The sequence below is a fragment of the Rhinolophus sinicus genome, chromosome 17 (assembly GCF_057876585.1).
Source record: "Rhinolophus sinicus isolate RSI-liver-muscle chromosome 17, RSI-T2T, whole genome shotgun sequence".
Lineage (NCBI taxonomy): Eukaryota > Metazoa > Chordata > Mammalia > Chiroptera > Rhinolophidae > Rhinolophus > Rhinolophus sinicus.
Window position 1 is genome coordinate 162,686,793 of NC_142517.1, and position 144,179 is coordinate 162,830,971.

General features: G+C 36.6%; 4 protein-coding genes and 2 long non-coding RNA genes across 11 annotated transcripts in view; 3 read left to right on the plus strand and 3 right to left on the minus strand.

The window, feature by feature from the left end:
• Positions 1–334: 334 nt before the first annotated feature.
• On the minus strand, positions 335–28,052 carry CIRSR (corepressor of RBPJ and splicing regulator). The gene is made up of 10 exons (XM_019727470.3): positions 27,868–28,052; positions 23,828–23,922; positions 21,428–21,501; positions 20,842–20,852; positions 20,688–20,752; positions 20,256–20,304; positions 18,963–19,080; positions 3,746–3,852; positions 2,535–2,620; positions 335–1,341 (listed from the first exon to the last, which is right to left on the minus strand). Exons 1-10 carry the CDS (start codon positions 27,937–27,939, stop codon positions 615–617), a joined length of 1,404 nt encoding a protein of 467 aa, XP_019583029.2. The 5' UTR covers positions 27,940–28,052; the 3' UTR covers positions 335–614.
• Positions 28,002–73,183, plus strand: SCRN3 (secernin 3). Of its 3 annotated transcripts, none has more exons than XM_074338219.2 (8): positions 28,002–28,130; positions 29,964–30,132; positions 31,575–31,756; positions 32,318–32,517; positions 34,658–34,870; positions 44,840–45,002; positions 45,952–46,132; positions 73,085–73,183. In XM_074338219.2, exons 2-8 carry the CDS (start codon positions 29,974–29,976, stop codon positions 73,166–73,168), a joined length of 1,182 nt encoding a protein of 393 aa, XP_074194320.2. In that variant the 5' UTR covers positions 28,002–28,130; positions 29,964–29,973; the 3' UTR covers positions 73,169–73,183. The 3 variants fall into 3 exon arrangements, with proteins under 3 accessions (XP_074194320.2, XP_019583030.3, XP_074194324.2); XM_019727471.3 differs by lacking the exon at positions 73,085–73,183 and adding an exon at positions 52,296–54,022; XM_074338223.2 differs by lacking the exons at positions 29,964–30,132; positions 73,085–73,183 and adding an exon at positions 52,296–54,022 and having other exon boundaries at positions 28,030–28,130.
• Positions 54,848–93,680, minus strand: GPR155 (G protein-coupled receptor 155). 2 transcript variants are annotated; one of them, XM_019727467.3, is made up of 17 exons: positions 93,470–93,680; positions 91,373–91,456; positions 89,004–89,498; positions 81,089–81,488; positions 79,225–79,390; positions 77,788–77,943; positions 76,400–76,483; positions 75,678–75,795; positions 72,399–72,483; positions 71,654–71,744; positions 70,410–70,620; positions 67,474–67,578; positions 64,956–65,092; positions 63,363–63,458; positions 61,271–61,335; positions 59,875–60,012; positions 54,848–57,176 (listed from the first exon to the last, which is right to left on the minus strand). In XM_019727467.3, the coding sequence occupies exons 3-17, from the start codon at positions 89,467–89,469 to the stop codon at positions 56,885–56,887; spliced, it is 2,610 nt and encodes an 869-aa protein (XP_019583026.3). In that variant the 5' UTR covers positions 89,470–89,498; positions 91,373–91,456; positions 93,470–93,680; the 3' UTR covers positions 54,848–56,884. The 2 variants fall into 2 exon arrangements, with proteins under 2 accessions (XP_019583026.3, XP_019583028.3); XM_019727469.3 differs by having other exon boundaries at positions 56,678–57,229; positions 93,470–93,675.
• A 102-nt stretch (positions 93,681–93,782) lies between these two features.
• On the plus strand, positions 93,783–112,351 carry LOC141572717 (uncharacterized). Its single transcript, XR_012498117.2, has 3 exons — positions 93,783–93,910; positions 95,691–95,861; positions 110,408–112,351. It is a non-coding gene; the product is annotated as an uncharacterized LOC141572717 (long non-coding RNA).
• Positions 112,352–129,081: 16,730 nt separating this feature from the next.
• LOC148754872 (uncharacterized) lies at positions 129,082–143,225 on the plus strand. The gene is made up of 2 exons (XR_016019875.1): positions 129,082–129,188; positions 135,633–143,225. It is a non-coding gene; the product is annotated as an uncharacterized LOC148754872 (long non-coding RNA).
• Positions 141,663–144,179, minus strand: part of WIPF1 (WAS/WASL interacting protein family member 1) — a 110,573-nt gene continuing 108,056 nt past the window's right edge. For all 3 annotated transcript variants that reach the window (XM_019727473.3, XM_019727474.3, XM_019727472.3), the window contains exon 8: positions 141,663–144,179. This exon is cut by the window's right edge and continues 604 nt beyond it. The gene's annotated coding sequence lies outside the window, so the exon portion shown is untranslated.

Sequence of the window (144,179 nt, forward strand, 5' to 3'; positions counted from 1 at the left end):
CTGGATGGGCAAGTAAACAGGTTTACCCCTAGAGTCTCCAGAAAGAACCAACCCTGCCGACACCCAATGAGACCCATTTCATACTTCTGATCTCCAAAACTGTATATTTGTGTTGTTTTAAGTTTGAGGTAATTTGTTATGGAAGTATAGAAAATTAATATTCATCCAAATATAAATAGCTTACCCAGTAGAACAAAACACCTGAAGGGAGTTTAAAAACCTTAAAGAAATATTGTTCATTATTTAATTCATACTAGTGAATTTCAATAATGATTACACTTTAAGGAAATTTGAATCTTAAAATACATTTGAATTGAAAAAAAAATTATGTCCGTTAAACTATACATTCTTTTAATGATGTTTCAGAACAAAGAAAATGTCACAGTTATATGGAGTTTTTATCTGGTATAGGGCACAAGAAACATTTATCAACAGAAAATATTTTTATAGCCCCCAAATAGGTTACTTACAAATATATGCAAAGTTCATTCTTACAGGATTCATGTAGTTTTTGTACTTGATATGGCAGTTTACAGAAATGGAAAACTAAACTAGAGGTTTTTTTTAATTAGAAAGACAATAGTACATAATATATTCAATAAGAGGAGATATTTTTATTCCCAGGTAATTGTCACATGCAGTCTCTCTTTATTCTCTCTACTTCTGCTTCGTTCTCTCTGTGTCACTCTAATATGCTTATCTCCTGAATTCTCTCTGTGCAGTTTTTCTCCTCTGTATCTATCTGTGCAATGGCTTCTGGTGTCATTTCTTCCATTTTGCTCATCACTGGGACTTTGTTGTGGCTGTTTCCTCATTTCTGTTTGCTTGTAACTACTGTGACTTCTGCTCCGGCTTCTCCTGCTCCTCTTACCCCTGCTCTGGCTCCTGCCGCTCCTCTCATTTCTTTCAGATCCTCTCTTCTCTGGGCTGTAGTTATGGCTTCTGGACTTTTTCACAGAATCAGAATGGCTCCATTTGCTAGTCTCCCCAGAACTCTCTTGTTTTAAAAACCTAGACTTTTCCTTATCTTTTTCCTTGTTACTGTGACTGCTAGGAAGTTCTTCATAAAGTTTTCTCTTTTTAGACTTGTCCTTTTCTTCAAAATCACTGTTGTTATTCCTTGAACTTTTGTTTTTCTTTCTTTTCTTCTTTTGTGTTGTTTTTTCTTTGTTGTCACTCTCACTGCTGCTTTCTGAAGTCTCACTAGAGGATGAGGAGGAGGAGGAAGTCGAGGAGGATTTGTTTTTATGTTTTTTGTGTTTACTTCTGCTCTTCTGAAGCTTTTTCTTCTTTCTATCTTTCTTCTTTTTCCTTTTTTTCTTCTCAAGTCGATCCAATTTCCTATTGGGAAAAAACAGTAACAGACTATGTAAAAATAGTTCTTTCATCGACAATTACAAAGTTTTGAATAGACAATATATTTTCTTAGAAGCTATTAAAAGTGGCATTTAAATATAAACATATTCTTTACTTTGTTAAATGACAACTCACTGTCTTTTAAATTATTCACGTCACATATACATTAAGTTTAAATTTAAAAAATTAAATTCATTAAGCCAATTCTCTCTCTATACTTTGCACAATAGTAATGACTATTTTTTTAAAAATTCTTAATCAGAATTTAAAATTATGTAACACTAAATAAATGGTCATCTTGACCTAAAGAAAGGTTTGTAACATTCATTAATTGGACCTACAGCAAACTATATAGCTATAATTAGATAAAAATTTAATTTTATGTAGGTACTATTTTAAACTATGGAAATATTAATCAGTATTAACATTTTCAAAATTCAACAGCATAGTCTCCAGAAATTCTGAATGAGAATACACTTTGCATTTTTTATACTCTTTATTTTGGTTATATAAAATAATTACATACTAGTTTTTAACAATGTTTAGATTTATAAATAATTAGGACAATTCTATTAAGACATTCTGAACTTCTAAAGAGTACTTCACATTCTCAGAAGAGTAACTTGTTCATATATGTTTGAATTACTCTGAAATAAAAATGTCTTCACTGGGTTCTGTCCTGCCATTCTCAAAACTCTATATACTGAAACATCAAGAGCTCCCTCTATTGGACTCAGCAGACATTTCTTGGATGCGTTAATCCACAGGTAGTCTGTTTAATAAAATTCGTATTTACCTTAAATTTAAGCATTTTTCAGCATTCTTCACAAAATCTTACAAAACATAAAAAGAGCAATACATGGCCCACAATATTTTCTAAGAACAAACTGTAAAGATATATAGAAATCTATAACAAGTAAAACTTACAAATAAACCTATTTCCAAATGTTCTGAAAACTGCAATGTTTTTTGTGTTATAATTGGAGTATATAATCTTACATTCATTTTCATATTACTGAAAGAAAGACAAACTTGTATTACCATGGCTGAAGAATAAATCATTAAACAGATGTGATGTGTGGTTTAAGTAACTTTTAGGATCAGAGTTGAATATGATACTAAGATGAAACACACACAAAAAAGTAAGTGAATCCGTTAAAGATATACTTTTTAATTACCTGAGAAGTTTCTGCTTTTGTTTGGTTGTTAGTGACTTTAAAAATTCGACTTCTGGATCTTCTTCACCCTCACTTGCAACGTATTCCTGTTAACAAAGATCATTAAATTGCTAGATTGCAAAACTAGTTATCAAACAGGAAAGAAAACATATGCAAATAAAAAATTCTGTATTCGGGACACAGTGTAGATGAGTGTGATATTTTGGATTAGAAAGTGAGGGGGGAGTTAAAAAGTGTTTGTAGTCTACCTGTTAAGGAGGGTCATTTATGTACTTAAGAGGTTAAGACGACAGCTTTGCCAGCATAACAAACTATTAGGAGGAGGAGGATAGAGAAAGACAGATACAACTTTTATAGTATGGCTTCTACTTTCTATCTCTTGAGTTTGAATAAATACTTGAGGGTTTAAATATTTTATTTTAAATTTAATGAAATATTAAATACTAAAACCAAGATGATCATTAACTTTTCGGGAAGGTGAAAACATCCACAATTTTGGCCTTTATAAATTCAACAGTACATTATCAAATATATGATCAGCAAATACATATCAAATACACCAAACAGTACAAATATATGATTATATTCGAGGTTATATGAACAATTCCTAGCAATGTTGGAAAAGTAATGTGCCTCTTTTCAGAGCAGTATAAGTTTAAGCAATGGTAGTCTGGGCTGTAGTCTCAGTTCTGTCTTGAAATAGCCACATGACCTTAGAGAAATCACTTAACTTCTCTAGGCTCCAGTTTCCTCATTAAATACAATAAATGGTTTGCATTAGGCTACCTACAACCCTTTAAACGCAACCATTTTCTAGATCTATGTACAGTTAAATAAACTAATGTTTAAAATATTTTCTTTTATTTTAGGTGTTTTCTTTTATACACTTCTTCTCATTGGTTCTATTTAATATCACTTCAAGGGTAAGTTAGCGGAAAGGAAAAAAAAAACGTTATCACCAGTTCAGTTAGGAATTTCATCCACATAAACCCAGAGGAGCAGTTTCATTTATTAAAATATAGGTTTAAGAACAATTTCTCATTTATACTAAAATAATAAAGAAGCAAATCAAAATAAATTTTAGGCATTTTCTTTGCTCTATCTTGCTTTCCTATGGATATATGCATATTGGAAAACATTAAGTAGCAATTCACAAGCAATCACATTTAGATTTATAGACATTTTCAGCTTACTGATAAAAAGATCATTACCTGTGATGGATCATTTGCGGTCAAGTTTCTCCCCAGTACATTTCGTTTCAGTGCAAACCCACTGTTTCTCATCTCCGCTATTAGCTCCGAGGGGTGCATCGATGGCCCTGTTCACAAAAATCACAGTTTGAATGTATCATTTATATCTCTCTACCTTTTTCGGACTCCACAGTAGGAATGTAGTTGAAGCTTTGTTAAGTAAAATCACAGCTAAATCAACTCAATAATCTTCTGCTGAGCAAATAATCAGATATGATTTTCTAAAACAGCAGTCTGGAGATTCAGAATAGAAAATAATTGCATTTTTCTTTACGTGCTAGGGGATTCTCTTCTTATGTAACTTTGTCATATTGAAAAAGATATATTTAGATGTTACCTGCTTGGGAGTTTTTAGTATAAAATAAAAGCAAAATGCTAAAAACACTGCAATTAAACTTTTAATAGTTATTCTTTTAATATGAATTCAATTTAAAGGAGATACTTTTAAAGGTACATGAGCAATTTATTATATTCCAATTTCCAATTCAAAATTCCTCACCCTTATTTATTAAATACCAATACTGAATACCTTGCCATGTGGTTGCTAATTATCAACACACATACACACACATGCTACGGGTATGGTTACTTTAAGTACTTCAGTTAATCTCACTCACACACACACACACACACACACACACACACACACACTCATGTATATCTCCAGAGTTTGATATTTCTAGTTATTAGCGTGGGATTGGTGACAAGCAATTTAGGCTGGCCATAGGTGTATATGTGTTACATTTTTCACAAGATGCTGTTTCCACTTTTGCAAAATCCTAAATTGAAAAGGGAGCTATTTTAGTTGCATAGTATATACTAAAGATAAATAACATGCACTAAAGACAGATTATAATTAAAAAACAAAATTTTTAAATGTTTGTGCCTTTCCCTCAAACATAATAATGTTTACATAAGGTAGGAGACTCTTTTTTCTTTCATATATTCCAGTTTCATTTTGTTTTCCCTGAAGTTAGCAAATGACAGTTCATGAAAGCTATTTAAAATTTCTGGCCTAAATCATCCACACTGGCTTAAATGAACTATATCAGGCAATGCATCTGGAATGTAAGGAAAAATAAGACAATTCCTGCCAACAAATTCTTAAGGGCGGTAGGGGATAGAGAAACATCTAGAAAATGATTTTCTAGTTTGTTGATTAAATACTCCATCTATTTCTTTTTCTTTTCACTGCTTTATTGGTCTTTTACCACTATTTGCATGTTTACCTACATATTACCATGGAAAACACATGGCAATAAAATTCAAATTTGTTCACTTGTCAGTGGCATCTTTGGTAAAAATTTTGGTTGGAAAAATTCAGGTGTAGATTTAATATCTTTTACTGGACTCTATGGGCTTTGCCATTCTTTTTATATTACTAAGAACAACTTAAAGTTGGCTCTAGATATTAGGGAGATAATAGGAAAAAAATTGCCTATTATTGGACTATGAGAAGTTATTAATAATGTGATGCTTTAATTTATTGGGGAATAAAGCCTTACTTAGTTGAAACAAAGCAAACAAAAACACCATAAAGCAGCATCTTATTTCATTAATATATAAGACTTCTGATTTTTTAAATATAAGATATTTAATTCCTATGGATTACTTTAATGACCTTTTTATTATCCAATTTGGTTGAAAATATTGATAATAAAACCTTAAATAAAAGTTGAATTTTAAATATTAACACTGGTTGTCTCTAAGTGGCATAAAAGCACTAACACATAATTAATAGCTTTAAATTAATTAGAAAATATTCACTTTGGTGGCTTCTCAAATTTTACATGTAAAAACATAATTTTATAAAGTAGAAAACGTCTTTTCTGAAGTGTCAAAACTACATTTCCTTGTCAACAACTGTTTTGGATGTCAAATGAATTTAGAAAGCAGACATACTAAGCATTAGGATAGAAACCACTCCAGTAAAGGATCAGAGAGTTTGGTCATTATGAGGAGAGGTTACTCATTTCATCAGTTTTCATCTAAAGATTTTAAATAAGACGTTTTAGAAAACATGCTTTTTACATTTTCATTACAATACTTTCAACTACTTCGAGAAACTGCTCTCTTTCTCCAGTCTGACTGAGATGATACAGATCATGAAATAAACATTACTCATGTAGCATTTATATTTCTGCAAAACCTCAACTGAACTCTGTGCATATGCTTAGCATATACTACCACATTTTAAGACAGTGCTTAGAGAAGTACCTGACAAAAAGTACCCAATAAATACCAACAATTATTATTTTTGCTAATAGCTATAAAACTTTTGATTATTTTATATCTTCATAATTAAAAATACTCAAATAGTAACATTTTTCAAAATCCAGTCTTATTCATATATTTTTGTACTTTAAACCTTCTCCTCCTATTACCAAAATTTCTGGGTTTGGAAGATGTGACAACTGGGGTTTAATTAAGATATATTTAGCAGGATATCTTTATACTTTCATGCTATTGTGACAATGGCTATGTAGAGTTAAATTGACAGAAATGACTCAAGCTCTCTGGGAATTCAAAATTTAGTTGATATAATAGATTATATAGATATATTGAAAAAAAATTTTACAAATGTGTAAATTATTACTTTTATTTATGGTGCCTTAATACTTTAAATTACAGCTGGAGTTGGGATGTTTGGTTTACTCTTAAATTTGCTATGGCAGAATAATTTTAGATAATTCAGAAAAAGGGGACTTGTTTTAAAATGTAGATTTGTGAGGGCTCCTTTCTAGATCCTTTCAGTTAGGCTGGGTTAAGCCTCCATAGCATGAAAACGAATGTTCCTACAAAGACAGGACCACTGAAGAAACTGTTTTTAACACTCATTAATTTGGAAACTTTCTTTGTTGTGATATAGGTAAACATCAAAATACTGATTGTGTCTACGGTATTCAGTGCTATGTCTGGATTAGACCCAGGCTATTTTCTACTAGAAAAATATGAAATCAATCTCAGGAAGAAAAAAAAATTCCCAAGAAAGTGAATTATGCTGTACAAAGTTAAGTTTGTAAAGTGTTTAATCTATTGACAGCATTCATTTTTATAGAACTAAGCAGAAGCGATGGAAGATAAAAAAAATGGACCACGCACAGTAAAATTGGTATTTTATCAGAGAATAATATGGGAAATCAAAAGTTATGGCGTGTAGGCCATGTGGGTGACATCACAGTTAGAGGACAGCAGTCCCAGGGGAATCCCACAAATGGCACAGGAGGAAGACTAATGCTGAAGGCAGACACATTTTGTGTTTCCCTGTTAGCACTAGGTCCATCTGCTCTTCCTAAGGACAGATGTATCTTCCATTCAAAGTTCATCATTTCTTTTGAATGAAGAATTGCCTTCTCCAGTTTTACGGTATTCAGTGGGAGAAGAGGGCACTGAGCTGTGGGTTAGGCAAGGCTGTGTTAGAAATGCCTTTCCCTCCTTCCTCCAAATTTAAAACATTAATTTAATTTAATTTATAGGATGCTACTGTTTGCTGAAACTAAACTACTATTCCTAAAGTGAATATAGTTTTGTTTGCCACTGCAGTGGTGATCATCTTTTTCCCTTCTCATTGTGTATTTTAATAACTTCATACTATGGAAAATTTCCAACCTAGAGTGAATAATGTAATATACCCTATGTACTCATCACACAGCTTTAACATTCTTGTTTTATCTATTACCTTCAACTTTTTTTTTAATTGAGTATTTTAAATGGAATTTCAGATATATAAATATCTAACAAATAAGGACTGTTTCTTAAAAATAAAACCCTAACACCTTTATTACACCTATCAATACTGACAGTTTTAAAATACAATCTAATATCCAGTCAACATTCAGATTTCCCCAATTGTCTCAAAAGTATCTTTTTATAGGTGGTTTGTTCAGATTAGGATCCAAACAAGGACCACACACAGCAGTTGGTTCATATATTTCATAAGTCTCTCTCTTTTTAACTGACGTATAATTGACACATACTTTAAGTCTCTTAATCTAAGAAAATTTAGCCACCTTCCCCCTCTTCCTCCTTATTACTTTCATTTGTTGAAGAAACGGGGTCATTTTTCCTGTTCTGAATAGTGATGTCATTTACTACGTTCTTCTAGCCCTTGTTTCCTATAGTTAGATCTAGAGGCTTATAATTAAGTTATTTTGGTATTTTTACACCACATACTGTGGGGGAATATATGGGAAGTCTCATAAAGTTTGAATTCAGGAAATGACATATGAAAACAAACACATTTCTGGCTAATTAACTAGACTAAGAAAAAAAGGCTGCGATTTCACCTGGTATGCTCCTGCTTTCACCATGTATTTATTGTAGTCATAGCAACAGTGGTATAACCTTAAAAATGCATGTTTTAAAATAAACCCCCAGACATTATCACAAATAAAATACATCATGATTCTTACGTCCATGGAAGTACAAACTTCTTTCTTTCCTAAAGTTAAATTGATTGAATCTAGTGAAAAAGCCACTCCCTGTTATTAACTGTAAAAAAGACACTTAGAGGTAGTAGTTCTCATATATGATCGAGAAAAGATCTGTGTCTGGTGGGAATTATCAAGAATTACCTTACACGTACATTTGATTCCTAATATTACCTAACCTTTTTGCTTTTAAGAAAGCTTATAGAAAGTTATCTCAAAAAAAGACTAAAAAAAGGGGCACAGTAGGAACATACAGCACAAGTTCCAGGGAAAAAGTGAACAAAGCTATTAATAAAGTGTGTGGGTGATTTTTATTTATATAGAAGAGAATGTTTTATGTATGATTTTCTAAAGGTTATGCAAGAACCAATTGTACTGAATTGTAATAAAACTGCTCCATACTGGGAATTTTCCTGACACACTGCCAGTGCATCTTAGTGGAGGCTGGAAACAATAGGGTTTCTCATTGCCCTTATCCCAAGTTCACACCGAAGGCAGCTAATTTGATCTCTATTAAAACATACAATGTAAAGGAAAATTAAACATTTCATTTTAGTCTGTGTCTGGAAAATACACAAAAGCAAGGAAAGATGAAACTGTGCTTATTGTATGCTAGTAGAAAATACTGTTTATTAAAAACAACCTAGCTTTACAGAACTAATACAGCTAAAGATGTAAGACATATTTGGTTATATCTTTAAACTTACATTTTCAAATTAACTTATACACAAATACTTCACTGATAATACACCTAACTATAAGAAAGTGAATTCGTAACTCTAGAGGACTAAGAAAAATTATTTGTTATATAGTGATGGAGGGAGACCAGACTTTGGGTAGTAAGCACACAAAGCAAGATACAGATGATGCAGTATAAAATCATACAGATGAACTTATATAATGTTATTAACCAATGTCACCCCAATAAATTTAATTAAAAACTGCATTGTGATAAACATAAAGTATTAGAAGTTAGCACTATATTTTAAATAAGATGAGAATATGATCTTGAAAAGTTATGCAACAACAAACCTCAAAAATATGTTGAGTCAAAGAAATGAGACACAAAAGAATGAGTACATAGTGTATGATTCCATTTATATGAAGTTCATGAACATGTAAAACTAATATATGGGATTAGAAATTAGATTAGTGGTTGTGGGCACAGGAGGCCAACTGGGAAGGGACAGAGTATATTTTCTAGGGTGACTGAAACGGTCTATGCTCTGTATCTTGTTAGAGAAACTGGTTACATGGGTGCATACATTTGTCAAACTCAAGCTCTCCACTTGAGACCAGTGTGTTTTACTTAAAAAAGTAAAAGTTACACATGATATTTTAAATCAGTCAACAGTAATTACTGTTATGCTATTATAAACTCTCAGTACATTTCTACATTGTATTATCTAACTATGGAGAGGGCCCTGCATGGGGAATTTTAACCTTTTCATCCCTAGTACTCATACAATTCAGAAATTGATTTTAAAAATCAGTATGTATTATTGAGGGCTTACTATTTTATCTCATTAGGTACCTGAGAGAGAAAGAATAGAGAACTTGGGTTTCTTCCTTCAAGCTTATAATCTTTGGGGAAAATTAGTTCACATGAAAGAAAAGGAAAAATATAAATTATAAATTTGTGTTATAAATGTATATTCAGAAGAGGATGATAAATAGTGATGTTCAGAATAGTTAGCAGAGCCTGTCCATTCACTTACTAAACTATTATTTACTAAGCATGTAGACTGTGCAAGGCATTGGAGATACAAAGGCAAATAGGATACAGTCCCTATTTCAGAAAAGCTTATATTTGCTAGGAAAGAACTAGAAACAGTTTGATTTTCAAATTCTCATAGGATTTAGGAAAAGGTAAAAAGTAGGGCATTCTAAGTGAGTGGAACATGACGAAGGTTCATATTAACTTCATTAGTTTGATTTGAGTAGAAGAATTAATATTTACTAGGAAGACTACATTTCATTCCTTTTCCCAGGTAACCACTAGCTAATTTCCTTTACTTGAAGCTGGCAGACCTTGAGTAGATGGAATGATGTTAACAGGAAGTCATGTAAAAGAGACTTATGACTGTGATCTGAGAACCGTAATACCTCTTTGAGTTATGGGAGGTATAGCCTCCACTAGCCCTACATAAGCCTTTAATACAGAGCAGAATTATTTACTGATAGGATTGCAATTAATTTGTTAATGTCAATGGGATTTCAAGGCATAGCCACTCAAACAACAAATTTAATCATAGAATTATAATACTGCTTATAAATAGTCAAAATGACTTAACCATTGGTAATCACTTAAAATAAAATAGCCAAAATTTAAAGTACTAATCAAGAGCATCATTTTGATCTTTGAAACTCTATGACTTGACAAGTTTTTTGAATCTCTTCCGTAGGTCAGTATTTCTTTTCAGCTAGCTTCCTCATGCATTAAAAAAAATTTTGGTTTCTGACTGATTAACTACATATAATAAAAGGAGAGAAATGGTGCCTAAATTCACTTCTTTATTGTGAAGTTAATCCTGTATTTATTAGGTTTTGATATTTGCTTATTTGGGAGTTTAGCTTTAATGAGATTCTGGTAACACAAATACTTTTTTCTGCAGTAGAATTATGTTGGCGGATTTAAAAAATTCTGCCATCAGATGCAGGGCTCTAGCAACTATGATAGTAGGATTCAGCTCCTTTAAGGAGTTGCATGAGGTAACTCCGTAACAGATTCAGGGGAATCTGCCAGAAGGGCAACTAAGTTTACCATCTTTATTTTACAGAAAGTCCTTTGAGAACGCTTCTAGGTGTCTTTATAGCAAGGCTTATGATCAGACAATTATTTTGCTAAATTTTCCAAACATATTCTCAAGCAATAAAAATGCCTTCAACATGAAAGGTTGTGGGAGCATGTGGGAGCATGTGGGAGCTCTGTTACAGAACACTTCTATTAGTATAAAATTTTTCAAGAAAAATTAAATCAAGACTTAGGGAAAATTAGGTAAGGAAAAGAACATTGATATGCAAACAAATCTTTGCAACAAGTGTAAAATAATATTTTCCTCAATTTAAGCTATGTATTCATTTTCGTATTGTTTAAACACACTAAAAGCTATGGTGTAAACAAGACTGGATAGAGCCACTTGAAACATTAAGTACCTATCATCATTTTAGCCATTTGTGGTGTTGCTGGATCTCACACTGAGGCATTGTAAAAAGAAATTTTGTACACGGTAAGATTATCTATCTAGTGACATCATTGGGAATTTGAAATTTACTTTTATTAAATGTGTGAAATTTGCCATATTACCACATTGAGTTAGTTCCAAATATTTTTGAAATTATGGCTAAGTTTTAAAAAATAGCAAAGTAACTTTAAATATATAGCAACTTAAGCTTAAAAAACCCGAAAGTCAAATAATTAGTACAATGGGAAACTAATGTTAACAAATGTGGACTCAACGTTTATTCACTTTTATGTTGCTTTTACAATGTTTGGGTTTCAATTCAATATATGGAGAGCCTGAAAGTCCTTCCATCCTCATGATAAGAAAAAAGCTGGAAAAGCTGAAAATCAACAAATCTTAGCTCTATCACAGAATTGAGGTCACAGGGAAAATGGCGACAGGGAATCACAGTTTACCAGGGCCAAAAACCATCAATGGAGCCAGCAACTGGTAGGATTACTTAAAGGATGATTGACTATTATTGGAGACTAAGCAAGAACTAGCTTGAAAGACTGAAAACTCCTGGGGGCCCAACCTTAACGGGAACCCCCACACTTCTGTGAGTTTTACTTCCAGATGCTCTACAAGGTTCTCCCTATGAACATCAAAGAACAATCCCCTTGTACTTCCCTTCCAACAGTGGGAAGGGAAAAATAATCATTTTGAAATACGCCCAGAGCATTTTGTTGTCTTGAACAAATGCTAACTCTTAAGGGAAGCTATTTTATCAGAGCCTAACCAACATGGGAATAAAAAGCTGAGAAGTAGGGGGAAAAAGCTAAGGAGTACCTGTAAAGGTTACAGCCCAGGGGCACGGGCTCACTAAATAGAAGAGTGAGACCTAGGCATATCTCACTAAAAGAGTGAGAACTCTCCCCAGATCTTACCACCACATCAACAGGGCTCCTTTATGGTAACAAGGGATTACCACTGAAGGAAGACTCTGACTCTTAAACGAGTCTCTGGGGAAACCCAAAGGTAACAGGGGAGACAAAAACAAGGACACTAGAGGAAATTTTAGCCTCTGACATCTACAACAACAACAAACAGTAAACCCAACCTAACTCCTAGCCAGATAAACATGAAACCTCACACTAAAGGCCTATTTACATCTACCTGATACATCACGTCTGGCTTTCAACAAAAAATTTAGCAAGTATGCTTAAAAAGCAAAAACTACCGTCTGGAGAGACAAAGCAAGCATCAGAATCAGACTCACCTATGATGGAGATTCTGGAATTATCATATTGGGAATTTAAAATAACTTAAGATTAATATGCCAAGGAGTCTAATGGAAAAAGTGGACAACATGCAAGAACAGATGGGTAAACAGAGAGATGGAAACTCTAAGAAAGAATCTTAAGGAAATGCTAGAAATAAAAAATGCTAATAAAAATTAAAAATGTCTTTGATGAGCTCATCAGTAGACTGGAAATGGCTGAAGAAAGAATCACTGAGCTTTAAGATATGTCAATAGAAACTTCCCAAACTAAAAAGGAAAGAAAAAGAAAATGGGAGGTGGGGGGAAGGAAACCAGACTATAGAAGAACTGTGGGACAATTATAAAAGGAGTAACATATATAACAACAGGAATACCAGAAGGAGATGAGAGAAAAGAACAGAAAAAATACTTGAAATAATAATGGCTGAGATTCCCAAGACTAATGATAGACACCAGATCACAGATCCAGGAAGCTCAGGGAACACCAAGCAGGAAAATAAAATCTACACCCAGGGAATATCATATTTAAACTGCATAAAATCAAAGATGAAGAAAAAATCTTGAAAGATGCCGGGGGGGTGGGGAACCCCTTACCTACAGAGGAACAAGGATAAGAATTACATCAGGCTTCTCTTAAACCATGTTAGCAAAAGAGTGAAAGAAAACCCACCAACACAGAATTTTGTATCCAGTGAAATTATCCTTCAAAAGTGAATGAGAATGAAGACTTTCTCAGACAAACAAAAACTGAGGAATCTGTCACCAGAAGATCTGTCTTATAAGAAATATTGAAAGAAGTCCTTCAGAGAGAAGGAAAATGACATAGATCAGAAACTTGGATTTACATAAAGGAAGGAAGAGCATTTGAGAAGGAATAAAAATAAGATAAAATAGTTTATTTTTCTTATTCTTAAGTGATCTAACAGATAGCATCTTGTTAAAAATGATAATAGAAGCAAATACTAAATGATTATAGCTTATGAATAAGTGAAATATACGCCAGCAATGTTGTAAGGGACAGGAGTAAAGAATTGTGTTATATAATAGGAATTGGTTTACTCTTTAGAAGGTACTGGCATTACTTGTGAAGTGGTATAGTGTTATTTGGAAGTAGACTTAGATTAGTTGTAAATATGTATTGCAAATTCTAGGGCAACCACTAAATTAAAAAAAATAAGTATTGATATGCTGAGGAAAGATAACAATTATATAAAATACACAATTAAAATCAGAGAAAGCAGAAGACTGTAAGACAAAAAAACAAAACAAAGAACAAGGGCAACAAATCAAAAACAATTATAAATATGGCAGGTCTTAATCCAATTATGTCAATAACATATAAAAAAACAAGACCCAACTACATGTTGTCTACAAGAAACCCACTTTAAGTATAAAGACAGATAGATTAGAAGTAAAGAATGGAGAAAGATATACCATGTTAACAGTAATCAAATAAAGTTGGAGTATCTGTATTAATTTCAGACAAAGGAGATTTCAGACCACGGACATTGTATCAAGGATCAAGAGAGAGAATTACATAATGAAAAGGGGTTCATTTCATTCTCCAAGAAGGTTTAACAACCCCTTGTGCATGCATTAACAAAAAGGCATCAAAATATGTGAAGCAAAAACTGATACAAATGTTTTTAGAAATAGACAAATCCACTATTACAGCTGAGCCTTCAATGTCCCTCTAACAGAAACAGATCCAGCAGACAAAAAATCAACAGGATATAGTTGAACACCATCAACAAGGTCTAGTTGATATTTATAGAATACTTCATCCAATAACAGCAGAATACACACTCTTCTCAAGTTAATATGGAACATTAACCAAGATAGTCCACATTCTGGGCCACGTAACATACCTTAACCAATGTAAAAGAAATCAGACAAAGAATGCTCTGAGACCAAAATGGAATTAAACTAGAAACCAGTAAAAGAAAGGTAGTGAGAACATCCTTGAAATATTTGGAGATTAAACAACACACTTAAATAACACATGGGTCAAAGAAGTCTCAAGAGAAATTAAAAAATATTTTGAACTAAGTGAAAATGAAAATACAACTGCTGTGTAATAAAAAATTTGGCTGGCTTTTGTCCCCAGTTGCCGGGAGTGAGCCTCTATCTAAATCCTCGAATGACAGGATTATCTTTGTTATTCGTGGTGAAACCCAATATAATAGTTTACGTTAATGAGGTGATCATGGTGAACCCCTACATAGGTTATACTATGGAGATGACTTAGGATAGGGCTGGCCACACCAGAAAGACCAACCCTGTGATTAGAGGGTTTGGTCTTTGAGTCATATTATATCAGCCTGACACCTGGGAAAGAGAGAAAGGCTAGAGATTGAGTTCAACCACATGGCCAATGATTCCATCAACCATGCCGACGTAATTAAGCTCTAATAAAAACTCTGGACAGCTTGGGTGAGCTTCCTTGGTTAACAATAAATACTCTGTGCATATTGTTGCAAAACAGTGTGTAAGGAGGGTGACATGTCCAGACAGATGCCATGGGGAGAGGACGCTGAAAAGTAAATATTTTTGAGTGGGGGAAGGTGGGCAATTTTAATTGTGTTAAAATGTAAAATTTAAAGGCAAAGAAAGGGATGTTAAAACCACTTTCTTTACTACATGTTTTATGATTCCATTTATATGAAATGTCCCTAATAGGCAATCTAAAAAAAAAGTAAAATGTAGATTAGTGGTTGCCTAGGGTTGAGGGAGACTGAGGGCTGGATGGTGAGGGCTGAGGGGTGTGGAGTTTTCTTTTGGGGAAATGAAAATGTTCTAAAACTGACTGTGGTGATGGAGGTGCATACAACTCTGTGAAAATATGAATTCAAAGCCATTGAACTGTACACTTTAAATGGATGAACTGTATGGTACGTAAATTAACTCAATAAAGCTGTTTAAAAAAACACTTGCTCAAGAAAATAAAGACAAACCACAGACCGGGAAGAACATTTGCAGAGACATATGTGATAAAGGACTATTATTTAAAACATACAAAGAATTCTTAAAAGGCAACAATAAGAAAACAACACAATTTAAAAAATGATCCAAAGGCCTTAACAGACACCTCACCAAAAAGATATACTGATGGCAAATAAGCACATGAAAAGATGTGCTATCATATGTCATCAGGAAAATGCAAATGAAACGAGATACCACTATATACCTATTAAATGGACGAAATTCGTAGTACTGACAATGCCAAATGCTGACGAGGATGTGGAGCAACAGGAACTCTCATTTACTGCTGGTGAGAATGCAAAATGGTATCGCTATTTTGGAAGAGAGTTTGGCAGTTTCTTATAAAACTAAACACATTTTTACCACATGATCCAGCATTCACGCTCCTTAGTATTTACCCCAAGGAGCTGAAAGCTTATCCCCAAACGAAAACCTGCACATGCATGTTTATAGCATCTTTATTCATAAATGCCCAAACTTAGAAGCAACCAAGATGCCCTTCAGTAGCAGGTGAATGGCTCAATAAACTGTGGTACATCCAGACAATGGAATATTAATCAGCACTGAAAAGAAATGAGCTATCAAGGCATGACAAGACACGGAAGAAACATAAATGCATATTACTAAGTGAAAGAAACCAATCTGAAAAGGCTACATATTCTTAAGAATCCAACTATATGATCTTCAGGAAAAGGCGAAACTATGGAGACAGTAAAAAGATCAATTGTTTCAGCGATTGGAAGAGAGGGAGAAATGAACAGGCGGTGCATTAGAGGATTTTTAGGGCAGTGAAACCTACTCTGTATGATACTATAATGATGGATACATGTCATTATACATTTGTCCAAACCCACAGAATGTATAACACCAAGAGTGAGCCCTTAGGTAGACTTTGGGTGATAATAATGTGTCAATGTAGGTTCATCAATTGTAACAAAGGTACTACTCTCATAGGGGATGTTGAAAATGAAGGAGGCTATACATTTCAAGAGGCAGGAGGATACAGGAAATCTCTGTACTTTCTTTCCTGTCAATATTGCTGTGAACCTAAAACTGCTCTAAAAATAAAGTCTACTAAGAAAGAACATAAACGAGACAAACAAAACAAACAAAAAGATTAAGTGGAAGGCATACAGATATATCTAACTATTAAATCTATTAAGAAAGCTAAAAACAAAAACAAAAAAAACCTGACTTGCTTTGTTGAAAATCCCACTGTAGATTAAAAAATAATAATTAATGTCAACATACATCAAAAACAAGTGACAAATGGTAAGAGTCAATAAGAGCCACAGAGTATAGATAAAAGGCCAGTGGACAGCCCATTTACTTATATTGTAATATAAAAATATTTCATAAAAATTCACCACCGAGGCTTCCAAGTTTTACGTATAATTTTGATGTATCTAGAATGGATGAAAACTTATAAACTTAAGCTGATCTTATCAGTAGAAAAGATATTCTAAACCAGCTTAGCAAAAGAAGCATTTTGATTGCCTAATTTAACTTTGTAAAGGAGAAGTAAATCTTATAGCTGGTCTCTGCAAACCTCACAGCTGGAATATCCTAACAGCACCTTGCAGTTTCCAGTGATCAAAGTAACTTACTTTATATACTAAACTAAGAATTTCATAATAGAAATAATGCAACACCAGGGGGTACGGTTATCATGAAATAATTACACTCCTGGGAGATTACAGGCACAAGGCTGTACCCCAGGGGTGTGATTATCCCATGATAACCACATCCACTGAAATTGCCTTATTGCAAAAATAATCTCTATTCACTGTTGAGACATTATTCAATAGGTGATTTTTTAAAATGAAAAGATTTTTTAGCTTGAATCTGGATTCAAGTGGATTAGGAAATTGGCCAGTTTGCTTTTCATTGCATTCAAATTTAGAATACAATATTATTATTTGCTTTCCTTTTTCATACAGTTTCGATTTTGTTTTTGAGAAACGTTCAAGAGTTTCTATTAGTGTTAGTTACGTGGTACTGCTAAATTCAGGTCAAACTTAAAGGTATTAACCAAGCTATAGAATTTTAAGTAATTATTTCTATGTACAATTTTTAATCCATCTAAAATAATACTCATTTAAAAATTATAAATGTACAACCAATGTTAATATTTTGGTCTATGTCCTTTCAGGAATTTTTCTATCTGTACACTTCTTCTACCTATTCTGACATCCATTAACACCATTAAAGAAATAGTGTCAAACTTGATCATGGATCCAATTCCTAAACTTCAAACAGGAGAACTGGCATCTTGAATTCTACAGCCTACATTTGGCTTGCTGGAAGGAAGCAGGATCTCTCTCTATAGAATAGGGGCTGAAGATCATATGCTGATTGAGGGTGAACCCTGGGCTCAGAGGTGGCTGTGAAAGCCATCGGGAATCTAAAGAGGTGCATCAGAGGCTTAGATGAGATGAGGATGGGGCTTCATGCCCAGAGCACTTGATTCAGTAGAGCAGCTCTGCCTTTATATGTTCTATATACTGGGTTGCATATGAATTTAAAAAAAATAAATAAATGATAAAAGTTTTTATAGTTGCTTAAAAATGCTGAAAATCTTTTGAGTGATACTATCATCCTTATTTTATTAATAAAATGAGGAGTTGGAAGCTCATAAAAGTGAAATGACTTACTTAAGGTTATAGGGTAAAGCAGGTTATTTCTATTATAATTTATTACGAGTTGGATAAGTGTGGCTGTCTCAATAATATACTAATAAGCCACTGAAAATTTAAGTTAAAACGTCTGTTTTAATATTTTTATAATAAACTAAATGATACAAACCAAATTAGAACAATTATTCTTAAGCAGACAACATGCAAGAAAATAAATAATTTTAAAGTAAAAGCAATTATAACATAGTTAATATCTTTTAAACTCAGTTTTGATTTTATCTTTGAACTAAAAAGAGGAGATTGTTAAGGCTTGTAGTCCAGGCTACTTTTGCAATTCAGGAGGACTTAAATAGGAGAAATAACCATTTCTTCCTTCTATTATTAGGTTACTAACATGATAAACTGTGTTTACTATATTTTCACTTTTAGAATCAAGTTCATTGGGCCCTTGGATAGAAACATTAAATTTCTAAAATACAGCATTTCAAATTCAAACCATATGATCCAAGTTTCCCATTAATCATCATATTTTGGGAATGTGCCTTAGTTCAAAAACTGCAACCCAACCCAAACCAAAATAAAACAATATCCAGAGAGATTAAAAAAAAAATGTTATTTTTTCTTTTCTTGTTTGTCCTCAATATAAAATCTAAAACAAACAAATAAATCATGTCTAGTGCCTACCTGAGCCATCAGTGGGAACTGAACTTGCATTGATTCCAGAAAGACCAAACAAAGGACATTCTCGATCTGTGTTGACATGACCCCATTTGTGACATTTAATGCACCTCACATTTCGAACCTGAGAAATAGTGAACGATATTTTGGATATTAAAAAACTAAAATCAAACCAATGTTCAACTCCCTACTCCTTGGCAGAGTTTAAGTTAAATTACTCTTAATTTTTAAAAGGTCTCCAGGGGATGGAGGCAGCTGGATGGCTCAGTTGGTTAGAGAATGAGCTCTCAACAAGGTTGCTGGGACGCCAAAGATTGAAAACGGTGACTGGATTTGGAGCTGAGCTGCGCCCTCCACAATTAGATGGAAGGACAACGACTTGGAACTGATGGGCCCTGGAGAAACACACTGTTCCCCAATTTAAAAAAAAACAACACAAATAATTAAAAAAAAAAAAATCAGTTTAGAAGGAAAAAAAAAAAAAAGAAAGATCTCCAGGTGAAAAAACTGCATAACTACAGAGGGTGCCAAAAAATATATACGCATTTTAAGAAAGGAAAAAACTGTATTAAAATTGTAATACTCAATATATACTGATAATAAAAGATGAATACAAGCCATGGGTATACATTTTTTTGGCACTCACGGTATAGTTGGTAATTTAACACAAAAACTAAATTATTTTACTATAAATTCTACCTAAAAGCTAAGCTAAATCCTATTTCTTTTTGACTCTTACTTGGTGGAGATAAAACAATGTTATCCAGAAAGAAATGGTAAAATACCAAAAACGAAGTATGTCATGGCTTAATCGATTTCTTGAACCAGGGGTTGGCAAACGTTTTGTAAAGGGCCAGAGAGTGAATATTTTAGGTATTATGGGCCAGTGATCTCTGTGGCAAGTATTCAACTCTGCCCAAGCAGCAGGAAAACAGCCATAGACAATATGTAAATGAGCAAGCATGGCAGTGTTCCAAAATTTTACTTATAACAAGGATCTGGCTCTCTGGTGATAGTCTGTCCTGGTTCTAAATAGGTTTACATCTTTTGTTGACCGTGTGCTAATTCTCCAAATTCCTTGAAAACTGTAGGGATCGTTATCATTATAACCCTCACAACAAAACTTTGATTCCTACCTTTATCAGTTTATTACATTTAATGTTTTCTCCCCTACTTCTTCTATTATCTGATACAAGTAGAAACATCAGAGCCCCTTTTCAGCTTAAGTATCTTTTGGACAATATAAAGAAGTATTTATTAAATAAAAATTATTCTTACACAGTAAAATATGTCACTTACCTGAATACCAAAGGGCTGATCTCTGATGTTCATGTCATCTTTGGCATATCTATTAAGTAGAAAAAATGTACAAACACAATATTAAGAATAATGTAATAAATTAAGCAGCACTTATTCTGAAAAAGTCTTATAGTTCCAAGTACATGACAAAATGTATAACTGCAATAAAAATATAGAACTATAAAATCTATTTAGTATTTCCAAACATCACTGTTATTATGTGTCCAGTCTGATGATTTGTAATTCAAAAAAAAAAAGGAAAAAAGAAATAAAACTAAAGATTACGATCAAGCAAATTAGTTGCATATGATAAATCACTGAAAATACTTTTTCATATCAGATGCCTCTCTACTTAATGAAAAGGGCAATGTAAGATGGGAATATCAGATAAATTCAATACGTATTTTATCTTAAAAGAAAACCAGTTCTTACTTTTCTCGTGGGGCTCCTTTCTGCCATTCAAATTTGTATTCGGTCTCTCCTTCCGTTTCTTCTTTCTAAAAATGTTCATGAAAAAGTCTTTCAGTTTTTCCATAAAATTACAATCCATTGCAAATAAATTCAAACACAGAAAACAGTACTTTACCTCTTTGTTTTCTTGATTGCATATCAAAAATATGGGGGAAAAAGATAGGTCAAGTTAAAAACTTTATAAAAATTTATCATGTATCACATACCACACTAGAATAGCACGGTATTTAATTGTAATTTGTAAGAATTTATTGGTTTGACTGTTTTTCTTTCATAAAATTCAAATCACAGAGGGATAAATACAATATTAAATAAGAGATAGTATTTAATAAGCACGTTAATACCTAATTTTTAAACTTTTACATTTTTCACTGACAGTGAATATTATGCTTTCTATTTAGAAAAATATTCAGTAAGGACTAAAGATATATACATAAATTATAAAAGAATAAATACACCTCTGCTAATGTTGAGACTTTTTTCCTTTCCAAAGGACAAGTTATGAAATATTAATAGATTAGACAAATATTTTCAGTATTTATTCTACTGTATTGATTACACTATTTAAAAAAAATTCTTTCAGAATAATACCAATTTTAAAAGATGAAGAGCAACTCTGTTACAAAGTGTCTGCCATAACAGTTCTCAAACTTTAGATGCAAACGTATCAAAGACTTAAAAACAGGAAATGAGGTGAGTACCTTTTTTAGCTCCTGGTGGGGCTTCATACATGAAATTAAGGCCATTCTTTACACGTTCATCTCCCATAAGCAATCTAAATAAAATAAGACATAAAGATAATTTTATGCAGGAGGAAAAAATTTACATAATAACTGTCCCCCAATCTCTAAAAACCCTAAGGGAATTAAGATAAAATATTTTTGTTAGAGATAAAGTTCCAAAACTTAACTCCACTCATTAGATGACATCTGAAGTATCTGAGTCCATAATGATAGAAATGAATGACTAAATAAATAACTAAATGAGAGAAAGGGAAAATTCTCCTTTCCAGAAGGAATCAAATTTAAAAAACGTAGAGGGAACGAGAGAAATAGAAAATCACCATTAGAATACCACAGTAATAATTGATACAGGCAAAATCCACCAATGAATGCTAAAATTAGTGGGTAACAGGTCCAGGAGAAACAGGGTATTTGTTTCAAATATTTATTAGTTACATAGGAAAGAAAAGTAACTCTTTTTTAAGATAAGATAAAGAATAAACACACTACGATCTGTTGCAAACCTACTTTTCCACCTCCGGTATTTCTTTATCGATCTAACTCAACTGTTTGACTGTTTCCGCAACACCCACTCTATTTTCCCATTGTGCTGATATTTAACAAGCTTTTACTATATGTAAATCAGGGTTTCTCAACAGTGGTGCTGTTGACATTTTGGAGTAGATCGTTCTTTGTTGTTTGGGGGTGCCCAGTGCATCGTAGGCTGTTTTTCAGCATCCCTAGTCTCCACCCACTAGGTGCTGGTAGCACCCAACCTGAGTTGTGACAATCAAAAATGTGTCCAAACATTGCCACATACCTCCTGGAGGGCAATAGCCCTTGGTTGGGTACCACTAATCTAAATCTTTATCATTCTCTGTAGTTCTGCTTAAATGTCACCTCTTTCACAAAGTCTTACCTTGTTATCCCAGATGGAATTATTCTGTCTTAGGTTAGCATGCTCTAGTTTTTAAAGCAGTGTGTTTTTAATACATCAATTACGATATTCAACCTTGAACTATATATCCGTTACTAGATTTTCTTGAGGGAAACTATGTATCACACTTTTATAGGTCCCTACAACACCATGTGTTCTCTTGCATGAAGTAGGCACTCAATAAAATTTAAGCAGATAAAATAAAATTAGTGAGAAAAGTACTTAATTGAATTAAAAGTTTTATTTCCTTAATTTTGCTCTCAATATACTATATTATATTTTAAAGAGAGTATTTAGTAGTAACAGTTTAGTATTCCTTTACTTAAGTTCCATATTTTGATGAGAAACAGGACGGAGTGGAAGTGAGTGTATGGTTACGTAACTAAAGAACCACTATTCACTTGCTTGATTAACCAAGAGAAACCAGCTTCAGGGTTAGACTTGCAAATACACACATAAAATGATAATAGCAGTCTCAACAGACAATTAAATCAAGAAGAGGTGGTACATGTCCACAATGGAGTATTACTCGGCCATAAAAAGAGTGAAATCTTGCAATTTGTGACAACATGGATGGACGGACCTAGAGGATATTATATTAAGTGAAATACTAAGTTAGACAGAGAAAGACAAATACTGTATGATTTCAATTATATACGGGATCTAAAGAACAATATAAACAAATAAAAACAGAAACAGACTCATAGATACTGAGAGCAAACTGATGGTTGCCAGATGGGAGGGGGGTTAGGGGACTGGGTAAAAAAAGGTGAAAGGATTAAGAAGTACAAATTGGTAGTCACAAAACAGTCACAGGGATGTAAAGCACAGCATAGAGAATATAGTCAATAATAACTATGTATGGTGTCAGGTAGGTAGACTTATCAGAGTGATCACTTTATAAATCATATAAATGTCTAATCACTACACTGTATACCTGAAACTAACATAAAATATTACATGTCCACTGTAGTTGAAAAAAAAATGACAATAGCTGAAGGGCAAGTACTTTCCTGGAACAAACCAATGAAGAACTCTAGCTAGGATCCTGCCATTAATAGAACAATGACATACAGGTCAAGTAGAGACAATTCACTTTGCTTCTGGAAGCTGTCCTGTGCATCTCTTCATTTCAAAGTATTTTAAAGAAGTGTCTTTGTGAGAGGTCTCAGTAGTTTGAGTGTAGGCTTTTATTGTTCTTCTAAGCTTTGCCTAAGTTCATCAACCGCATATAAAGTCATCAATCTATATTTTATGTGAATTATGAGTAAGGTTGGAAAAAGTGGCCATCTACAAATATGAGTAAAGATAGTTCACAAGGAATAGAATCTTACCATTAAGACGTTCAATTCAAAAAAAGCTAATTTAATATATGATTCAGTAAGGGATCATTTTCATGCAATTGATTATCCTAAAATCACCAGCATAATGGAATTACTTACCTATTATCGTATGATTCTTGTTCTTTAAGATATTGTTGCATTAATTCTTCTTGTTTCTTCTTATCATATGATATTTTCTGTTCTGCCATCCATACCTAAATTAGTGATATAAAAATTAAATTAAGTAGGAAGTTTGCTTTTCTTTTATAAAATATAAAATGCTACTGTATATGGTTTACAACATAATCTATTTTGCTCATAATGATGTCATAAAGTAACAGCTGAAAAGTCTGATTTGTGCCTTGATACAAGTCCTCAAGTCCAACCATTCAAAACAGCTAAACTTTCAAGCCAGAATGTCAAACTTGAGAACCACTCTGAGTACCTGTGGTACACCAGCTTCTTGCACTTAGTACCTGTGTCATTTCAGAGAGGAGAATGACCATCTCTCTACATGGACTATGTCTAGACTAGAAAACAGAGGGCACAACCAGTAGGGTTAACATGGATGCCAATGGATGTCACTGACACCCCAAGAAAGGAGAAATGGAGGACATGAAAGAGGGAAAAAGGAAAGTAAATGAAAGATAGTTGTAGGAGAAAAGGGAAGAGACAAGAGAGGAAATAAAGAGATGAGAAAGAGATGCGTCAGATTTCTCAAGGGCACCAACACAGCAAGCTGAATGTGTCCCCGTGTGAAATTCTCAAAATCCTAACAGTGGTGAAGGGAAAAAGCCCAAAGAACTCATGAAGGATGTTTAATGAAATTACTTCCAGGTTTAAAAGGTATCAATACCTTCCTACCACCTTTAGAATAAATGACCAAGTGTGTGACAATCATTCAAAACAAACAGTAATTCAAAACTTTCTCTCTAAACATGCTAAGTTTTAAGAAGGTAAATTTGAGAACAAATACTTACATTGATAAAACTATAATTATTAACTGTGGGTGGGGGCAGATAAGTGGGGGGAAGAGGATGTGGGACAAGACTGCCTTTATTCAATTTTAGAAGCAAAAAGGGGTAGTTAACATATTGATAATAACATTCTAATGAATATGAGTGCTCAGAATCTGCTAATGGAAAATCATACTAACTTTTCTGTGTTTAAGCTATTCATAATAAAAGGATGCGAATTGTATAAATAAATAATAGTTTGATATTTGGATAAGAGATACGTACAAGAAATAGAACGAGACAGTGATTAACTTTAGGGAGCAGGAAGGAAGGCTGGTATAATGGAATGCTTTACAGCAACTTTTGGTTTTAAAAAGTTATTCATTTTTTATTTTATTTTTGTTTTTTATAAATTTTATTGGGTAACAGTGTGTTTTTCCCAGGACCCATTAGCTCCAAGTCAAGTCGTTGTTCTTCTATCTAGTTGTAGAGGGCGCAGCTCAGCTCCAAGTCCAGTCGCCTTTTTCAAACTAGTTGCGGGGAGGTGGGGGGGATGCAGCCCACCATCCCATGCAGGAATTGAACCGGCAACCTTGTTGTTGAAAGCTTGTGTTCTAACCAACTGAGCCATCCAGCCGCCCCCAAGTTATCTATTTTTTAAAACTAAGTAACTATATTCACAGGTAGCCAATGTTATCCATTTCTTATATATCTATATTCTTCCAAAGATGTTGTAATGCACATATGCTAAAAGAATATATATAAAACATACACATTTTTTCTCTTTTCATAAATGGTAACATATACTACACACACACACCACACACACACAGTATGTATAAAATAAAATTCTGTACCATGGAAATCATTCCTAGCTCAGTAAACAAAAAAAGCTTTCTTATATATTTGGGGGAAGGGAGCTGAACATTATTCTATTGTGGGGCTCTACCATCACAACTCTGCCACCACAAATAACCCTATACACAAATAACGTCATACATGTTAAGCAGGGTTTTGAAGAGGATCACAATTTTGCCAAGGACAACACAAGGTAAGGTATTACAGGCAGAGGGAGCAACTAAGACAAAGGCCCACAGGTATAAAATAGGAATTACATAGTTTGATATTATTGGCGTATAAAATCTAATGTGGAACAATGGCAGTAGGGGATGAAGAAGGAAAAATAAACTGGAGCCAGATTACCTGGACTTAATCCTATAGTATTTTAATAAGGAGCGGGAAGAGATCAGATTTGTGCTCTAAAAAGACTACTTTGTGGAAACAACCCAAATATTCATCAATTGATGAATGGAGAAATAAAATATGCTATATTCACACAACGGAGTCATTCAGCAATAAAGAGGAATGCAATACTGATACATTCTACAACGTGAATAAACTTTGAAAACATTATGCTAAGCAAAAAAAGCCAGTCACAGAAGACCATATATTTCATGATTTACATGAAATGTCCAGAATAGGCAAATCCACAGAAACAGAAATGTTAGCGGTTGCCTAGGGCTGGAGAAGAGGAAGTATAAAGGATGAATAGGGAGATACTACTAACATATATAAGTTTGTGGGTTTTTTTGGGTGGGGGGGTTATGAAAATATTTTAAAATTGTGATAATTGCACAAGTTCATGAATATAGTAAAAACTACTGAGTTGTGTGCTTTAAATGGTGATTGTATAGTATGTAAATTATATCTCAGTAAAGCTGCTAAATTGAAAAAAAAAATTTTGATTGCTATGTAGAGAATGGATTTGAAAAGAGTCAAGACTGGAGGCAGAGAAACCAGTTAGGAAATATAACAATCTGAAAAAACAAATAAAAAAGAAATATAACAATCTAGGTGAAAGACGATGAGTGTCTAAGCTAAGTCACAGACAGCAGTGACAAAGAGATATTTGTGAGGTAGGATTAATAGAATTTATTAGCTGACTAGATAAAGGGGTGGTGGGAAAGTGCTGAATCTTGAATTCCTGGCTTGAATGACTGCACAAAGGATTGTGATAGATAGGAAGTGTAAAAACAGCAGATTTCGGATGCAAGTTCCACTTCGGATATGTTGAGTTTAAGATGCCTGTAGGATGTTAAGATGAAATTGTCTAGTATATAGTTGTGTTGAGGTGCCTGGAGCTAGGGGGAGAGATCTAGGGGGCTGTAGATTTAAGAGTCATGAGTGAAGAGGGGGGGTAGTTAAAACCATGAAATTGGATGTGATTGCTTAGGAAAGCATACAGAGAACAAGGATGAAACTCTGGGTAACACCTGTATTTTAGGAGCAGGCTAAGAATAGGTATGTGTGTAGGGGCAATTAACATTTTATTGAGGAATAAGTACGTATGTAGGGGCAGTTAATATTTTATGGAGTAGCCCTCTATATGGTGGACAGAGTGCTAGGTGGTACTTTGTTTCAAAGCCTTTATCTATACCATTTTATTTAATCCTCATAACAATTTCACAAGTCAAGGCAACTGGTACTGATCATTCTTAATTTACAGTTAACTTATAGGTTAGGAGTCTGGGATCAAGGATATTAAATATTTTGTGCAAGGTCTGAAGGCTAAAAGTGACTGTGCTGGAATAACTAGAACCCAGGTCTAATTCTAATGCTCAGACTCTTCCTACTGCACCTCTGCTTTCCACTGCTATAATATTGAGCACGGCTTTTCCGTACTGCACCTAGTAGACATGTCATTGATTACTTAAAAAGCCAAACTTCAAGGTCATCAGACAGACACTACATTATCGGGTGGTATAAAAAGAGGAAGCGAGGGGGTGACTATTTTCCTTTTAGATCTGTCTTAACTTAAATAAATAGGGAGTTTTCTTTGTAGAGAATAGCAGCGCTCAGAAGTCGTGATTCCTGGGATCCCAAGAGACAAAACTAGAAGGTGCTGAGGGAACTAATGAGGAACCCTATTACCAGTCTTCGTAGCTTACGGATTTACATTCTTGCTGACAAAACCGACAGAGCAGACGTGGGCCGCCGGTCTCCAGGCAGACGTTGAATAAACGTCGAGGGCCAGTTCTGTCAGCGAGTTTCTCAGCGGGGAAGAAGGGGCGAGAACACCTGGGCTTCAGGCCTGGAGGAGGCGCGACTCTCCTAGGGATCCTACGGACACCCCCATTCTCACTTCCAGCAGCCCGAGAACCCAGGCGCCCAGGGCCAACCTCCTCCTCGGCTCCCCTTACTCACTTTTTTGATATTGGATTTGGAGGCGGGATGGAAGTCCTTCTTGCACATGAAATTGGCGAAGGATTTCCCCATCTTGGCGCCGAGCTCGCGAAGGTAGCCGCTAGCTGTGAACAACGTAAACAAACTCTCGCCGCCTAACCGGAACTGCGCCTCCCGGGGCACAGGGGACTTCCGGGGTCAAAGGTGACAGCTTCCGGCAACTAACGCCTGTGCCGGCCACTCTGCTCCCCTTTCCTTTTCTCTTTGGGTAGCTCCGAAGCCAGGTGAGGGGCGTGCACGGGAGAGGGGCGTGCATAGGTGAGGTATAAAGTAGGAAGACTGAGTGCGGCGCGGGCTGCAGTTTGAACGCCCGGCTGGGGTGCAGAGTGCGGCCTGGGCAGTGGCGCTTCTGCAAAAGGTGTTTGAAGTTCGAGCCCTTTACTCTGTGAATTCTGGCTCGAGTAACGTATTCTTTTCTGTACTGATTTTCCTATCTGTTATGAAAATAGTAATTCTCTATGTAGCCCTATGTAGCAGGTTTGTGAGGATGTTCCTGGAAGCAGCAGTTGGTGAACTAAAGCACATAGAATAGAATGTCAGCTCTAAATGAACGAGGACTGTTTTGTTAATAGCTGTACGGTCCCTGGAGCAGAAAGATATTCAATTAACATTTACTGAATGATAAATACACACTAGGTGTTAGGCTTCGCTTTAGAAAGGGGCTAGGTGCCTTCCTGACCGGGCTGCATGTTTCCTTAGCTTCTCTATCACGCAGGTTAGACAGCTCAGATCCCCTAGTGCAGCTTGACCCTTGAGAATCCAGGGTTTTGCGTGGACGTGAGTGCTAGGGCTACAGGGTATCCATCAAACAAATCCTTGTGAGTGTGTGTGATGTCTTTTTTGAGAAATTTACTCGTCTGCCAAATGATAACAATAACAGCTTTCATTTGAGTGTCTTCTATGGTCTATGCACTGTGAAAACACTTTACACACTGTTTTACTAAATTCTCATGACAACTCTATGAGATACTTAACCTGTGAGGCTAGAGAGTGGTTAAATAGCCTGCCGAGGTTATGCAGTGGTAGAAACTAACTTTGGAACCCAAATAGAAGGCGATACAGGAAATAAAGGTTGAAATACACACGAAACAAACAGAAGCAATGGTGACCTCTCTCATTCCATCACTGAGGAAAAGAGAAAAACTTTCAGGAGTTTCAGGCTGAAGTTGTTCCTTATTTGAATCATTTTGTTTTCTTTTGAATGAAACATTAGATTTAAGTTTTGTTTTTAAGATGCCTGCATAAAACCATTTTAAGTTTGGGCATTATAAAGGAAACTAAAGTTCATTCTGGAAGCAACAGGAAAAGCATGAGACACTTAAGTGTTCTGCTAAAATTTAGGATTTAAAATTTTTCTGAATTACAAATGAAGACATAATCTTGATATTATATTCTACAATTAGGATTTACAAGTTACATATGTGAACTTCCTCCTAGAAATATCAACAATTTGAAATTTTATTGACATTTTTTTATATTTGTCTGATTCAGTAAGTCTGTTTCAAAATGTCAGTCTTACCATTATTAAAATCTGTGTGTAGTCTTCCTCAGCTTAAAGGAGACCCCTTCCTTCTTCCTTTGAGGAAAAGACTGGGTACATAGTACTGGGACTTTTCTATAAGACCCAGTGATGAGAACATAAAGATTAATAAGACATACTCTCAGCCCTCAAGGATCTCACAGTCCAGTAAGGAGACTATATTTATAAATACAGTGCTGTTTACAACAGGACAAGGGATAGGATTCCCAAATACGGAAATAGTCAAAGGTGACGTATGGAAGACTTCAGGAAAAAAAGATCTTACAGGGTAAATTTGACCTATAGACTAGAAGGTACTTGTCATTTCCATTTTCTTATTAATTCTTACAGTACAAGATTCATTTCTAAGTCATTTTCTTACTGATATTTATAGTGCAGTATATGAAGTTTAAAACTTGAATGAACAGCTTTTATTAGATATGGCAGTAATATCCCTTGGTCATCAATTAAAACTCTGTTTTGTATATACTTAAAACTTTTTTCTCTTTTTATTTTGAATCTTTTATATGGTTTTCAGTTTTTAAAAAATGGAACCTTGTTCCTGTGACACTTTTGTGGCACTACCTCCAGCAACAGTTGAAAATAGGATTATTTTTGGGAAAAATTCAGATAGACTGTGTGATGAAGTACAAGAGGTAGTTTATTTTCCGGCTACAGTTCATGATAACCTGGGAGAACGTCTCAAGGTAGGTGAAATACATGTTAGCAATATGTTTCTTTAAAAATATCATAAACCATTATTTCTATTATTAATAAACTATTTGGCAGAGATTATAGAAGTTAAAAATTCAAGAATTTGAGTTTGAAAAATAATTTGAATCAGAACTAGACTTCTGGTCTTTTATTTCAATGATATGGAGGAGGCTGAAATAACAATAACAGTAATTGTTGATTCTTTGATCAAATATTTGAAAATTTACCATATGTAAGCATGTTAAATAGGGCAGGGATTTAAATCCTGCTGTCAAGCTTAAATTCTAGTAGAGGAATAGGATGTGTATGCAACTAACCCCATTCTCAAGTAGGATGGTTTAAATGCTAAATTTAAGAGCAGCAAGCTGTGGGGAAGGAACAATTCAGACTAGGCATGAAGGAAGGGTTCATGAGGACTTGAGGTTTCTGCTGAAGTTTGATGGACAAAAAGGATCCTGATTGGTGTAGAATAGGAAAAGTCATTCCCGACTCTGGACTACCAGTTTTATTATCTGGGAATAAAAGTTTTATTGGGCCCAGGGATTACAGTATCAACATGCTTTTTGTCCAGTCATTTGATAGAATACACATTAATTAAAGGATCCTTTAAATTTTTTATTTAAAAAATCCATTTAACCTGGAACTTAAAATAGAAGTTTCACATTATGCTTTAATTGCTAACATATATATTTTTAGGTTTCATTTCATTGATATTCTGATACTAAAATGTGTTAAATTTTAGATGTTTTCTTTTTTTCTTTTGCTGAGACTATTCATCTTGGATCCATTTCCGCTTTTATCTCCTCATTTTCAAATCTAGCCTATCCTGTAAACCAGTGGTTCTCCTTCTTTTCCCTGCTGTGGACATACCAGATAGGTGACTTCCACATATAACATGGGCTTCTATGGCAATACCCTGCAGTTAAGGGCTACCATATGGGACTTATATCACTAACCAAGAAACACTGGCCATTGAGATTGAGAACTGCTTCTTTAAGCTTCAGCTCACATGCATCTTCCTCTACAAAATGTTTGAAGATTTAACAACTAGAAACCATCTCTCTCCTGAGCTTCCATTAATTTCTTATCTTCACTTTTCTTCAATGGCCTTTTTACTTTATATTTTGTTGTATGTTGTTAATGTGCAATCTCAGTTTCTTGAAAGTGAGATCTGTCTCCGATTCATCTTTGTAACATTTCTTAGCAGAGTGCTTTGTAATAGGAGATGCTCAGCAAGCATTTGAATGAATAAATGCTTTAGGGTCAATTCTGAATATGTTTTAAGGGTAATGCCTTTATTATTGAAAATTTCTATTTAGTTATACTTCATTTATCTCTTTCAAAATGAAAATTTCTTCTGATTGATTTTCAGATTCTGGACTTTGATACCTTTTCTGTTTTTGTTTAATGGCTGTTGCTATGACTTCCTTTACAGTGTACTTACATAGAAATAGATCAAGTTCCTGAAACATATGCTGTTGTCCTCAGTCGCCCAGCTTGGTTATGGGGAGCGGAAATGGGAGCCAATGAGCATGGAGTTTGCATTGGGAATGAAGCTGTGTGGGGAAAAGAAGAAATTTGTGATGAAGAGGCGCTACTGGGCATGGACCTTGTCAGGTAATTTTTCTGATATATTTTTGCACTATAGAACTTGTCTGAATTTTAAATTTTGGTGTAACTCTCACATGTTTTATTTTCCTATTAAAAAAATTTATTTTTGACTTTGATACTTTGTGTCAAAATGCTTAAAGTTACAGGCATGCAATACAAAGACTCAAATATCATTAATTGGGAGAAGTCTAAGAATTGAAAATTATGATTCATTGGAAGTACCTAACATATTTTATCAGGCCTTAACTAATTCTCACAGTAACCTCATGTGGTATATATTATTATCCTCATTTTACAGATGAAATATCTGAGGTTCAGAGATAAAGTAACTTGCCAAGAAATTACCAAATTGGAATTTGAACATTGATCCATTTGACTCCAAAAACTTTGTTTTCAATTCCAAACTGACTTCAGAAGGAATAGTTTAGAAGTTACATTTTAGTTCATCTGTTAACTCGAAGGAATTTTTACATGGCATAAAATTGCTAAATCTCATGTGCATGAAATTATTTAAGCAAAATAATGGAAATTTACTTTAATCTGAGAACTTTAATATTTTTATTTTAGACTTGGCCTTGAAAGAGCTGATACAGCTGAAAAAGCCCTCGATGTCATTGTTGATTTATTAGAAAAATACGGCCAGGGTGGAAATTGTTCAGAGGGTGGGATAGCATTTAGCTATCACAACAGTTTCCTGATAGCTGACAGGAATGAAGCCTGGATTCTGGAGACTGCAGGGAAGTACTGGGCGGCAGAAAAAGTACAAGGTATGGCCAGCTTTTCATCATTTGTTTTACAATTAATAAAAACCCCCTTAATTGCAGACATTGCATTTAATTGTCTTTCAAGATTTATAATGCAGTACAATGAAGGCTTGAAAACATTTTAAAGAACAAACAATGCAAGAGCACTATAGAGAGCTCTCTTAAAAAAGAGAAAAAAAGGTGGCGCTATCTTTTTCATATATATGACATAAATTTTAAATAACTTATTTTCTGCACAGTAGCTCTTGGTTATTTTATAATGCTTTCCTACTTTTTAATAATCATTTACCATTTCTTTCTCTCTTAACTTTGGGCTGAACTCCAAAATTTTATCGTGTGTGGGTATGGAGGTGAGGAGAGGGGTGCGGTATCTGTGGGTTAGTGGTTGGAAAGAATATATTAATACAATAGTAAAGTATAAACAATTGATATCATAGTAAAATAACACAATTTGATTGTTTTAGAATACTTTGCTTTTTTTTTCTCATTGTTTCTTTGTGAAACTATTCCTCTTATTTTTCAAGTGAGAAAATCCAGATATGTGAAGTGAATTATTCAAGGCAGTGAGTGAAAAACTTAGAATTTAAATCTTTTCGGCCTGACTCTCAGTTCAATGTTCTTGCACTAGAATACAGCCTGGTGCTCAAGCACAATCCCATACTTGTGTACTTACCTCCTGGACCTCCTAGTTTCACTAGGGAGATGAGATACACATGTGAAAATATTAAATGGTGCATGAATGATACAGACACTTAAATACTGCATACATTTAGAGAAAGGAAAAGTCATTGTGATCCGGAGCAGTACAGAAAGGATTTATGAAGATAGCTTCGAGCTTTGGAGGATTTGGATGTTATTTTTCATAATAGGTTATTGCCAGTTGTTTTGATGGCCATTTTATTTTATATTTTGCATGTATGTTTACTAATATATACAATTGAACTTAGACTATTTTTCTTATTGTGGTAATTGGCTTGATTGAATAAATAGCCCTACCTAGCCATCCAAAATGAACACTTTCACTGGGTCTAATTATCCAGCTGTAGAGTAACTTTGCCAACTGGTTTCTCTTCCTTTACTAATGAGCCCAAGAACTAAACAGTTAAACTGTAGGAAATTAGATAGAAAATTCATTTTTTCTGTCTTTAATTCTAGCATGACTTACGTCTAATTTTTGTAGTGAGAATGTGGGTAAATAATATATAAATATGTAAATAGTGGGTAAAAGACATGAAGAGATGTTTTATCTAAAAGGATATACAGATGTCAATAAAGCACAAGAAATAACGTTCACCATCATTAGCCATTAGGAAAAGGCAAACTAAAATCACAATGAGATATCAGTATAATTGTATCAGAATGGTGAAAATAAAAAGTGACACCACCAAATGCATGGCAATTGCAATATTGTGCATTTATCCCAGAGAAATAAAAATTTACATTCACACAAGAACCCATGCCTGAATATTTATAGCAGCTTTTTCCATAATAGCCCAAAACTGGAAGCAACCCAGATGTTCTTTAACTTGTGAATGGCTAAACATACTATAGTACATACATACTATAGAATACTACTCAGCAATAAAAAAGAATGAACTGTTGATACATATAATAACCTGAATGAATCTTTAGAAAATTATACTGAATGAAAAAAGCCAAAAGATTATATACTGTATAATTCTATTTATATAACATTCTTAAATGACAATTACAGAAATGGATAACAGATTCTAGTGGTTGCCTGGGGTTAATGAGGAGATGGGGATTGGAGATAAGTGAGTATGACTATAAAAGGGCAACCTGAGTGATCTTTGTGGTGACAAAAATATTGTGCATCTTGACTATATTAACATCAATATTTTGCTTGTGATATACAGTATGTTACCAGTGAGGTAACTGGGTAAAGGATACACAGGGTATCTTCATTACTTCTTTTAACTGCATGTGAATCTATACTTACCCAAATAATAAAAATTAATTTAAAAAGTAATTCATTCATCTTCCTGAATACATAATAGATGCTTATAGTACACAATTTGGAAGTCTTTATTTACATTTACATAGTGATTAAGAATCATAATGTACAGACAGCTACATTATGTTAACTATGACTTTTCTTCTCCCCCTCTTCTCTGAAAAATAGAGGGAGTTCGTAATATTTCTAATCAGCTTTCTATAACAACCAAGATTGATCGGGAACATCCAGACATGAGAAACTACGCTAAGCAAAAAGGCTGGTGGGATGGTAAAAAGGAGTTTGATTTTACGGCAACATACTCCTATATTGACACAGCCAAGATGATGATTTCATCAGGCAGATTCTGTGAAGGCTACAAGCTTCTGAATAAACACAAAGGTAATGTAATCATTTAAATAATACCAAAATGAAAACTATGTTTTTTGAGGAATTATTCTTAGTAAAGATATAGTTTTATTTAAACTAAAAACATTATGATATTGTAAGCTATTTTTTGAGATGAGTGAAATACTGTATAACTGTGAGAGGGTAAGAATTCTTTTTAAAGGACAAGTTCAGATTTGTAATCCGCAGACCCTTTTTCCAGTTCTTACTGATATTCTTAAAACCAGATTGAGATTACTTTTCTCAGAGTTCATTGGTACATGGAGACAGAGATCATTTATCTTTTGATAGTACCATTATTGATTATTTTTTAATTACAAAAGTTATAGCTACACTAGTCAAAAAGATGAACTGAGCAGATTAAGAATTTCCATTATCCACTCCAAAACTCTAGAAATGCTGAATAAAATATTTAAACATTAAACACATATATAGCTAGGTTCTAACACAAGAAGAGGAAATCACTAGGTACCAAAAATGAAGAGACCCATAGTGCTAGCAAGATTTGAGGTGTCTCCGTCCCACGTAGTCTTCCTCTTTTCTGTGTCAAAGGGGTATTCTGGACCAGATAAAAGCCTTAGAGGCTAGTTTTAACATCCATGTAAATGTAGGTGTCTGAGAGAAAGACCCATTTGGGGAGCAGGAACTAGGCTCTTTACCAAGATTATAGTTACTCTGCTCTCTGCCCAGAGTCCTAGCCTGGAATTGAGCTGTCTGCTGTCTCAGGTGTTGGGTCAATACAATCTCCGTGAGAGATTGAACTCTGAGCTACATATACTTTGTAGGCTCAGCTGGGGCTACCTGTGCTGTTCTGAGAAACAAACACTGAACCACACAGGATCCCAGCATTCTTGTATGTCTATACCCACTATGAGAATATTTGACGTGACAAATATTTAGATTTTACTCAAAATTTCCATCCAAATGGTAAGTGTGCTATAATGAATCTACATGTAACTGCCATTGAAAACATTTAGGTTACATGGGCATTCAGATGAAAGGTTATAGTTTCTACTGTTATGTTCTCAAGTTAACTGATATTTTCTTCTGCATTATCTAACATGCTGTTAATCTCATCTAGTGGTATTTTCATTTCAGATACTCTAGTTTTCACTTCTACGTGTTTCATTTGGTCCTTTTTATATACAGTGTACACTGTATCTCCCATTTCTCTATTAATTACCTTATGGTTTTCTTTAAATCCTTGAGCATATTCAGCATATTTATTATAGCTGTTTTAGCATAATAGGAATCTGATTCTTCTGGGATCTCCACTGAATGCCGTGTATTAAACAGGATCTCTCTACTCCAGCTGGTGGGAACTCAATAGATTCCCAGCCCTGTGTTAGATTTATGAACTTTTTTTACTCATAGTTCCTGGTAATTGCTCTAGCCTTAAAAATTGTTCTTTGGCCTGTGGATTTTCAGTGTGTGTGTGTGTGTAAATTGTTATTCAGCCAAAGGCTGAAGGGCACCACTGTACACATTTCTGGAACTTTTTCTTTGAGTAGCTCCTTCGTCTCTGGTATTCTGCTCTGCAAATTCTAGTCACCCTCGTCTCCCTGAACTTTGACCGTTTCCTCAACTTAGAGTGATCTTTGGGCTCTGTCTGTGTTCCCCCTCCCTGCACTGTGCTCTGAAAGCTGCCTCCCAACAACACTGAGCTTCTGGAGTCAGCGTGGTGGTAGGGCTTACCCTCTTTGTTTCCTCTCTCGGGATCATAATCTTACTCTCCTTGTTGTCCAGTGTTCAAAACCCGTTTTCTATATTTTGCATAGTTTTCTGTTCCTTTTTTTACAGTAGGAGGGTAATTCTGGACCCTGTTCTTTCATGTTTGGAAGCAGAAGTCCTATTTACATTATAGTGTTTTGGGTTATTTGCAATATAGATGAGAAATGCAATTATTATCCAATAAAATACATTATTATTATTATGAACTGTACATAAATACAACTACTATAAGTTCATTGAGAGTTAAATAAATAGGTAATCAGTATTTTATATTCTATCTATTATGTAGACATTCTTGGTATATTGTTATGTAGGTTTTAAATATGTTTTAGTAATATTTGGGGAAATTGAGTTTTTAAATATAGGCTAGGGATACATGATTATTTTTCCCATGTAAAATAATGGACTCTAGACTCCAGTTATTCAGTGTTTTCCCAGATATTTTAGATTCAGGTAAGGAGGATTTATGCATATGTATTATAGTAACCAACAATCTGAAGGCCTGTATTACCTGTGTGGCCTGCCAGGATTTTCCCAGAAGAGAATTCCCACTGAAGATGATTTCACAGAAAAAAATTATAAACGCATGAGCAAATTCAGTGCTAAGAGCGGAATAATTCATAGACCTAACAAATGTAGGAAATTCACATGCAAGGGACAGTTAGAGCTAACTGAAGCTATTTGATAATATTAAGGAATTATTAAAAAGCTCAGGTGTGATCATTGTATTTCTTTTCTGACACTTTTATGCACATAACTTTTCTTTAGCAATATATAATGTAGATCATTCTATTTTAATACATACAGAACTTTCTGTTTTTAAACAGCTGCATAGAATTCTATTATTTTGATATCTTGTTTATTTCCATATGTTGTATTTTAATCATTACAAAGATTGATTGTATAAACAATACTTGAGTTAACAAAGTTCTCATTATTTAGGTTGTTTTTAGTTTTTCATTTGAAATTTGTAGCTTATATGTAATGCTCATAGCTTATTTATAGTCACATCCATGCTTATTTTCCTAGAATAAGTTTCTAGAGATAGAATGTGGGGTCAGAGAATATGCATGTTTTAAGGCTTTTGAAACACGAAACAACCTCCAGTACTTACGGTGCTTTTCTTCTTGGCAATAAACTTAAAGCTTCAGGACATAAAATTAGCAGGCCTTCTTAAAAAAATGAAAAACAACAACATATAATTAAAATGGAGAGGAAAATGCCAAGAATCCTCAGGTTTAGGTAATTTCACAAAATGAAGACAAAATAGAAACAATTACAAATTAATTAGTTACTGCATCATAATAATTGTATTTTATTTAGCTACAAAATAACTGAATAATATATTTGAAATGCATACGTGATTATAGTAATAGATGCAGCTGACATGAAACTTCCTTTTCCCCCAAGTGTGAAGTACAGTTCACCCAGCTTTCTGTGCTTTGCCAAAAGAATAAGTGTCTTTCCAGAACTTTCATAGAAAATTGACTTCTAGTACACTATGGTTAATTTTTCCTATGATTTTTCTAGATGGAAGAACTTACCTCTCTTCATTCCAACTATCCCTGCCTGATAGCTATTAACTGTGCTGCATGTATATCCAAATTGTATATATAGTCATTCATGTATTTTAAATAACTAGTTTAAATTGCAGTGCAATTGCACCCTATGTTTTGCATTCATTTAAGGGAATCCTGCAGTCTCAGTACTTATTCAGTGCTTGCTAGTGGATTACTTATAGCTGTCCTACTTAAGTGACCATGTAAATCCTGCTTTCATGTTGAGAATTGTAGGTTTTGAATACAGAAAACATTTTCATAATACCTGTATTATTGTAGTGTTATGGTTCTGACACTGTTTTCATTAAAACTTGCCATCTATAGGAATTTAAATTTGAATTATTTAAAAATCTCACTATGTCGGTGCAGAAGCTAATGTGTCTGATAGATAGGTGTGGATGGTAGGCTACTGCTTTGTTGTTTAGTTTTAATGCTAAAGCCTGTTTTCAGGTGCACCATTTTTTCTTCCTGCATTTTTTTCTTTCAAAATTAACAGATATTGCTCCTGTAACAAGTTATTTATAAATTATTTTTCTTGAATTTGAAGTCATAGCTATACTATGGAGAAACTGGAAATTTGCTATTAACATAAAACATTTGGTAGCTTGCATGATTAATTGAAGGTGAAACATTATTTTATATGAAAGTCAATTTTATTTTAACAATTTAGGTACAGACTTGCTGTACTTTTTTAATGATTCCCATATATCATGGAAATAGGGGAAACTCTTGCTTTTCATGCTTTCTTTGTCTTTGTGAGTTATTTCATTTTTTAATTCCTTTATTGTCACTGTACTAGAGTTTTGGGAGACAGGAAACAAACACCTGTGGTCACCTAGCTATGAAAGTTATTTTTTTCTTTCGATCTAATTTTAATGCAATAATTAAAACTTTCTGTATAAAGTATCTGAAAATATCTTATCTGATGGCAAGCCTATATATTTTTTTAACTGTACTTGGGTCTGCTATGTTCATTACCGTTATAGGCAAACCTCGGAGATACTACAGGTTTGCTTCCAAACCACCACAACACAGTGACTATCGCAATAAACTGAGCCACACAGATTTTTGGTTTCCCAATGCACATACAAGTTATGTTTCCATTATACTGTAGTCTGTTAAGTGTGCAATAACATTATGTCTAAAAAAACAATGCCCATACCTTAATTAAAAATACTTGATGGCTAAAAAATGTGAAGTATCATCTGAGCCTTCAGCGAGTTATAATCTTTTTGTTGGTGGTTGCCACGCATCTTCAATTTGTAAACAATGCAATATCTATGAAGCACAATAAAACAAGGTATGCCTGTATTAAGACACTGATACTACTTGAGGATAAAAGGAGTCTGATGTATATAGTAAATGGGAGCCATAATAGTGGAGAGGTTAAAGTCACAGAGCTGGACTTGAGTTTTTGGTTATGAAGCAGTAGCTACCTAGTATTAGACTAACCTCCCCTCAAGAATAACTATAAAAACTGGAGGAATAAAACAGTTTGAAGGCATGAGTGAACACCCAAAACAGTTAGGATATGAAGGGCCTACATCCAAGAGATTGAGAAAAGGCTGTCTACACTTTGAGAAAAGCCTGACTTGTATGTCACAATTTCTCCTTAAAGTAATTGTTGACTTCTAAGCATCATGTATGCAGGATGAAACACTGAGAAATCAAGCAGAAGGCAGTTGGTAAAGTGATCTCAGATAGAAGCAAGGAAGAGCAACAGAAACAGTAACATGGATAAAACTAAATGAATACTGACCGTTTAATAATAATTGTGTGACCAATGGCCACAGCTACAGTGCATAGATTTTGTGTAGTACTGAGACTATGCTTCCCACAAGCTGCTCCTGCTGAAAGCAGCAGGCAGACTAAGGCAGGCCCTTGGGATGCATGGGACTCCTCGGATGGCTGACTTTGGGTCAAGGATTCCTGATAGCCTTGCCACGCTTTTCTTAGATGGTATGGCAGTCTGGGAAATTCTCCTCCTGCCTTTATTCCTTGTCTACTAAACTCAGACTTGTTTCACAGTTTCTCTCACAGGCATTTCCCCTGATAAAATCCTTATACATTTAATCCCATGTTGTAGCATTTGCTTCTCAGAAGACCCAGATGAACACCGTAGAATTAAATGTATGAGAATAGTAGAGAAGACAGGAGGCAGTAATTGGAGTGAAAGTGTTGTAAGATCCTTGCATTAACTGCTAAGTGGTGAAGAACTAATTTAAGGAAGACTGTAGTAAGTCAAGAAATTAATAAAATAATAAAAGAATATATAAAGAATAAGCTAATAGCATAGAGATATAATAATAAATACTTGAAAAATTCAAAAGACAGCAAGAAAGGAGAAAAGGGGACAAAGTATAGCTGGAATAAATAGAAAACTAATAATAAAACTGTTGATTTTGTTTTATGTGGAATTTTTATTATATGGTTTCTAGCACTGATGTCGTGCTTTCAGAAAGGTCATTTTCATTGTACCAGAAACGGTTATTGACATATTTATAGTTTTATTTTGTAAATTAAAATTTTAATTCTCTGGACTTATTCTAAAATAATGTATGAATTAGGACTCAGCTTTTTCCCCCCACCCCTCAAATAATTTGTCAGTGATCCCAGCACCACTTATTAAATGAATTATCTTTACATAAACACCTAAGTAAACCCAAGTGTAAATTACTGAATTTTGTCCAGTTTTGTTTAAGAACAGTGGAAGTGTACATATGTTGTGCGGGAGACCCTGTTCGCTGCGCCATTTGTCGTGCAGGGAGGCCTGCGGGGTCTCTGCTCCCGCTCCCCATACAAGAACGCAGGATATGGTGAGGCCAAAAAGGAACACCCACGGAGCCATAGGTAGGGGAGTCATACCACTATATTCTCTCTGGCGGCACTATACTCTCAATGGAGGCTGGATCCACACTGTCCGCAAACCGCCATCCACGCTTGCCAGCCCAGCCGCCATCTTCTTGCTAGCCCCATTCTTTCTCTTCTCCCTTCTCTCCTCTCTCCTAGCGTAGCCACAGCAGTTATATTAGTGGCCAATGGCTCACTGGTTACAGCTGACGGCCAACTAGCCACAGCTGATGGCCATGCAATCACAATTGATGGCCATTTACTACCTGAGCCAGCACCTGTCTATGTGAGGCCGAGAGCCTGGAAACTGCTTTCTGGGGCTCTGTCCCCACAACATAATAAGTGCTCAGTGCTTGCTTTATGAGCCAAGGAACAATATGAGTGAATTTACAATCCTGCTTTTTAAGATTTTTTTATTAAAATATAGCTAACATACAATATTATACTGGTTTCAGGTACACATCATAGTTATCCAACATTTATATACCTAAAGAAGTGACTACCAGCAACCAGTGACTACCAGTAAGTCCAGCAACCATCTGACACTGTTATCACAATATTATTGACTATATTCCCTATGCTATACATTACATTCCCATGACTTACTTGTTCTATATCTGGAAATTTGAATCTCTTTTCCCTTTCATTCCCCTCCCCCTTAAAACTTTTCAATTACAGTTGACATTCAGTATTAGTTTATATTAATTTCAGGTGTATAGCATAGTGGTTAAACATTTATATAATTTGGGAAGTGATCCCCTGAGTAATCTAGTACCCACCTGGTACTACACATAGTTATTACCATAGTATTGACTATTCCCTATGCTGTACTTTACATCCCCATGACTATTCTGTAACTACCAACCTGTATCTCTCAATCCCTTCACCCTCTGTCTCCAGCCCCCTCCCATCTATCACCCTGATAAATCTAATATCCATCTGACACTATACACAGTTATTACAATATTATTGACTATATTCCTTATGCTATGCCCTACATCCCCATGACTACTTTGTAACAACATTTGCATTTCTTAATCCCTTCCCCTTTTTCACCCACTCCCCCTCTCATCTGGCAACCATTAAAATCTTCTCTATATCTGAGTTTCTGTTTTGTTTGTTCATTTATTTTGTTCTTTAGATTCCATATATAGGTGAAACCACATTACATCTGTTTTTGTCTGACATACTCCACTCTAGAATACTGTTTTTTTAAATGGTAGCACAAATACCTCCTTATTACTCTGCTTTTTCAGAATTTTCCTGGTAATGTTCCTTGAATATTCATTTTTCCAGATAAATTTTACAATAATTTTTTCAGCTTGTCGCCAAAAAAATCTTTTTGAGGTTTGACTGGAATTGAATTAAAACTGTGGATTATTTTAGGAGAGAACTGACATCTAATGACCTAATTTTAGTCACATATTAGCTTGTTAATGAAGCAAAAGATTGCAGAGAGCTGTGATGGATGGATGTTAGGAAGGATGTCCGTTCTATCTGAGTTTTCAGTCTGATACCCCAAAGTTACAAGGGTTGCATAGGGAAGCAAAAGTAGTCTTAAACATAAAGATAATCCCTGATGAACTGTCTATTTATAAAATTAGTCGTCATTCAAACATCTTTCCCTACTTAACGCTACCTTTCCTTTACTGTCAGCACTTTTATTGATCAATTTCTAAATGATTATTAAATATTCAATAACACAATACACAACACAAAATAAAATGGAAACTGTGTTAAAGAATCAAGATTTCAAGAAGTCCATGAAAGTAGTGTTGGATAACTGCTTAAGTCACACACAAAGCCATTGATAGACACATGAAAAATGGGGCAGAGAGTTAGACCTATTAAGAATTGAAGAAAAAACTGAGTACAATATATGACAAATTGCCTCAAAAAATGAATGTTTGACTATTAAAGAACTAACACAGGGACTTGAGAAATTTGATGAAGGCCTCAAATATTTTTGCAGTAAGTATCTTTATGATCATGCTGCAATAATCAAAGTCGAATTCTCTTACCCTTTTGTTGGAAAAATTACACTTGATTCTTTTTTGTTTTATGAATTAGCATGTTAAAATTTTAACCTAAATTTTGTTAACTGTAAGCTTATATAAATTTATTTTTATAGTGTTTTTATTTCACTTTAAAGACTCAATCCATCATTTTTCTTCACTGTTTACCATGACATTTTGATTCTTCTCATTTTATTTATGTTTGTTTATTTTTATTTTTGCTTTTGCCTCTTTTAAAATTTTATTTTTAAAAGATTTTTATTAAAATATAGCTAACATACAATATTATTAGTTTCAGGTGTACATTATAGTTATTCAACAATAACCACCTGGCACTACACAGAGTTATTACCCCATTATTTTGATTCTCATTTTAAATGTGTTGCTTTAAGTGGCTATTTTCTGGTACCAGTTTTTTTCTGATAAGAATTTCTCATGTTTATCGAAAGGAAAGCTTTTAAACCTATTCTGAAACTCTTCAGGAAACATCCTTTTTGAATTGTTAACTGTGGTTACCTCAGTTGAAGTTGGATCAGGGGACTTTCACTTCTTTATATTCACAGATCTACATATCTATATCTGTATCATTGTCTGTCTGTCTGTCTGCTCATCTCTCTCTTTGTTGCTTAGAACAGTGCCTGGCATTAAAAGGCTCTCAATAAATATTTATTGAACAAATGAGAGGTGAACAGGGAAAAATCCCATTCTTGTATTTAGAGAATTTATAGACAAAGGAGCAGGAATGCTTATAGATAGAGAAGAAAAGGTCATTTCAGTTAAGCTTAGTAGTAAGTTTTCATTTGAAGGTGTTTTAATTTGGTTCAGGAGGAACGGAGAGTCATAAATTTTGGAGAAAAGAATTATGTCATGTGAGGTGTTTTAGCTACTTTTAGAGAACTGCATTGTGTAGGGGTAAGGTTATTCATCTTGTCATGAGGGAGTTAGAACCACATCTTTGACTAGAGATATGTATAAAAGGAGCAGAAGTGTCTGAAGGCATGAGAGGCTTTTTATATTTTTTGTAGAAATGCCTTCCAAATAGGGAATTCTGAGGCTCTCTGTAACCATGGACATGTTGTGTTTGCTAAAGAGATAAAATAGATTATTTTCTATTTTTCTAAAAAAACCTTAAAATGTCACACTTTACATATAAAAGCATAAAACAATACCATCTATTTTCATCACATACAATGAACATTTAGATTTTGAAAGTAGTCCAGCAGAATTATGTACATACAAATTCTATGAATGATTGTGTTTTGTCTCCTTCACTCCCACTCAGGTTACAATTCACACTTTCATATAAGAGTATTAATTTCAGGCACAGAAATTATTACAGAAAAAATAATTTGTTATTTTGTAAAGAACATCTTGAATAAATAGTATGGGAAACTAAGCACAATATTCTCTTAATAGTTGGTTGCCAGAATGGATATACTCAGATTATAGTTACTGATATTGTCGGGCTCATTGTTACCTAAATATAACCTTAAAATATTTTGTAACGACAATGAGATTATGTATGTTTTTGCATTATTGATTCCTTTTTGTTAGAAAGTTGCACCGATTTTTACCTGTTATAATGGTTTTAAGACTTTGTATATTTTATATTAAAAAATACCTTGCAACAGTGGAATGTATCCAATCTAACAGTTATGATACAAGGTGTGTTTATAGTCTCTTATTTAATTTATCCCTAGACCCCTATCTCATGTTACGTATTACCAGTAGTGAAAGCAGTTTATATTTGCAGGATATCAATCTGCAAATTCATATATATTTGATGGTTTTAAAAATTATTTCCCTAGGAAACATCACTTTTGAAATAATGATGGAAATTCTCCGAGATAAACCAAGTGGCATTAATATGGAGGGAGAATTCCTGACCACTGCTAGCATGGTTTCTATTTTACCTCAAGACTCCAGCCTTCCTTGCATTCACTTCTTTACAGGAACTCCTGATCCTGAGAGGTAAAGTCACAAAATACTATAAACCAGCAAGGGGTCACAGGGGGGAGGGTAAAGTCATTAGTCTGTTGATGAGTTTGTCAAGATAAATTTTGTTACACAAATACGAAAATAATTTTTGGATGCATTTTCTGTTCAGGTTTTTTCTGCCATTTCCACGTGTGCATAACTGCCATAACTATTCTCATTTTTATGGGAAATAAATGTTAATAATTTTCTTATCCCTATTCCTTCTTTTCCCAAGTATATTTAACATGGTCAAGAAAAGAAAGTAGATAGGTTTTCTTGAGCAGATTTCAGTATTACAATATTAGATGATTAACAATAGGATTTATAATAGGATTTAGATGGCCACTTATGTACTCATTTAGAAAATACATCCATGTAAAACTTAAAATGTCAACAGTTCAAGTTTAGTAGGATTTGTATAGACTTTTGATTTAAGTCATTAATATCTCTCAAAAACCTTTAAGCACGTTACATTTAGAAATGATCTTATATTCACTATCTTGTAGTGTTACAGTCTTTCATGTTATTAAAGATATTTTCCAGAAAATGGAATGGAACCTGTGAAGCCCTTATTAATACTGCTGCTGATTTTCATCCCTAATTCAAATCCTCAATTCATAATATTAAGGGTTGTTCTTTCCCTCCAAGTGTGGAGTTTGCAGTAGAAAATGATGAACTAAAATTTCATTTGACAGTATTTACATTCCAGGCCCTTTGTTAGGTCCATGGGAATACAAGGCTAAATAAAGTATGGTCCTCGACCCCAAAGGAGATCCCAGTGTATGTGGGAAGACAGGCATGGCTATAGTCAGTATGACAGGAATGCATTCGTATGTAACAAATTAATAGAAACTTCTAACTAGAGGGAACCTTAGAAGATTTAGGATAATGCTGAATATTTTTATATCCCCACAGGCCAATTTAATAAAATATTTTCTTCTAGATCTGTTTTCAAGCCTTTCATATTTGTACCAAATATTTCACAACTATTGGACACCACTTCACCAACATTTGAACTTGAAGATCCAGTTAAAAAGAAACCACATTTTAAGACTAAGCCTGACAGAAGACACCCACTCTACCAAGAGCATCAACAGGCATTAGAAGCAATAGATAATAAAGAGGTAAGATTAGATTATACCCTCCGTTTTATGATTAAGAATAGTTTAAAAATGTGATTCAATCTGTTTTTGAACTTTGGAATTTCAGCTTTCTTTCCTTCCTTCACATACAAATAGGTTTAAAAATACCGTGTTTCCCCGAAAATAAGACTGGGTCTGATATTAATTTTTGCTCCATTAGGGCTTATTTTCAGGGGATGTCTTATTTTTTCATGTACAACAATCTACATTTATTCAAATACACTCACGTTATCTTCTTCTGGAACATCGTCATAACGTACTAAATGTGTCTGTCTGGCTGAGATTTTAACTGGGGCTTATTTTCGGGGTAGGTCTTATTTTCGGGGGAAACACGGTAGTTTAGATGCTTAGACTGTAGTAGAGCTGTATTATTTTTTACCTTTGATTAAAAATAATGGTTAAGAATGTGTTGTGAAGTATAGGGAATATAATCAATAAAGTTGTAAAGATCATGTAGGGTTCCAGGTGGACACTGGACTTATCGGGGGGATCACGTCATAGACTGTGTAGAGGCCTGACCAATGCACTGTACACCTGAAGAGCTGAAGTTGAATAATATTGAATGTCAACTATAATTATATATATATATATATATATATATATATATATATATATATATATATGTATACACACACAGATATATATGTGTGTATATATATATATGAAGGTCAGACAATTAAGTTTGCAAACTCATCCTAGGAAAAGTGCTACATACCTCATTGCTGAATATCACTATGGTCACCTTTGAAGTACTCCCCTTGGGAAGCTATGCACCGATGCCAGCGCCTAGTCCACCCGTCAAAGCAATTTTGGAACTCTTTCTGGAATGGCCTTCAGAGCTGTCATCATATTACCCTTGATGTCCTGAATGCCATCAAAATGTCTTCCTTTCAATATTTCCTTTATCTTTGGGTAAAGAAAGATGTTATTGGGGGGCAGATCAGGTGAGTAGGGAGGGTGTTCCAATACAGTTATTTGTTTAGTGGCTAAAACCTCCCTCACAGACAGTGCTGTGTGAGTTAGTGCATTATCGTGATGCAAGAGCCATGAATTGTTGGCGAAAAGTTCAGGTTGTCTAACTTTTACACGCAGCCTTTTCAGCACTTCCAAATAGTAAACTTGGTTAACTGTTTGTCCAGTTGGTACAAATCCATAATGAATAATCCCTCTGATATCAAAAAAATGTTAACAACATCGTTGCAACAAGTTCGCGAACTTAATTGGCAGACCTTGTGGTGTGTGTGTGTGTGTGTGTGTGTGTGTGTGTGTGTGTGTGTAATATAGTTGCGGGATGTAAAGTACAGCATAGGGAAGATAGGCAGTGGTATTGTAACAGCTATATACGATGTCAGAAGGGTAGATTGGGGGTGGTTATCACTTTGTGAGGGGTGTAAATGTCTAACTATTACATTGCTTTGTACACCTGAAACTAACAAAAACAAGAGAATGTGTCGTGAATCTTTTATTAGAGAAATGTAGTATATTAACCATAACATCGATAGCTACTTATTGAGCACTTACTATATACCAAGCACCGTGGTACTGTTACATGGAATATTTCTCCACCCTCATAGTGCTTATGCTTAAAGCAGGGAAGTCTGTCCAGACCTCCTATGTGCTATGAATTCTTGACATGCTCTTGCTTCATCTGGGACCAGTTTGTTTTCACTTCTGACCTCCAGTGTAAACACTTTTTTGTAGCCTGTTGGCATAGAATAAGAGGCAAGTGTTTGTTCTAGGAGTCCACTAATCTCTTGGGGCCAGAGGTATCCTCTACTCCCTGGGCTTACTTGCTTTATTATCCCCCAGATTCAGCACAGCACTGTGAAACTCAATGAGCCCTCTGGTTTGTCTTGTCTTTGCTCTAGTTCCTCAGTGACGTTTCAAAATCATTTGCTCCAGAGGGATTTTCCCTCGCTCCTCCTCCCTGAGCAGCCATCACATGCCCCAATTGCTTATAAGTTCTCTGGAACTGTCAGCTTCCTTTTACCCCTCGATACCGCTTCCAGCAGGCGGGTTTTGTAGGCTTATTAAATGTATGTTAAACTAAATTGCTGATTAAAATTTTTCTAAGTAATACTGAAATAAAATATTGAAAGCTGTTACCATTTTAGGCTTTATTTAGTAGGCATTAAATATTGATTGACAACATAAGTAGTAGAAAGACAATAGAATTTGAGTATAGAAGTGAATAAAGATTTGGATTCCAGTCCTGACTCTCTAAATCACTACTTTTGTGTCTTAGGGCGAGTCAGTCCTACTGGTAGTTTTAATGTACATTTCTTTTTTTTTTTCAATTATTTTATTTTTTAAAAAGATTTTTCTTAAAATATAGCTAGCATACAACATTATATTAGTAGCTATTGCCATTTTATTATTCACAATTTTGATATCTTTTTTCCCCATCTTTAAGAAGTCCCTCTAATATTCCTTGTAATACTGGTTTGGTGGTGATGAACTCCTTTAGCTTTTTCTTGTCTGGGAAGCTCTTTATTTGTCTTTTGATTCTAAATGATAGCTTTGCTGGGAATAAGAATCTTGGTTGTAGGTCCTTGCTTTTCATCATGTTGAATATTTTGTGCAAATCCTTTCTGGCCTGTGGAGTTTCTGTTGAGAAATCAGCTGACAATCTTATGGGTTGTCCATATAAGTTACTAGTTGCCTTTCTTTGCTGCTTTTAGGATTCTCTCTTTTGTCTTTAACCTTTGCAATTCTAATTATAATGTGTCTAGGTGTGGCCCTATTTAGGTTTGTCTTGTTTGGGACTCTCTGTACTTCCTGGACTTGTATGTCTATTTCCTTCACCAAGTTAGGAAAGTTTTCAGTCATTATTTCTTCAAATAGGTTCTCAATCCCTTGCTTTCTCTTTTCTCCTTCTCGTACCCCTATGATGCAAATGTTGTTACGCTTGATGTCCCAGAGGTCTCTTAAACTATCCTCATTTTTCTGGATTCTTTCTTCTTTTTGCTATTCTGATTGGTTGTTTTCTGTTACCTTGTCTTCCAAATCGCTGATTCGATCTTCTGCTTCATCTAGTCTGCTGGGTTTCCTTCTGGTACATTCTTCATTTCAGTTATTGTATTCTTCACTTCTGACTAGTTCTTTTTTTGTGGTTTCTATGTCCTTTGTTTATGTTTGCTTTCTCTTTGTTGAGGTTCTAAGTTCCTTGAGCATCCTTATAACCATTGTTTTAACTCTGTATCTGGTAGGTTGCTTGCCTCCATTTTGTTTAGTTCTGTTTCTGGATTTTTCTCCTGTTCTTTCATTTGGGACGTATTTCTTTGTTTCATCATTTTGGCTGCCTCTCTGTTTGTTTTTATGTATTAGGTAGATCTGCTACATTTACCAGTCTTGGCCGGGTGGCCTTATGCAGTAGGTGCCCTGTGGGGCCCAGTGCCACAGTCTCCCTGGTTATCTATTCTAGGTGCTCCAGGAGTGTCTCTTGTGTGTATTGTGTGTGCCCTCCTGTTATATCGTGTTTCCCCGAAAATAAGACCGGGTCTTAAATTAATTTTTGCTCCAAAAGATGCATTAGGGCTTATGTTAAGGAAATGTCATCCTGAAATATCATGCTAGGGCTTATTTTCCAGTTAGGTCTTATTTTCAGGGAAACATGGTAGTTGAGCCTTGGTTGCTATTGGCATATCATTGGATGGGATTGACCTTCAGGCTGATTGGCTGTGGGGTTTGGCCACATCCACAGCTTACAGGCTGCTGTGCAGGGGGCTTACCTCACTGAGTGGGATTTGTCCCACCTGGCTCTGGTGCCTGTTGAAACTGCCCTTTGGGTGTGCTGCTGGTGCGGCTAATTGGTCAGTGCTCTGCTGTGGTCTATAGCCAACTCCAAGTATGTTGGTCCTGGGGCCTCTTGCGAGGGCCTCTGGTGCCAGCCCAGGTCACCCACTGCCTATGTTCGGCCGGGGACTACCTGGTAGGAGCTACAAAGCGATCCCCAGTTGTTTGCTACCTGTGCTAACCCTGGAGGTGTGTGGGAGAGGCCATGCTGCAAACCAAGGACATCTGCCACCAGTACCGGGCCTGGGATGGCTTGGCAAAATGCCAGGACACCCTGAAGCCTGCTGCTACCTGCCAGTTCCCATAAGGTTCAACCACTGATAAAGCCTCGTGCACTATGCATGTTGGGTGAGGCAGGTCTCAGGTCACTCAGGGGAAGAATTGTAGTCACCAGGTGAATGTAAATTCTGGTTTAGTGCCAGTGCTGAGCCAGGAATGACTCAAAAGTTTCAGAGCACACTGAGGCCAGTCATCGCCCACCTGGGGTCTGTTGGATTCTTGAGAGTTTTCTAAGAAAGAGTGCAATGTGGGCTGGGCTGGCTGCTTGCAGAGGAAGTGAGACGGAAGTTGAGGAGTGGGGTGGGATCACAGTGAATCAGCAGGGCAGAGCTTCAGAGCTCTCCAGACCAATCAGATTCAGATTTGTCGTAAGCGTAGGGGGAGGGCTCAACACAGGAAAGATGGCACTAGCCTGCAGGCTGCATGGAAGGAGGACCTCTCAGGGAAAATGCCCACTGTCCTCCAGCCCTCAGTTTGAAGTCACAGGACTCAGTCTGTCCCCTTGTCTCCAATACCCCCCGAGTTACTGTCTCTTTGCTGGAGCCTGGGAATGAGAGTCTGTGCACAGGCCCTTTAATAGGATGCCTGGGTTTCCCTCCACCTTCTATCCCATCCACGTGGCTGTATGTTTTTCACACAGCCAGATGTTGTGGGGGCTCCTCTTCCCCGCACCAGTACTCTGGGCTGGGGCGGCTAGTGGGCTGGAGTCCCTTGCTCCACTGGGGGGAACCTTCACAACCAAGATATCCCTCCTGGTTCTCAACCACCACACAGAGGTTTGGGACTCATTTCCCCGTCTCTGCCGCTAGTACCAGTCTTGACGTGGCTTCTTCTTTATATCCTTCTAAAACTTCTGTTTAGCCAGACCTCAGATGATTCTCTAGGTTGATTGTTCTGTAATTTAGTTGTAATTTTAATTTGTAATTTTAATTTGTTCACAGAAGGAGGCAGGCACAGTGTTTACTCAGCCATCTTGGATCTCTAATTTACATTTCTTGATTACTAATGAGGTTGAAATTCTTTTCATGTTTATTGGCCATTAGTATTTCCTTTTAAAAGACTTGTTTATTCTTTTCCTTCACCTATTTTTCAGTTGCTTCTTGGTTGTTTTTTCTTTTGCCTCAAAGAGGCAAAATAAGTGAATATTGTCTATATCATATTTCAAATTTTTAATCTCAGTTAATTTGACTTTGTTAGACAAAAATTTTAAATTTAGTCAATTATATTTGTTAGTCCTTTCCTTTAAGTTTTCTCGATTTCATGCTTCAAAAGGCCTGCCTCACCGCAAAATAAGTATTTTCTTCCAGTATGTATGTGTGTTTGAAAAAATAATTAGTTCTTTAATTCAACTGGAATTTATTTTTGTGTATGCTATCAAGTAGAGATTCTAACTTTGTTTTCTAAAGAGGTGACCAATTATTCCAATACTCTTTATAGACAAAATATATGTTTTTCCTCCATTGATATGAAATACAGTTTCTTCAGAAAATATGTCATATTGAAGTCCATGTTAAGGTTAAGAATCTTTGTTTTGTGGAGTTCTGCCCCATAGTGGCTTAAATTTTTAAAATTATGCACACTTTCTAGTAACTTCTTCGTATCTTTTAGTTGCTCTTTTCCTTGAACATTACGGTTTTAGTTTCTTTGTCTAATCTGATAATATTGTTTTAAAATATAGAAGATCCAAATTCATAAAAATATCTCAGCCTCAATTTTCAGCCGCCTTCCCCATACATAAATAATACAAGATTTTCAATTGTCCTGTTAATTGCCTTTTAGGTTTCTTGCTTATAGACTAATCCTACATAATTATTCTTACCTTTTTATATCTAAAAAGTATCTAAAAAATAACTTAACAATTTGGGGTTAGTATATTAACTCAATCTAAAGAAATAATTTTTCTGAAAGAATTTCATTCCTTCCATATCTAAAGAATGGGGGAGAGGGGGACGGGGAACCAAATTAGAAGTAGAAACCTGAATGAACAAACCTTGTCTGTAGAGATTGGCTGAGATTTGGTTAGATTTGTGTGTGTGTATGTGTGTTTATTTTTGTTTTTTTAATTGTTTAGGAAAAAGCCAAAACAATGTTGGGCAACATGAGGAAATTGGAGAAAGAACTATTCAAAGAGATGGAATCAATCCTTCAAAACAAACATCTTGATGTGGATAAATGTGTTAATCTTTTTCCTCAGTGTGCAAAAGATGAAATTAGAATTTACAAGTCAAATATTAGTTCTTAATGATCACATAAATGGTCAGCAATCTCCCTCAAAGTCAGAATCAGTCACCTAGGTAAATGATATAACCCTAGTTGTGAACAGATATGATTATTCTTTAATAGCATTCAAGTTATAGCTTGACTGTTAAAACTACATGTAATTGCTGAAATGGTGAGAAATAACATGTTGGAATTGGTCACATACATCATGGGAGAACCAGGTGTTACATTAGGTACCGACCAGTGTTACTTTGCTTTTAGCTACAATAACTTTTTAAAAATCACAATTAAATATTTAATTCTGCATAAAGCATGAAATAATTAAAATAATGCATGGATTTATGTTTATTGTAATTATGTATTGTCCTCAAATAATTTTCTCAATTATAACAAGAAAGCACATTTTTCATTAGTAATGAAAAAGATTCTTTTTTGTGCTTTAGGCAAGTACTAACTGCTTTAACAAAATTTTCTAGATTTACACGTTGTATTATTACAGTGAATTAATTCTGCAGATGTACTTTTATTAAATTCAAACATGCTGTTTGTCAAGACTTGGCTGACCAGTGAGCCTTTAGCTCTAATTATCTAGCAGTTTTTTTGGCCATGCCCCTAATAGGCCTTTACATTAATATTTTTAGAAGAGCTTGTCCGGGATATTAGGAAATGGGATAAGGGAACCAAGATCTTAGGAGATACCATTTCTGTGTCTCAAATTGCTTTTTTTGAATTTCTGTGTTGCTTTTTCAATTCCTTGAATGTGCCCATTCCTTCATCATGTCTGTACTGAGTACTCTTTGCCTGCACCGTTCATTTCATTTGTTCCTCTTCATGTAAGTAGTTAGCTTCATCCTTTACAGTACTGCTGATACGACTTTCTCAGGGAAGTTCTCCCCACACCACATGGTCAAGTTTCTTGTTACGTATGCTCAGAGCCACATGTAATACTGCTCACAAGTGTAATTGTATGTTTAACATCTGTCTCTCACAGTAGAATTGAAGCTTTATAAGGATAGGAACCATATTTGTTTCTACTGTTGTATCCTCAGTGTTCAACATTGTGTCTGGCACAAGCTTTGATACTCAAGCTAGATAAATATTTTGTTAAATGAACATTCAGTTACTGATGGAAAGAATTTACACAGTCCCCTTCTCTACCTGTAAAGTTAAGGAAATTAGGTAGACAATCTATCTGTACAACTTGGTAGCCTTTGGTAAGTCTCAGGTCAATCTGTTGCCTTTTTCCTTATTCAAAATGGGAATAACTACCCCAATAAAGACAAGGATTATTATAAGGACATGTAAATTAATTTGTAAAACAGTTTGGGAGACTTTCATTCTACAAATCCAATATGGTATTTGGACTTTGGTACTTTGTGGGTAATTAACGCCTTGTGGTATATTTTAGAAAATTTAAGATTTTTCTTAAATTTCATGTGTTTCTTAAGAGTAAAATGTGTAATAGCTGAAATTAAGCTTTTTTTTTTTTTTTGTCAACCTTTAAGTGATGTGATTTAATATTTATCATTCTGTAATAAAGCGAGGAAATAATCTAATAAATGAGTTATTTTAGAGAAAGCTAGTTTGTTTGATCTTTGATGAAAACATCATTTTGTATATTAATCTTCAACCAAAAATTTTTTCCCTAGGAATAATTACACAGCCTAGAATTTTGGAAATTTAGTGCCTACTTGTAAAATTTGCCAAAAACAGATTCTATAGAGCGAATGTAAAATACTTCAGGCTTTTACCATACCAATTGTAGAAATTTATCATCTCCTCTTTTCCTGAAGAAAGGTGATAACATTTCTGATCTTAAACTGTATTTCCAACCATCACTCATCACTTGACTACCTATGTCCAGTGGTCTAAAGTAATATATTTTATATGATATGAGATACGAAGGGACAAAAACCAAGAGCTGTATTCTGTTGCATAGAAAACATGTTACATAATAGTTGTACATTTTTCTTGCTTTTAGAAACTTACTGATCATTAACTGTTATTGTTAAAATGCCAAGCACACTTTACCTTATTCTAAAAATTTTGAAGTTTAAGCTCAAACTAGGCAAGGGATTACTCACTGAGAACAAAGAAAAGAACAACTGATCATGCTGAAGATTAGTAGATTTTAAACAAAATTGGATCAGATAATTTCCCCAGCAGTGACCCTGCATATTAAACATGTGAAAAGGACTCCACTGATAATGTCTTCCTGAGTCATTAACAAAAAGTGTTCACTGAGTGCATAGCTGGGCAAGGCTGTGTTCACAGATCCCACAGGTAATGAAGAATAGGATAATCTCAGGAGACCCGTCTAAGAAAACACTGAAAACTTACATGAAAGACCTCTGTGATGGCTTCTGCATTATCCACATTCCTCAAAGAAAAGATGTGGCAATGCAAGTTAAAATAGGTATTTTATTGAGAAACTTGCTTTGTCAGTGAAAGAGTAAAAGTTACAAATATTTTCATTTAATAAAATTAGCATATCCTTAATCCTAAAAACATCTCTTAAAAGCCTTCATTATCTGAAACTACAGATCATTCTGACCCAGTGTTTTATGTGTCCCATGAAAAAAGATGCTGCTGATTCTCTTCGTGCAGATAACAGAACACATGTAGTATGACTTATTCACAAACACAACAAATTCTCCACTTATGTTTGAGTTGCCTGCATGCATGTGAATTACTTATCTCCATTACTGTCGCTGTAAGTTTCCCGGCACACTGACGAGGCTTTATACTTACTCCTGAGCATTCTGAGAGTTACACATACGAGAGTGGTCATATTTTTAAAAAAAGTTCTACAGCAAGACAGTTCTGCTGAAAAACATCCCCATTCCCTACTCATAACTTAAAATAGGTATAGGTTAATACTACACACTAAAGTATAATTTACAGGCATACCTTGTTTTATTGCGCTTCATTTTATTGCACGTCGCAGATACTGTGTTTTTTACATATTGAAGGTTAAGACCCTCCACTAGCAAAAAGATTACGACTCACAGAGGCTCAAATGATGGTTAGCATTTTTGGACCATAAAGTAGTGTTTCATTAAGGTATGTGCATTGTTTTTTCAGACATAATGCTGTTGTACATTTTAATAGACTATAGTATATTGTAAGCATAACTTTTTTTTTTGTAAGCGTAACTTTTATATGCACTGGGAAACCGAAAATTTGTGTGACTCACTTTATTGTGACATTGACTTTATTGTAGAGATCTAGAACTGAACCCACAATATCGCCAAGGTATGCCTGTACTTGTTAAATATACTAGGCTCCCATACAGGGTTAAAAAAATTACATATTAAAAGGGCAATGATTTAACCCTATAAATTATTTTCTAAATGATTTTTACATATGAGAAACTGAAAGTGTGGATAAATAAATATTTGAAACATGTTTTAAATAAGTTAAACCAAAACTGACACCTACTATTTAAGTAGAGGTTCAAAGGTCATGTGGCTAGATCTCTCTTTAATTTACTGAAAAAGATAAAGCTTATCTAAGGGCAACATTTAGTAATTTTTAAATTTACAGATTTTTATACATGGACACCTAACAAAGATTAAATTCTAAATGTAAAAGATGTTAGGATTAGAATTTTAAAATTCTTGGCTTGAAATATATAGTTTTTTCTTCTTATTCACTGCAAGGAATAAGATAATAGGGTTATCCTTCTGCACTGTGGTGCTTTGTGCAAACAGAAATGATGCATCACATGGCCATAACTGTTGACAAAATTTAAATGAATCTGTTCTAGTTACTATTTTTAGTACAAAAGTTAAAAATTAGACTACACTTCCGTTGGTGGATTTTGGAGAAGATAAGATTTATGGAAGTTCTTATTCCCCTTCTAGTGGCACAGATTAGGACTTTGGATAGAAAAGCAAGAAAAGATGAATCTTAAAAATATAGTACTTTTAAGTTTTAATGAGTACTATTTGTCAAGGATATAGGAAAAATAGCATAAGAAGGTCTCTTATTAGAATCATTAGTATTCTTTTTCAGGAAGTGCTATCAGTAAGTGCAAAGTTGTCATAATTAAATGTCCATGTCCTGCCAGCAATATACCTGCCCCATTTGGCAATTTAAAGGAATAGTAAATTGGATGTTGATTTTGAAATTATAGCAAACAGTTGCAGGAAGCAATTTTTTTAAATGTTGGCATAGTTATTAACATTTAATATTGAGTAGTTATATTCATTCAGAACTTCTAAATTTTGATTTTTTCTTTTTTCCTACGTCAGTTTCCTGTGTATTTTGTATACACATAAAATCACAGAACGTTACTATGGGGTAGGGACACATCAAATTTTACAGAACAGGCACCTGAGGCTCAGAGAGGTTGTGATTTGCCCAAGGTCACACAGTTAATAAGTAACAGATCTAGGGCTAGAATATGACTCCATGTGGTGTTCTCTCTTTCATAATTTAGGTCTTAGGGGATAGGGATGAATGCTCAATTTCTTTATATCTTTCCTGCTGGGGAGTGGTTGCATAAATAGCAGGGGGACTATGTTCAGGACTCTTTTGAAGAAATCTGTAAAACAAGTACTCATCCCGAAATTCATAGTCGTTGGTGATATGTTGGATGACTCCCCCTTGCACCAGTCTATCTCCATATATCACAGCTTCACCACGGTCGGAGGCAAGGCCGACTTCAATTAGCCAGTTCACCAGGTCACAGCCACAGAAGGTCCCAGCAGAACTCTTTGTACCACACCTGTATGTCAAAGGAATGATTCACCCATATGTTCTGTAAATCTCGTATCAGCACTGCATGATAGAAGACAAGCAAGGAAAAATAGAAGGAGACAGGGAAAGACAGCATGATAGTTAAAAGTGTGGCAGGATGAAACTATTCTGAATATAAAGGGTTTAACTCACTTGACCCTAGAAAGACCCACTGGAGACAAAGAAAATATGCTAATAATATGCTTATGAAAACGGAAATGCTTAAATAAAAAAAAGAATCATAATGTAAATTCACCTACAAAGAAATATTCTTTTTATAGTAGATGGCCTTTTATGATCAGATCCATTCTGTAGACAGCTGAATATTATGTATTTTATAAATTATACTCATAGTTATAAGTAATTTGTCTCAGGAACATTAATATTTTTTACAAGTTCTTAAGAAGTGACTATTTTTACTAAACTACTCAAATCAAATTTTGTATTTTTCTGCTTATCACAGTGCCCACAAGTAGCCTTTCTTCTTGCCTTCAGCAGCCAAGACAATATTAATAATATGTTTGTCAGGAATTTGCTGCATTAGGAAGGAAGGAAAGAATAAGTGAGATCTGTCTTGTTACAAATCTAAGATTTTAAAAATGTACTTCGATTATAAATCTACTTCTTGATTATTTAAAATTTGTCTTCCTAATGCAAATGTGGGGTGCCTCAGGAATAAACAAATAAACAAAGGAAAGAGAAATGTGAAAAACAACAACAAATGATTCTGTACTGTTTCATAAATATGCAATAGACAACATGAATCTGTCCAAAAGCATCAGTCAAGCTGTAAAACCTAAAATGCTTAACAATAGGAAACTGTGGATGAAAATCAAGATGAAATGAGAAACAGGTGACAAAAAAATTTTAAAACATTTAACCACAAATGAGAATATACATTAGATGTTTGTATAAAAATTAGAAAAGGAGATAATAGACATAAAAAATTCTCTCAAGTATATAAAAATTACAATATATTAACATCAGTATTTTACTTAGTAATAAGATATCTTAATTCATGCTTTGTAACTACAGATGTCACTTTCAACGGAAGCCTAAATATTACAACCTGAGTCTGAGCCTTCTTCCTGCTTGCTGATTATTATTTTATAGCCCAACACCTTCTATCCGACACCAGTGGAATAATATTTGCTTCTTGATGCCTGATCAGGCAGCTACAACCAGAGCCCACGGAGTTGTACAGAGAAGCAGGGAACGTGCCGCTGTGCAGGCTGCAAGCAGTGTGCCACCAGCCAGTGCCCCTTCAGCCACCTGGGACCCAGGCAGCTCCTGACAGTCAGCAATCACAGTGGGCCTGGTGGAGCCAACGTGGAGTTCCCTTTTTTAATTTTAAAAAGCAGTTTTAAATTGTTGAAACTATCCATAGATGGTTCTTTGAAATAATTGAGGTTAGCCCTTTAAAGGTGGAAAGCTAACCTTTCTTCATAGTTTACCATTTCCAGAAACAGGCCTAGGTCCATCATAGATTTTGTCATCTAATTCGAACAACCCTGAGATTCAGATATTTTAAAGAAGAGGAAAAGTAAGGTTTGGAGAATTGAACTTGCCCAATGTCACACAGCTAATACGTGGCAGATCCAGGAGGTGAGTTCTAGTATTAGGCCTCACCCTGTGAGTCCCCTTTCCACTAGCTATACCAGACTATCTTCTGGTTATAATGAAATATAGTGGCCTAATATATGTAAATAAATCATCCTAAATGGTCATTTTCAAATTGTTAGTTACAAACATCAAAGTATTTGGTTCTTTATGTTTTGTTTTGTTTTCTCTTTCATGACAACCAAAAATATTGGCACTGTAACATTTGTTTTTTGATTTCCCGATGCATACTCTATACCTTGAGGATTAGAAGAATAAATACGATGTCACAGACTGAAGATTATGACTTGAGGTGAAAAATAAGCAGCAGAATTAATTAAGAGACAGAAATTTCATTTCATTTTATTGACAATATCATTAGCAATATGAAATAATATACCACTAGGAGATGGGGAATATAAAATCACTTCTAAATATAAATATATCTCAAAATTTTATGAGAAACACTAACAGCCACCATGAAATGTGAATGTTAATATTCTACTACACTTTGGTTCACTCTCAAGTTTTCACATTTTATATGGAAATTGGAAGTTCTATGACATTTAAAAATACTATGTTTTCCTGAAAATAAGACCTCGCTGGACTATCAGCTCTAATGTGTCTTTTGGAGCAAAAATTAATATAAGACCTGGTCTTATTTTAATATAAGACCAGGTCTCATATAATATAAGACCAGGTATACTATACTGTACTATACTATACTATACTATACTATACTATACTATACTATACTATACTATACTATACTATACTATAATAATACAATAAATACCCAGTCTTATATAAGACCGGGTCTTATATTAATTTTTGCTTCACAAGACACATTAGAGCTGATGGCCCGGCTAGGTCTTATTTTCGGGGAAACACGGTATAAAAATCAAAGTGATATGGCTCTTATATATGCTGTTTCTTAAACTATAAACTGACCTACAGCTATTTTAACTTTTACATGTATGTGTGTTATTAAAAAGAACAATCATGTAGTTAGTCACAATCACATTACTTAACCTGTTACAAACCAAAATTAATCATCTAAAATATAGTTATCTGGAACCTATATTTACCTTCTTTCTTTGACTATATTTCGGATACAGAGGTCACGGTGATAATGGATAAATTGTTGACAGGTCATTTTTATTTCCTCAGGAACAGGAGAATCCCTGTTTTCTGCTGTTTCTTTATTGTTCCATAGGAATTCAAGTCTGAAACAAAATTTAAGGAGGCTGTTTTGAAGGAAAGAAAAGCACTGAAAGAGAACCCTTCCTGCTTATTACCCCATCAACATGGCTGTTCCTAAACTGTCATTTACCAAAGCTGTCATCTAACGCAGACATCATTAGTGTCTGAAGCAGAAACATGCTTAGCCGGCATTTGGTTTCCTATTCAAAGCAGGCTAGGGTGGGGGTGAGGTGGTGTGGAGTGGAGGGCTTGAATATTTTGTAAAATACCCACCAGACACATTTGACCCATTTCAGTTTCTACCATAAATGAGGTTCCTGATTCTACATTCTACTGTTTTGAAATGCAAACATAATTACACAGATTAAGAATTTTATTTAATCGTGTTCCAATCTCAGTACCCAAGAGACATACTGGGATCTGGAATTCAGAACAATTGTGTTTCTGCCAACCCAGACAACAAATCTGTTGACTTTTTAAATTGATCATTATTATAAGTCTGGTAACTAAGTTCAGTGACTTTCCTATTATGCTTTTCCTCCCCCATGAAAGAATTATGACCTTAGCAACTATACCTTAATAATGATGATGATGTTGATGATGAAAAAGGAGGAGAAGAAGAAAGAACAGTTACCAATTACTGGGCACAGTTTATATAGTTAGTAGGAGAAATTCCATTACCACTTCCAGTTTCTACTAATTTTGACTTTAAAAACAAATGAAGAAATACAAGGATTTGTCCCCACTGCCTCTCTCTCCTACCCCCTAATTGGAGTATTCCTACTTCATTATTTTTCATAAAGAAATTCCTGATCTGAATTCAAAGAAACTCTTCAATAAGCTAATAAAACCCCAAAAATTTAGAAAGAAAAAAACAAAACTGAGTTTTCTATAAATTGTCAGTTTGATAGTGAAATCCTGTTGTCAAAGACGAAAGATAATCAAATATAGACCGTTGGGGGCACATCACCTGTTACTTCCATTTTAAATACATTTTCAAATTTCATTTTACTTTATGTAGTTAACGACATAGATAGAAGCCAGCGCCCATCAATTCTTGTTAAAATGCAAATTACAATGTTAGATTAATAATTCAATCTTTTCTCTGCAAAGATTTACAACACATATGTGAGTCAACAGATAATCTTTCTGTAGTGTTTAGTTCACACTTTCTGTGGTTTCCCAGCAGTTAGTCACTAGAGGTTTAAAAATATCAGTATCTTAATAGAATGCCTTTGTCATTACCTTTACAGATAATAGATTTATTTCAAATAAATTTACCTTCTTTTGAAAGGTAAGATGATCAAATGTTTGTCCAATCCAAAGATGCCAAAGGAAATAAATCCCTATGGAAGAAAAAAAAGTTGTATGTTATGAATACAACAATAAAATTTTAAGACAGAGAAATTATGGAAACCACCAAATTTAGCGCTTGGGGAAGCAAACCCATAAGTGATTCGAGCAACATTTTAAATGGGACACACAAGGCAGACCCTCTGAAGTTCAGCACCTGGAGACAGGTATACGTGGCTGCCTCTTTCCAGTCATCTGTCATATTGATTATCGTGTGTGATATAAGCCAGTGCTGAGTGACCACATGTGCCTGCTAGCTAACTGAGAAAATTAGAAACATTTAAGGGCTAGATTTCTGAGTTTTTTCCTTTTTTTAAATAAAATATTTCAAAATAAAATAAAACATTGTACTTATTTCCTTATCATTTTTCTGTTAAAACTTCAGAAATGATAGAACTTAAAAGTGCTGTAGCTTCTGAATATAATGGAGCAACTGAACAAAGTTTATGTGAAATGAAACTGGCTAATGCTTAGGGAAAGGGCATGAAAGATTTGGGGGTGATGATGCAAACCGGCACCAGATAGGAGCTACAGACCAGGAGATGAGGACTGTTTGGGGAGACAGGGGTTTGGGAACTGCCATTAGTCAGGCAGGTGGATAAGGACCCAAGTGTGGGCTGGTGGGAGTTGGGATGGAGAATGCAGTGTATTACAGGAAGGACCTACCTTTCTTCACCCCCAAACTATAAGGAACCAAAAGGGAATGATCTGACTACTAAACCTCACCTCCCCAGGAGAAAAATGGGATGTAGGGGTGGGGTGGTGGGGTTGTATCTCCCTCCTCCTTTGAAGCAGTTGAGCCATAAGCTAGCTGTGAGGCAGCATTCCTGGCAGTAGCTTCTGTTTGTGACCCTTTCTGCGCCAGTCCTGGGGTCGTGTACCTTAGAGTGGGCTTTAAAAATGCAAAATGCTGAGTGAGACTATGCTTTCCCAACCTAGTATTTTATAGTTGTTGAGTACAAAATCAGATCTTAAATAGTATATATACCAAAGTGAGGTGGCATCAAATAGCCCTGGGATGCTTATGTCTGTCTGTAATAAACTAACGGACATGGCCATTTGTTCCCACAATAATGGCAAAACGAGCTCGAAATATTTCAAGAAATTCATGTTAGGGAAAAACTTGCAGGCACATCTACTATGTTGGATGTTAGCTAACTCATATGGCCAATTCTTTTCAGATTTAATAGGCAAACCCAGTAATTTCAAACAGTGTTTTTTTCAACCTGCTACTTAATCTGAGGACTAATCGTCTCTAATTAAAAAGCAAAGGATTGAATACAGAATCAAATTTTGAAATTTGCACATAAACATTTTCCAACATCTAAAATGTCATTTATCTTAAATATCTGTTTTAATACTGACATAAAGACAACAGCACCTACTGTACTACTTCATAAAATTTTAGTTTCTAATTTTTAAATTGGGGATAATAGTGTCTACTTCACAGGTATTATGATATTTAAATGATATAATTAATGTAAAATGCTTAACAATGGTTGGCATATAGTAGTCTCTCAAGGAATGGTAACTAATTTACTTGGCCAAAATTTACTTATACACCAATTTATAATTTTTTGGAAAAGATTTAACTACCTACTGTTCAAGAAATATAAAAATGTAAATGAAATAATGTACACCAATTTAAGTGGCTAAAGGCTCAGAGAAGGTAAGTCACTTTCCCAGAGTGATTTATTAAGACCACAACAAAGTTCAAAAAAAACTTGGAACATCTTGTCCCTGCCTAAATTATCATTCTTTCTCTCAAAACCATAACAAAAAAACTATTTGGTATTTCTGACTACAACACTCAGTGTGCATTCTGATGACTTTAACCTATATAATAATTCATCTCTACTAGGAGACAGGCAGCAGCTGTCAGCTGTAACGCGTACCAGCAGCTGGCAAACTAACTAAATCCTTTTGATTTAAAAGAAAACAACTTCCGAACACCCTCCCCACCCCCAATCAATCCATCCAAGCAAACAACGACCCCTCAAAGTTCTCAGTAAATAAATACCTGGCCAAAGTTAAACACAGCACAGAAAAACTGTAACTCAACATACAGTCTTCCAGGCTCTTGGTTGAATAGCCACCATAAACAACTGGAAAGATTCTGTAAAGGAAGGGAAAGTAGTATTTTAAAATGAAACAAGCTAATCATTTCTACCTAGAACACAGAACAATAACTTACCTACTTAATAATTAGGGAGAAAAAGACTAAAGGGAAAAACACCAAGAGACTATAGAAGCTTTGTCTTTCGAACAAGAGGTTTCAACCTCTCCTCTTGACAGATGTCACTCAAACAGCATCTATTCTGATCAGATTTGAAGCAAGAAGACATGAGCCATAATACAGAAGCTTACATAATATATCAGGACTGCCGACTAACCTAAGACAGGGCTGATTTTAAAATTAGTTCTACACAATGAAAACAATCACATCACTAAGCACCAATTCTTGGCAGCATTTCTTGCTTTTTGATTTGGGTTCTTAAACAGCAGTTAAAATGGTGCTGGCTTATATCATTCTATGTAATGACCATCCCAGTGTAAAAAGGGTAAGAGGGTTTCTTTATAGGTTATATAGTCCATTTCATACCTCTAGGCAAGTTACACTTGAACCATCTCAAAAAATTATATAATAATAATTGACAATTCAAAAAGCACATGAGAACAACGTTAATGAAACCATTAGTAAACAAAGGAATGCATTAAAAAATAAAGTGCTATGTTTAGCTTATAAAATTATCAAATTAAAATTTTCATAATATTCAATGTTGGTGAGAGTACTTTACAAATCTATTCTGCTCCTCTGGAAAACAATTTAGTAAAATGCATCGAAAGGCACAGAAATATTTATACTCTTTGATCCAGGTTTCCCAACTTTGAGAATCTATCATTAGGAAATATACTGCATGGAGATGATTATTAGAGCATTTTGAAAAACTAGAAACCATCCATAAATAGTTGAGTAAATTATAATGTATCTCCTCTATGGGTCACTGAGGAGCCATTTAAAGTAATGGTTATGTACAACTATGTAGCAACATGAAAATGCTCGACATAAATGACAAAGCAGGAAATAATCTGTATGTATGATGAGAACCATGAAAAATGTATTAAAAAATAGAAGGCAGTAGTACTATGATGGATATGTTTCCTCTTTTCTCTATTTTTGTATCTATTGTACGAAGTGGTTATGTTCTTTTCATAATTAAAAATCATTTTTTAAAGTCTGTTCATCTGAGGTATATCTTCTAAGAGGCCATGTAGACATTTATCCACTGAGGTCAGTCAAGAAACACGTTAGGAATAAGGAGCCCCGCACACATCATGCAGACACCTGGTTTTACTAAGTTCTAGGCTCAGAGCATAGAATGAGCAAGTGCTTCTAAGCAAAATAAGCTACTGGAGCATTTAGGCAATAGAGTAATGTGAATTATTCATTCCTCTTTTCCCCCAAAACGTTTAGCTCAAGATTAGGATTCAGATGGCCTACCCACCACACCCCAGGGGAAGTAGTCACTAAATTTCTCCCAGATGCCTGAATAAAACCTTTGCCAGACATTTAAAGAAATGGCCCCAAAACAAAATCAGAAGGAACATTTACAGCAAACAGGCCAATAATGAGAAGTAAACACAGCAACACATGTCGAGTCAGTTGCTGGTCTCCACTCTGTAGATACTGTTCTTCTTCCTGGGCTAATATGCAGCTCTGGGAGTTACAGCGGCTCACACAATGATCATCTATAAAACAGTAAGTACAACAATTTGTAATCAGAGCTTCTTATTTGAATGCATTTTAAATTCATAATGACTTCCTAAGCAAACCACCACATATGCGCTTTCAGCTCAGAATCAGTATATTATTTTAGATGAAATCTGAGGAAGGCTCCTTCGTGTTGTCTCAGGAGAGTTCTACTTGTAGGGTGTTTATAATCTGAAAAGAACATGAGTAGTATGCAACAGTTCCCTTCTACACTATTTAACGTAATATTTATATGCTTTTTTGGAAGGGTGAAGTAATAATTCAAATTTCACTTGTGATAAATATACATATTGGTCATGAATACCCTATTTCTGGCTAACTATAAAACAAACTACTACCACTTGCCTTTCATTATAGAGTTTAAAATTTGCCTTAGGGAAGATGTTTAAGGAACCAAATAAAAAATATACACTTTATTCTCTTCACATATGGAACCAAATGAGAGTCATAAGCATGACTCTTCTCTGGCCTAAAATAGGGATGAGGGGCCTTTCCCAAGAAACCTTTGTTTTCCTACCTCAGCTTCACTATATATGTATATGGCATCAAAAGCAGGGGAAAGCATTTTTACAAAATAGATGTGTAGTCTAACATACAGTCTTGTTTTAAAGACCCAATGACTAAAATACAGGGTACCTGTTACCCTCAAGCTAACAATAAAAACTTCATTTCCTAAAACCACTTTTTTAGAAAAGGACATATACTCCCAGGGCGTTAAACGTAATCTAGCACAATAGCTAATGGCATGGGGGAAAGTTCGCAATGCTGTTAAATAAAACAAAAGCAGGCTGCCAAACTATCTCTGTAATATGATCCTATTTTAATAAAAATTAGTTGTGTATATCTTGCTGTAGAAATTCTAGCAGTATATGTAATTATATACTGCTCTTAAAATATTCAGATGTTACAAAAATGGATAAAAATAAATTTTAGTACCTTCCATTTGCCCTTTTTATACACTGCAATATTTATTTTGCCTGTGTGCTGTGCCAAATGTTTTGGGAATGAGTAATTAATTATATTATTAAACTCTTAAAATTTCTCATTTGTCCATGGTTGATTTCCTTTAGACTTTCTTTATTTCAGGCTTAGGAATAAAACTAAATTGTATGAGCAGATGAAGTCCATTTATAATGGATCCCATTTTATATAATTTTTGTAAAATACAGTCAGAAAATCTAAGAAGTCCCCCCTTTTGTTTGCAAGAATCAGCATTATTAATGAAGAGAATGACAGATAAGCAAAGCATAAGGAGATTTTTGGAGGCAAAAGAAAAAAAGTTGTTACATTTGTCAGTGGGCTTTACTATTAGGTACACTGATTGTGTAGAGAGGAAAACATAAGGTGGAATGGCTTGGGAATTCTGATGTTAAGAAACATTAGCTTTAAAAAGGGGGCACACAAATAAAAACTGAAAGACAGAATAGGTTAACTGAATGCCAAAATAGGTTTCCTATCAGAAAGTCAGTGAAGGCCCAACATCAGACATATTTTTACTTTTTTTATAGAAATGGGAATTCTACTATTTTTCATTCCTAGGCAGCAAATAGCAGCCCAATATAAACCCTGCCTGAATAACAACTACCACTACTACTGCGATGGTTAGTGAGCATTTTCTCTGTACACCACTCACTGTGCTAAGTGAGTTGCCTACGTCATTCCTTCTAATCCTCCCAACATTTGCTATATAAGAACATAATGCCTTCGGCAACAACACAATTGACATATGCTTCATCATAAAAAGGACTTTTTGTGGTTTCCCTTTCTAGTTTGATTATAAATAAGCATAATCAACTAAAAATGCATTGTAACTTCACATAAGTGTGTTCTAAATAATTGCTTTAACTAATTTGAAATTCAGACCACAAATGCAATTCAATCTTTTAGTCTGTATGCCAAAAGGTTATTACTTTTAAAGATTTTCTTATTTCATCAGAAAGGGTATATTTTAAGTGTATGGAGTCAAAATGTAATTAAGCACTAATTAATTAGTCCTGGCCCTGTGGGAGGAGTGGCAGAAAATCTCAGCTTCTAAAACAAGAAAAAAGGCCAAAAAATAATGGTGCTTAGGGCAAACTTCTTAGAATTATTACTTGGGTTAAATTTATTGGAACAATTAATTTGTGTGAGTGTGTGTGTGTAATATTACCTATTACTACATTATAAGAACTTTATTTTTTAAATAAGTATTCCATCTATGCATGATTATTATCCTATTAACACTTTCTCCCGTCTTATTTGAGAACATATTCTCAAACAGTATAACTTCTACAAAAATTCTATGCAGAGCTCTTTTAAGACATAAGGATAAGGAACAATCCGTTCCTTAGGCCCATCCTTATAGCCCAGAGGTACTTACTTTTCTCAAATGAAGGAGTCACAGGCCCACTAGAGTTTATGTTTGCTACTGCCTCCTTGGATGGGCAGTGTAATTCACCATTTCCCATGGAGCAGGAGCAGCAACCTATATGGATAAAATAACGCGTGAAGACAGAGCCCAATCACCACACAAGTCGACAACTTCAAGAGATGCCAAACAGAACAAACCAAAATGAATAAACAAAAAAACCAACCGAACAACAAAACACCCAAATAAATCCAATTATGCACACACACAAATTTCCCATGCAGCCTCAATGGAAATGTTGTCACATGGTATCTATCGAAAAATATTCAAATGTGCTCATACAGAAGAGTTAACATTTAAAGAGTGCCTGACAGAAGATCAGCCCTTTACTTATTGTCTCCTCACTGTATGAGACAAGGAAAAATGTTTTTACCCATGCTGTTTTGTTAGTTTCCACTGTGCTTTGGGAACTAAGTATTTGAACACTTTCCTAAAATATAACTTTTATTTCATCACTACTCAAAAATACGCCCTAATGCTCTCTGGCTAATGGTAGTTAATTCAAATTCCTTGGCCTGAATTTGAAAGCTCTCAGTTGGGCCCTCTCTCCCTATCCAGCCACTCCCACTGTTCAGCAAAGGCCCTTCCCTTCTTTCAGAACAATTCTTTAGTGTCCTCCACAAATCACATGCTTATTTAGGTCTCCAGGCGTAGTTTGAGAGGGACTTACCACTCTTGTTAATTCATCCAAACTCTCTTCCTCTAAGTTTAGCTCAAACTCACTTCTTCAAGAATGTCTCCACTAGTTTAGAAGACACAGTAAAAACTATTATATCCTGTTTTCTTTTCAAATATATACTGCTGAAAATCTCTTACTGATTTATAGGTAGATTGGTTTACACAAGTTACACTGAGACATCTGCTACAGAACTGTAATTTTTTCCTTTATATAGTCAGTGTCCTTTAAAACATTTCACACATACATAGGTATGGCATTCCTTGATGTAGCTCATAACAGAATAATAACTTCAGTGATAGACTGTGTTAAAATTTAGTATGCTAGAAAAAAGAATAATTCCTAGGCTGAATCTTTCATTGATGATGTGCTTTAGTTCTTCAGTACTGTTCTTAAAAACAAAACAAAAGATTTCAAAAGAATGAACAGTACAATCTATAATAAGCTATTACAAATGTCTTCCAAAATTTACAATAATGATGCTATCTTAAGGTTAAAATTGAGCCACAGAATAATAAAAAATCCAGAGATCATCTGGCCCAGCGCTCTGATCCAGAAACCCGAAAGCTTAAATCAGCTAAGATAAAATTATTAAGAAAACAGATATAAAGCCAGTCCACTCAAATGACATACGATAGGGAAACACAAACACACACACACAGATTATGGTCACTGTGAAAAGTGCTATGGCAGTTTTTTCATTTAAACATATAAGAAGAATATATAAGTAGCTCACTAGCCTTTTCTTTTATTAACCAGATGTTTGATCTCATATTAAAATGGATTAATTTCCCTTTCAGTTATAATTCCACACTATAACACATGAAAACTATGGGTCTCTGACAAATGTGTAGCAAGGGGCAGAGCAGAGTGAACTACTTTGTATTACTGACTTTGGGGAGGCCAGGCTGGACAGCCCATGTGTAATGTGTCGATACAACTAGCAGCAGGGCAGAAGAGAGCAGGATTTAGGGAAGGAAAAGAACCCGACAAGTTTAAAACCTGTTCCCTAGGAACACAGGTGAATAGGCAAATAAACAAGTACTCTGCCATGGCAGCTTCCAGGGCAGCTTCAGAAAATCATGGCATATTCCATCCATCCATCCAGGCAGCTGGCCAGCCATTTAACCAATGTTACTAAACGTGTACGATGAATCTGATACCATGCTAGGTGCTGAGGCCATAATGATAGGCAAGTAAGTCACAGCTCTTACAGTCTAGTGGGTTATACAGATGATTTAAAAAGCAATTATAAAAGTGAGATAACAAGAGGGAAATATAAACAATGCAGAAGGTTTCCTGAGGAGGTGAGAGATAGCTGTCTTTGGCTCTCCATTTATTTACAGTAAAGGTGTAAGCTAGTTTTCCTGCTGGAGACGACACAGCATTTAAAGAAAATGTATGGTACAGGTAAAGACACAGCATTTAAAGAACATGTAAAGACAGGTACAGAGGTAGCAGCAAAAGTCTCTGGGCTTAGGACACTTAGTTTAGGGCTCCCCACAGATAGTTCTCAGGCCTTTCGTAGCCTATTTTGAAACACTCATGGGAGAGGAAGACACAGTAGGCTAGCCCTGACTGAAAACAAATAGTAGATAGATTTATAGGATAAATGCAAGAATTCACAAAGAAAGTGAGGAAGGAGAGGATGCTGGTTATGATTAGGAAAGTACTGTTGACTTAGGGAGAGTGGCTTTAAAAATGTTAGTGGAAACACAAATGTAATTTTTCAACCCTTTATAAATGTACAAACTATTCTTAGCTCTTGGGCCATACAAAAACAGGTGGGGGACCAGATTCGGCCCATGCACTTTACATTGCCAACTCCTGACTTACACCATTAACCTTGCTTTAATCAGGCCGCCTTTTTCATTTTATTGATGGTGCTTGCCTGGTATAATGCTGTTACATTAACAATTGTAGGTGCTTAGGTTCCTAGAAAGGGCCTTCCTTCAGTTGTTACTGTCTTCTAAAACTCTCAGGTCCGGAGAAGTTTTAGGATTTACCAAAAGATTACCCTAACAAAAGACTTACAAACAAGAATCTAATGAATGAACTTGCAAGCTCTTTCTATTATCGCCTATCCTTCAAGTTCCTCACTTGACAAATACCTGTGATATTCAAAATAGCTCAAAGAAATTGCCTTAAAGAAAACATTTAGGACACACGCTACACAGGCACGTAAGAGTTTCTTTATGTTTATGGATCATACTTGTCTCTGGGATGGCACTTGTAAAAGGTTCGGGTTCATTTATCGGCACTGGGCTCTCCTCAAAAGCCGTGCTGCCAGTCTCTGCGGCGGCGTGGTGCTGAGACTGCTGGAAACCTTCATATTGTCCTGCCTGGGTGGTGTGGTTCATGCACATGAGTGATACCCCGGCTATGACAATGCTGCAGAACAGGGTGACTGAGGTGACGATCATCTGCCAACAGTTCAAAAGGACATTAGGCCATTGTTATAATCCCATCTTGATAATCTTGGTAGAATAGTTTAAGGGCACATGTTTGGTGGAAAATGCAATATCTCCATAGCTATGAATGCTCTGGAACAGTGGTTCTTAAAAAAGAGGAAGAATATGGAAGGGATGTACGTTGCTTGTAGAAATATCAGCGTTTGCTTGTCATCATATAAGATGTCTAGAGCTGCTTTCACTATACATCAATGCCATGGGTTTCCTTTACAAGCAATCTAAATGACTGCTTACAGATTTTCTTTACCTCAAAGTTTTTGCTTGCTTTAATACATAGTTCAAGTGTACTTCAACTAGAGACTCTCTTATGGTAATAATATCAAAGATAAATAATTATAGCTAATATTTATTGAGTATTAACTATATGCCAGCTCTAATCTAATTCTTTTCTATATATAATCTTATTTATTCTCACAACAACCCAATAAAATTCAAAATTACAAAACAGAAAAAAATAAAGGGTAAGAAATGGAAATCACTTGAGGAGGCTTTAAAAAAAGACACATCCTTGGGCCCTACTGCCTAGAGAATTTCTGAGTCAGCAGGTCCCACAAGTCTCCTTCTTTATAGGCTTTCAAGCACACTTTTCCCCCCAGATACTTTTTGTTCTATATAAAAAAAAAACCCTATAAATTTATTATAGGATTGCAAGTAAAGAACTTGGCTTTTATATTATTGCTAATTTATTAAATGGTTTTAAATTAATCACTATTTTCTCGAGTAGAAGAAACATAAATTCATAAATGTGGTTAAGAAGACTTAGTAAGTGTCAAACATTTGAAGGTCCTCAGATAAAAACATAAACATGTAAAATCTTTACCACATTTTGAAGTGTGACTTAACAAAGTTATATAGGATCACCAGTGTGATATGTAGTAAGTTGGAATAGATTTTCAAAATTAATTTTAATGGAAGTATAGTAAAACACATTAACAAGCTAAACAGAGACCAAGAATAGAACTGTCAATAAGCTCTTCTCTCTCACCTGCTCTTTTCCATAAAAGAAGGCTGAGTCAATGCTATCTCCATTATGTTTTCCAGTTATCAAAAGAACACCCACAAGGAGAGCAGGAATTCTGCAATAACAAGCGTTTAGAGAGAAAGAGGATGAACAGTAGTTACTGCTGACAGGAAAAAATTCTGAGATATTCTAAATTGAATTACAGTGGCTGAAGAATGAGAGAGACAGAACTGTTAGTCTAGTAATGGCGGTGGGCCACCTAACAAAAGACTGCTCACATTTCTGTTAATCTATTGGAATTTTGGATTGATGTCCAGGTGCCTATTTCCGCAGATTGTTTTTTAGCCAGGCACCATGGAACTCCAGGCGCTTCCTGCTACTTTCCAGACTGCTGCCCATAGCCAGTCCACAGGCGCAGACATTTCTTTTCGCAGACTCTGACCATCCCAGAGCTGGCCCTGCTTCATTTTCTCCCACCCCTTTGCCTATAGCTAATGTAAATTCTTTAGACGGCTTACATCTTTCTTTCCCCTTCCCCTTACTTGATGTATAAAAAATTTGCAAACTCCGAGACAATGGACATGTTCTCTTTCCTACCTAGCCATGCTGCTGGTGGTTTAGCCTCCATGCCCCAAGACTGGTCTTTTTTGCTAGCAATGGCCTAATACACTCTTTGTTTTAAAAAGACTTCCAGCTGTGGAAGTTATATTTTTTTGTTTAACATTGCACATATGGAAACATGTAAGAAAACAGAAAACTACCAACTTACCCCCAGCCACATATTATGATGATTCCAACAGGAATTTGTACCCTCTCTCTCTTTTTCAAAAGAAACAAAGAAACTGCTAGAAGGCCTTCGAACAAGAAACAGAGATTGAAAGATACATAATTACTCTTGATGTTGATCAGACCATGGAACTTTATTTAGCCAAGCTTATTTCAGTAGCAGCCTGTAGTTTTTGCCCTAGAATTTACTCCTTTTAAGTAAAAGCTGTCCCCAGTATTTTGAAGCAAGTTTTCTTAATTCAAAATCATTTGTGTTTTCCCTTCTATAATGTCTTTACTCAAATCTTCTTGTTTTATACATGAGGATTTTTTCAAAAGCCCCAAATCATCTTATTCTTTTGACTGATGTGTTTGGAATCTAATTTTTTTAAGCGGCTACAGAACAATTCTAAGCATAAAAAACCCCACTCTGCTTGTGCTAAGAAAGTACAGGTAATTCTTACACAGGTTTTCTTTTTGGAAAATGCCCCAAATCTAAACGATGGACCTTAATACAAATATAATATGCACTTAATAAAAAAGTTTTAAAGTTCTTAAGCTTTCCATATCACTTATGCCTAATTATTTGTACAAGTAACATCGTATTTAATAAATCTACATGGTCATAGAATCTTAGAACTTTAGGGTCCGAAGAGACCACTGTTTTAAAAGAACAGCTTCATTTTACAGATACGGAAACAAGGGTTTGCCCAAGCCCCACAGCCAGCAGAGGGCAGAGCAAGACTAGAAACCCAGACATCTGCTCCCTGGTAAGTCCAACTCCATTAGTGTTTCTAAAACTCAGATCTGGAGAGTTCCTAAGACATATTCTTCAGGATCTGGAAATTTCTATGATAAATTTTAAGTCTTTTTGGTATATTTTCAATTATAATCACCTAGATGTCCTTCTTATAACCAAAGTACAGTCTCATGATTTCAGGGCTTACATTTGGTTTTATATTCAGTTTGAGCCAAGTGAAGGCCAAATGATATCACAACACACGGTCCAAATGAATGTTCTTTGGTAGTTTGAAGAGAGAAAAGCAGTGAGAAAACAGGTCAGAAACCCACACATGGAAATAAAGGCCGGCCAAACTGAAAAAAAAAAAAACCTAACCAGAGAAATGGGTTCCATTTTACATTTCAAGCTGTGATTCAGATTAGCAAAACAAGATCCTTTGTCGTGTCAATTAATATTGCTAATTAGAATTACTGAGTTTATAGTTTTGTTTGAATCTCATCTGTGAATTTGCTTTGGTTTCAAAGTTGTATATTAGCCATATATAAGATTTAAGATCGTACAGATTAAGTGACACTGTGCTAGAAATAGTATAAATCAACACTAAGGTCCTTGAGAATCGGTTTTCTTTACAGGGACCCACATATTACTCAAGTTGAAGAGGTACTATAATTCTACCACTCTTCTCTAAACACATTTGTACACTCTACAGTTCCAGGTTTTCAAAGTGACAAGGAAACAAGTAATCAATCACCACAGTGTGCCAACTGTGTTAACGGTCGCAAGGGCACTCTTTAAATTTCTAATGTTCATTATTTCTTCCTTGTGAATAGACTGACATGGGAACATGCCCAGTCCAGCCCTGGATCTCTCACTAATTAAGGTATGAGAGCTCCTGCCTGAATCAGTTACAATCTTTGGGCCTTATGTCCCTCATTTGCAAAATGAAGAATTTAAACCAGACCAGTGTTTCCAAAAGGGTAGAGACAACAGGCGACACAAGGTTGAAAAAGTTTTGACTAGTTATGTATTTATTTTAACATGTGCTTGAAAAACTTTTAACTAGCTCATGAAACCTGGGATTTTACTGATAAAGGCTCAACTTATTAAAATAAAAAAAGTGAGTCAATTTTAAGGGGAAAAAAGGACAAATGGTATGCAGCTATGACAAAAGTCATGAGAACGGTATGCAAACGAGTGATGTTGAAAATGGCTGAATGAAATGATTTAAAATGGCACGTTAGGCCTAAAATTCTGTTAGAATCATCCCAAGGTGAAAGGGCACTTCATCAGGTGAAGACATTCAGAAGTGCTGTTGGATGGATCTTGGCATGCCTACCCTGAGGAGTTCAGGGAGCCTTTCTGATGCATTGGTCTATTTGTTGCTCCCTTATTCTCATTATAAATTTAGCCTTAATAACCCTAAGTATTAGAGATCAAGTTGGTTCATCTGTATTTGGAAGTAAAGTCTTTAGGCTGTTTTAAGTTGACATCTCATGAAAACTTATGCTATGCAAGGGGTACTTGCCTTTAAAAAGCACAAACCCTTCTCTATGCACTGAAGTTTTCATTCAGTAATTCCTCACCACACTGTTGTTTTAACTTCAAAAGGCTGTTGACTTAGATGGGTCCTTCTTTTGATCCTGAGGCATGAAATCAAAGTCCTGGCCCTCACTGTCACTTCCTGACACCTGCCTCCTAACAGGCTGGATGTCACCAGCCCTGCCCTTCTACAATTTCCTTTTATGTGCTATTTTACAGGTTCACATTTGTGGTATGTATGAGTACAAAACAGCCAGATTAGAATGTTTCACAAACATGCCAGAATGTATGCATCCAAACAAATACTATACTTCAAAATACCAATGTGCTAAACCACTTTCAGTACCTTTTTTGGAGTTAGTTGAAATGGGAAACAGTCTTTCTTACTGGGTACTCTTCTATGTCCATACCCTTTTCCCCCTTACTTTTCTTATTCTTATATTACCGCTATTCCCTCTATTTAATAATATAGTTCTGTTTGTTGAGTGCCTACCATGTACCAGGCATAAACAACCATGTTTCATTTAATTCTCGAAATAACTCTGTAAAGTGGGATAACCCAGTCCCCTGTCTTACAGATAAGGAAATGGAGACAGTAAAAGTTAAGTCATTTGCTTACGGCAGAACGAGAATTTTTCATTCAGTTCAGTTGGACTCTAATAGTGAGCTCTGGACACACCTTACACACCTCAGACCTCTCTGCCCATTCCCTACTTTCTCTACCTGCCTCCAGTGCCTGCTCTCTTGGTGTTTCCAAAGGAGAGCTGGGCTGACTGTGGCCTAGAGCCAAAGATGCTGAGGAAAAGGACCACGTGACAGGAAACTGCCTGAACCCAGGCAGAAAATAGAGTACATCAGGAAACAGAACTCAGCTTTGCAGACTGCCTATGTTAGCGGGTGGAACTGCCTGAAAGAATGCCTTAATCCTGTACTAGGAGACTTCAAATAGGAGTGCTTCTAGTAGGGGGACAGACCTAAATTTCCATTCATGATCCAACTTACCTGTCCATAGGTAGGTGCTATAGAGGGAGCTGTACAATAGAACAAACACCAGAATCTGTCCAACAAAATTTTTTTCTTTAACAAAATTCCATATCATCATTCCAGCACACACAATAGACTAAAGAAAAAATTATGAAAAAAACAAAGTCAGTCATATTCATATGAGTCACACTCATGTTTTATTCACAGCAAATATATTATTATTTATTTTAAATTATTGCTGAATAATTATCAACTATTGCATACTAGTTACACAAAAGCTTCAAGTTTTATGGTAAAAAGAAACCCTGTTATACCATGTTTAACAATTTACATATTCAATTGACACAGATGACAACATTCTAAATACTAACCTTATATTTAATAATGGTTTACACAGAAAATGCTAACCTTCTTTCCATTATAATTTTAAGATATGCAAAGATTTAACTAGAAAAATAAGATTGTGAGAGTTTAATTTTTAAGGATTCAATTATTTCTATTAAAAAATGCAAAATTATCATCAAGTGCCATTATTAGCCTCAACTTTATATAATTCAAGAACTACTGCAATATTTAATAATTTAGGGATAAATTAATTGTAATCAACTTGTAATTGATTGCATTCGGTAAAAAATACTTTTGACTTTATAACTGGAAAAACACAGAGAAGTAATTTTTTCCTCTACAGTAGTTTAATCAATGAGAAAAGCATCATTCTAAATATTTGTTGGTTTACTAACCTGAGCGATGAGTAAATTAGTTGTAAGCATATGAGGAAGCTGTTTATATTTCTTACTCAAAAGAAGAATAGCGAGAGACCAGATCTTAAAGACAAAGAGTTCAAAAGTTATTTAGTTTCTTAGTCTTCATATTTACTTATTAAATAGTTCATTGATTAGCCTCTGTAAAAAATCCTCTTTATCTTGGTTCAGAAATTCCAATATTTACTTTAACCTGTTTAGTTCCCAAACGGGTATTAAGGTAAATGACTATATCCAAATTAAAATAAAAAGCACAGAGAGATCCTATTGTAAACTGTCCAAAAGTGACAGTCTTTAAGAACTAATGCCTTGACGAGGACCATGTTCTAACTTTCCCTACCTCTGGTGGCTGGGGTGTGACACAGGTTCATAGCCAACTATTCAGGAAAAGAGTTTAGATGGGAGATGCAGTTACAGTTCACTATTTTAAGTTCTCCTTTTCAATTCTACCATATTGGCTCAGGGGGTAGTAAATAAATATTGGAAATTCCAGGCTGTCTTACTTCAAACAATACACATTGTCTCCCTTAAGATTATCTTGCATTTCTTTTATTTAAAAGGATTGGGTTTCTATTCTACCTAGACAGTGGCCAGCTAAGTTTGCTGGTTCATTTCCTTTTTTCGTCTCCCTTCACTGTCAATTAAAATTTATATTGTCTCTCTTCCCAAACTGCCTTCTTATCAGCGGGCATTGATTTTAATATGCAACAGAAGTGAAATTTCCTAAAAATTACATTAATCATGCCTTTATTTGTTGCATATATATATGCCTCCCCACCTCCTTTCCTTTAATAGTGAAAGTTGTCTTACTCTTTTCCAGCCAGACTACTTGAATTTACTAGGCAACATGATCTATAAGATACTCTAGTTGTCCAAGAAGTAGATATATCAAGAAGTTTCATTAAAATGCAATGGGTGGTTGGATATGGTCCCAAGGATCCCCCAACCCCATGATTCACTGTATAACAGCTAGTATTTGTACAGTGATTCACCATGTGCAGAATGTTTTTCACACATATTATCTCATATAATCCTTAAAACAACCCCTGGAAATAGGTAAATTATCTCTATTTTATAGTGAGAAAACTGAAGCTTAGAGAAGTTAAGGTAACGCCACAGAGATATACAGCTAGTTTGTGATAGGGCCAGCAGTCAAATCTAGGTCTGACTAAATCTCATGCCTTGTCTGCTACCCAACTCTGACTCAGTTGGAAAGACAAAACTCAGAAGGCTGATGTTATATTTTATAGGCAGACTTTAGCATTCTCTATTGCCTAAGAAATTAGATTTTTAAATCCCTAAACTTCTGTTACCAATGAAAACTCACTCTGTGGTTTTCATTCAGTTTTACACTGAAACATACTTACCAAGGAGACCAGGCTGATAATACTTATATCAAAGCTAACATTCTGGATGGCATATGCCAATGGCTTAGGGTCCATTGAGGGAAAGGTCAGTAACCAGGCAGAAACATACATGATGGGTGCAGACACGAACGTGCTTATTACCATCCCTGAGGTTATCTACAAAAATGAAATCAAATTGAGGAAAGGGTCAGAGTCACACTTAAACAATTACCTTAAACTTTAAATAGCCACAGCATATTAAGGCATTCTAAAATAAAAGCAAAAGTCAGTAAAAAGACTTCACAGAATCCAGCATGTTATCTAATAACATATTCCCCCTTTCTGAGAGTTCTTAAAAGAAAACACGGTTGGGTGGCCAGATGACTCAGTTGGTTAGAGGGCGAGCTCTCAACAACAGGGTTGCCGGTTCAATTCCCACATGGGCCAGTGACCTGCACCGTCCACAACTAGATTGAAGACAATGAGCTGCCACTGAGCTTTCGGAGGGGCAGCCGGTTAGCTCAGTTGGTTAGAGCGTGAACAAGGTTGCCGGTTCAATTCCCACATGGGATGGTAGGCTGCGCCCCCTGCAACTAAAGATTGAAAATGGCAACTGGATGTGGAGCTGAGCTGTGCCCTGCAGAAACACACGGTTCCCCAATATTCCCCAATTAAAAAAAAATTTCAAGTAGCATTAAAGAAAAACATAAGATCAGTTAAAAAAAAAAAAGGAAACAGTTATATTCCCTTGGCTCCTTTCCCAATCTATACTCGATTTATATTTGCACATAACACATAGTAAACGTCCCACTGCTTATGGTTATCTTCCAGGTTCTTGGAAGTAAACCATATTAATGATCTGATTAAATTGATGACCAGTTTCCTTTGATACTATTTCATAAAATATAGGGCAATAAGAGCAATTCAAAAAGAGAAGAATTATTACGCAAACATTTTACAGATTAAAAAAAGGCACTGACCTTTGTTAAACAATTTAGTTCCTTCATGTTATATTTCAAAGACATTTATTGTAATGCTGTACATAACATCTACAATATGCTTAGACACTGGTAACAATTTGGTGTTGATTTTAGCTATTTACTGCAGTTGATTATGTGGTTTTTTTGCATCTGGTGGTTAAGTTATCAATAAATGAAGTAGGTTATTTTCCCTCAAAATTTAAAAGTTACCCTTCTGTAAATAACTTTTAGGCTTAAGTATAAGTACAGCAATAAAACACTCACACTGAAAAAGAACAATGAAAAAAGTCATGACTGAATAAAGACCCCAGATTAAATAATTCTACTGTTATGTGATGTTACATGATACCTCCTTATACACAATGAAATAGCTTATAGATATCAAATTCTCATAGAAGAATGCTGATTTCTGTGTTTTGGAAATTCATTTGCTACTAACCACACAGATGATCAAACTTAGAAAGTAGTATATACATACAATCTCTACTTCCATGTTGAACTGTGTTGCAAAGATAGCCACTCCTGGTGCTACAGGAAAGACACCATACAAAAATGCATAATTCGACAAACTTGTGTGGTTCACTATACTGCCGCCCTTGTCCAAGAGTTCCACCGTTTCTCTGCACAGAAGTGGCAGCACCAGGCTGGAGAAACAGGAAATGCATCATAACTTGAATATTAAAGCATGCTGGTCCCCAAGGAGTAAATTACTCTAGTGAACTTGGCATTACGTTATTCTTCTTCTTCCTGCCCAGAACGTGTATCTATTGGCATGAATACATTCCTTATATGCCCACTTGTGGACCCTTTGTTGAAAGAATCAAGAATTCAACTTGGAGCCATTTATAGTATAACGTTATTCTAGAAACACTTCAAACATCAGGGATTAGGAGGGAAAAAATTCAGATTTTTTGATTCTACAAATAACTATCTTGAAAAAGTTGTCATAATAGTTGCTGTTTCTTGCTTCCTCTATTAGTTCATTGAAACGTTAAAAAAATATTGACAATCTGAGTAAACTTTTTTCAAGAAAATTACTAAACTCAATTCTGGAAAGAAAAAAAAAAAAAAAGCTGGTCTTTATTATAACCAGAGGTTTAAATGGTTCAGGTAATGATAACATTGCTGTTCAATTAGATTCTCAAAACCAGTAGAAAAATAGGTATTTTAAAATTAGCTTTTCATCTTGTAAAGACAAAAAAATTTAGCAAAGGGAACTGAAACAACTAAAACAGGGCAGAATATTAGTGAAATCCAGACCCTGTGAAGAGTCAATTATTAAACAAGAAAGAACATATCACCAGTAGCTGAGCTACTGGAGCTTTCCTTTAAAAAGAACAAGACTAAGGTTGATGACATTGTCACAGCAGCACACAGAGAGATGCTCTAGGATGGAGTAAAGAACTACTCCAAAAAAAAAAAAAAAGATGAAAATATTGAATAGGGATCAAAGACACAGAAAAAATGATTTAAAAAATGAGAATATTTAGATTCTACTTCTAAGTTGAAGTTGATAATACTATTGTTGCTAGACCCCTATTTATTACTGTGGCAATATTAATTAATACTTTACTTCTGAGGATCATAATACCATGTTAAATAATATTCAGAACTTATATTTTTACTATTTTGAAAATATAGATACTATTTCATATTGCACTGGTCTCATGAATTGAATTGTCTATACAAGAGCTGAATTCCATAGTTAAATATACCCCAAGTACCTTGGGATAATCTTGCACTAAAATCGATATCATTTGCACCATGAAATATAACTCCATGGCTAATGAACTAAGTAAGGTGAAGAACTATTAACTAAGGAGCTGATAAGAACTTTTTATTTGTCAGGCTAGGATCAGATGTTTGATAGCAATCATGCATATTGACTTACTTCTATTTAGAAATTCAGCCACCCTCAGAATTACAGAATATTTCCCCCAAATTCATGATAAAAAATAATTTATATTCAAAATTATTGTTTTATCATGATTAAGATGCTTTTGACTTTAAGATTTTAATAGATTTAGAAAACTCAGAAATCCTGCAAAATTCCTTAAAAATACGATCAAACTGGTACCGTAGGAGATATTAAGTAAAATTATATAAAAGCTGAAGGGAAACCAATAGTCTTTATCCTCTGACAGAAAAATGGATTACCTACACGGAATAAGGAAATGACTTTCCACATCATATTTTCCTTTAAATCACAACTATTCAATTCAGAGGGATTATTACTATTAGACTATTGAAAGGAGAAAATAGTTGCAGACACATCCTAATAAACTGGCTAAATTCAAGGCTTTCACAAAGTACAATCCCCAAGTTAAATAAGTGCAACTTACAGTTTAGCTGTGATGAGAAGTATTAGTACAACAAATGCCGACTTCTTCAGTTTCTTTATTTTTCCTACCATTGTAAGACCAAGATAAAATAGAGCTGATCCAGAAAAAGAATTTGCAAGTCCATCAAGAAAATTTTCCATATATTCGGGCACCTTTTTATCAAGAATAAAATTGAAGGCAATGCCAACGAAGACCATAAATACTATTGGGTTCTGTAATACACGCAGAAGTCCAAGCCCCACAATTTTCACTTTGTTTTGAGAAGCATTTTGGGTGTCTTTCCATTTCTGGATTTCACAGAAAATAAACCCTATAGGGTTTAACATCATAAGCGATATTGGTGCCACCAAATAAATGTACTGGAGATATTCTGGGTATGTAGTTTGATATAAAGCTTCAACTGAAAAACAAGAATTAAAATTGATTTAAAAACAATTACCACAGAAACATATTAATAAATTATGTATATAATGTTTTTTGAGCTTAATTATAGCATATTATAAATTAATCTAAATAGTGCAGAATGACCTCACTAGCCTTGTTTTGGAAAAAGTACATTTTTAGTAAGAAAGCTAAAAAGAGAACAAAACCAAACACCCCCCCCAAAAAAAACCACGACACATTATGTTATAAAATGATAAGCAACTTTTACAAATTATTTTTAGTAATACCCACTAATTTTTACTGAATAGCAGCTTAGACTAGTCACAATAAAAGGGCAGAATTGTAGAATTCCTAAAAGAAACAATTCAAAGTAAAATTCTTGTAACACATTAAATGCTTAAGTAGTAATAGCAACAAAGTGGTTGTTGGTTCCTTTGAGAGAGAAGTTTCACTGGAGTGGGGAAGCAGAAGTCAGGGTATGGAGGGCTGAGAAGCAAGTAGGAGACCACGAACTACAAAACAAGCACTGAAGTGATGGAGTCCAAGCTATACAGGAGAAGGAGGAAAGATGGGAGATGGCTGACAGAAAGTAGAGGGGTCAGAGACTGGAGTTCTCTGCGAAGTCTAAGAAGTACACGGTGTTGGAAGTTTAGGAGTTCAGAGTAAGTCAGATAGTGAGCTACTGAATTTAATATTTCCCAGATGACTAGGTCCAGGATGACCTAAGATGACCAGGTTAGTTGGTGGCTGAAATGGAGTACAGAACAACATCACTGGAGATCGGGAGGTCAAGGAACTAAGAGGGCAGAGAATTTGATGGGTAGTTCACATGGATGCTAATGTCGAACAAGATAATGGCAAAAGTTGGGAGCAGAGAAGTTAACAGGAAGCCAGATAGTCAAGTCTTCAATGCAGGAGGAATGACCAGAATGAGGTCAGCAGATGACAGCAATGAGTTTAAGCGTCTAGTCAGGAGCATGAATCTCAAAGAGGTAGCTTTTATAAAACAACAAAGAACAGTGGCCCACGGGAGGTACGAGGTATCTATGAAGATGCCATTCCTATCTACCACTGCTCATGCAGTATGCCTGCGGGAGAACGGGCAACCTCCATTTGAGAGGAATGAAAGGGAATGAATGGCTTCAGGGAGGACCAGTTAAGATGCGGAAGAATTAGGGATGTAAAATTGGATAAGAAATGTTTGGGAGGGGAATACAGTGGTCATGTAAAGCACATTAAACTAACACAAATTCAACTACACCCTCTTAGGAAAACAAAAGTTTTTTTTGTTTTCTTTTTTTTTTGTTTTTCATAAAGCATATTCCCAAATGTAAACTAATTACTTCACTTGCTGTTCAATGACCAACAATGCGAGAGAAAAATTTGGCTCTGTTAGACTTAGGAGAATTGGTACAGTATACAAAAACAAAGTATGTGTGCTATATTTTGTAGGTGATTTAAGGGCTTTTTCAAGGGTTTGAATGTACATGATGACTTTAGAACTTAATCCCTTCTGAGTCGCCTTAGAAGCGATTGGGTTGGATCAGACTTTTAGCAGTTTCTTGGTGGAAGTGAGGGGTGGTGGCCTGGTCGTGGGTTGATCAGGGCAACTTAGAACTTTGAAGTAAGCAACCTGGTCTGTAGGCACATTTTTGGCAATGAGTCCTGAAATTATTCAATCTATTATATGAAAGCTGATTCATAAATGATTTGAGGTTAAGAAAGATGAAAAGAACAAACACAATCACTCACAAGGAAGGAGGCAACCATGTGAAAAAAAATGTACAAGATTAACTTTCTCAATTTACATTAAGATAAAGTGACAGAGGTAGGAAAATATATTTGTTTACTCGGGATACGTAAGTTCAATTAATATCATGCACATGTCCCATTAAAGTTATGTAACTAGATTATATAAGCTGCAGAAGTTCACCTTGTTCTCATTAGCTAAAAACTATTTTTTATGAGAGTCAATTCCCTTTCTTCAGCTAAGCACATACAGAGGTCTATAATAGTTCTGAAATAAAGCAGTGGTTAAACAACACATATTTGATTACATAAAATTTCACAAATTCTTTCCAGTTTCCAAATTAAATATACCAGCTCTATACCCCTCGGTAGTTTTCTTTCATGTTTCATAAGGTTTCATCTTTTAAGTAAAAAAAGCAGCACTTTTGATAACCATCCCTAGGTACCTATACTTGTTCTGAGATATTCTATCTCTAAGAGAAAGGCATCCACACCTGCCCATCACTCTTTTTAAAACAGAGAGTATATTTTGGAAAAGCTTTGTGTTTTCCATCTGAGCATAAGAATTTTCCCAAGTGGCCAAGATAAAATGCATAAGGTAATTTCCTTTGACAACTTACAGCACACAAAGCCCCTCCCCAGAATTTACTTTCCTGGCACACTAGCACTTAATCTCTGTCATATAATAGACTTTAGATTGTTTGAAAGCTCAGTGCAAATATGAGCAACAGTCTTTATTATCTGTGGCTAGCCATTCACCAAGTACTTTCTTCTTTTGCAGGATCTTTTGTATTTTTCTCCTCTTGATTCCTACTACGGCCACTAGCCAAAAATTTCAAAATTGGGTTAATGTGTTTCCAACCAATATCCTTTTGATTTTTCTTGACCACCCCTTTCATCCATTATATTCATTGCTGACAATACAATAGTATCTAAATCTTAACTTTCAAAAATTAAGATTTTCCCACAGCTCTCACCACCCGTAAGAACAGCTATAAAACCTTTCTTTTGACATTCACAGTCCAATCTCCACAACTGGCCCCTTATTTACTCAGCTCATCTCTCTGGGAATACCCATCTATTCCGTAATGCAAAGCCTCAATCAGCCAGTTTAATATCATAGTTACACCAGACAAACATCAGATTCATAACTAGTTCTATATGTTGACCATCACCCCAACTTCTTGAAATCTTTCCTTTCTTATCAAAATCTTGCCTACTGTTTCTCAGGTACCACTTCTTCCACCAAGCCTTCAATCTATATCATGGATCTCCTCATCTCTGGATGGCTCTAGTACCTTGTTTTATACTAGTGCCACTTAAACAAATTCTAAGTTCAAATCCATTTATCACCTCCAGTTCCCAGCAGTGCTGAGCAAATCTGAAAATAGTTGCTGAATGCAATTAACACATCAATGAATATCAAAGGTTTCAGAGTAAAAATGTATTTTATAACACACAGTAATTTAATTGTTATTTGTTAACCTCTTTTCTTTTTATACCCAAATTTTCTCCTTTTTTCATATTCTGAATATTTATAAAGCAGGTTACAACTGGGGTATTTTAAGTCAGTTGAACAGGTATTTAAAGGCAAAAGAAGTGTAGTCTAGTGGGACAGCAAAAAATTGGGAATAAGTAAACACTTGTTAAATTACTAGAAGAAAATGGTTCAACATGGAAATTTCAGCCCATTTCTGCCATTCATTTGCGTAATTACTTAACATTACGTCTTTATAAATTGGTAGTGCTATTCTTTTGTTATCAATCTGAAGATGGTTTTCCAAATCTGAAAAAAAAATATATGAAAAAAGTGACCCATATTAACAAATCAGGGTTCTAGTCAAATATATCAACTATTAAGTTCTAATTAATTAATACTTTTAAATAAGGTTCTTGGGGGGAGGGGAGAATCCCACTATGAGGAATTATTATACATAGCTTTGAAGAACTAAGACAAAATTAGCCACCCACTGTGGCTCCTTTTTTGATCCCGGCAGGTTTTCAATCCCTAGCAACTAATACAAAGACTCAGACAAGATCATTCTATTATTTAACGGGCATATAGTTAAATGTTTCATTTCCTTTTTGTTTACAATTCAAGCACTAGAGCATAATTATGATTAGTCAGGGTACTTATGCTATCAGCATTGTTTGAAGAATAAATTATAGGATTTAACTACGCCCTATTAGTGTCTTTTAATGACAGAGGCAGGGAACTGCTCTGATTTGCTGAAATCAACATTTCACTGTGGTAGATTCTTGGTTTCTTCTCACATTCAGATTTCTTTGAGTATTTATGAAATGAACTATTCTAAAAAACAGTGAGCTTTTTTTTAGTTTGTAATAGGGCACTGTAGTTTCCTGTCACTTGGGTATAGATAAATCATTTTAATGTAGTTTCATAGACTGTTATAATTGTCATAGTATAGAGAAAAAGGAAACATGACGGTCCTTTTTCTTTATTCATTACCTACCTTCTCCTGTATCACCTATAAATTGGACTGATGTTTGGACCAAAGTCTTAAAAAGGACATTTCTTATAAGCTGTGATGTTTATCTGTGAACAAGAAAGTGGAAATTCCTGGGAGAGGCCACATAACAAAGTGAGAGGGTCTTCTCTCTAGAGACACAGTCTCCTCTGTTCATACTGAATGAGGCCAGAAGGCAGATGGGCATGGACTGCAATAAAAAATAACCTCACTGCAGCAGACACATGACCCTGTAGCTCTGTATCACACCTTCTAATCTGCAGATATGTGAAAAAAGTACTTCTGTGTATACGATTAGTTTCTGGTAAAGGTATTGTCTACAATCTAATGTTACAAGAGCTCTTATATGACTTGTGATTTAAAACAAAAAAACACCACACAGATATTACAACTCAAAATCTATAAGCCTAATCATCAGGAAAAACTGGGCTAGCACACTGCTGGGAACATGATTATTTCCAGATTCACCGATATAATGTGGGGCACAAGAAAAGCAGCAACGAACATGGCTGACTACATTTTTTTAGTTGGAGAGTCTGCTTTGATATGAAAATGGACAAACTCATTTAATAGGTCTTTTTCTACTACTACTCATTTTATGGAAGACTTATAGATTAACGTCAATATAATAAAAATGTTGATTCTCTTTGAAAGTAATGTATTACAAGGGTTAATTGGGTCTTCTCAGGAGTAAATGGGCATGTTACATAACTGTGTAGCCTAAGAGAATGCCCTGGATTTAGAACCCGAAGACCTAGGTTTGGGTCTCAGGCACCTGTAAACTGTGTGACCTGGGATAAGGCAATTAAATCTCTATAAGCCTGTCTCCTTATTTGAAAACGAGGACAATAATATCAGCCCTACCTCAAAAGAGATAGATACATAAGAAAGTACACTATAAACTATTACGTTACAAATGTTAGTTCTATTTAGGGCTTACTAATCTATGAGAGCATGAAACTATATACTTAGTTTATGTCCAAATTAAGATACAGCAATATATATTAAATATTTAACACTATGACACTGAGCTACTTCTCAGGTCCTTATAACATAAATACCTTGACAAATTTAAAGTATTAATGGCTTTGAAGAAATGGATAAACACATTAACTCCTTGCCTTTATTTCCAAAGTCTTTATTTAAATGCTTGATTCATCCTTAATTTTAAAATTCAATAACATTAAAGAACACCTACCTAGTTTCTGACTATTTACAGCTCAGTTATTTAAGAGACTAGTTTTTACCACTCTCATAAACCTCCTCCTTTACTCATAGTTATTTAAGTTTTTAGGTGTATCTGTTTCTGGTAAAAGAGATGGAGGAGAAAGATGAAAAGTATAGTCCACTAGAATCCTTTTGGTGCCAGAGGTGAGATAATCTGAGGGGGGATGTCAAAACTACTGGATAAGAAATCTGAAAGTTAATGGTAGATTTCAATTGTCCATTTTATTAAATTTATTTCAGTCTCTTGCTCACAAGATACATCAGAAAGCTTTTACTTACCCCCTACATCAAATTGTACCTCCTCATTCCTATCCCTCTATAATACTTTACTTATTTTTATGGCCCTTGTCATTACCTGATATTATTTTAATTTTATTTTCCCATTAAGCTGTAAATTCAATATGTACAAGAATGTTGTTCAGGGGCCGATGGGTGGCTCAGTTGGTTAGAGCGCAAGCTCTGGGCAATGGGGCTGCCAGTTCGATTCCTGCATGGGCAGCGAGCTGCGCCCTCCACAACTAGATGAAGTCAATGAGCTGCTGCTCAGTTCCCTGGTGGCCAGATAGCTCAGTTGGTTGGAGTGCGGGCTCTCAACCACAAGGTTGCTGGTTCGACTCCTCGACTCCCGCAAGGGATGGTGGGCTGTGCCCCTGCAACTAAGATTGAACATGGCACCTTGAGCTGAGCTGCCTCTGAGCTCCCAGATGGCCCAGTTGGTTGGAGCGCGTCCTCTCAACTACATGGTTGCTGGTTTGACTCCCACAAGGGATGGTGGGCTGCGCCCCCTGCAACTAGCAACAGCAACTGGACCTGGAGCTGAGCTGTGCCCTCCACAACTAAGATTGAAAGGACAACAACTTGACTTGGATGGAGCTGATGAGTCCTGGGATAAACACACTACTGTTCCCCAATAAAAAGTACTGGAAATATACACTGTTCCCCAATAAAGTCCTGTTCCCCTTCCCCAATAAAATCTTAAAAAGAAAAAGAATGTTGTTCATAGATGTAGTTACAGATGTACTCCCAGCAACTAGCATAGTCATGGGCACATAATGGGTCCCTATGAATGAGCGAATGAATGAATGAATGATTAGATCCATAATATTCAGGTCCTCACATTATGATACACGATCAAAGCACAACATAATCTTTAACTTAAAAATAAAAATACTGGGGCAGCTCAGTTGGTTAGAGCATGAGCTCTGAACAACAGGGTTGCCAGTTCGATTCCCACATGGGCCAGTGAGCTGCACCTTCTACAACTAGATTAAAGGACAATGACTTGGAGCTGATGGGCCCTGGAGAAGCACACTGTTCCCCAATAAAAAAAATAAAAATTAAATTAAAAAACTAGTTAACTAAGTATACACTTTCTTAGTGGCAGAGTGTTCTGGAAAAAAAAAGTTTCCTTTCAATATATTTCAACATTCCAAATCTGTATGTTTACTGCTTCATCAGGAAAACATACACACACAGAAATAAAATCAGGTTGCTTTAAAGAGTTGGAAAGGTGAAAAAACCCTCACCATTTTTGTTCTTAAACAAGGAATTAACTTCAACTAAAGTACACTGACATTTTGAAGGACAAGCTCAAAAATGAGCGTTAATGTAAATTAATATATATTCTAGATGGTAAGAAAAATAAGGCAGGGGAAAGTCACTCATAAATTTCCACTGCTACCATTTAATAATGACTGTTTTTATACAGATACATACCTATGTTTTTTACATAATTTAAATCAGAATTCAATCTCTCCTGGACATTAAACTCCTTTCACATGTTATTATTAAGAAGAAAAAATACTATTAGAAAGAATATTCACAAAGCTTATTTGGATATGACCATTTATTTTGGTAGATCTTTGAAGGAGCCTCAAACTCTGAAGTTAAGGAAAAAATATAATTCATCCTAATTTAAAAGATATTTAAGAAAAAATATGAAAGATTTCTCAGATATAAGAGTATCTATTGCTAATAAATGGTTAGATAAATTAAAAGCCTTAAATTTTGTTACCTTCTAAAACACTTGCATATTTTAAACACTTGAAAAATAAAAAATAACTTACCTATAGGATATCCCAAGGCAAAGTCATTACTTTGTGTAGCAAAAATAGGGAATAGTCCAGCTTTGCTAAATCGACTATCAGGACTGGCAACCAATAAGGTTAATACACATACAATGAAAAATACAGAAGCTTTGGCAATTAAGATGCTATATAGGAAAGACCAATCTACATTGGTTAAATTAAGTACAACCATGTTTTTGAATAATAAAGCTGGAAGTGCAAATCTGGAGACAAAATTTCCCAGTCCTTTGGCCTGTGTTGATGTTATGATATTGGCCCTTCCTGCTATGTAGCCGCAAAGGACTATGCCAAAGCATTCCAGTAAGGCTGGAAAAAGCCTTGTTATTGACATTGAAGGTGGGTCATTAGTGGAATTAAATCCATGCATTACTGATGAGGACAAAGTCTTGGTCATATTGACTGCAGTGGTTAAGTTCTTGGCAGGTAAATCAGAAAAAGAATTCATTTTCTTTCACCCTCCAACTCCAACCAGATCTGTGGAAATAAGGAAGAAAGAGTCAATGTGACAATCAATAAGAACAATTCTAGTTGAAAGGATATATTGGCAAACCTAGACTTATTAAATGGCCAAATAAATTCACATACTTTTCTTCAACTACCATCAGAGAAAAATACAAGTAAAACCAAAAAAAGGGTGGGAGTGTTTCCTAGCTAACAATAACCTCTTGACTCTCAAAGGTGGGTCACCTCAAAATATTTATGTGCCTGTCCTTTATTCAGTATCAGACCTGAGTAAAGTAAGATACACAAATATTACAGCTGCAATGATGCCCTGGGGTCTCCTCCCGTGATCCACACTTGAGCTCCACTTACTGATTAAGAGCATGGAGCTCAGAATCTCTGCTGAATGTTCACCTGCATCAAAATTCTCCAGAAATGTCATAAGTTCTCAGGGCTCCATCCAGGAGACACACTGGACAGGAGGGGCTTTCCCAGCCTGTGGTCATACATAGGATAGGAAGAAGGCTATAGTAGAGTATCACTTATCAACTTTGAACCAGTAAATTATTTTTTCTGTGCTTCACTTTCCTCATCTGTGTAATGGTAATAACAGTACCTACCTTAGAGGACCTTGAGATTATTCAAGGAAAGTCCTTAGAATCACATCTGGCACAAAGTAATCATTTAACAGAAGTTAAATATAATTTTTGGTAGCATGTAAGAGAGAGAAATGATGGCATCCCACCAACATACTCTTACTTCCTTTTGCACCCGCCACACATACGGGTCTTTTTGAATGCCCCACAGTGCCTTTGGGCCACAGGGACTTTGAACATGCAGTTAATTCTAAAATGTTCTCTTCTCTACCCGCCCACCGTCTCTACATCATAACACTTACTCATCCTCCAAATGATACAGTTCAGGAGTTGCTTTATCAGGTAAGGCTTCCCTGACCCCATAGCCAGGCCAGGAGTTTTTCTCAAATAGAATCATGTTCCTTACCTTCAAGCCACTTTTTTCGTTTTATAGTTATATTATGCATTAGAGTGACTATTTGATTTATGTCTATCGCCTTTACTAGACTTTGATTTATGTTTATCTGCTTTATTAGTCCCCAGAAACAGGGTCTGTGCATGTTTTTGTTTACTGCTGTGTCCCTAACATAGTGCATGGCACACAGGTTCCATATGTGTAGATTTATTTCATCGTTTAGTCAATCAATGTTCTCTTTTAGGAACTGTCTAGTTCATGGACAGAAATCTCTCTATATATATACTTTTTATAAAGTATTCTAAGTTTTTCACTATAGCAATAGGCCCAAGACCATAGAATGTGTTCCAAAATGTTCAAAAGTTGTTCATAAAATGTTAAAGAACACAAAATGTGTTGTAAAATGTTCTAAAGATGTTCAGAAAATGCTAAAGCAAGGAAAAATTCTTTATGCTAATATCACAATACTTATCAAACTCCCCTCTTGCTGCCAGGGACACAATCAACATGCAGCTTGGACAACTCTGCAATGAATCAGTTCTTATTAGTAACTTGAAATTAATATGGTGACAATTGCCAATATAGTGACAATTGCTAAGTAATGATTCTGCATTAACCATCTAAAGTGGCCTTATATAATAAGGTACAAAGTAAAAAAATCTTATGCTTCCTGAAATTTACAACACCTAGGTGAAGTTCTCAAACACCCACATCACATTAAAAAGATTCAGATGGCAGGCCACAAACCCAGCAACAACTGATACTCAAGAGGTGTGAACGAGGTAAGTTTCTTTGTGCTACCCTGGTATAAACTGAACAATTAAAAGGAAACTTACATTTAATCTGGATCAGGACAAGTATTTTTCTACTAAGATTAGATAGGAGTGGTCAATATATACAAACCCTACAATACTCACACGCTTGAAGTTTAGCAAGTAAGCGTCAAATGATATCCTGGGAAAGCTACTGGTTGCTACAGGTACCCATAGTTGAAGTAGGAGCTGGTAAACAATTAAACAAAGGTGTTAAACATTTGGAGCCTTTAACGATATAGACTTGAAACGGCAGTGCTAAAGAACAAGGCGACAAACTAGCCCAGTTTTCTGTTATTTTTTTTAGAGTTCCTTATTTTTCTCTTCCTGGAGTATTAATAACTTATACTGCTCACTACCCCTTATTTGTACCACACTAGCATATCAATCTTGGTAATTTTTTCACCAACAGTTTTGACTAAACTGGTGGTTGTTCAGTGAAAAGAGTCAAACATACCTGAACCCAATTTTGGGCCTTATCACTTATCAACTCTTTGGGCAAGTTACTTAGCCTTTCAGAACCTTAGCTTCCTTAACGGTAACATCAGAGTAAATACCTCCTTAGAGGAATATTGTGAGGACTGGAGATTTTATACGCAGCTTATCACAGTAGCTTACCACAGAGTAGGCTTTCAATAAATGGTATTAATTGCTATTAGGAGTTGTAGTGCTAATACTAATGATAAGAATGGTAACAAATTAAATGTAATTCATTGGCCTATGCCAGATCTTAAAACAATACTTGGTATTAAAGATCCTCCAATTAAAATAGAGGGATGGGGAGGGTAGTAAGGTTACCAGTTGTAATTTTATACCTAATATTAACAGGAGTTTAACTTAATGTATTAGTTTGATCATAAATAGTTGTTAGCAGGGAAGGGAGAGCTTTCAAGGTGATGAGAATAATTGTAGCAATGCCCAGGTTTAACTTTCAGTTAGTTAAAGAGAAAAACTCTGAAAAGTAATGTGCCCTTTTCCATGAGGTTTCTTTTAGTGTTCCTCAACATTATAAAAGCAATACCTATAGCTGAGGGAAAGTCAAAATAACCAAAATGGACTTACAGAGTTTTATCCCATCTTAACCATTTTCCCCCCAATGGGAGGAAAATATGCTTTCTAGAGCATTCTTTTAAAATGAACAGGAACCACAGCAACGGAAGTTTTTAAAAACACTCACATCCAGTTTTTTCATCTCTTTAAAAACAAGGCTTGTTGCAGAACAAACAAGTTGATCTGTCACAGTAAAAAATCACTCACTGACCACTCACTGGGGCAGGGAGTGGAAAAATACTATATACAAATCACTTCGGGCTATTTCATATTGGGTTTGGATAGAATCAGAGAACCACTGAAATTGTAACAACTGATATTATTAAGTGAGAATAGGGAACTGGCTTCTGATTAACTTCCAAGAGAAAGCTTTAAACTCTTAGGCTGTTCATTTCTCAAACACCCAATATCCTTTACCCCATGGGAAAAACATAATACAGTGTGGTTCTACTAAAGTACTCTTAATTCAACGTCAACAGGCACATCATCCACCCACTCCCACCTACTCGTAGAGGACCAGTGTCCTTCCTAGAGATCCAGGGTGGGGAGCACTCAGCACTGCTCTTCCCTTGTCCCGTGCCGTGAGGGACAGACTTTGGCCCTCCAACATAAGGGTGTGGAGAGTCGTTAACCATATAGGCCTCCCAAAGAACAGCTGCCACCCAGCAGCTGGGCAGGCAGCGGTGGAAGCGGAAAGGCAGCTCAGGGTCTGTGCCTGGGATAAAAAGTTGGTCGTTCAGCTTCCCCAGGGCATGGGAGTCACAACGTCAGGGTAACTGACATGCTCCAAAAAGGGGTAAGGGGGAAATTGTGGGCAAAGTTCCAAGTACATAGGCAGTAGCTCCCAGGAGGGCAGATACTGAGACCACCCCTTGGAATACAGGGAAGAGGCCGAGAATGACAAGCTAGATGCACGTGCAAGGAGATGCTCCTCAAACGGGACAAGCCCCCGCTTCCCCAAGTAAGCCTTCCTGGGAAGCCACACACGTCCTAAAGGAGGGCACTGCGGGGCAGAGGTGGGCAGGCGCAGGCAGTGGGCCTGGGCGCCAAGGGCTGGGTGCTGCCCATCTACTCAGACTCGGAGGGTTGGGGTACCGGGGACCCGCCAAGTCAAGCCAGGACCCACAGGTCCGCACCCGGGGCCCATCTCACCTGCTATGTCTGCATCCCCGGGGCCGCGAGGAGAAGGGAGTCTGTGCTCGCTGTGGGCCAAGCAGGGAGGAAATCACCGTCATCTCCCACCTCCACCCCTCCTCGCAGAGAGCTGCCAGCTGTCGGCTGCAGCAGTTCAGTCACGTTTCGCGAAAGTGAGGTGCAGAGAAGCCGCGGCCGGGTCAGCTCCTCCCAGAGCCGGCCGTGAGGTTCCGCCCGGCCCCGCCCCGCCCCGCCCCGCGCGCCCCGCCTTCAGGCCCCGCCCCCACCGCGAGCTTCCCAGCCACACAGCCTCGGGCCCCGCCCTAAAGCTCCGCCTCCAGCTGCCGGGAAGCGGACGCTTACGGCCCCCAGACCCGGCGCCAGCGCGCGGCCCACTCACTAGACTCCTGTGGCGGGGTTTCCGGCCTATCGGCTCCCGCAAGATGGCGGCCGCCGTGGGTATTTCTGATTTTGTTTCCTAAACTCACAGGCGGTCGCGTTTAGTCTTTCCGCCCAACAGCTTCGTGTGATCCGCCAATTCCTCTGTTAGTTAACCTAGTTATGTTTATAGCAGAGTTTAAACGGAAGGATATAGACCGGGATGAGAATCCCACCTTCCACCTTTCCTAAGGCAGTGTGACCTTGACTTTACTAAAATAGAGATTAAAATGTCTGTAAAGCTTTAGCATTGTGCTTGATTTCGAATAAGCTCCCAGTCCCTGACTGTGTTTCTATTGTGGGGGAAACCACATGCATATCCTCTTGGTCTATCAAGGGGAAACTGGTTGTACTGGTGGAAAACTTTTCTTAGTTTCTTGAAATAAAGGGGTCCCAAATACAGCAGGTCCTCCAATAACTCCTTTGGTCCAACATTGTTTGTTTTAATGTTGATGAGATGCCAATAATTTAACTTGTTTATTTTAATTAGTCTATGGTAAAATTGGTTCCATTTTATGTTGTTTCCCCTCCCCCCCACCCAACCCCCGCAGTTCCGAGAACCTATCCCTGACAATTTAGTGAGGACCTACAGAGCTCTATTTTGAAATCAGAAGGAACCCTGTACTTGAATTAATCTTTAGGAATCAAAATTATTTCAAACTTAAAAATATTTATAACCTGATCCCACTTAATGTCACCACAAGCATCTGTCCTTTGTAAAGCCTCTAGTTTGCTTTGCATCTTTTAACTTTTTTGTCTGGAAACTTCAGTGTCTTCCTATCATCTTGATAGTTGTAGTGTAAAGATATGAGAACATATGGATTAACTTGAAAAATCACAGTAAGCTAAGGGTTGGTTAAAGAATTTGAAAACTAAGCAGGAGAAAAATGGGCAGAAACTGAAACTATAGAAAAGTCATGCATTCTGCTTCTGGTCTCCTCACTTAACCTTTGTTCTCAATTGTTAAAAAAAACACAAGAGAAAAAAAGCCACAGGCCCCAAATGGAGTCGCTTATACTAGGCCACATCACCAAATAGGGGCTTAGTACACAACATGATTGCAGTTACAGTTTCTAATGTTTCTTTTTTTCTTATTATGAATGTAATAAGTCCTTGTAAAATATTTAGATAATACAGAAAGGAATGAAGAAAGTGAAAACCAACACCTACTGATAACTTCTGTTAACATTTTACTATATGTATCATTTTTTTCTATATATATATAGAAAGAAAAATAGTATCATACAATAGACATAATTTTTGTTTTTAGTAACATTTTTCAATAATATACAATTAACTTTTATACATATAAATCTATATCTTAATTTTTAATACCTATTAAGTATTCCCTATTGAAATTTTGAGGCTAATCTTCCTTGAAAAAGTGGGAACTCTGGGCCATCCCTAAAGTCGAATCAAAGATGAGTAAAGAAAAGGAAGATAAAATAGTACAAGTGATTAGAGTGATTTAAAATATGTTGTTTGAATATGTCTAGTACTTGCTTCAGCAGCACATGCACTAAAATTGAATATATCTAATATGATTTCAAATTTATTTTAAATTATTTAGCGTCTTTAAAACGCCCATCCCCTTACCAATTACACTGTGCACCTCCAAGAGTAGTTGACTTCACTCTGCCTTGAGAGGTGATATAACTAACCTAGGCTATCCAATCAGTACATTCCATCCCTTTGGACTCAGTGATTGAGTCATGGTGGGCATTGGCTCTAAGGTAGTCTGATATAATAACTCTTAGGACTTTTGCTAAGAATACTGAGGTACTCTTTCCTGTTGAACAAGAGGAAGATGCTGGCAGCCGTCCTGGGACCATGAGAGGAGCCAGTCTTACAATGAGGCAGACACCAAGGAACGCACGACAGAGAGAAGGAAGTAAATGTATCCTTAATAATGAATTGAGTTGTAGAATCAAGCCTCACCTGAAGCCAGTTAGCCTGTGGACTTCTTATTCATGTGAGCCAATCAATTTTCTTTCTTTTTTTTTTTTTGAATTTTTAATGAGTTTATTTAAGCAAACAGATGACAATTGCCAGGAAGCAAAATCTCAGTGGATTGAGAAAATGCTCCAGAGAATGGCAGTTTTGCAGCTTATTTTATACATTAGAATAAAAGGAGAAGATGTAAGGAGGGTTACATGAAACCATTGGGGGTAGAATAAGGGGGCAGGAGAAAGCAAAGCAGGAAAATCTCTGGGATTGGATAAAAAGTAAAATGAAGAGACACCTACTTCTTTTACATTGGTGGGTATAGGAGAGTTAATAATTAACATTTACAATACATAGAGATGGTATGCAGGGGAACAAGATAACGGAGAGGTTCTGTGGTCTTGTGCTGGTGGTTTTGCCCTGAAAGGTCTGGAAAAGGAGATTACCCTCACATTTCAAAAGTATGTAATCTTAGATGCAAAAAAGACAATAGGCTCTTTACAGTAAAGATTGACCTTTGTCAAGGAAGCTCCAGACCTTGAACGTGACTACCCACCATGCCCACTTTTAGTTAGGAATTTTTATGTTCAGACCATTCTATGGTGTTACTTTCCATCTCTTAGTGTGTAAGGACTTGCCATGCAGGCCTATCCTGAGCTTGTCAGGTTTAGTATGTGGCCCTTTTTTGTCCACAATTCCCCCTTTTGGTCATAAATCAACTCAAAGGATACATTGATGACCACCCTCTTGGATGGATAATGTGGTCCCATGGTGCTAGGAAGGCTCTTTCCTAGGAAGTCTTAGTGTTGCTGTTTGTTTTGCTGAAATGGCGGACCATTGGGGATGGGACAAGACTGTAACCTTGGTTGGAAGTGAAAGCTGAATTTTTCTCAAAAAGGAAAGGCAGGTAAATAGGAGGCAGGCCCGTCTTACAGGCCTTCATTAAAAAACAACAACTCTAGATCATTTCTAACCTGCAAACCATCATGATCTAAGTTTTGCTGTCTCACTTTTCTGTATTTTGCATTTAGCATAACATTTACTTATAGTTTGAGGGCACAACCATACACGTATTTGTTTTTCACAATCTGGCCATGAGATGGGTTCCTTTTTACTGTTGTTGTTGTTATTATTATTTTAATATGTTCCATCTAGTTCCCATTGGAAGCACTCAGGTGTCATTCATTATTAATCTGATTCCTGCTAGTTTTACAATAGGGAACTGCAACTTTAAGGTTTAATTGAGCCAATCAATTTTCTTTATTGTTTAAACAAGTTTGAGTTGGGTTTTCTGTTACTTGAAATCAAATGTATAGAAAAAAATTCTGGAAGAAAATGCCAGCAATAATTATCTTTGAGTAGTAACAATTAACATGAGTTTTGTTTTCTGTGCAGGAAAGTTCCCAAAATTTCTACCAAAAAAATGTGTGTTCATTTTACCAGGAAAAGGTCTGAAATAAGTCTTAAAGTCTGTATTTTGGCTACATAGATATGGTGAACAATACCTAATAGTAAATATTTTTCTAAAATTTAAAAGTCACTACTATGTATTTAACCAGGTAGGTATACAAAAATCCACAAAATAAAACAATTCAAGAACATTACAATAATGTAATATGTGAACTTGTACAAGGTAAAACCTTGTTTTTGTTAATCTTTGTATCCCTAGCACTTATAGTAGTATGTTCCCTGACATACGATAGGTGTCCGTAAATAGTTTGTGAATGATTGAATAAAACATAATTGCCTACTGGCTATCCAGGATGTTAAAGTGTATTTCTATTCAATGGGAACTATTCGATACAACCAACTGTGGTATAACTCTTGTATAGTACTCGATTTCTTATTTTTTCCTCAGATTTAATTCTGACTTTGGAGTAAGAAGGTCTTTAGCTGATTCTAGTTAAAACATGGATGGAACTTTTGCGTAAATAGCTAGCTCAGAAAATGCTGTCACATCCTCAGCACAACCATTAAGCACAGACCTCAGAAGTATTCTTCCAGGAGAGTACGTTTTTCAGGAATTCCAGTCTCTTTCCCTCCTTGGAGGGGTAGGTGCTCTGTGTTGATTTCCATAAGATCTTCAGTGCCTGGCACAGTAGGCACTTGATAAATATTTGTTGACCTTCTAACTCCTGAAACGCCAGCTAAACAAGTTTGTACTATATTTAGAGAGTCACTTAAAATGGAAACACTTCTTTCATATTCTGCTTCTTTCAACCATCAATAAAAGTAACTGACAGAGAAGTAACAGAACACTAATCTCTATGTGGCAGGAGAGGCACCAGATAGTTTTTCATGACTGGCAGTGGCTGAAACAGAAGAAATCATGGGGTAATCATCGTTGGTTGTGACATAGACTATGATAAATATGTCCAATAATTAATTCTACAAATATTTAAATGCCCCTAGAATTCCAAAAGTATTTAGACTTTCCTTTTATCCCCCCTTCTGTGGAGGCTTTCTTTCCCTAAGCCATTCCAAAAAGTTGAAACAGGAAGAACTTAAGACTTTTTAACTACAATAAAGTTAGCCAGACCAAGTCAGCAAGAGGACTGGACACCAGGTTTGGAGATAGTTGTTTTTGGAGAATATAATTTTTAAAAATATAGACACCAGGGCCCCAGCCACTAGGATTGAGTCCAAGTTCTGTATTTATTTTTTTATTTATTGCAGCTAATTCTAACGCAAATTCCTAGTTAAGAGCTACTCTAGAGAACAAACTGAAAATTATACATTTGTTTCAAGGGCAGGCAGGAATATTTGCCTTACCGTAGATGAGAGCAGAAAATTTTTCTAGAGTCTCAGTGCTCTACGGGAGAAATATGTTCTCATTATAGGAAAAAAGGCACACTGAGTCTGGTAACTTCCTTCAAAATCCATTTCAATAGCTGTTTTCTTATCAGGACGTTGTTTCTCATGTGAAAATCATTTATTTCTGGTTTCTCCTTTGTGAAGAAAAGCAGAACAAAACAAAACCTATCACTGTCTTCATTTCTTGTATGTACACACCACGTCTTCACTATAGTGCCATTCTCAAATCCCACTCAGAAAGTCCACATTATGGATAAAACTGGATGAAGTAATTTTCTGGCACATTCAATAACTAAGCCAATACATTTACTATATTGTGGGTTATGTAGCAAAATCCCAGTGCAGTCATTTCACCATTTCTTAAAGCTTCAGGTTTTGTTTTTTTTTAAAGAGTTTTTTTCTTTTTAAGCTTTTATTTATTTTTAGCGTGTTTTTCCAGGAACCATCAGCTCCAAGTCAAGTAGTTGTTTCAATCTAGTTGTAGAGTGCGTAGCTCACAGTAGGGATCGAACCAGCAACCTTCTTGTTAAGAGCACCGCTCTCTAACCAAATGAGCCATCTGGCCACCTCTTAAAGCTTCAGTTTTTGAGAAACAATCATTATTCCTTTTTTCTCAGAGATGTTATTTTCTTTTTCTTTTTTCTTTTTTTTTTTTTTTTTTTTTAAGATTTTATTGGGGAAGGGGAACAGGACTTTATTGGGGAACAGTGTGTACTTTCAGGACTTTTTTTGCAAGTCAAGTTGTTGTCCTTTCAGTCTTAGTTGTGGAGGTTGCTGTTCAGCTTCAAGTTGTTGTCCTTTCAGTCTTAGTTGTGGAGGGCGCAGCTCAGCTCCAGGTCTAGTTGCCGTTGCTAGTTGCAGGGGGCACAGCCCACCACCCCTTGCGGGAATCGAACCAGCAACCTTGTGGTTGAGAGGATGCTCTCCAACCAACTGAGCCATCTGGGAGGAAGCTCAACTCAGGTGCCGTGTTCAATCTTAGTTGCAGGGGGCCGAGCCCACCATCCCTTGCAGGATTCGAGGAATTGAACTGGCAACCTTGTGGTTGAGAGCCCACTGGCCCATGTGGGAATCGAACCGGCAGCCTTCGGAGTTAGGAGCATGGAGCTCCAACCACCTGAGCCACTGGGCCGGCCTGTTATTTTCTAATATATGACTTTTTACTAATCTTTTACTTTATAGTTGGTGCATTTGGTGTCTTTAAAAAAAATTCTCTCCTGCATCAAAGTCATATCGATATTCACCTACATTTTTTTCTAAAAGTTAAGTGAAATGTCTTTTAAAATTGTTATTGCTTGTATCATTTTTCAAATTTTCATGTGTTATTAGAGCCCCACTCTAGATTCAAAGTATAGAAAGTTCCTGCCCAACACAGACAAGAATACTTCCGTAGCTCCTGCTACAGAGTCTAGATAAAAAAATCCTCAGTGCGGAATAGAAGAGGAATGTACAAAGAGATAAAAATCTATGAAATGTGGTCACAGAAAATAGCAGAGCAGTATCAGTTAATGGAAATATAAATTATAGTCAATCTATATTTTCCCTAGGAATACTGAAACGATGGGGCTTTAAGCCTTGAGAAGAGTGAGCAAATATAGGACCTGTGGACTAATGGCTGGTAATCATGCTGTAGATATGCTTATCTCATGTTTGTCAAATGTCTAACAGGGATATACTAAGCTTATGTTTATCAAATGTCTAGGAGGGATATGCTTATCATATGTTTGTCAGATGTCTAGCAGGAGCTTTAAGATGCCCTTGAGCAAAAGTCACTTTACAGATCCATGTCAGGTCTAACAAAAAAACCACCTTGAAGAAAGTAATTTTTTGATAAAATTCCTTGAAGACGACTGGACTCCTGCTCTGGCCTCCCATGCCCACCTACTTCCTTGGGTCCTGGTTGTTGGATTTGGGGCTCCAGCTGCACTGTTTTATGAATGTCTGTTGCCTACTGTCTCTTCTGCCTGCCTTGAGGATTGTGTCAGACACACAGCTGCGATTGACTTGGCTCACTTGTACACTCTGCTCTATCTAATCAGAATCATAGGGCTTCCAGTAGGATCCTTAAAACCATCTTAAGCTGATGAGAATAAGCTTCTGGCCATAACTTTCCAGCTGTTACCTGATGGAGACAATTCCTTGCTCTTGCAAAGCCAAAGCTTTAGGGTACTCTCCACATACTCAAATGGTCTGATTTATAATCATCTCAGCAAAGGTGGCATTTCTATTGTTATAGAATAATGTTTTCAAAGGTGTGACTTGTGTTAGGCTACCCTGGGCTGCCTACAACCCCCCGCGGTGGAAAGGTCTGTTTTCCTCTCACTAAGGAAATCTGATCGTTGGGTGGGCCCAAGGGTGGTTCTGATCCTCCCCAGTAGCAGCTTTCCCTACCATCTGCTCTAAGAAGGTTAGTGCTGTCACTGTAAATTTGTCTTGGATAGGAGGGGCCCCGGGATATGAGGCAGAACTGACGGTGGTTTAGCTGCCTTGGCTGGCCCTTCCTTCCTCACTACTTTGTGTTCTATTCCCCAGGTCTGCTGTCTCAGTAAAAACACAAGTCGGACATTCTTTCAGTTCTGCCACTTCCAAATTCTCTCTGCCCTGGATAGACCAGAAATCTGAGATCTTGCCATAGGATCTCCCCAAATCCCCATCTCTCCTGCAGTCATTGCCTGAGGGCTCTCATCTGTGCTGTGTAATGCCCCCATTGGTTAACATTCTAAACAGAAGCCAGGTTTGTGCCTGAGGAGCTGTCAGGCCGCATAGATCTCATCTGTCACCAAGTTCCTGCAGCAGCTTAGGGCCCTGCTTAGCTTAGCTTCAAGAATTGTAGGTCTGGAGTTCTCTTCCATTTTCTTAACAGTCCCAGGTGAACTATTACCACCCTCAGTGTTCCCTCTCTGCTGGTAAACCTCAACTCCACCGATCCCAGAGTTAGTTTCTCTATAAGGCCCACAAGGTATTCCTGTCACTTAGAGTTTACAGCCCTGTCCTGGGCATACAGACTAGATCACCTAGGAGTGGCACAGTCACACCATGGGGGACATCCTGAGTAGTTCTCCCCAACCTATGCCAGGAATCAGCGTGTGCCCATGACCAAGGTGAGGCTTAGCATGAGTGGCCCTTCTGCCTCCCCAACAATTCCCGAGTTCTAATAGAGAGGCACTCATTGAGGATCCCTAGATGGAGTTCCACTGGAGAGGAACCTGGCCTTAAGCATAACCTTTTATATGCGCTTCAGGACCACTGAACCTTTGGTCGGCCTTTTGGATCCTGCACCAGCTGGGACAACATGCATATTACGCGTGTTGTATTAGTTTCCTGTTACTGCTGTAACACATGATCATATACTTAGTGGCTGAAAACAACACAGAGTTATTCTCTTACAGTTCTGGAGATCGGAAGTCCAAATTCTTCACTGGGCTAAAGTCAAGGTGTCGGCAGAGCTGGTTTCTTCTGGAGGCTCTAGGGAGGAGTCTGTTCTTGCCTTTCCGAGCTTCTAGAGGTTACCTGCATTCTGTGGCTTGTGACTCCCTTCTACCATATTCAGAACTAGCAATGTTATATCTTTCTGACCCTCCTTCTGTAGTCATATCACCCTCTGACCACAGTTTGGAAAATTGTTCCACTTTTAAAGAGTCATCTGATTTGATTGGGCCTACCATCTCAAGGCTCTTCACTCAATCACACATTTGCTTTGTGTACTTTTTCCCCAGCCCCTTTTGTCATGTTCACAGGTTCTGTGGCTTAGGACATGGATTTTGGAGGGCCCTATTCAGCCTACCACACGTATTTTCAGATGAACACCAACCAACCAGATTATTCACAAACTAAATTAATGCCATCTTGTAAAAGCATAATTGCCCCTCGTGTATTGTCTTCCCAACTAGCTTATAAACCCCTAATTTTGGCCCTTAGCATTTAGTTTAATGCCCTTCACATAGTTGGTGCTCAACAAGGCTTCGTTTATAAGAATAAGGATGCTCAGTCTTGGGGGAGGGGGCACAAGTTCTGTCTCTGTGTGTCTTGGGGACGACGAAGGTTCATGGTAGCAGAAAAGATAATACAGACTGTGGTCAGTTGTCAGAGTTACCATTGGACAAGCTGGTCTGATTGGGCATGACGTCTGGTAGTAGAGCTAATGAACCAATATGCTGAAGTCAGCAAACTGATGGAGTAGAGAGGAAAGCTGAAGATTTGGTGGCTAAAGTGCTGAGAGAGAGTAATTGTACCCCTAAAGCTGACCTGAAGAGTAAGAACTAGTGGAGGAGAGACTGCTCCACGATGGACCGCTGTCTGTCCCACAAGCTGGACCCGGGCTGGAACAAAGGTTGCTTTCTGCAACCCCCCTTAGAGACTGTCTGATCATAAGTGAGGTTCATTCTGACAGACATGAGCACCCCTCCCTTGCCTTCTGCTAGGCGCTGGTTCCTGGAACAGATTGTTTTCCCTGGTTAAGGCATGTAATTTTTTTGTACCTGGTAGGTAGCATTCATGTACTCATATCCATGACTATTCCCCACCTTTACCCTATATGATTCTTTAGCACCTGCCAAGCAATGGGGTGATGACCATTTCATCTTGCAGGTGCCCAAGACATGCCTCATCTGTAAGTTTCCCTTCATATACTCTGTTAATTACCAGATAGGAATGGCCAGCTTTGGTCTTTCCCTGCTTTCCACTTATGGAGGTAGATTTCCCTGGGTCTGCGTGTATAAACCTCCACACTGGTCAAAACTTCTAGTCATAGGGAGCTGTTCTTCTCCAAGAAAGTAGTCTGCCTCATTTGTATTATCATCTGAGGAAAAAATCAGTCCCTCCCACTGGAGCAGGGTCTCAGGCTGTGTGCATGGGGCCTGGGTCCCCTTCATCCAGGCGCCTGGGGTTGGACCGCCACATCAAGGTGTGCATGCAGTTTTGTTTTGTTATTTCTCCTCCCTCAACCATGCTTTTCTTTATTTGCTTTTAGTGATGTTGAAGGCTATAAGTATTTCTAGTAATACAGAGAATCAGGATTCTCTGATCTCCAAGGAATGTTTCATATTAACTGCTGTTTGAGGTCAATAGGAACAAAATGATTGAAAATAGTGGAATGGCCAGACAGAGCAAGCCATGACATTTTCTTCCTTCTTTTCCCCCTAGATCACATTTTCTTTTTTTCCCCTTCTGATTATAATAACAGACAATGTGTACATACTTTAAAAATTGCAATCAGTACCAAAATGTGTATAGTAGAAAACAAGTACCTAATAATGCAAACAGAAATAATCTCAGTTAATATATGCAGAAACATACCAGGGTGGACAATTAAGTTTGTGAACTCATCCTAGAAAAAGTGCTACATGCCTTATTGCTGAATATCACTATGGTCACCTTTGAAGTACTCCCCTTGGGAAGCTATGCACTGATGCCAGCGCCTAGTCCACCCTTCAAAGCAATTTTGGGACTCTTTTTCTGGAATGGCCATCAGAGCTGTTGTCGTATTACCCTTGATGTCCTGAATGCCATCAAAATGTCTTCCTTTCAATATTTCCTATATCTTCGGGTAAAGAAAGAAGTCATTGGGGGGGGGGGGGCAGATCAGGTGAGTAGGAAGGGTGTTCCAATGCAATTATTTGTTTACTGGCTAAAACCTCCCTCACAGACAGTGCCATGTGAGCTGGTGCATTGTCATGATGCAAGAGCCATGAATTCTTGGCGCAAAGTTCAGGTCGTTTTCATCTAACTTTTTCACGCAGCCTTTTCAGCACTTCCAACTAGTAAACTTGGTTAACTGTCCAGTTGGTACAAATTCATAATGAATAATCACGCTGATATCAAAAAAGGTTAGCAACATTGTTGCAACAAGTTCTCAAACTTAATTGGCAGACCTCATATGTCTTTTGAGTGGAGCATTTAATCTATTTACATTTAAAGTAATTATTGATAGGTATGTAGTTATTGTCATTTTATCATATTTTTGATCTTCTCCTCCTCCTCCTCCTCCTCCTCCTCCTCCTCTTCCTCCTCCTTTTCTTTCTCCTCCTCCTTCTCCTTCTCCTTCGTCTCCCTTTAACATTTCTTGTAATACTGGTTTGGTGATGATGAACTCCTTTAGCTTTTTCTTGTCTGGGAAGCTATTTATCTGTCCTTTGATTCTAAATCATAGCCTTGCTCAGTAATCTTTGTTGTGGGTACTTGATTTTCATTACTTTGAATATTTTGTGCCAGTCTTGTGTCCTGCAAAGTTTCTGTTGAGAAATCAGCCAACAATCTTATGGGAGCTCCCTTCTAGGTAACTAACTGCTTTTCTCTTGCTGCTTTTAAGATTCTCTCATTGTCTTTAACCTTTGGCATTTTAATTATGCCGTGTCTTGCTGTGGGCCTTTTTGGGTTCATATTGTTTGAGACTCTCTGTGTTTCCTGGACTTGTATGTCTATTTCATTTGCCAGGTTAGGGAAATTTTCTGTCATTATTTCTTCAAATAGTTTTCCAATTCCTTGCTTGCTCTCTCTTCTCCTTCTGGTGCCTCTATGATGTGAATGTTGGTATGCTTGATGTTGTCCCAGAGGTCTCTTAAAATCCCTCATTTTTTAAAATTCTTTTTTCTTTTTCTGTTCTGATTGGGTGTTTTCTGTTAACTTATCTTCTAAATTGCTGGTTTGATAATCTTCGTCATCTAATCTGCTGTTGATTCCCTCTAATGTAGTCTTCATTTTAGTTATCGTTATTCTTCATTTCTGACTGGTTCTTTTTCATGTTTTCTATCTCCATTTTTATGTTTCCTATCTCTTTGTTGCAGTTCTTACTGAGATCATTGAGAATCCTTAAAACCAATATTTGGAACTCTGTATCTGGTAGATTGCTTGTCTCCATTTTGTTTAGTTCTTTTTCTGGAGTTTTGTTCTTTCATTTGGGATATGGTTCTTTAACTCCTCATTTTGGCTGGCTCCCTGTGTTTGTTTCTATGTATTAGGTAGATCTGTTACCTCTCCTGATCTTGGTAGAGTGACTTTATGTAGTAGGTGTCCTGTGGGGCTCAGTGGCACAGTCTCCTGGTCACCTGAGCTGGGTGCTGTAGGTGTGTCCCTTCTGTGGGTTGTGTATGCCCTCTTGTTTTAATTGAGCCTTAATTGCTGTTGGTATGTCAATGGGAGGGACTGGCCCTCAGGCAGATTGGCTGTGAGGAATGGCTGTGAATACAGGGGAGGAGATGTGTGGGGGCTTACCCCTGTCCCCAAAGCAGGATTTGCTTTAACGGGGCTCTGGTGCCCATGTGAATCATTGCTAGGCCTCTTTCTTCAAGCATTTCTCATCTGTTCCCCTGGTTTACTCTATTATTTCATTGAGACTCCCAGAAGTTATATGTCAGTAGACTACATGTTCTGTTGAGAGAATGTCACTTAGCCAAAAATATGAAAATATAAATAACTGGAATGGCTTGATCAGTCCTACCCTTTCTAATAAGAGTTTGCCAATGTGTCGTCTAGTCACCAAGCCCCTCTTCTTTTTGGTTTCTTAATCTGACCCCTCTTCCATTCTAAGATATAACCCAAAAGTTCTCACTAGTTTATCCTATTTTCACAGATATTTATTTTTTTCTTTCCTCATACTTACGGTTTTGCACACTGTTTTATAGATTCTGGTTATAGCTTTTGTGGTGAACACTTTATATGTTTTAAGTACTTGTTGCTTCACATCTTTTGTTATGAGAGTGATATCATCTCTTGGACTATGAGTCAGCTGAGACTTCAAATAAATGTCTCTTTCATCTTTAACCTTTCAATTCTCTTATGTTTTACATGTATTTCTTGTAAGTGAACTCAAACTCCTTACTCCCAATATTTTTAAAACAATTTTTTTTATTGGGGAACAGTGTGTTTTACCAGTATGTTTCCCATCAGCTCCATGTGTAGTCGTTGTTTTCAATCTAGTTGTGGGGGCTCAGCTCCAAGTCAATCATTTTTTTTTTTTCAATCTAGTTGTGGAGTGTGCAGCTCAGCTCCATGTCAAGTCGTTTTTTTCAATCTAGTTGTGGACGGCGCAGCTCACTGGCCCATGTGGGAATCAAACTGGCGATCTTGGTGTTATGAGCACTGCGCTCTAACCACTGAGCCAACTGGCTGCCCCTCCAATATTTAAAAACATTTTTCCCTTAGGCTTTTATTCAGTGTGGGAATTCCAGGCATATCGATATTAATTTTCACATATTTATTCTCTCTTTTCAATGACTCTTCTTATTACTGCTGTCTTGTGCCTTAGCACTTCATGCCTAGTTTTTCATTTGGTCTAACTCCTTTCATTGTCTCCCATTCCATATTATTTTTCTATGACAGTGGAATACTTTTAATCTCAAGTAGCAAAAAAATCTCAAAACAGATTTAAGCAATGGAAGTGATTTGTTGGCTAATAGAACTAAAAAGTCCAAGGTGGGATAGGCTTCAGGGTTGGTTTGATTTAATTGTTCAACAATGGGCTTCTTTACATTTCTCTGCTCTGCCTACAGTCTTGTCAGCATCTTTCCAAACCTGGCTTCTGTCGGAGTGGCAACACAAATTCAGAAATCCAAGTTTCATAATTATATATCACCCTGCCCAGAAAGAAAGAGAATGTCCCTTTTGGTAGCTCTTCTGGAGAAGTGAAAAGGCTTCTTTCCTGTGTAGAAGCCCAAGTACTACAAAAGGTACATTGTATGTTACTGGCCACAATTAGCCTAGATGCCCTTCCTGAACCTACCAAGAAATGGCGTGCACTATGTGCCTTAGGTGTGGGTTACATTGTAGAAATAGAAATGTGATGATCTGATGAATTTAGACCATTCTGAGTTCACTCCTAGAGATAGAACCTCAATCAGCTTTTCCCTAAATGTGTAAGAGAAGTCGCTGTCTGACTGAAAGTCTGGAAACTGAGAAAGAGAATGGGGGAGATGGATGCTAAATAACTAAGAAATGTCCCCTACCCTTGTATGTGGTTACTTAAAAAATTAACAAACCACCATTTTTATTTTACTCTGCTATTCTAGCCCAAGGACCAAATCTGATCTGCCACCTGTTTTTATAAATAAAGTTTTATTGAAACAGAGCCACACTTACTTAAAAACTATTGTCTATGGCTGCTTTCACACCACAATGGAATAGTTGAGAGGTTGTAACAGAGCCCATATGATCTGCAAAACCTGAAGTATTTGTTACTTGGCCCTTTCAGAAGAAGTTTGCTGACCTCTAGCCTAGAAAATTAAATCTAAACTCATCCTGGACTTCAAAGCCCTCTATCATCTATCTTCACCTTACCGATCTAATTTAGTTGGCATTATTCACTGTATACAAGCTCTCTAATCCAATCACATTAGTTTATTCACCTACCCCCGACAGTGCACATTCATTCTCCACTTTTGTCTTTTGTTCATGCCTCATCCAATCCTGAATGCCGTCCTTCTGCCTTATGTACCGTTGAGGGCCCATCTATTTTGTTTTTGTTTGGAGAGGAGGTAGCAAAGTTATGCTCAGAGATTGATTTTGTCTTTGCCAGCAATTTATTTAGCACAAGTTCACTGTGGGAATTATAATTTCACAAGTCAATAGCATACAGGGTAATATCTCTTAATAAGGCAAATAAAGAAATAACATACTTCAATCAAATAACAGATTAATTACACTATTGTTCCAGGCAAAGGGATATAAAAAGAATAAAGTCCAAATATTAATAGAGGTGTATCTTTTTATATGAATTTGGTTTCTTGGGACAGCCAGCTTTCCCATCTGAGAGCTGGTGTCCAGCTGCCAGTGCAAAGGTAAAAGTCTGCTGTTGCCAGAGCACATTGCTCGGGGCCGAAGATGCTGGTGTTGGCAGGCAGGCTACCTTCCTTCATGGGGCCCCTGCCAGGCTGTCACCACTGCTGATTAGAGAGTAGTCCTTACACAGTGGGAGCTAATGCGCCAAGGGTCTTTGGAGAGTTTTCTAGATTAGCAAAGAGTCACCTTGCCCAAACTGAAACTCTCAATAGACCTCAAAGACGTGCAATAGTTATAGTCTAAATGTCCTCTTGTCGTAACTGCTTTCCCACATGTTCTTGCTGATAACCCTCCAAGGGGGTCCCTCAGCAGCTGGGCTGCTGACGTGCTTTATCGACCACAACAGGTAAGATGGTGACATCCCGATACAACTTCATTCTTCTATCAAAACAATTTCTAAAAACAACTTTTTTTTGTCTTTGTCATAAATAAGTGGATTTAAAAAATTTCACTTAAGTCATAAACAAATGGACTTGAACTCATATTAAATCAATACACAATTTAATATGATTTTAAATCATTCACACTCCAATTAATCCTAAGGGCCTAATGACCTGTACAAATCTAAGTTCACAAAAATATCAGTCCACTCTGTGATTCTATCATTCAATCATATTTTGTGCATATTTTTCTTTTTATACATCAGTGTTTCCTTTATTCACATATACTTTTTTGTTTTTAGTTTCAGGTGTACAAAACAATGTAATAGTTAGACATTTATCATTTATATCCCTCATGCTGTGATAATCCCCCTTCCCCCATCTACTACCCCTCTGACATTGCATACAGTCATTACATTTCCACTGTCTCTATTCCTAATGCTGTACTCCACTTCTTGTAAATATATATATAAAATTGTTGTTGACATTCATTATTGTTCAGCTTCAGCTTCAGGTTACAGTGCAGTGATCAGGCATCTACATCATCCCTGAGGTGGTCTCCCTAATGAGACCAGTGTCCATAGGATACCCTACAGAATCTTTACAGCATTATTGATTACATTCCCCAAATTGACTTTCATATCCCTGTGGCAATCTTGTGGTTACCGATTATGCTTTCTAATGCCCTCACCTTCCCCCTTATCATGTTTTTCTTTTGACACACATCCTTTTACACCATAGTTTAATGACCAGTTTAAGCGACTATATTCCTAATATCAGTATAAGCATAGTAAAGAACTCTTTTACATGATGCCATATCCAATCACTAAAAGACCAAAAATTAAGTTTCTTAAACCACTCAGTTGAGTTTCTTTGACAATTGCAAAGCCAGTTTTACCACAGGGCACAAGCTTGCATAGCACTATCAAGCAGGTACGCAAAAGCCATACATCAGAATTTAAGGCTGTCATTATTTTGGGAAATGCATGTTTCTGTTCTCTTTTCACTTCCTCCAGTTATTTTGACTTTAATAGTCTCAACTTTCAGATGTTCTATTACTTATGTGTTCTAATATATGATTTACATTTATTAGATTAATTTTAGGAGCTATAATGTAGAATATTTCTCTGGTTATTTTAATGGTTCCTTTATCTTCTATTGATCTTGAATAATATCTTTTTCCTTCTATTGTCACTTTCATTATCTGTTCTATTTTTACACAACCTATCATGTTGTGTTTTTTATTTTTCCCTTGGCTCCAATAGGTTAGGGTAGGGTTTGGATTAGAGCATACTATCATGGTCCAATTTCCCATTATATGAGGTGTGATTATATACGGTGAATGCTGCTGCTGCCGAGTGCCATCCAACAGAAAGGCACGGGTCTTCAATAGAGGAAGTGATGCTTCGAAACTTAGTGTGTGACAAGTTTCACCTTGTTCGGTGCAGTCAGTTGGGTGTGAGCTACAATTAAGGGAAGGTGTGTTTTAAAGTGTGCCATAAATCATCCTCCATCATGACAGCATTCTGTGTCACACATCGCTTCTGTTATACAGCAATTTCTGTCAAATAAAAACATTACAGTGTGCCCTCATCCACCTTAATCACAGGATCTGGCACTATGCGACTTCTGGCTCTTCCCCAAAGTCAAAATGATTCAGGACATCGAGGCAGCCACAACAGCGCAATTAAAGACACTCAGGAAAGAGGACTTCCAGAACTGCTTCAGAAAGTGGCATGAATGATGGGATAAGTGTGTTCGAAGTGAGGGGGAGTAGTTTGAGGGAAATTAATGGCAATGTGTCTTTTATTGTAATAAATTTTCTTTTATTTAAACATTCACTGTATTGTTTGATTATACCTCATACTTTATTCTGATTTTCCTTAGAAGATTGTTCAATTATCAATTTCATGGCTGTCAGTTCAGCATATTGTGCTGATTCTCCCGAGCCTGATTCTATCGATTTAGACCTTCATTAGTCCTCAAGGCCACAACCTGTGAGAACATGTTGAATTGTGTCACAGAGGCTGATACATCTATAAAATGCATTACTGAGTGCTGTGGACCAGGATGGTCCCCATTGCCCAACTGTTCAAGCTTGGGAAAACAAACCCCTTGGAAATTCCAGCAAGTCCACTGTTGGCATCACTGAGATTTCCTCAGTTAATGCAGAGGGTCAACTATCCATCCATATGTACTGCTCAGAAGTATACCACTTCCATGGTAGGACTTTATGGTCAAGGGTAGTTCCTCTCTATTTGTTTAAGTATAATTTTAAGTATGAATTTATTTTCTGTTAGTGGCTCTTTATTTTGTAGGGCCTCATAGAGTTGTCCAGGTGAGCCTTTCAATTGGTTGGTATGTTCTCAGACCGTAGGAACTTCTTAGTCTAAAACCCAATTGGGTAAAATTTGGGGTCTAGTCGTTTTAATCCACAGTGACCATATTGCAAACCCTTATGAGTATAGAGGCTCTCTAGTTTATATGTAAAGTCCACATTAGCTGGTGTCAGTGTGTTAAGTTCTGATAGCATTTTTCAAATAAGTAAAGGCCACATCTGAGTCTCTGTCTATTTAAATTTCCTACTCTTTCTAGTTATTTCATAGATGGGTTTTAAAATTATCCCCATATGTAGTAAGTGCGGTTTCCAATATCCAAACAATCCTATCAGTTTCTGAGCTGCTTCATTAATGGTAGTAGTTGGTATGCATTTTATCTTGTTTATGAATGGGTCTGATATTTTCCTACCATCAGAGGACCAAATTATACCTAGAAATTTTATTGTAGTTTGAAGTCCTTGGACTTTAGCTGGATTGATTGTCCATCCTCTGAGTGTAAGGAGTTCAATGAAGTCTATTTTGACCTTAGTTTCTTCTTCCCAGTTATCATCATAAATAAGGATGGTATCAACACAAGGAATAATGGTCTGCTTGTGTGTGTTCCTGAAAGGCCTGGAGATCTTGTGTTAGAAGGTCATAGGCTATCACTGGGCTGTTAAGGTAGCCTTGTGGTAACCTAGTAAACTGATATTGTCTACCTGCCCATGTGAATGCATGGGCTGTCTCTTCTCATCAATAGAGATAGCAAAGAACACGTCAGATAAGTCTATCACTGTCTTATAAGTTCTGGATCCACTGGTGATATTGTTTATGTTAGTGCCTGTATCTGGGAGTATTCCCTCGATTTGGGGAGAATTTCCTATAATGTGCTATAAATCTATATGATCCATCTGGCTTTTTAACAAGCCAGATTGGGTGATTATGCGGTGAAATAACAGGCACAATAATTTGTTCTTTTAGGAGTTTCTGAATTTTTTCCTTAATCTAAATATGTCCTCCATTAAAATTGTATTGAGATATAGTTATTTTAGATGGGATAAGCAATTTAATTGCAATCCATTTTGCCATAACCAAATTAGTTTTAGGAATTGTTACATCTTCATTATGTGATTTTTCTATTCATCCATTCTAAGAATGTTTTCTCAATTGGGGCCTATAAAGCATTTAGCCTCAAGGGGTGGTCTATATCAATTGTTAGGAATCTACCGTGTTTCCCCGAAAATAAGACCTAGCTGGACAATCAGCTCTAATGCGTCTTTTGGAGCAAAAATTTACATGAGACTTGGTCTTATTTTGCTATAATATAAGACCGGGTCATATAATATAATATAGTATAATATAATATAATATAATATAATATAATATAATATAATATAAACCGAGTCATATTAATTTTTGCTTCAAAAGACAGAGTAGAGCTGATTGTCTGGCTAGGTCTTATTTTTGGGGAAACATGGCATGTACCTCTGTGTTTGGGGTTAATTTTCCTCCTAATATTTTGATTAGTCCTGTCTTATTTTTAATGTTTTCTAAATTAGTAGGCTATCCTTATATCATTGTTACTTGGGACCCTATATCTAACAACATAGTAGTATACATAGTGTTTTTATTTATGAAAGGGGTTTCTATTGAAATGGCTACTGTAACATGTAGATGGCTGTCTCTAGGAGCTTGGGCCAGAAGATTGCTGAGTCCCTGAGAGGACTCATCAGATTTTCTCTCCTTTGTTTATCAGTGGCTTGTCAATTAATGGGGTTAGGTTTTATAAAGGGGTTATTACTTACAATAGATGGGTTATTAAGTCTGTTTTTTGTAGGTGTATTTCCTTTAAAAGGTTGATTGTTTCCATGTCTCTGCCACTGTAAACAGTTTCTGGGGTTTCTATTTAGGTTTTTGTTTTTTTAATTTGGATTAAAGGGTAGTGGTCTAAATTGTTTAGGTGGCCAAAATGGCCTTGTAAAATTTAGGTCTCTATGGTCTGTGTTGATTGGGTTTGTTTACATTAGGTATAGCCTGTTTTGTCTAGTGTTAAAGCTTTTTATCTTGACTTAATAGCTTTTATCTTGACTTAGTTTCTCAGCTGTTCTTATCAAATCAGTGAGGTCTCCTGTGTTCCTGGTGCCTGCAAATACTGTAAATAGTGCTGCTCTGGCCTGTGGGGGTACATCTTTTAAGATGACCTTATAAATTTGTTCTGTTGCTTCTACATGTAGTAGTGAGGTTGTCTGTATCCTATAACAGGTCATACTCAATAATCCTAATTTCACTATTATATTAGTAGCTTCCCCTGCTGTTTGCCATGGAGATGTTTTAAGGGATAATATATTAGGTATTATCTTAATCTCCAGGATGCTGCTACCCAGTCAAAGAAAGATCTTTGTAAATTAATATTATATTTTCCAAATGCTCTAAGGTACTGATTAAATTTAGCATCAGTGGTAATGGGTCTGAGTTGCACGATCATATCACATATATGTATCTTATCTGTCCAATTAAATGAAAAACTTCTGGATACTAGAGTCTTGGTAATATAATATTTTTGTGTCCCTTATAGAATTTTAAGCAATGCTGGACCAAGAGCAGACACTTAACTAAGACTTACTGGTCCTGTCAAACTCTACTTCACACACCTCCAGAATTAGTTCACTTCTCTACACCGGCACCATACCACCCGAATCTGAGCTCCACCCATCCCATCTAGCCTAATGCATTGGTCTCCCACATGCCCCTCGGGCCCCCTGCAGTCTCCCCCCCACACACACACACAGCAAGCAGACTGACTTTAAATGTTTATATCAGAGAATGTTAGTCTCCTACTTAAATTCTTCCACTTCCATGCCATAGATTAGAAGTTATGATCTGTCCAGAAAAAGCAGAGAACCATGTGATTTCACTGATATGTGGTATATAAACCAAAAACAACGAAAGAACAAGACAAACAAATGAGAAACAGAAACTCATAGACACAGACAATAGTTTAGTGGTTACCAGAGGGTAAGGGGGGTGGGGGGTGGGAGATGAGGGTAAAGGGGGATCAAATATATGGTGATGGAAGGAGAACTGACTCTGGGTGATGAACACACAATGGGATTTATAGATGATGTAATACAGAATTGTACACCTGAAATCTATGTAATTTTACTAACAATTGTCACCTCAATAAATTTAATAAAATTAAAAAAAAAAAAAGTTATGATCTGTCTCTGCCTAAATCTCCCCATTCATCCCATTTCACTTGTCAGTGGTCACTCAGTTCTGCATGCTCTCAGTTCCCTCTGCCTGGAATCTTCTTCCCTCAGGTCACAAATGTCTGACTCCTTCTCATAAGTCAGATTTCAGTTCTCTCTTCCTTGCCCGACCACCCAGCCTACACAGGCTGCACACATTCTGGATGCCACTCTAGATAAATCATCCCGTTTCACTTCCTTCATAGCGCTGAACTCAACAGAATATTTCTTGTTTACTTGTCTGTTTCTCTTCTAAATGCAAGCTCTGTAAGCTTACCTAATTTGTTCACCACTATATGCATATTTCCAGTCCTAGAATAATGCCCAGTGCATAAGAGGTATGTAATAGCTCTTTGTGGAATAAATAAACAAAACCAGTTATAGATTTATTTTATTTTGAAATAGAAAAAGAGAATTTTTATTCACTCAAAAAAATGCAGTTACTAAGCATCCACTTTCCTGGAATTACCACTTAGGATTTTGCACAAGGAAACAGTTCTAAGAAGTTTTATTAGTTTCCTAGGGCTGTCATAACAAATTACCACAAACTGAATGGCTTAAAGCAACATAAATTTATTCTCTCCGCATTCAGGAGGCCAGAATTCCAAAATCAAGTGTGGGCAGGGTTGACTCCTGGAAGCTCTGGGGGAGAAACCATCCCACACCTCTCTCCTAGCTTCTGGCACGTGCCAGCATCCTTGGCATCCTGTGACTTGTAGATGCATCACTCCAATCTCTGCCTTCAGCTTCGCATCACCGTCTTCTTCGTGTGTCTCTGCCTGTTCTCTTCTGTCTCTTGTAAGGATGCTCTCACTGCATTTATGGCCCACCCTAAACCAGTAAAATCTCATCTTGATCCTTAACTAAGTACATCTCCAGTGACTATTTCCAAATAAAGTCTCATTCTGAGGTTCTGAGTGGACCTTGTGTTTTGGGGGACACTATTCAACCCATTGCAAGGGTTTATGACACAACATAGAAACTAACAATCTACTCTTAATGTAGTGTAGTGACATGGGTTGTTTTTTCAGTGGCCAGCAACCATTGTCCCTCCCCAGGAGCATCCGAATTTCCTCTCCAGTTGTGGGCAGTCGTGGTGAGGATGGAAACCAATACTCCTATGTTGCTATACCGAGGAGCCACATGTGACCCAAAGGAAGACAACTGGGTCCTGGGATATTTTATCTTTCCAAATTTATATTTCCTTGTATTTTGGCAAACTTTCAAGCTACAGCTTTTACTCCACGCTGAATTCCCCATGATTTTAGCCCTGGAAATCTGTGAAAGCACAGAACACATTAAACAATCTGGACTCATGGAACTTTTCATCTTGAGCAGAGACACACAGGACGGGAAATAAAGGGAGTGTGTGGCACTGGAGCAGTATCCCCTCCACATGATCTGTAAGTTGTCTGTGCTTCTGGACTCTAGGGACTGTTCCTGTTCCTGTTTTGAGACCAGGCCTGGCCTCTGGCCTCTCATCCATCCCGTGAGTTTCTGGCTAGCAATCTGTTCAAGTCCCTTTTTGTTCAAGTTAGTAAGAATCCATTCCTATCATTCTCAATCAAAGAAACTCAACGATTACTCTGAGATCCAAGATTTTTTTCAATACTGGTGCAGTTTTGCATATTTAGTTCTGAGTTCTGACATGCTGAGTTTACTACTACTTGAGATATTACCTTCAAAATGTCAATTTCATCTAAAACCTACAAATTAGTGCAATTACAAGACAGCATATTAGCATTATTATCAATTTATTTATAACCCATCTTGTTCCCAAAGGATTTCATTGTGTTTAATAGTCTCACAAAGGTACAGAAAGAAAAAATACATCTAAAGTACGAAATGAAAATGAGACAAAGGGAGAATAAAGGTATAAAAGTGAGACAGAGCCACAAGGGAACCTAATCCATAAAATGGTTACGTGAAGGCCTAGACAGTAGGTAGAGGAAAGATGCAGTAGCAGGCTACTGTTGTTGCCATGGTATTTGGCAACAATATTTTCTACTTGAACTAGTACCTCCTCAACCTGCATTTCTGTTAAAAGAGCTTGCAATCTCTCCAGTAAAGTGGGACCATGAGACAATTAAGCAACCTGCTAAATAGGAACTGCCTAACCAAATAACAGAAAAGACAACATATTTGCTTGAAGTCATTATGTTATCACTTGGGTAAAAAACTCTTAAGACATCTGCTTTAAATTTCTTTTCTTTTTGTTAATATTACTAACCAAAAAAACCCCACTTTAAGCTGTAGTGCTTTATTTTTAAATTAATGATAACCTATTTTGCTTTACACAATAGATGAACCTTGGAAAACTAATTTTATAATCTAGTTTTATAAATTGAAATATTTTAAATAGAATAGAGGTACTGAATATTTAATAGAATAGCTATAGCCAATCCTTTTGCAAATCAAACATTACTTTCTTATTTATTATTTTAGTGATGGGGGGTTTTCACATAGAAATGTTGGTTCCCTTCTTGCAGTTATTAAAAAGGAATTGAAGGCCAAATTTTAAATGCAAACACTGCATAAAGATATTGCTCTTACATAGTAATATAGAAAACACCGTCATAAGTTACTGATCTTCATTATTGTAATGAAGATTTTACTGTTTTAATATTTATTGAAATTTTTTTTACCAAACCTTTTCCAAAAAGGATCTGAGGCACCTATTGAATACATCACAAGTGCCACCTAGAGCTTTCTTTGAAAATAACATATTTTTTTTTATCTTCAGAAAACAAAAACAAAAACACAACGTATAGAAAGCCCATACTCCCAGGGCAAAGCCTGTTTAAATAACTCTCCTTACTGAAAAATAGGAGTCTGTTTTCAGTCAAAAAGGATTTGAAAGAAGAATTTGAATGTAAGTTTACTTGACCATGGGCAGATCTCCCAATACTGCTTAGTTTTAATCCTATGTAGATATAGAGTTAAGTAAAGGATGTTAAAGAAAAATGAAGGCATTTCACTAATGAAATAACAGCAATATTTTCAAAAAATATTTTCTTCTAACTCCCAATGGAAACTGATATCTCACCAAAGCTCTAATTCCATTGTCATTTATTTATGCCCCAAGACACTGCTCTTCCGATTTTATCTTTAAGGCATTGACACTCTGTCATCACCATCGTCATCACCACTGTCACCACCACCCACAGTCACCATCAGAGCACTAGCTGAATAGCTGTTGTTTGGGACCTAGTACTGGTGTCAAGGAAACAAACACAGGCTTTAGTCTCCACCATCAAGGAGATTAATAACCTGGAGAGAGAAAAAGGAAAAGATGAAAGAGAAGGAGGAGGGGGACGAGGAAGAGGAGGAGGGAAAATATGTATGTCATAACACAGCAATACGAGGAAAAGAACCGTTACCATTTCCCCAGTTCACAGACCAGAAAACCTTGGAGCCATCCTCACCGCTTTGTTCAGTCCTGGTACCCGAGTCCTGCAGCCCTCATTTGAAATGCCTTTCTGCTGTCCTCTCTTTTCCTTCTCTACTGTCAGTTTATTCCTTCACCTCGTGCCTGGAACATTTCAAGACTTATCCTTCAGCTTCCTGCCTTTTCTACTGCCACACTAACATCACTAAAACACTGCCTTTAGTTTTTCATTCTCTTCCTCAAGAACTAGCTGTGGCTGTCTTGTGCTTCCTGGACTTTGGGCACAAATCTCTGAGCCGAGCTTTGAAGGACTTCTGTCATTTACTCGGACTTTATCCACTCAATTTGATGGGCTACTACACTCCAACAACAAATTTTCATCCCTGTAGAGCAAATCTCTCTTTACTTTAAACCAAGGGGCACACTATGCTTTCATTTCCTTTTTTAAATTGTGTGGGATTTTCTGGTATTTCTATTTGCATTTTTGTGTTGTTTTTGTGCCATTTGCCTTTATAATGATAATAGTTTCAACTTTTTCCAGATATTTTATTAGTTATTCTCTCACTTGTTCCCATTCTCCTCCTCCACACGCCCTTTTTTCCTGGTGCCCCCTCTCCTGGGCATCACATTCTTCTTCAATTTCGCCTGGTTTCTCTTTCATCTTGCTTCACAGCAAAGCATATTTGAAGTTCCCTTTCCTGCTCTGGGGGTTTGTTTCCTTGTTTCCCGAGTCACTGCTCTTCCCCTTTCATTTCTCCTTGTTTTGCTGCAGAATTGTTTTTTTCTTTTTCTTTTTTTATTATTCGTTTCAGGCGTATAAAACAACATAGTGATTAGACATTTGCACACCTCACAAATTGATCACCCCAACAAGTCTACTACCCATCTGACACCGTACATAGCTATTACAATACCATTGTCTATATTCTCTATGCTGTACTTTATATTTTATGACTATGTATGTTTTACATTATAGGTTTTACATTATAGTTGACATTCAATATTGTTGTTACTATTTTTTAACTGAGGAATATTGGGGAACAGTGTGTTTCTCCAGGGCCCATCAGCTCCAAGTCAAGTTGTTGTCCTTCAATCTAGTTGTGGAAGGTACAGCTCAGCTCCAATCCAGTCGCCATTTTCACTCTTTTTATTTTTAATTAAAGACATTCTTTTTTTTTAAATTTTATTGGGGAATATTGGGGAACAGGGTATTTCTCCAGGGCCCATCAACTCCAAGTCATTGTCTTTCCATCTAGCTGTGGAAGGCACAGCTCAGCTCCAAGTCCAGTCGCCATTTTTCAATCTTTAGTTGCAGGGAGACAACCCACCATCCCATGTGGGAATTGAACTGGCAACCTTGCTGTTGAGAGCTCATGCTCTAACCAACTGAGCCATCAGGCCGCCCCTCCAGAAGCTCAGCGGTACTTCATTGTCTTCAATCTAGTTGTGGAGAGTGCAGCTCACTGGCCCATGTGGGAATCGAACTGGCAACCCTGTTGTTCAGAGCTTCCACTCTAACCAACTGAGCCATCCGGCCACGCCATAATATTATTTTATATTAGTTTCAGGTGTACAGCATAATGGTTAGGCATTTATATAATTTACGAAGTGGTCCCCCCCAATAAGTCTAGTACCCATCTGACACTACACATAGTTTTTACAATATTATCGACTATATTTCTCATACTGTATTTCACATCCCTGTTACTATTTTGTGACTACCAGTTTGTACTACTAATGCTTCACCTTTCTCACCCATCCTCCCAACCCTCCCTTCTAGCAACCATCAGTTTGTTCTCTGTATCTATGAGTCTATTTCTCATAGAAATTGTTTGTTTATTCTGTTCTTTAGATTCCACATATAAGTGACATCACATGGTATTTGTCTTTCTCCGTCTGACTTATTTCATTTAGCCTAATACCTTCTAGGTCCATTTATATTGTTGCAAATGGTAAAATTTCATTCTTTTTTATGGCAGAGTAATATGTATATATGTGCTTATATGTACCACAATTTTTTAAACAATATTTTTATTAAAATATGGCTAACATACAATATTATGTCAGTTTCAGGTGTACACTATAGTTATTCAACATTTATATACCTAAAGAAGTGATCACCATGATAAGTCCAGCAACCATCTGACACTGTACTGTGCTATCACAATATTACTGACTATATTCCCTATGCTGTACATTACAGCTCCATGACTTGTTTGTTTTATACCTGGAAATTTGGACCTCTTATTCCCCTTCACCTTTCCCACCTTTAAAATATTTTCAATTACAGTTGACATTCGATATTGTTTTATATTAATTTCAGGTGTACAGCATAGAGGTTAGACAGTTGTATAATTTAAGAAATGATCCCCCTGAGTAGTCTAGCACTCACCTGGCACTATACATAATTATTACCATATTATTGATTACATTCACTATGCTTTACATCCCCATGACTATTTTGTAACTACCAGTTTGTACTTCTTAATCCCTTCACCTTTTTTGCCCTGCCCCTCAACCCCCTCCCATCTATTACCCCTCCAAATCTAGTACCAATATGACACTATACATAGTTATTAAAATGTTATTGACTATATTCCTTATGCTATACTCTACATTTCTGTAACTACTTTATAACAAACAATTTATACTTCTTAATTCCTTTCCGTTTTTCACTCACCCCCAATCCCCGCTCCCATCTGGGAACCATCAATGTATTCTCCGTATTTATGAGTTTATTTCTGTTTTGTTTGTTTATTTTGTTCTTTACATTCCACATATGAGTATAAGCAAAATCACATGGCATCTGTCTTTCTCTGTCTGACACTCCACTCAGCACAATTCCCTCCAGGTCCATCCATGACGCTGCAGATGGCCAGAACCCATTCCCTTCCCTGGCTGAGCCATGTTTCATAGTATTTATGTACCACCTCTTCTTTATCCATTCTTCCATTGACGGACACCCAGGCTGCCTCCACATATTGGCCATTGCAAACACTGCTGCAACAAACATATGGATGCACATGTCCTCTCAAAGTAACATTTGGGTTTCTTCAGATAAATACCCTGAAGTGGGGTTACTGGGTCCTTCTTAGTCTCTTGTTATGGTCTTTGTTTTAAAGTCTATTTTGTCTGCTATAAGTATTGCAACCCCAGCATTTTTTGTTGTTTTCATGAAATATATCTTCTTCCATCCCTTTACTTTCTGTCTGTGTGTGTCTTTCAATCTGAAGTGCCTACAATCTGCCTCTTGTAGGCAGCATATGTAGGGTATTGTTTTCTTATCCATTCACCCTCCTATGTCTTTTGAGTGGAAAATTTAATTAATTTACATTGAAAGCAATTATTGATAGATGTATAGCTATTGCCATTTAATTATTCATAATTTTGATATATTTTTTTCCATCTTAAAGAAGTCTTTCTAACATTCCTTGTAATACTGGTTTGGTGATGTTGAACTTCTTTAGCTTTTTCTTGTCTGGGGAGCTCTTTATCTGTCCTTTGATTCTAAAGGATAGCCTTGCTGGGTCGAGAAATCTTTGTTGTAGATCCTTGCTTTTCATTACATTGAATATTTTGTGCCAATTCTTTCTGGCCTGCAAAGTTTCTGTTGATAAATCAGCTGACAATCTTATGGGAGCTTCCTTACAAGTTACTAGTTGCATTTCTCTTGCTGCTTTTAGGATTCTCTCTTTGTCTTTAACCTTTGCCATTCTAATTATAATGTGTTTTGGGGTGGGCATCTTTGGGTACATCTTTTTGGGACTCTCTGTGCTTCTTGGTCTTCTATGTCTATTTCCTTCACCAGGTTAGGAAAGTTTTCAGTCATTATTTCTTCAAATAGGTTCTCAATCTCTTGCTTTCTCTTTTCTCCTCCTGGTACCCCTATGATGCGAATGTTGTCACACTTAATGTTGTCCCATAGATCTCTTAAACAATCCTCATTTTTTTGGATTCTTTCTTCTTTTTGCTTTTCTGATTGGGTGTTTTTTGCTACCTTGTCTTCCAAATTGCTGATTCAATCTTCTGCTTCATCTAGTCTGCTGATGATTCCTTCTGGTGCATTCTTCATTTCAGTTATTGTATTCTTCACTCTGACTGGTTCTTTTTTATGGTTTCTATATCCTTTTTATGCTTTCTATCTCTGTTGTAGTTCTTACTGAGTTCCTAGAGTGTCCTTATAACCATTGTTTTAAATTCTGTCTCTGGTAGATTGCTTGCATCCATTTCATTTAGTTCTTTTTCTAGAGTTTTCTCCTGTTCTTTCATTTGGGATGTATTTCTTTGTTTCCTCATTTTGGCTGCCTCTCTGTTTGTTTCTATGTATTAGGTAGATCTACTGTGTCTCCCAGTCTTGGCCGAATGGCCTTATGTAGTAGGTGCCCTGTGGGGCCCAGTGGCACAGTCTCCAGGTCACCTGTGCTGGGTGCTCCTGGAGTGTCTCTTGTGTCGGTTGTATGTGCCTTCCTGTTATAGTTGAGCCATGGTCGGTATTGGCCACATTAGTAGGTGGGACTGACCCTCAGGCTGATTGGCTGTGGGGTTTGGCCACATTCACAGCTTATAGGCTGCTGTGCAGGGGGCTTACCCCACTAAGGGGAGTCACCCTAGCCAGCTCTACTGCCAGTTGAGACTGCCCTTTGGGTGTGCTGCTTGTTTTGTGGGACTAATTGGGCAGTGCTCTGCTGTGGTCTGAGCCAATCTCCAAGTATATTGATTTTGGGGCCTCTGGTGCAGGCCCAGGTCACCCACTGCCTGTGACCAGCTGGGGACTACCTGGTAGGAGCTACAAAGTGATCCATGGTTATTTGTTGCCTTTGCTAACCCTGGAGGCACATAGGAGAGGCCACGCTGCAAACCGAGGACGTCTGCCACCAACACTGGGTCTGGGGTAGCTCCACAAAATGCCAGGACACCCCAAGACATGCTGCCACTTGCCAGCTTCCATAAGGTTCAGCCACTGATAAAGCCTTGTGCAGTACACAAGTTGGGTGAGGCAGGGTCTCAAGGAGTCACTAGAGTGGGAAGAGTTGTGGGAAGAGTAGTTAATGTAGACTCTGGTTTGGTGCTAGTGCTGAGCCTGGAGCTACTTTGCAAAAGTCTCAGAACACACTGAGGCCAGTTGCCACCTGCCTGCGCCCATGGACTCCTATAGTTTTCCAAGAAAAAGTGCAGTTTGGGAGGGGCTGGCTGCTTGCAGAGAAAGTGCCTCTGGCATTGGGCGTGTCACTCACTCAGTGAGTCAGCAGGGTGAAGAGAGCAGAGCTCACCCGGCCAATCAGATTCAGACTTGGCCTGTAGGGGCGGGCTCAACACCGGAAAAAGGGTTCCTATCTGCTAGCTGCTCAGAAGGACCCTACACAGAGAAAATGGCCAGCTCTTGCTACGAAGCCACACACCTTAGTCTGTCTCCCATACGATGCCCCCTGAGTTACTGTCGCGTGGTTGAAGCCTAAGGTGAGTGCCTGCGAATGAGTGAGTCTGTGCGTGAGCGTTTAAGAGGACGTCTGTGTTTCCTGCAGCTTTCCATCCCACCTAGATTGTTGGTGTGCCCACTGTTTTTCACAGCCAGATATTGTGGGTGCTCCTCTTCCCGGCACTAGTACTCCAGGCTGGGAGACTGGTTTGTAGCTGGGGTCCCTCCCTCTTCTGCGGGGAATGTCTGGGGCAAGATATCCCTCCCGGTTCTCAAGCGACACATGGAGGTTTGGGGTTTCGTGTCTCTGCTTCTCTTATCAGTCTCACCGTAGCTTCTTTATAAAACTTCTGTTCAGCTAGACTTCAGATGATTCTCCGAGTGGACTGTTTTGTAATTTAGTTGTAATTTTAATGGGTTCATGGAAAGAAGCAGGCACAGTGTTTATTCCGCCATCTTGGATCTCCTCTACACTCCTTCTGTTCCATGTCTCTCCCATCATATCTGTACCATAATTACTTTATCCACTCATCTATTGATGAACATTTCAGTTGTTTCCATTGTGAATAGTGCTGCAGTAAACATAGGGGTGCATATATCTTTTTGAATTAGTGTTTTGGATTTCTTTGGACAAATACCCAGTGCTGCAGAATATTTTCAGACAACCTCTCTAAAATGAGCATGTAGGAGGTAAATGTTCCAAGTCCTTGCATGTATGATATGTCTTCATTCCACTGTCAAACTTAATAGTGTTTGTCTGTGTACAATATTCTAATTTATAATCATGTTGCCAAGGAACTTGGTAGTTATTTCCTCATGTTTTAGTACCTGTGTTTGCTGACGAGAAGTCTGATGTCAGTCTGACTCTCGATCGTTTGTAATGTGGAAGATAAATTGTACCTATTTTACTACTATCAAGTTAAATTCTGACAATCCATTTTTCTATAGGTCTGAGCCCCAGAGGTCTACATTCTGCTTTTAATGCTGAGTAGTGAAATTTCAGAGCCTGGCTCTGAAAATACAGAACTTTAAATTAGAAAAAGTCTAATAAAGAAATGAAAAATATGTTTTTTCTCTACTGCAGCTACAAAGGGAGAGACATCCTTCCTCATCTGAAAACTTGGTCAGAGAATCTGATGAGATGAGGTCTTAAATTTGAACTCTCACAGAGGCATCAGTCTTGTTTCCTTTGCAATATGAAGATTCGTGCAAATATTCACAACTGCTACCAGCTCATTCTGTTCTCTCTAATATAAATCTAGCTATCATTGGCATTATTACTTGAACAAAGCAGTCTTGTAGGTACTACAGATTTTAGAAATTGTTTCCATGTTATGTGAATATAACCTTCAATGACACCTGTAATTCTGCTTGTTAAGACTTGTTAAGATAGTCTTATTTGTTACCCTGGTGATAATGTTGTAGATGAAACCTAATGATGTAAATATTATCAGAGTTGCTCTGTCAAATCAGAAGAGGATCCTTGGCTCTCTCCTATTTGCATAGTGAACAAATAAAAGTCTGCTCTGCTGGAGTCCTTCACATAACAAAAATTTGAGTCTTGTCCCATTTATATTTCCACATGGATATCTAGTTGTTTCAGCACAATGGACCACAGTGACATTTTTTCAAACCAAGAATTAGTTTTATAAGATACTTCATTTCTAATACCTGAGAGCTATTCAAAACATGTCACCATTTCAGAATTATTTGCAACATGGATCATTTCAATGTCCTTCAGGAATTTGGGAGGGGAGAGAAATATTTGATAACAATATAAAAATGCAAAATGGCAGTTCCTTTAATTAAAAAAATTTGCTCCCGACCTCCAGACACACACCATAGTCCAAGAATACAGTGTCCCAGAATATTCTCCTAACTATGGTGAAAATCTTCCTACCAAAACCAAAAGTATTCTTTATATTACCATAGTATTAAATTTTTACTAAATCTATTGTTGTATAGACTAATCAGTTCTAGGACATAGAACAGTAGAAAAAAATAACATTGTGGCAAGGAAACTTTCCTTAGATCCATATAAACCTCTATATCATCTTTGAAAATGATCAAATAGACAATAAATAAACAGAACAGAATAGAGTGAAAAAAATAGGCCCACACATAGAGCATCACTTGATTTATCATAAAGGTGCCAGTGAAATTCATGGGGAAGGAAGAGTTTTTCAATATTGGTATTGGTTTAAAGGCTATTTGCATTTTAAAATGGGATGGGTATTATCAAATTGTTCACCAGAAAGCTTATACTTATACTTTCACCAACCTGGTTGAAGAGCACTTCATGGTCTATTTATATAAATGTTTAAGGGTGTTTGAAAAGAATGGATATTATGCTTATTAAGCACAAAGTCTTCTTTCTATGTGTGTATATTATGCAGGACATTCATTATTCAAGTAACAAATGTTTACTGAATGCTTCATACATTCTAGGTAATGAGGTAGGCCATGGGGATTTGGCTGAAGGCAAAGTACTTACTTTCTTGTTGGGGGGGAAGCCCGATAATAAACAGATAGACAAATAATGTCATGTTATAGGGTTCTAAGTTGTATGAGGGAAAAATCCAGCAGAGTAAGGGGTGAGAGAGAGACTAGGGTGAGGATTCTAGTTCAGATAGGAGAGTCAGGGAAGGCATCTCTGCAGAGGTGGCCTGTATGATGAAAAGGAGAGAGTCAAGCAAAATTTGAGGGAAGGTCTATGTCCCAGGCAGAAGCTCAGGAAACCTAAAGATCCTAGGTCAGGAAAGTGGTTGGTGTGGGAGAGACTCAGAGAGAGGCCAGTGTGTCTGGAGAGTGTAGGAGAGATGCTCAGAGATGTAGGCAGGGGCTAGATCATGTTGGCCTTTTTGGCCATAACAAGACATTTAGATTTTATTCCCATGGAAGGGGAAGTCACTGAAGAGTCTTCAGCACTGATGTGGCTTGATCTGAGTCATACTAATAAAAGATCATTTTGATTGCTATGGGGAAATCAATTGGAGGAGGAAGAAAGAAAACAAAAGGACCTTTAGTTGTAGCCAGAGGGACAGTAGTTTGAACTAGGTAGTAACTAGGGCGGTAGTGAAATATGACCAAAACTGGGACGTATCTAGGATCTAGGTGACATAACAGTTAGGACTTACTGATGGGTTGGATGTCAGGGGTGGGGTGGGGCTAAGGGAAAAAGAAGAATCAAGGATGACTCCTAGTTTTGGGGTCTAAACAAGGGTGACTCCTAGGTTTTGGGTCTAAATAATTGAGTCAATGTTAGTGCCACCAAATGAGATAGAGATGACTGGGGATCAAGACAGTGGAGGGGGGGAGGAGGAATAGAAGAAAAACATTGGCTTGTATAAGTGGAATAACCCAATGTCCACCAACAGATGAATGGATAAACAAAATGAAGTATATCCATACAATGAAATATTGTTCGGCTATGAAAAGGAATGATGTACTGTGATATATGCTACAACACGAACAGCCCTTGAAAACATTATGTAAGTGAAAGAAGCCAGACACAAAAGGCCACATATTGGATGATTCTGTTTATATAAAATATCCAGCATAAGCAAATCTATAGAGTCACAGAGATTGCTTTTTTCTTTTCTTTTATTTTTTGCCGGGGGCTCAGGATGGGGAGGGGAAATGGGGAGTGACTGACTAACAGAGGTTTCCATTTGGGTTGATGAAATATCTAGACAGTAGACGTGGTTGCATAACATTGTGAATGTGATAAATGCCATGGACTTATACACTTTAAAATTTTACCACAATAAAGAAAAATCTGAGACAACGACAAAAATTTTAGAATGTATGTAGGGAAACTCAAGAATTTAGTTTGGGACATGTTTAATTTGAGATGCTTATTAGATATTCAAGTGGAGCTGGATGGAGGAATTTGGAGCTCAGGGGGAAATTCAGGACTGGAAAAAGAAATCTGGGAGTCATTAGCATAGAGATGGCATTTAAAGACTGAGAACCGTGTGAGACTACCTAGGAAGGCAGTGTAGACAGAGAAGAGAAGAAGGAAGACTGAGTACTGGGCTACCTCAATACAAGGTCAGGAATAAGAGGTGGAGCCAGCAAGACAGAGTGGGCACCTGACCCCACAAAGCAGTAGGGAAGTCAGGAAGGTGTGGCATCTCCAGAGACCAGGAAGAGAGCATTTTGGGGAGGAGGGGTGCCAAACTTATCAGTTGCTGCTGAGAGATGGAGTAAGATGAACACAGTTGGATTTCGTGCAATGGAGGTTGGTCCCTGTGATCTTTACAAAGTTATTCCAGGTGGTTAAATGCATGACTGTACTCAAATATACTTGCTTAAAAAAATTTTGTTTGGTCTGCCAATTTCTGAAACAGATGTATAAAAAGTATCCACTGTTATTAGAGATTGATCAATTTTAATGCATTTCTAATATCTTTTGCTTTTCAAATTTTTAAGTTGTTGATTCTCATGTCTTGTTAGTGAATTGTGGTTTTTATTGCTGGAAATATCCTTCTTTTCCTTTTATGTTTTGGAAGTGTCTTTTTTTGTAAATGGCATAAAGCTGGATTTATTTTTATTTTTTTTTTTACCACAAATCAAAACTCGTTTTTTTAAAAACGGGAACTTAACTCATTCACATTTTAATTGTTAATATGTTTAAATAGATTTGTGTTATCTTGGTTTATGTTTTCTATTCAGGTTGCTTTTTTTTTTGGCTGTCTCGTCTTTCTCCCTTTCTCGTCTTGTTAGATTGATCAAATTTTCTTTGTTCCATTTGTTTTCCTTGAAGGGTTGGCAAAGTTATGTATTCAGTTTCAATTATTTGATGGTTAACTTAAAATCTGAACTCTCATGTTTTTTTTTATCAATATCTAGAATTAACTTATCTTTATACGTTCCCTGTAAGCAAGAAATTTATACTCTCTGACTTCCTCCTTCCGCCACTGCTATCTCTACAAGTGTAAGCAATTTTTACGAAATTAGTTTTATGCTAGTTAAGGATTACTGTTTGTTTGGGTTTTCTATTTGTGTGTGTGTGTGTGTGTGTGTGTGTGTGTGTGTGTGTGTGTGTTTGGGTTTTCTTGACTCACTTTTTTTCTCTTATCCCACATTATCTTTTTCTTTGGATTACTTATTGTCATTGTTGTTTTGTTCAAGTGCATTTTTGAGTACTGTAATTATTATAGAGATAATGTGTTTGTGACAAAACTTCTGAGTCCTTGTGTGTTCAAAATATTTCGAGTTTGCTGTCACACTTGATTGTAAGTTTGCCTTGGTATAGATTTCTAGGTACAAAATTATTTCCCTTCAAAATTTTGAAGATATCGCTCTGGTGTCTTTGGCACCAAGGGTTGCTGATGAGAAGTCTGATGCTAATCTGCCTCTTGTTTCTTTGTAAATTTTATTTATGTGGAATTTTTCAGAATCATGTTCTTTATGATTTCTCCAGGATTTGTCAGTGGGCTCTTTCAATCTATAAGTTGTGCTTTCTTCAGCCCAGGGAAATTTTATTTATTTATTTTTCTTTCATTTGTTCTGTACCTTCTTTCTGGAGCTCCTATTAGGTAGATTTCAGATCACCTTGATTAGTTCTCCATATTGCTTATTCTGAAATTTTCATTTACTTTGACCTTTTTATTTCAAATGTTGGGAGATTTTCCTACCTTTATCTTTCAGATCACTAATTTGACTTTCAGTTGTATATCTTTCACTGATCATTCATTCATTCAACAAATATTAGTGAATTCCAGGCATTATTTTAAGTGCTGAGATTCAGTGGTGAATGAAGTCCTCTTACTGGACTTCTATTTTCCAATAACTCTTCCTCTGTGAATGTTCTTTTTGTATGTAGGAAAATATTCTCAAATATTACTGAATATATCAAATGGACTCTTTCTTTTTAAGATGAAAATTTTGTTCTACTCTTTTTCTTCCAGGTCAGGTCTATTTGTTCCTTTTTGCCTAGCTGGCTTTCCTTAATGTCTGATGATCCTGTGTTATCCTTTACTTTTACAAATGAAGAACTAGGTTGATTATTGTAGGTAAGTGTCATGGGTTTTATCTGCTTTTGTGTGGGTGTGCTGACAGACCTCTTCTCTGAATGCCATATATAAGTTCTCTGTAGGTGGATGGGGAATGTCCCCAGGAAGCATTTACTTAAATGGGTGTGGAACAGATAGGTAGGACATTTTGTATCAATCATAATTCTTGATTGTAAATAATAGAAACTGGGTCTGGTTAATTTATGCAGAGAAATAATTTATTAGCAGACTATTAGGTAGCTCACAGAACTGACCAGAAAGAAGGCTGAAAATCAGGCTTGGAAAATCAGCAAGAACCAAGGGAGCCACAGCCAAGAAAACTCTGCAGAAATAGTCTGGTTAGGTCATTGCTGCCAGCCTTTGTGGGTTCACTCCAGATTCAGTTCCTCTATTCCCTGTACTTCCTGTAAGCTGAGTGTTTGATCTAGAGATTTAACATAATTTGTTTGTTTGTGGTTTTTTTGTTTTTGGCAAGAACACTTCATAGGTGGCAATTTATAATTCTGTAGGAAGGCACACACTGCTAGCAGGAACTAATTATCATTGTTGAAAGATTTTCTTCTTCATTTTTGAGCACCCCTCAACCTAACCATCAAGCTACAGACCCCCCATCGGACACATCTCATATATATCCTCTCCTTTGTGCTGTTTTTACTGATTTGAAAATGGTTACTTAGTTGTGAGCTTGTTTCAAAGACATGATCTCCTTGGAAAATAATTAGATGGTTCCATTAAACTTCAGCATATGTAAATGGAATATTTCTCAATTCCCACCTGTGGCAATATTGTTGGTTGCCTATTCAAATGCCATCCCTCCCACACTTTTTATGTGCTGGCAGAGCCCACCTTCCATGTAAAAGACTGACCAGCTCTGTACTTTTCAAAACCTAACTGGTTTCTGGAAAGTTTTTCCTTCTGACAGAGGATACTCTCAGCTTTGTGCCTTTAGATGATGGGTAAGATTATTGTGGTGCTACAGTGGACATCTTCTTACCATGGGGGCAAGCTTGAGGATTAACACCAATGTGCCCAGGATGATGGGATGGAAATGTGGGAAGAGTGCAGGTCTTCGTTAAGTCACTAAGCCACTGAAATAACGAACCCTGCAAATACCATATCTCCCTATTTATGTGTGATTATAAATTTAATACACTTTTACTTGATCATTTGAAGCTATAAACAACCTAACCAACACACCAGGTATATTCAAATGCATCTCTTTTATGTTTCTACCTACCACTTAATGCCCTGATGTAGAGAAAAAAACTATAGACCCTTGACCTTGAGTTTCCCATAAAAATCAAAGTCTTTCTTATCCACTCTAATAGAGCTAAAATGATAATACAGATAGCACAAAATATTGAATCATCAAAATTAATTTATTATGATGTATGACTTTTTAAAAAATAATCTTTTGATAAGTTGAACAAGCATACAGCAACTTTACAATGGAGACGGAGGCCTACAGACTTCTATGTTGGTGATAGGAATGGGAGTTAAGATATTTTCCAAGGATCATTCTCAAAGCACATAATTAAGAGTTGATTTTGGGTGTTGGCAACAAAGGGAAACTTTTCTCCTATTACGTTAGGCTGGACATAACATTCTTATTAAGTAAGAGAATTGGAATTTCTGGATCTCCACCTTTGCAACAAAACAATTCCCAAGTTTTAAATCAAATGCACAAGATTAGGAGGCAGACTGATAGGGATTTAATTTTAAAAAACAGTATGAAGTTTGAAATGTGTTTAAGAAGCAGCCATAGAACTGAAAAATGAAGAATAGCTGACAATCGATCTGTCCCGTACTTGCTCCTGCTCTATTTATTTATTTTTATTGAGATACAATTTACATGTAACATTAAGCTCCTGCTTCTTGTATTTTCATTCCCAGACTGTGTTATTTGGAAGCAAAGCTTCATTGTTTTTTGGTCAGTAGATTGCACCTTTGTCCTTACAGACAAGGTGATGACAGCAAGTGGTTCCAGGAAACCCTGGCTAATAAACCCTCTTTGTGTTGTGCGATGGATGGCTCCTAAGCGGGTGACATCAGCAGCTCCCCACCCACTGCTCTGAATCCCTTAAAGCACAAAGACTCGTTGTTAATGACTTATACTCTGAACAGCTGCTGGCTCTTGCTGCTTCATTCACTGAGAAGATGGTGATCATACATCCCAGATTTCAAAAAAAATCTGTCCTGCTTCACACCACATGCCAGGCCTTCTGCCCTGGGATCTGATTAGGGAAATATGATCACCTTAAGTATGCCACAACCCCTTCCAACTTCTCTGTCCACTTGGAGGTTTTCCCCACATGTTTTATTGTTTTGGGTACTTCTTTAGGTGGTATTGCTGCCAACTTTTCCCAATAAGCAAAATCCCCCATGGGTCTTCAGTGGAAGTACGCTCTCTTTAGGGATCCTGCCTAGAAGGGTTTTCGATATCGTCAATACTAAAATTAGATAAAGTAAGGCAGGAGCCTATCTTCCTACATAAAGCTACCTGATTAGAATTCAGAGTGAGTTCAATGTCCATTATCGCAATAAAGTTCAAGGCCTTTAAAAATGCCTAAGATGATACATTTGAGCTGGTGAACATAATTTATCTTGAAAAAGTCACTGAAAAAAGCAGGATTAGGGTTCAGCATTGGAGATCAGACACGAAAAAAGAGCAACCTCCAAGCTCCCTGGGCGCAGAACTGCTGTTCACAGGCGGAGGATCAGGCAGTGGGCTCCCCATTTACTCTGACACTGGCTTGGAGAACATAATCTCTGGTATCGTCTATGTACTTACTGCAGTGAGTCAGGGGCACCAAAAGTGCTCAGGACATGCTTGCTCAACTACAATGTCAAGTAACTTTTACTGCAATTACCATGTTTGCTCTTCCAGATAAATGCATTTCCACCACCGTTCAGGTTCAGTGTCAAAGTACGCCTGAAATGCCATGAAGAATGTTTGTACTTGGAAGATAGCTTTTCAGTGAGGCAGAGCTTTGATGTTCTACATTTTTTTTTCCTGCCTGTGCAGCAACAATATTACAAATAAAATTTAGGAGAGTTCAGACAACCTTTGGGTGTAAGGAGGTTGGTAATGGCTGGGACAGCTGAATAAATAACATATATTTATTTGACTCCCTGGGCCTTACCCAAGCCTTTTACAACTACCAGGTATTTTATAGACACATTTTTCTATGAAGTAGTCAAACCTCAAACAGAGTGAATACTGACTGTCACGCCTTAAAAAAAAAAAAAGAGAAAGAAGAAACAAAGAAAGAAAGAAAGAGAAAGAAAAAGAAAGAAAGAAAGAAAGAAAGAAAGAAAGAAAGAAAGAAAGAAAGAAAGAAAGAAAGGAAAGAAAAGAAAAGCACCACCATTATTTTCCTAATGGAAATGTCTTTTGTCTCTGCCCTTGGAAGCACAGGACCAAGGATGTGAGGGCAGATCTGAGGCTGTGAACTGTCACATGGCCTTCCCTCTACTTTAAACCCATCCTGATTCTGGGCTCTGTGGAGGTCTCTTTGCATATGTATTGTAGTGCTCTGAGAGGAAACTCTACCCACTGCACCCCAAACACAATCCCACCGTGTCTTTTTGTATAGTAGTCCCCCCCTTATCCTCAGTGTTGCTTTCCAAGGTTTCAGTTACCTGTAGTCAATGGCAGTCTGAAAATATTAAAGGGAAAATTCCATAAATGAGCAATTCATAAGTTTTAAATGGGGTGACAGTCTTCGTAGTGTGATGAAATCGCATGCCGTCCCTCCCTGTCCTGCTCAGGGTGTGAATCCTTCCCTTGTCCAGCATCTCCATGCTGTACATATAGTACAGTAACATATTTGAGAGAGAGAGAGAACATTCACATAACTTTTATGACAGTATATTGTTATAATTGTTCTGTTTTATTATTATTGCTGTTAATCTTTTACTGTGCCTAATTTATAAATTGAAGTTTATCATAGGTATGTGTGGATAGGAAAAAACATAGTGTATATGGGGTTTGGTACTATCCTTAGCTTCAGGCATCCACTGGGGGTCTTGGAACATATCTCCTGTGGATAAGGGGGGACTATTGTACACAGAATGGTAGGTGCTCGGTAGATATTTGTTGGGTAAATAAAATATCATATGTTGTTAAGCAATAATTGTGAACAGTGCAGCTTTTTCATGTTTGTAAGTTCTTTGGGTTAAGGACTAAATTATATGCATGCAAATATCTTAGTATGCAAATGTGCGCACTCAGTAAGTGTGTGTCTCATTCAGTGGCGGAAGGGCCAAATTCATGAACGGAGAGGAACCTTCATTGTTAACCTTCATGCTCCTATCACCAGCACTGCCTACTTAGCAATAGAAATGTTCTTCCACTTACTTCAAGGTCTTACAGAATCACAGTAAGAGTTTGAAAAGGACCTGAGAGATTATTTAGGCCAAACTCTTTATTTTAAAAATGAAAAAATTAGGATCTGGAAAAATGGAGTGACTTCCCCAAGGTCATATAACTAGTCTTTGGCAATGCCAAGAAAAAAATTTGAGTCTCCTGAAAGTAAAATTTGATCTAAAAGATCTTCATTTCACTGCTATATGCAGAGAGTGCCAAAAAAAAAAAAAAAAAAAAAAAAAAAAAAAATACACATTTTAAGAAAGGAAAACTGTGTTAAAATTGTGATAATATATACCGATAACAAAAGATGAATGCAAGTCATGTTTGACTTCTGCAATTACAAGAGATGCTCAAAGTGGTTACCATCAGCGTCCAGACACTTCTGATTACGGCGAACTACTGCTTGTACGACGTTGACCAAAGTGTCCACTGGTATACATGTTTTTAGCACCCCCAGTATATGTCCTCAAATAGTTTCTATAATCAATTACTTCTCAAGAAAACTCTAAAAGCTTTTTCCTAACCATTTCCCAGAAGAAACATTTCAGGATGTTAAATAAGAAGTCCTCACTTAGATGTCAAGGTAAAATACATGACAAGCAAAAGAGAGGAACCATAAAAAGAGAGAAATCTTCAAAGGGGTTATCCAAAAAGTGGTAACATGACTCAAATCCTTTTCCTACATTTAAGGTAAAAAGATGTTGGGGCTCTGAGGGGACTCAGTAAATAGCACCTGTCTTCCCCACCCAGGTTCTGAACAAACCGAGAAACAAAATGAAAGGTAACAGATGAAGGTCAAAATGTCACTTTCATTACTGAAAAAGGCTGCGCTGGAAGGCAGGGTTTAGAGGGCAGCCAAGTGGGGCTGTTCAGCGAACGCCAGGTGTAGGCTGACCTTCTGAGCAGAACAGGTCTGTGCCCGAGGGCAGAACCACTACCAAAAGGAAGAAGGGGCACCGGGCTAAGCTTTTCCAGAGAGTGAATCATGTCCATAAATGGTGCCAGGAAGAGCCCCTGGTGTTACAGCTAGTGCAGGATTCTCCACAAGAGTAGGGGACAGCCATTCCCCACAACAAAAGTCAGAGGGTTTGAAGATGGCGAGGGAAGGTTTGTGAAGAGGGTTTCTCAGGAGGACACTAGTCTGAAAACCCCTCCCACCCCAAAGTTGCTTTCCCACCAAAAGGCTTCTTCATTCAGAGAGCTTTACACACAGCTTTGAAGAGGCTCGTGTAGGATGCGGGCAAGTGGTATTTGGTTCCCACCTGGAAATTCGGAAGGAAAGAATTCTAACAGTGAAGGAGAGGTGGCTGGACTGCGAGGCCAGGATTGGAAGAGAGAAAAAGAGAAACTTAGCTCCTGTCCAACAGGGCCACCTAGAGGGGCTCTTAGGATTCAGCAGGGAGAAGCTGGAGTTTTGATACAAAGCTGAGTTTTGTTGATCAAGGGAACTTCAGGTGAGAGGTCCCCAGCAATGGGGGACTAGTGGGTCTCTGAAAAACCCATGAAAACACCCCACATGAGGAAAAGGTGGCTTTCAATATCATTGCCTAGCCCAGAAAGAGAGAGGCCACTTAGTAAGACAACCAGCCAATTTAGAACTTTCCTCTCTCTTCCCCACTTACTTCTCTTCCCTCTTCCTGCTTTGACTCTGGAACAAAACCATGTTAGTGAAATGGGGCAGACAGTTGGAAACACTAGATAGAGTGTTCCCCTTCCCTGGTTTCTGGAGCTACAGAAGGCCCCAGATGAGTGAAGGGAAAAAGTTTCACCTTTAAATCTGATTCCAAGAGTTGATTATTACACAAGATTGAATATTCTAACTTTTAAATTGAGACTGTGTGGGAGACTTAAAGTGCCTGTAGGACTTCTTATTACTTAATAGTGTTTAAATACAAGTCATAGGATGATGGATGTTTTAATCCAGTGGCAGGGGAAGAATTTTCTCCCACTGAAAAATTTCAAAAGGGACAGAGGGAATCAAAAACAAAGTTGTTTTCTGATTTGAATAGATTATTTTCTTCTTCACATTGAACAGCCTATGAATTTTATTTTCTTGGTTTTCATTTCTCTAGCCCACCGACATAGGATTGTCTGTGGTATCTACATCTACTAAACATGCAGCCTACACCAGCATTTGGGACATTAAGAACACTGGAGACTCCATCGGACCAAGGGCCGAATCCCACTGAAGGACTTGCCACATTTTCCCAGGTGGCATAGTGTATGCCCAGCAGCTCCAGGGCTGTTCCTCCAGCAAGTTATAAACTCAACAAAGAAAATGATAAATGCATTCTAATCAGTAACAGTGGTCTTTCTAGGATATCTTTCTTCTCAAAACACTCTCCCAACAAATAGCACTGAATGAAATTTGTTAAAAGGCTCCGTCCAATGCTGCCCAAACCCAGGCAGAAGAAGCCAACTGGAGTTCTCTTTACCATCTCCCAACACTTTTTATTGTTTGGTCAGCATGGTTTCCCTCTATAAGACATGAGTGATTTCCAAGGCTGCTTTAAGTTTCTTCATTATAAGTGAAGTGATTGAAAACTGCCAGTCACAAATCTGGCAATCCCCTCTCATGAGCTTAAAGACTGTTCTGATTACGATAATTACATTTTTATGAATATCCTACCTAGAGAGTAACAATTTTACTATGTCAGACTCCACCACACAAAGATGCATCAATTTCATCTGCAATGAAAAATAGAGCCTAATAGCGCAGTTATATTTATATAATAGTCAAACATCAAGATGCAACATAAGTACTGCAACTGAAAGAATTCTGATCATTATTTAACCTTGAACTGATGATTAAAGGTGAAGGCTTGTCAGCTTTTATGAATTATTTTTTCATGACATTTGCTGTTTTGATTTTTAAAACTCCATAATTAACAACTTATTAACATGTGGATTCCACCCCCACCCCCCATGATATGTAGGCAAGGCAAAAACAACAACAAAAAAGATGAATAGATATGTTAACGGTCAAAGAGAGAGTACCAGGTAATTATAATTCTGTTTCAGGTACAACAATACCATGTCCACTGGTTTTCTACTTTAGTCGGCTAAGTTGCTTCAACCACGATGCAGATAATGGACACAGTATTTAGGTTTGATGCTATAAATACATATTGGTTGAATGCAAAGAAAAGTGTTCCATTATTATAGATAGTGATCAGTGCCAAAGTATGGTCTGAGAACCAGCAGCATCAAGCATCACCTAGAAGCCTGTTAGAAATGCCAATTCTCAGGCTCCACCCAGACCTGCTGAATCAGAATCTCTAGCAGTGGAGCCCAGGACTCTGTCTTAATTAGCCATCCAGGTCATTCTCTGAAGTTGGAGAACCACTGCTCTAACATCTTGTAACTATTTTCCAGTGGCTACAGTGAAACACTGGCAAGTAGAAGCTCCAATCCTGGTAACGCTATAGGTTTCCCTGTTAACTACAGGGGCGTGTGTTCCAGGGGAGTCCAAGTGAACAGGCTCATTTGGTCAAGTCCTCAAATCCAGGGGTTTCTGTTAAGTAGGTTTTCTTTTCTCTTTAGGTCTCCTGAACTCACAAGCCATAGTTTCTTTCCATTGCCAGTCATGACATTTGTCTGTCCCCCTTGGTAGCAGGGACTTTTATGATACCCATCATAATGTCAGAAGGGTTCCACCAGCCTGACTTCATGTGGTTCCTTACCCTCTGTTATAACCATTTCCTTAAAGTCATCTTGAACTGGTTAAAAAAATTTAACATTTACCACGATGTCCTTCTATATTTCTTTATGGCAAAACCTGCACTGTGATCTCTTGATAGCCTTGTGGGTCAAAATTACTTCCCAGAATGCACCAGAAAATGGTATGGAAAGACCACATTGCAAACACTCTTAATTCAAGATAACACAGTAGGACATACATTTAGTACAGAATATGGCCTGGCCTGGGCTGTGTGGTGCTGTCATTATACAATTTTTCTTTGGCTGAGAGGATAAGATCACTCTTAGCACGAGAGTTTGGTAATAGACCATTAGATAGATAGACAGAGATATTTTTCTAACGAAGCATTTTAGAGACAAATAACATTCTAATGAATCAGCATGCATAGGGCAGTGTTAAATGGAGTCAATGAATATGACAAAAAAGTAAATGCCATCTTGTGATTTAAGCTTCATATGATTTCATATATTCTGTGTATGCGTATATTCTTTTTAATGGCCCAATGCAAGGTCAAAGATTTAGAACAGTGGTCCTGAATCCTGACCGTGCTTCAGAATCATCTTTAAGTTTGTTAAAAATACAAATTCTCAGGGTTCTGAGAGATTTTTATTTTGGGAGGCCTAAGAAGCCCAGGAATCTGTTTCTAGCAAGCACTGCAGCTGATTCTGGTGGAGGTGGGCCTTAACTTTCATTGTGAGAAACACTGCAAGTCTGACTCAGAAAGAGGAGGAAAATGGATGTGAGTATGAGACAGTAAAGCTCAACCAAGTTCACAGGAGTTGTACCTGCTTTGGATCCTCGTGGCGCGTTATTTCAAGCCTTTGAATAGCACATATATTCTGCCTCGTTCTAGACTTATTGAGAATGTGCTCATTCTCATTATTGAGAACGTGCTCAATATTTGTCAAATGAATGAAGACAATAAGGGTAAAAACACAGTTTTAAGAGTGTGTTTGCAACAGACGGTTTGGTCTTGGACTCTTTACCCACCAGCTGCAAGACCTTTGAGTCATGTCACCTCTCAGGGACGGAGCCCAGTGTTTGTAACATGGGCTCTCTTTCACAGAGCTGCTGTGGGGTAAAAATGAGGTAATATATGTGAAAATGCTTTAAAATTGTAGAACCACTTCACTTCTTTTGAGTATGACTGTCTTTTCGCTCTACCTTCATTTCTCCTGTGAATAAGTCCCAGGTTGTAAGACTGAGGCGAAGGATACAAAGTTTACTTCTGGCCACTAAAGAAAAGCAAGTCCTATTACTTGGAATTTAAAAGAACCATGTGACTTTGCCAACTTCAAGGAGAGTAAACAATAAATTAAATACTAAAAATGTATAATATGAATGGAAGAAATACCCCACAGGTAATGGACAGTATAAAGGAAAGGAGATACGCAGGGAGCAAATTAACTGTTCACATTGCAGTTTGACTGAGACGGGGATGTTCAGAAGTCTGTGTTTAATGAAATGACGTCTGAATTCTAGTGGCTCCTTCAAGATCACTTAAAAGGTAGCAAGTGCTGGTAAGATGAGCTGAGTTCAGGTATATAACATCCCTTTAAAAACCTCAAGGTAGGGATTACGACCACCCTTCAAGCTGTAAAGAACAGGAGAACGGAAAGAAACGAGATCACTTACAAGAGGCAACGTGCCCTGGGTGGTATATGCTGGTCCCGACTACAGCCAGTCCACAGCCCAGTGAGGAAAATAAGGACAATGTGAGTTTTCCATAAAGCTATGTTTATTCAATTGAGCATACTGTCTTTTATTCTAAGATTAGGTCTTTCTTAGTGTTGTCTTATTAAAACGTCCTTGCTTTTATGAAATGTCAGTATATTTTAAACCTGGTAAATGAAAAGTTGACAATGATGTTATGACTCCCCATTCAAATTTATTTACTGTCTTGAGTTGAATTCTGGATCCATTCAAGGCAAGTGGCTTGAGGCAAATTTCTAATCCATTCGGGCCTGGATTTCTCCATGTGTAAAGTCACAAAAATTAATAATAACATATGCAATAATATTTGCAAATATCTTAGCAGTTTGTAGTACATAATAGATCAATAATTGGTGGTGGTTATAGGAAGAATAAAGACAATACGTAAGTGTTGTCATCAAGCAACGTAAATTAGGTAGCGTGTTGACGGTATGAAATTACTGTGTTTTCACTTCTGTGTTCAATGTTTTTCTGTTTATTCCATGGTAGTCTCATTTGGGACTTATCCATGCCTTTGCTCTAAGAGTAACTCTAAGCAGAAAGCACCAAGGGGAATTTCCCTTTCATGCACACAGCCAACCCAGTGTCAGTGGTGAAGAACATTCCAGAACCAGTAATAGAGTGGGACTGTGCCTACTGTCTGAAGTTCTTAAATGCACACCCTTGGTTCTAGGACTAGTACTGTTCTATTGAATGATGTGTATGTTTGTATTTCCAATGCTTAAATAGTAGTTAATCTGTGTTTGTTGGTGATTTGAATGAATAAATGTAAAAATGAATCTCGGAATACAACAGCTCCATAAAGCATTAGGGTTTTCCCCATTATCTGCTGCTGTTTGTTTCAGGGACCTATCTGAATGAAATAGATAGCATTCTGGCAGGTAACCTTGAACTTACTAACTTGCTAAGAAAGACAGCAAACAGGAAAAAAGTAGGAGTTCCTCATGACTAAAACACATTTATGTTAAGTCCATGATGGATATTCCAGGTGTTCTGGCAGCCATCTTTCTGGTCAGAGATTTAAGTTAAATTTGAGATTAATGTCTAATGCCGTCCAGACTTCTTTCCGTAAGAATCCTGTAATTAAATTTTATCAGACTTCATTGAAGCAATGAATCCCCCCCCCCCCATTATGGCCTAGGTTTGATGGCAAAAAGATTAGAAAATGGAATGAAACTAACTTTCATTGAGTGCTTTACATATGCCATATATTTTGTATATTTATTTAAGCTTTTGAACCATTTTACAGTTGAGGAAACTAGAACGCAGGGGGCTTAAATAACTTGTTTATGGATGTACAGGGAGCAAGTGGCAGGGCCATGATTCAGATCCAGGTTTGTGTGTCCAAGGCTCATTCTCTCACTCTGTGACTTGTCATTTGGCCTTTCCTTTGGCCATATCTTCATATGATTTCATATATTCTGTGTATGCGTATATTCTTTTTAATGGCCCAATGCAAGGTCAAAGATTTAGAACAGTGGTCCTGAATCCTGAATGTGCATCAGAATGACCTTTAAGTTTGTTAAAAATATAAATTCTCTGGGTTCTGAGAGATTTTTATTAGCAAATGTGAAAGACACATGAAACAGAGACCTTAGCTACAGGTAGGAAGGATTATAAAGAACTGAGTGTGGTATGGTGAAAAGTCATACTGCTTCTCTATAGGTAGTATGTGATTCGGGGCCTTACATTACCCGACTGTAAGAACACAATGTTGGACGCGATGACCTCTGAGAGGGGTGACCACAAGGCCCAATTTGCCAGGGCAGCCCTCATTTATACCTGCTGTGCCAAGGCAATTATTTTCAGCATCCCCTTCTACTCTTAAAAGTGTTCCATGGATAATAAATTCTAATGCTGCCCTATATATAAGGTTCTTTCCAGGTCTTAATTTCAGTTATATCAAATTGAATCTAATAATTTTTCAGATGACTGAAGCAACATGAATTTTCATTTTCCAGGCCTGTGAGATATAAGGGACTGACAGCCTGTGAGATGACCTTTGTCTAGAGATTGCTTTGCGTTTTGATAAGGATATTTTCTCTGCTATTGTCCCTTTCCTTCAAAAGTACACTAGTAAATACCCTTCTAGTCAATTTGGTTCCAGTTAATTTGACATCATCATGTACATATTTGTTTCCAGTTCATACTAATAGTGGCTATCCCTTACTTAGAGTGCTTAGAATTAGTCAGGCCAAGTGCTCAGAGCATTATCTCATTTAATGCCCTTATTTATGCTGTAAGATAGCTTACTTTCTATATAAGGGAACTGAAACTTAGAGAAGTTAAGTGACTTGAAAGTAAGAGATGGAGCCAGGTCTTCCTAATCTCTTAACCGTTATACTATACCGATATACGGACACACGCACACACACATACACAGTAGATAATTTAAAAAATTATCAGGCCTCCTCAATTCCCATTTGCCTTTCCTATGTTTACCAGTGTCAATGTTATTCTTTGTAATTTCATCTTTCATTGCTTCCACCATCCATCTTTACCTTAGAGTAGAAGCATCTGCCTCAAGTAAACCGTTAACAGATTTTGACTAAGAGACAGGTTCTCAGGGAAAACAAACAAGGTATTAGAAAGTGGATGTGATAAATATTTACAGGTTTGATGAATAATACAAACCTTCTTCTTTTTGAGAATGTCTTTCTTTACCAAAAATAAAGCAGAAAACAGACACTTGCTTTTTCGTTTATATTTATTTAGACAATACTTGAATAAAAACCACCAGTTAACACTCATATCATTCTGCTTTTATTTATTGTCTGGCTAAATTACAAAGATGCAGATGTCTTAGAGAGACTCTATCCCACCATTTAAACTATCCTGATGACATAGGTACCAAAATGTGCATGTTTACATAGTGCAGTGGTATGAAAAACATTTTTTTCTCCCTTTACAATCCCTGACTATAAACAGGGAGAAATTAATTTCATGCCAAAAATTTTTGGGCACCTTAATCATCCCATTTATGCTACTAAGATAACAAAATCGGTATTACAAGTTAAAATATAAAGGTCTAACAGTTTTTACAAATATGCCAGCAATTGCTACGTAGACATAAAAAGTCGATTTCTTTCAAATCACAAAGTAAGGCACCATTGGATTAAACAGTTTTTCAGCTTTTACTAAATAAAATGCAAGTGAAATAAATATTGAACATTGAATTTTAATACTGTATGTAATACATTTCAATATAAAATATGTGAATGTTAAAATACTGTTGCATCTTGAATACATTTATCTGGAAATTTTGTGGAAAAAACATGTAGGCTCTGATTTTAGGGAAGAAAATGATTCATTTTTGTGATTTGCTATAGTTGAAGATTTTAGCATAGAACTTATTCAAAGTTTTGGATACAATTAGGTTGCTAACTTTGAAAGCAAGGATACTGGTGTATTAATGAAACATTCACTTAAAACCCATGTTCTAAAACATCTCTGTCCTGGTGAATAGCAACTTTGAGCTGTGACCCTCTTTCAAACTTTAGGATAGTACCTGCAAAGTTGGGATATATGAGGAAATTGGCCAGTCTTACTACCCCTTACAAAATTTAGATCCACTTTGTTGGGGTCAAACTGTTCTCTGTCATATTTGCTAGAAAGGCCTCTTTTCTAAACTGGGACATTACGCTTTTTCATAGGGATTTTAATCAACTGTTGATATCTGATTGAAGAATCCAAAATAAAACAATGCTGCTGTATTACCAAAATACTGGAGATAAAGTTGTGTTGTTTTTTTTAAATACTTTGCGGAGCTTGTTATACCTTTATATTTCTTGATTCTTTTTGGGTAAAGGGCCCCAAGTGACTGAAAGACAAATGAATGGTAGAGGAGAGGGGAGAAAAACCCAAGTTGTCTAATGTACTAGGCCCAGGACTTTGACGAGGAAAGTTACAAAAAATACAATATATTCAAATGGGTAGCATCATAATTTATTAGACATCCCATTTATTAGAACTCTTAAGTTCTTTTGCTTTTATATAAATGAAATATTTATTCTATAAATAGGAATGCTTCTTTCAAATTTTTCTTCGGATTGATTTCTTCTTAGCATCTCCTAGTAATACATGAGCAATGCACCGAAACCATCATACAAAATTTAGGTATATAGGTATATATACATATACATATGTGGCCATGTGCTTTTAAAAAATAATGGTAATTTTAAACTTAATCAACCATATAAAACATCTAAATTGAAAAAAATTAGTCCCAGTAAAGTCTGTAAACAAAATCATAAATCATACAAAAAAAACAAAAACAAAAAAAACCCATAAAAAAAACGAAAAACAAAAAACCAGAAGGCAAGGCTGGCTGTTCCCTGTGGTCCTTTTGGGAGCCTTATTTGCATAGATCCAAAGCAAATGATTCTCCCGGATAGATTGAAAACAAATTCCCTCCAATTTCCAGTAGCGGTCTCTTTTTTACAACCCTATAAGCATCAGATTTAGATTTTTAGAGTTTGCCCATCTACCTAAATCTGGTCCCTTCTTCCGCATTCGGATTTGCTACGTTTCCCTGACTTTCCCCCCACTACAGAGCCTACGAGCCTCCCTGCCCTGAGGAGCAAGTTGGGCAGGAGACAAACGAAGCCACTTCAAATACACAAGGCAGGAGTTCAACTGACAGGTGAGCTCCAGCAGCTGGTTCTGAGCCCGAAGTCCCAACAGGCTTTCAGTTTCTTTCCAATGGCTTTATTCCACGTGACTGTAAACCCTATTAGATCAATTTCTGACCTTGGTACTATGAAACAATACTTGTATACAGATATTAAGGGAAGATGGAAAATAATGGAGCAAAATCTAAGATCAAGCTGTCTGCCAGACAAGGTGTTGGGTCCTAACTTGATTTTTAGTTACCTCTTGAATTGCTAAAGCTCATCTTGTATTTTTTGTTTTTTAAACAAGAGGTTTTTGTGTTAGCCTCTGTCTTCTAGACCTGCAACTATCCAATATGGTAGCCATCAGCCACGTGTGGCTATTGAGCCCTTGAAAGATGCCTAGTCCAAATAGACATGCTTTAAGCATAAAACACAAACCAGATTTTGAAGACTTAGTATAAAAAAATGTAAAATATTTCATTAATAATTGTTATATTAATGGCAGGTCGAAATATTTTGGATAAAATATATTAAGATTAATTTCACCTATTTCTTTTTTAATGCAGCTACTAGAAATATTTAAATTGTATATG

Excerpts from the sequence above, each read along its gene's own strand:
- SCRN3 (XM_019727471.3), top strand. The coding sequence starts at position 29,974 with ATGGAACCTTGTTCCTGTGACACTTTTGTGGCACTACCTCCAGCAACA. Across the intron at positions 31,757-32,317 it reads CTGGGCATGGACCTTGTCAG|ACTTGGCCTTGAAAGAGCTG; the intron begins GTAATTTTTCTG and ends TTTTTATTTTAG. Across the intron at positions 45,003-45,951 it reads GGAACTCCTGATCCTGAGAG|ATCTGTTTTCAAGCCTTTCA; the intron begins GTAAAGTCACAA and ends ATTTTCTTCTAG.
- GPR155 (XM_019727467.3), bottom strand. The coding sequence starts at position 89,469 with ATGAATTCTTTTTCTGATTTACCTGCCAAGAACTTAACCACTGCAGTC. Across the intron at positions 79,391-81,088 it reads CTTCTCATCACAGCTAAACT|CCTGGTGCTGCCACTTCTGT; the intron begins GTAAGTTGCACT and ends CTGTTTCTCCAG. Across the intron at positions 77,944-79,224 it reads TCAACATGGAAGTAGAGATT|ATAACCTCAGGGATGGTAAT; the intron begins GTATGTATATAC and ends TCATTTTTGTAG.
- CIRSR (XM_019727470.3), bottom strand. The coding sequence starts at position 27,939 with ATGGGGAAATCCTTCGCCAATTTCATGTGCAAGAAGGACTTCCATCCC. Across the intron at positions 20,305-20,687 it reads AAAGGAGCCCCACGAGAAAA|ATATGCCAAAGATGACATGA; the intron begins GTAAGAACTGGT and ends TCTACTTAATAG. Across the intron at positions 19,081-20,255 it reads ATCAGCCCTTTGGTATTCAG|GTTCGAAATGTGAGGTGCAT; the intron begins GTAAGTGACATA and ends ACTATTTCTCAG.